Source organism: Electrona antarctica (assembly GCF_951216825.1).
Source record: "Electrona antarctica genome assembly, chromosome: 17".
Taxonomy (NCBI): domain Eukaryota; kingdom Metazoa; phylum Chordata; class Actinopteri; order Myctophiformes; family Myctophidae; genus Electrona; species Electrona antarctica.
The window spans coordinates 21,781,744-21,925,922 of NC_136798.1; the positions used below are offsets into that span (position 1 = coordinate 21,781,744).

At 40.9% G+C, this 144,179-nt stretch overlaps 8 protein-coding genes across 9 annotated transcripts in view; 3 read left to right on the forward strand and 5 right to left on the reverse strand.

The window, feature by feature from the left end:
- msraa (methionine sulfoxide reductase Aa) overlaps positions 1-1,588 on the forward strand; it is an 83,841-nt gene extending 82,253 nt beyond the window's left edge. The window contains exon 6 of the mRNA XM_079525411.1: positions 317-1,588. Coding sequence (XP_079381537.1) covers positions 317-481 — 165 coding nt within the window. The 3' untranslated portion in view covers positions 482-1,588. The remainder of the gene's footprint in view (positions 1-316) is intronic.
- Positions 1,589-4,862: 3,274 nt separating this feature from the next.
- Positions 4,863-9,248, forward strand: LOC306941374 (12-(S)-hydroxy-5,8,10,14-eicosatetraenoic acid receptor-like). The gene is made up of 3 exons (XM_079526808.1): positions 4,863-5,149; positions 6,101-6,506; positions 8,587-9,248. Exons 1-3 carry the CDS (start codon positions 4,995-4,997, stop codon positions 9,067-9,069), a joined length of 1,044 nt encoding a protein of 347 aa, XP_079382934.1. The 5' UTR covers positions 4,863-4,994; the 3' UTR covers positions 9,070-9,248.
- A 4,871-nt stretch (positions 9,249-14,119) lies between these two features.
- LOC306940366 (uncharacterized protein) lies at positions 14,120-64,356 on the forward strand. 2 transcript variants are annotated; one of them, XM_079525408.1, is made up of 20 exons: positions 14,120-14,368; positions 15,305-15,576; positions 16,045-16,276; positions 19,273-19,375; positions 35,890-35,966; positions 37,073-37,172; positions 45,974-46,121; positions 46,503-46,602; positions 46,943-48,452; positions 48,914-49,150; positions 49,393-49,486; positions 50,553-50,682; positions 55,728-55,949; positions 56,169-56,264; positions 57,239-57,361; positions 58,055-58,150; positions 61,033-61,173; positions 62,338-62,422; positions 62,988-63,108; positions 64,041-64,356. In XM_079525408.1, the coding sequence occupies exons 2-20, from the start codon at positions 15,365-15,367 to the stop codon at positions 64,216-64,218; spliced, it is 4,005 nt and encodes a 1,334-aa protein (XP_079381534.1). In that variant the 5' UTR covers positions 14,120-14,368; positions 15,305-15,364; the 3' UTR covers positions 64,219-64,356. The 2 variants fall into 2 exon arrangements, with proteins under 2 accessions (XP_079381534.1, XP_079381535.1); XM_079525409.1 differs by lacking the exon at positions 57,239-57,361.
- On the reverse strand, positions 25,253-31,159 carry LOC306940501 (12-(S)-hydroxy-5,8,10,14-eicosatetraenoic acid receptor-like; the record flags this gene model as incomplete). The annotated part of the gene is made up of 3 exons (XM_079525599.1): positions 25,253-26,188; positions 28,798-29,203; positions 30,993-31,159. 3 exons carry the CDS (start codon positions 31,157-31,159, stop codon positions 25,706-25,708), a joined length of 1,056 nt encoding a protein of 351 aa, XP_079381725.1. The 3' UTR covers positions 25,253-25,705.
- Positions 33,663-42,253, reverse strand: LOC306940367 (12-(S)-hydroxy-5,8,10,14-eicosatetraenoic acid receptor-like). Its single transcript, XM_079525410.1, has 3 exons — positions 41,470-42,253; positions 38,844-40,811; positions 33,663-33,681 (listed from the first exon to the last, which is right to left on the reverse strand). The coding sequence occupies exons 1-2, from the start codon at positions 42,016-42,018 to the stop codon at positions 40,341-40,343; spliced, it is 1,020 nt and encodes a 339-aa protein (XP_079381536.1). The 5' UTR covers positions 42,019-42,253; the 3' UTR covers positions 33,663-33,681; positions 38,844-40,340.
- Positions 64,357-64,569: 213 nt separating the features above from the next.
- Positions 64,570-67,620, reverse strand: ttll2 (tubulin tyrosine ligase-like family, member 2; the record flags this gene model as incomplete). The annotated part of the gene is made up of 3 exons (XM_079526328.1): positions 64,570-65,443; positions 65,615-67,056; positions 67,375-67,620. The coding sequence occupies 3 exons, from the start codon at positions 67,618-67,620 to the stop codon at positions 65,110-65,112; spliced, it is 2,022 nt and encodes a 673-aa protein (XP_079382454.1). The 3' UTR covers positions 64,570-65,109.
- Positions 67,621-106,785: 39,165 nt separating this feature from the next.
- nus1 (NUS1 dehydrodolichyl diphosphate synthase subunit) lies at positions 106,786-118,383 on the reverse strand. The gene is made up of 5 exons (XM_079526607.1): positions 117,695-118,383; positions 115,201-115,332; positions 110,389-110,541; positions 109,325-109,424; positions 106,786-108,621 (listed from the first exon to the last, which is right to left on the reverse strand). Exons 1-5 carry the CDS (start codon positions 118,092-118,094, stop codon positions 108,531-108,533), a joined length of 876 nt encoding a protein of 291 aa, XP_079382733.1. The 5' UTR covers positions 118,095-118,383; the 3' UTR covers positions 106,786-108,530.
- An 11,780-nt stretch (positions 118,384-130,163) lies between these two features.
- Positions 130,164-144,179, reverse strand: part of ncoa1 (nuclear receptor coactivator 1) — a 91,983-nt gene continuing 77,967 nt past the window's right edge. The window contains exons 11-22 of the mRNA XM_079525407.1: positions 143,500-144,179; positions 141,877-142,116; positions 141,101-141,488; positions 138,025-138,204; positions 137,628-137,745; positions 135,770-135,938; positions 135,345-135,662; positions 133,750-133,854; positions 133,093-133,411; positions 132,720-132,885; positions 130,687-130,867; positions 130,164-130,448 (exon numbers count right to left, since the gene is read on the reverse strand). The exon at positions 143,500-144,179 is cut by the window's right edge and continues 299 nt beyond it. Coding sequence (XP_079381533.1) covers positions 130,254-130,448; positions 130,687-130,867; positions 132,720-132,885; positions 133,093-133,411; positions 133,750-133,854; positions 135,345-135,662; positions 135,770-135,938; positions 137,628-137,745; positions 138,025-138,204; positions 141,101-141,488; positions 141,877-142,116; positions 143,500-144,179 — 3,059 coding nt within the window. The 3' untranslated portion in view covers positions 130,164-130,253. The remainder of the gene's footprint in view (positions 130,449-130,686; positions 130,868-132,719; positions 132,886-133,092; positions 133,412-133,749; positions 133,855-135,344; positions 135,663-135,769; positions 135,939-137,627; positions 137,746-138,024; positions 138,205-141,100; positions 141,489-141,876; positions 142,117-143,499) is intronic.

Sequence of the window (144,179 nt, forward strand, 5' to 3'; positions counted from 1 at the left end):
CCCCGGATACTAGCCATACATACGGTAGTTTGTTGATTAATAGTTTATCTCCTGCTTCTCAACTGTGCCGTATTAAGAAGCTCTGTTGTTTCAGAGTTCGCTTCTCGCTCATCCCCTTCTTTTACACTTATTTTTCTGTACCATTGAGCCCAGAACTCATTACACAAATCAAGTAAAATGTATGGTTATGTCTCCACCAGCAGACAGCCGTGGGTGGAGAAATGTTTTTGTGAATGTGATATCTCAAGAACTCCTTGAGGGATTTTCAACTATTCATCATCGTTAATTTGTGTTGTTTCTTTCTTTCGTCTTCCAGGTGTTAAGCGAGGAAGGTTTTGGTCAAATTACTACAGAGATTGCAGAGGGCCAGCCATTTTACTACGCAGAGGACTACCACCAGCAGTACCTCAACAAAAACCCCAATGGATACTGCGGCCTAGGAGGCACCGGAGTCTCCTGTCCAATAGGACTCAAGAAGTAACCTGTGGGAGGGGCCATGGGAGCCAGTAACACCTCTGTTCAGTAATCAGTGGTGTAATGGTGATTACTTTTTCAGTGGGCGCATTTTAATGATGTCATGCACACGCGTGTGTGCCTACATGTGCGCATGCGCACAGCATAGAAAATATCTTCTTAATGAACTTAATGTGTGTTTAATAATAATTTTACTTGGGTTATTTTGTAAATCTTCTCAAGGAATGTCTTGAATTGTAGGAGCTGAAAACGGTGTAGGCTATAATAAATAGAAAGGATGTCAACAACACGGGATGCACACGCAGATTAGACACACCAATGGTCGGACATGCGGTCGGACATGCGCTGAAAATATAATATGTTTTAGACACACAAACACAAAAGTAGACTTAAACTTTACTGTGCTGCAGTAGCTAAATTAAAACGTTTGCTTTGGACGAATCTGTTCTTCGTTAGAGGAGGAGGCATTGTTGCCACAGAAGCAGTACTGGACCCATACTGCTGTGTTGCTTTTATACCGTGTATGAGAACGTTCAGGTAAACAGTTAAACCTGTTGTTATGCAAAGTAGCCATTTGAGAAGATGGGTTAAGATTATTAAAAGCTATTGTCAAACCAGCAACACCGAAATCACTCCCCAATTACTGATTAAGCTTTTCAAGTGTACACACACACACTTTACAATCTCTCTCTCTCTCTCTCTCTCTCTCTCTCTCTCTCTCTCTCTCACACACACACACACACACACACACACACACACACACACACACACACACACACACACACACACACACACACACACACACACACTGCACTGAAGTGAAGTGAAGGCTCATTAACGAAGCACAGTGAAGTTTCTCTCTCTCTCACACACACACACACACACACACACATGCGCGCACTGCACTGAAGTGAAGGCTCATTAACGAAGCACAGTGAAGTTTGTACAGAAAGCTTGTTCAGAAATAGTCAGTTACCACCCCTTTTTATCTTTTTAATGTGATTTAAACTAATGCTGCATTCATGGAAGTGATGTTGGCATCATCATAGATTCATAGTCCGCATATATAAAGAGGACAAGCTGCACTGCACTGGATTAAATTATTAAAAATGGATTCTCGTGTTGGTTCGTGTGTGTGTGTGCGTGTGTGTGCATGTTTGTGTACACCGCCTTTATGGCTTTTTTGGGTAGCATTTGGATGACCTCCTTTCTCAGATCTTTGCCTAAAGCCTTGTTCTGCTCCCTGACGCATCTGTGTGTGCGTGCGTACATGCGTGCGTGCGTGTGTGTGCATGCGTGTGCACGATTGTATGTGTGCGTGTGTGCATACGCACTTTCATGGTGCAGCAGGGAAACAAACAGCAGGAGAGTCCTCTGCCAAGCCCTCTGTAGCTTGGCACCCTCATTAGAGAGAGAGAGAGAGAGAGAGGAGGGGTGGTAAGAGTGAGGGAGAAGGATGGAGATAAACCTTCCTACAAAATGGCTGAATGCCACAGTGCATGTGTGCAGCATTGGAGCTGCTGCATGGAGGGCTATATTGCAGCCAGTAGACCTTGGGAGGGTTTGCTCTTCCATCACCTACGGCACATGGGCAACTGGCGGCCTGGGGGCCACATGCGGCCCTCACCTTCACTTAATGCGGCCCACAGGTTCATCGAACACTGATATGTTATTGATTTCAGCTGTTAACATGACCCGCTTTAATTACTATATTAGAACCGTTTGACCGCCAGCATTAATTAATCTATCTATCGCACATTGCCAAGGTTTTATCGCGCAACAATGACAAAATGCTGTGTGTGGTGTTTTGACCGGTTGTTGTTCTCTCGGCGGTGGTGGAAAAACCCGACCGCGAGTATCACAGCTCCTGCTGTCGGCCGTTGAAAAACATTGTTTTCACCAGAAACGACATTCATTGCCCAGATTTGGAGATACAGGCCTTTGAAAGCAGCACATACAGTGCAAGTGGATGCGCGCGCATCTTCAAAATGGCCGCGGCCACTGTCCCACTTTGACTGTTATGCTAACGAGCGGCAGCTAACGATTCGATCGGATCAAAACATGGATTAAAGAATATAAACCCTGGAAAACGTAGGCTACGGGTCTGGCAGGCTAGACGATTAATTTAATCCTACAGTTACTACGGTTCTGGTGGGCTGCGTGTTAGCAGCTTAATGACTTTTTTATGATCAACCACCATATCAACAAAACCTTGGAAGCCATATTGCTTTTGGCTTACTTCAGCCTTCTCGTGCTTGGAGTTTACATCAAACTCTACTTGCTTCTCGTCCGTCTCGTCACTGTGCTTGACAGACCATACCATCAAAGATCAGACAGGCAACCTATACTTACACCAGAGCCATTGTAGGAGAGTTATGACATCTCCGTTCACCTCATGGCCCTTTTACATATACTTCTATTGGTGAAGAGTGGCAAAGGACAGAATCGGACGTTTTCGGAATGCATTGGAGTCCATGGGCGCGCGCGAGTGACACACGAGTACGTGAACCACGTGACCGGGCTGTTTTCTGCTCCCTCATTGGATGAACCACGTGACCGGGCTGTTTTCTGCCCCCTCATTGGATGAACCACGTGACCGGGCTCTTTTCTGCCCCCTCATTGGCATAACTCTCCTTCAATGGCTCTGACTTACACTATCAAACACAGACCAATCAACACTGCATTACTAGTCCCATTTCCCCATCAGCCTATTACTATCCCTAAGTACAAGTTCCTCTCCATTAGTTCCTCTCCATTAGCAGATGCCAGCTTACTTCCCAAATAGATCGATCCACTCTCATCCCCCCCCTAGTGGCGAAAAATACAACTTCTGGGAACTCCCAGAGATTACCTTCACCGTAACCATCTATATTTTGTTGACCGGAGTCCCTCAGGGGGCTATACTTGGTCCCCTCCTTTACCCCCTCTACACCAGTCGTCGTCATGAAAGGGGGTGGGACTGCAACCCTCTATTAGGACAATGCGGTCAGAGCGCAGTGGAATGGATAAACCATCCATTTATGACATAAGATATGACATTTTCTCCCTGTTTGTCTCTCAATCCACTGTCAGTTACAAGCAAATGGCAATGTATTGTAGATTCTCAAAAATACAGTGTAGGTCCTTCTCTTCTCCCCAGCTCCTCTCGGTTCATCTTCATTTCTTCCTATACTCACTGGTATTTCTCCCTGTCTCTCTCTTTATCTATCTCTGTACAGTACAGTTCTTGTGTACATTCCTTATGTACTATTGTTTCAAAAATGAATGAAATATGAATAAATATGAATCATGATTGTACTTTCATGGTACCACTTTGAAAATAAAGTTTAAATTATTTTTCTGCATATAGCATTTATGTCTGAGGATGCATGCATGGATGAATTGGCGGTGCGGGTGACCTACATTGTGGACTGGGGGAGTGGGGGGTTCTCAACAAACAAAATGATCATGGCAGAGATATTCCTGTTCGTTGTTGTACATCCTCATATAACAAACTGCCACGTCGTCCTTAACTTCATAGAGACACGATTAGACTATCTCCTTTATCGACCGCCCACAAAACCTAATTTCTTGATTGAAGACTGATCCTAAATCTGTCATAGGGTTGTTGCATCCCTAGTCCTACTAAGATTATAAAACTGGTGAGTATATTCTGCCATCTTGTGGTTGGCATCAAAGAAAGCTACATGATGTAAGCCAAACATGCCATAGGTTGAAATTGTAGTTGCAGTAATACTAGGTAGGTAGCACCAACTAATTTGCTGTCATCTTCAACAATTTAAAAGGTTTGCTCGTCAACTGGTACAACGTTGTACGTTGTTGTTTTGTTTTTCGCTTTGTGGTGTAAAAAAACACACAAAATGGGTGACAATGACCTTTGCCATGCTATATATTTGTGCCCAATAAAAATAGATAGAAAAAAATCAGATTAGATTACTGTCTTAAATGTTGCTGATCATGAGAGTTATCGGCCCTCCCCGAGACTTGCCACACGATGACAGGGTTTGAGGTGGAAAGCTGAGACATACGTTGGTCATTGCAGCATCACAGACAGAGATAAGGCACCGATCTTTAAACCACACCTCTAAAGTTATTTTAAACGCCTCATGTGTGAGAGACCAGTGCCAGATTCACTGTGCAGGGGAGCAGGCACACTGGCAGAAAAAAGCTGTGGTTGTATTTTCAACCATTTGCAATCATATATTTTCATGACCATATGTATACTGTATATAGTATAGCCTACATATTATGTCCAATGCATGCTTTCTCAATATGTTTTGCAAGTGTTTTTTGTCAGTGCAAGCTGGGACGTCTTGACAATGCATGGTTCAGAAGCAGCATCGAGAGAGGAGATAAATCACTGCTTGAAGAGCAAGTACTACCTGGGTGAGAGGTAGCTCAACGGTCTTCGGTCTTCAACGGTCTTCCAGCTGTTCCTACCACTGAGAACTGCAGCTACAACTACAGAGCCTGTGGAACTAGTATACACTTGACAAAGACTTGCGCATTCAAACCAAACTATGGTGAATGTGTCTGGGAATTCAACGCTGACAAATCCTGACCACTGCAACACCACTAATCCTGTCACATATAAGATCCTCTCATGGCTGATGATTGGAGAGTTTGCGCTGGGCCTGCCTCTCAACCTCATGGCCCTCTACATCTTCCTCTTCAGGTTTGGGGAAAACACCACCGCCACTTACATCCACTCATGCATACATTTCACTCTCATTGCTACATTACATTGTTACATCTAAGGCATTTAACAGACATTTGACAAGGAACCTTCTTTTATGGATAAAATCCTTAATGCGTTCCCAAATTATTACTATGTCCTGATTCTCCCGAGATTAATCACATACTGTAAGTATGATATAGTGGAGAATATGGGGCGCTCACATACAGTACAAGTATACACATCAACTATCATAATTTAGCAGTATTCAGTGTACACAGAGGAAGCCCTGTGGAAAATCGCCTCCATGGCATGAGATTGTCTTCATTTGTGTGGGAGGGCTGTAAAAGTTGAATAAAATCTGTTTCAATTTGTGCAGTGGTACACACACCGACACCGTAAAAAATGAATCTGTAACTGAGTGTAAAAATGGAAGGGTTCATTCGTTTACAAATTTGAATTTGTTGTCCATTTGTCAGTTTGCAATATTGTAATATCTATATTATTATATATCTATATATTGTAATATAAATATCGTAACACGGACATACACGGTATTGGCGTTAAAGTGCTGGGTTTTATAAACCGTGGGCCTACATGAATGTGTATGGCTCGAAATGTGTTCAGTACTTTTACTTCTACTCCACTACATTTCAGAGACAAATATTGTAATTTTACTCCACTACAATTACTTGACAAGTTTAGTTACTTTGTAGATTTTGATTATTATTACAACTTACAATAACCACTTCAGCCCTATACACATTTCGACCATTTGAAAATAGCCGACCTACAAGTACAGTAGATTGTAGATCAGCTATTTTCAAAAGATTATCATACATTTGATAACTTGAAATGAGAAATTCTACATAATGTACTTTTACTTTTACTTTTGGTACTCCAGAATACATAAGGGTAGCATTTTACTTGTACTTTTTATTTCCTGCTCAGGTTCAAGTTCTGGAAGACCAACAGTATCTTCCTCTTCAACATCGTGGTGGCTGATTTCCTGCTGGTCGTGTGTCTTCCAGCCAAGGCCTACCACTTCCAGCATGGCGTGAGGCGCAGCAGCAATAGATTTGTGTGCCAGACCATGCTCTTCATGCTGTTCCTCAACCGAGGAGCCAGCATCGCCTTCCTGACCGCCATGTCGCTCGACCGCTACTTCAACGTGGTCCACCTCGGGCGGGGGAACTTCATCAGGGTCATGAAGAAGTCCCCTCAGATCTCCATCCTCATCTGGCTCCTCCTGCTACCTCTCACCATCCCCACCATGCTGAAGACCTTCGAGTGTTGCAACAGCCACGGACGCATGTTCGAAACGGACACCCAAGATATCACTGACACCTTCAGAGAGGTACAGATTAGTTGGGTCATTTCTGATACTTGCGTGACTGTGGAGAGCAAAGGTCCATTTCTCAGTGGATTTATCATCTATGACGGTTAAATAACAAATTGATGCCCCCCCCCCTGAGCCCCATTGTAGTAATGATGGAATATTGTTAATAAGCCAGTTAACGATTTTCATGATTTTACCTTTATTTACCCAGGGGAGATTCACTGAGATCTAATTAGCTTTTTCAGGAATGCCCTCCTTCTCACTCACACACACAGTGGGGTTCAGTGCCTTGCTCAATGGCACTTCAGTGATGTTGGGGGAGGGGTAAGTGGTGGGCATTCACTTCCTCACAGATTGTTTCTGTCGGTCCAGGGAATCAAACCGGGAATCTGTATGTTGCGTTCACACGGGCAGACGCAAAGCTGCTATCGTCTATCATTCATAAAGATGCAGCTGCAGTCTACCATTCATTGTCAATTTTGGAGCTACATGCATCATTGTGTCTTTGCATCGTCATGTCGCTGGCTTCCATTGACAATGAATTGTACAGTAGACACCTTTAGGTTTCCGCTGCCCCCAGACTTCTAACCACTTGCAATAGAATCCCAAAACGACCTGTAAGGAGACTATTTAGAGTTTCAGACTGCAGCGATTTCTCTCAAGGTACAAGGATCAAAGTTAAAGGGACACTTCACCCTTTTTGCAAAGAAAATATATGTTAATGACGTTTAGAAGATCTAGAACACTTTCATGGGGGTCTTTATGTGTGTAATAGGTGGTTTTAGATATTTTAGATTTTAGCAGTGAGCCCAGTGTCTATGATGTCATGGACACTGAGCTCATTTCCTTCCTGGACTACAGTTCCCATAATGCTTTGGTGCACTGCTCCTCCTTGTGGATATGGGGATGGCTGTCTTACTGAGACAACATGTAGTCCAGGAAGTAAGTGAGCCCAGTGTCCATGACATCATAGAAACTGGGCTCACTGCTAAAATCTAAAATATCTAAAACCATTATGGTGCGGCGGTGGCTCAGGGGTAGAGTTTCCGGATGGTAACCCCAAGGTTCGAACCCGGGCCCCCCCAGAGTTAGTGTCGAAGTGTCCTTGAGCAAGACTCTGAACCCCAAATTGCTCCTGATGTGCTGCTTGGTGCCTTGCATGGTTTCCGCCGCCATCGGTGTATGAATGTGTGGGTGAATGTAAATCTATCTATGTCACAATCTATGTCACAATCAAATGTAAAGCGCCTTGGATAAAGGCGCTATATAAATGCACCATTTACCACATATTACACAAACAGACCCCCAGGAAAGTGTTGTAAATCTTCTAAATGTCATTAACATTTTTTTGTGTGTCTCTTTAAGGGTTATTCAATTTGACTTTGCCAATAGCGTGTCAAGGATTGAGGAAGCCACTTTAAAGATCAGATAACGCAACATGGTGTTTTGTTACATTATGACTTCTCCAATGTTGGAGGAGTTACAGAATATTCACTTGCTTGTGGCTTACACAAACTGACGCAACTTTACCGCTAAATCATCACAACTACTCAATCTGGACCTTGTCCATTTCTCTTACATATTTCAAAACTTCTTCTTTCGGGTTATCGGGCTTGCCACAGCACATGTGTTTGCATATGCTTTTGTTTTCTGCGTTTTACTCTGGGACTATTTCCACCTGCATGTCCTCTCTCACTGAATGTATTTATTTCATTAGTGAGATACATATTCAATACTACATAATATAACGAAACTATTATGCAATATTATGTAATAACTATTACATATTCATGGCTGAGGGAAGTAGGGGTGCTGGGGGGGCTGGAGCACCCTCGCCGCCCAGGCACAGCCCCCCCTCGGACAGGAGGGGGAAAATAATAATGATTTTAATCAAAACAGATTTTGATTCAGTTATAGTGGATAGTGATTAGTGATTATAGTGATTCAGTAATAGTGAATATGTAACATATTCACTATTACTAATCCATCCATACAAACGCAATTGGCTGTGTTCAGGGGAGGGAAGCCAGGGGAGCGGTATGCCCAAATGTACTTCCTCATCTGAATCTTTTTGCGTGTGTCTTATTACAATTTTCAGGTGGTCTTCTTCACGCAGATCCTCATCCCGTTCTTCATCCTCATCTATTGCACGGTGCGCATCGTCAACCGCTTGAGGAGGAAAACGGTCGGGGACAAGACCAAGTTGAAGCGGGCCGTGTGCCTGGTCATCTCGGTCATCCTGGTCTTCTCTGTGTGCTTCCTGCCGTGCACGCTGGCCAGGATGGCGCTGCTGTTTGTGCGGCTGAAGGAATGGCAGGAGGTGGAGAACGTGGTGGTGCAGGTGTATGATGGATTCATGGTGCTGTCGTACATCGACTGCCTGCTGGATCCACTGGTCTACTGCTTCTGCTACTCTGGCTTTAAAGACGCCTACCTGGACACTTTCTGCCCCGCCGGCATACGCAGGAAGCTCAGTGTCGATTTTGTCACTGGAACCATGACAACGACCGCTACCTCAGGAACTCGACGACGGTCAACAGTAATTTCACCAGCCACCGTGCTGATAATGGACAATAAGTGATTCTCTTTCTTTTTCACCATTTTATTTACCTTTTCTTTCTTTACCAAGTAGCAGCTTGCCATCCTAGCATCTTACATCTTATATACTGTACAATATATGCACAACATCTAAATCTCTGACAGCATATTAGACAGGAATTTATTTCTGTAATGAGAGGTAAAGGAGCCCTCTTTCCCTGTCACCACAAAAGTAAAATTTTCACACCAAAATAAAAGTTCACAACAATCCTTTTCATTAATGGGAGAAAGAAAAAGAAAACGATATGGTTGTGTTTTGTTCTAACTCAGGGAGGGGTAGGCCTACAGAACTATATGGTTGTGTTTTGTTCTAACTCAGGGAGGGGTAGGCCTACAGAACTATATGGTTGTGTTTTGTTCTAACTCAGGGAGGGGTAGGCCTACAGAACTATATGGTTGTGTTTTGTTCTAACTCAGGGAGGGGTAGGCCTACAGAACTATATGGTTGTGTTTTGTTCTAACTCAGGGAGGGGTAGGCCTACAGAACTATATGGTTGTGTTTTGTTCTAACTCAGGGAGGGGTAGGCCTACAGAACTATATGGTTGTGTTTTGTTCTAACTCAGGGAGGGGTAGGCCTACAGAACTATATGGTTGTGTTTTGTTCTAACTCAGGGAGGGGTAGGCCTACAGAACTATATGGTTGTGTTTTGTTATAACTCAGGGTGGGGTAGGCCTACAGAACTATATGGTTGTGTTTTGTTCTAACTCAGGGAGGGGTAGGCCTACAGAACTATATGGTTGTGTTTTGTTCTAACTCAGGGAGGGGTAGGCCTACTGGTGTCTTTGTTCTAACTCAGGGAGGGGTAGGCCTACAGAACTATATGGTTGTGTTTTGTTCTAACTCAGGGAGGGGTAGGCCTACAGAACTATATGGTTGTGTTTTGTTGTACAGAGGGGTAGGAGGGGTAGGCCTACTGGTGTCTCAACATCTGAGGGCCTCTGCTGCTAGACTAGGTATGTCTAAATAAATCTGATTTGCAATAAAGCTGTACTAGATAACTCCATACAATCACTGTATTGTGGTCCTCACCACAAAAGTACAATTTCCGCCTAAATTAATGTGTGTTTGAAGGACAATATTTCAGTATTTCTTTAGGTAAATTACATTCTGACTCTATGGTGATGTAGGGACGTAGGGTCATACCTCAGTACATTTTATGAAGATAAGAGTGAGCAGTCTCAAGTTATAGGCTTTTTTGTTCCCTTTACCCTAGCCTGGGCAGCATTCCTTTTCGGGTTTATGATCCGGTCGGGAGCGGATGATATCGCTACATCATGTTGTAGTATTGTTTTGTAGTCAGTCAACAATCATCCGGAACTTCCTTTTCCCTCAAACCAATTTTTCTCAATAAAAGCTGCAGGCTACGAGAGCTTTTATTGTTAGTCTTCCGGTTTGAGGGAAAAGGCCAGACCAGTTCACACAGCACTTTTGTAACACAGACCAGGCTTTCCTCCGAGGTGGAAAGCCTGGTGACGCGAGGTTACCTTTACCCTATTCGGATTTGCCTTTTTCAGAGATTGGGGTAGGTCTAAAGAATAGCCAAAAAAACATTTTTGACAATTTCACAACAATCCATTTCATATATGGGAGACCCTAAAGATAAGAAAAAACATGGTTGTGTTTGGTTCTAACTCGGGGAAGGCTATCTCAAAAACTAGGGCCTGGATGTGGTGGAATTCCTCTGGTGTGAATTAAAGACCAGACCATTGTGTTGGTGTCCAACTTGTAGATGGCATTACTGAATCCAGTCTGGTTCCATCCTCCATGGATAATCATGACCTTCCGACAGACACAGGCTGAGAGCTCCCCTCTGGAACAGTGCCAGAAACTCTGGTCTTGAACCATGTGTGGGTGTCGACATCAAATGCATAAAGCACGTTGTTGCAAAGCTCAAACTTCATATTCTGTCCTCCCCACATGTAGGTGGTGTTCCATCAGAATAGCAGTGTGATCCTGGCGCACGCCAGGAACTTCAAGGGGAGGTTCGCTCCTGTGTTGAAGATGTACACATTGATGGGATCCGTTAGAGGTTGACCATGATAACCTCCAAATGAGAACACGTTGTTCCCCACGGTCACTGCAGCATCAATAGGACCATCATCTGTTGCTCCTCTCAGATCTATCCAGTGCATCATCATTGGACCGACCTGCAACTCACTGAATATGAACTGATCTGTAAGGGAAAGGGTCTGAAGTGACGTTTCAGTTCTGTTTTGCAAACAAGCTCTTAACTAATGTGTGGCTCTATTGCTGCTTGAAGCTCTCTGGTCCCAAGTTGTCCAGTTCCGTGACTGCACTTGACCTTGACATAACGGTGTCAGTATGACGTCACACTCAACCATGTCAGTCAGGTTCCATACATGGAAGTCGATCACTGCCCATGTGGAGTTTGCTCATTCTGACCTGAGCAAATCGTTCCGGCTTTTGTATTTTATGCTGTGCAGTTACTGTGTTATCTTTCTGCTCTCTGACCCATGCCTCTGGCAAGAGTTTCCATGAAGGTGTCTACAAATCAGTGACTTTATTCCGTCCATATTTGTTGCATGATTCTTGCTCAAATTTGAATCTCAATTTTCTTCCACAAGAATTGAGATCACAATTCCCACGCAATTCTAAAATGTTCCATGAAAATATTTATTAAAAAAACAAACAAAAACATAAGAGTAACTAAAATGAATTGGACAGCCAACTATACTGCACCATTCTTCACAAAATTGCATAGGTGTCTTAAACTCTTAATCTAGATCTCAACCTTTTTTCGATTAACTGCGCAGCCCAAATGGAATGTTGTTTATTTTAAGAAGAAAAAGGTGTTCAATTACTTTTCCGTTCCATTTCGCTAAACTTGGTCTATCGATAAATATGTGTATTCTCTGTGTTCAATTGGTCAAATATTGTCTTTATGTGTTCAAATATAATGTCTAGGTCTATGTATTTTCTAGAGAATCACTGTTTACTAATTTATATATTCATACATTTTCCCTTATAAAACCTGCACTATCCACACAGCTTTAATTTCTTTGCTAAATAGTTACTGTATCGATTTTAAATCATTGAATCGTATCGTATCATATCGCCATAATTAACCAATATCGTCCATCAGGGATGGATTAAACCCCACAAGGGCCCCTGGGCCGGTATTTGTTTTGGGGCCCCCCATAGCGCGCATGCGCACCAAATTTAGTTTTTTTATCATCTTTTTGAAATTTAACACAATCAACAGCCAATTAAGGGTCCAATAGCCCTTGCTAGGGGCTCAAACCCAGTACTGCGCGGTCCAGTTTCCCTGAAGGGCCCCTAGCTGAGACCCAAAGGGCCCCTGGGCCATGGCCTCACCGGCCCAATGGCTAATTTGGCCCCGTCGTCCATGTATCGTATTGTCAACCATGTATCGCACATATCGTAACGCTGTTAAAATGTATCGTTACACCCATACAAAGTACCAACGAACTGGCAGGTGTATGGAGAACCGGGATGACTGGAAGCGCCGATGAGGACGACCTAGAGATATCAATGATGTGAAGATCTCTGTAGAATGACATCAACCCTGATGATTAAGTAGGCTACAGTGGACGTGAAAATCCCTGTAGAATGCAGAGAGAAACTAGAAAAAGTGCCCCTCGGGGCACAGGTCTCCACCAGGGCAGGTCAGGTTGTGGCCTCCTGGTGGCGCTATAATAGGCCAAGGTGAAAAGGGTGCCATTTCTTATACGCCTTTGATGGCAATTGGATGATTTGAGGCATTTTGTTCCAAAAATGTGTTTTGCAAAAATCAACCTGTTGGTGGCGCTATAACAGGCCAATGTGAAAAGGGTGGGATATATTCCTCAGCCTAGTAAGAAAATGTGTGAAAGATTTCATGTAAATTGCATGCTGCGTTCATGATTTGAGGCTTTTGTTCAAAACGGGGCAAACTGTGAAAGCCAATTATAGCCAATTAGGATGGAATATGAAATATCGGACAGATCCAACTTGAGCACATGACCATAGAGATACTGTGTAACGATTTGTGAGATTTTTGGACAGAATCTGGAGGAGTAATATCAAAAAATGTGTTTTACAAAAAGTCGGCCTCCTGGTGGCGCTATAAAAGGCAGATGCGGAAAATGCAGGTCAAATGTTTGTCCTTGGCCTCTAGGGAGTGTGCATGCAACGTTTCACGCAGATCGGTGCAGTTTTAGGTAAAACATTTGAAAAGCTGCCTCATGGTGGCGCTATAACAGGCCGTTCTGGAAAATGTGGGGCAGAGGTTCATCGTTGGCATCCAGGGAGTGTGTGTACAAAGTTTGGCATTGACCGGGTTAACGGTGCCGGAGATTAGCTGGTAACAGACGGACGGAAGGACGGACACACACACGGACGGAGTGCAAAACATACTCTCTCCCCATGCCTCGGCCTGGTGGAGACAATTATATCTGGGTTGTAAGGCTGATGATCCTGACTGGTACGGAAGGTGCTGGTGAGAGTTGCTCAAAGAACTTGAAGGTTGAAGTGTTGAGAATTGAAAGCCTGGGGATGCAAGGTTGAGAACCAAGTGCTGTCTTGGAGATAGACGAAGAGTGGAGTAAATGCTGCTCCTTGCCTCTAAGCTCAGAGAGTGTCGGCCAATCCTTTATTTCAGTGGTTTTCAACCCTTTTCATATGAGGTCCATTATGTATTGGTCATTTGAGCCACCATCGCTATTTTCAAATGGTCGAAATGTATATAGGGTTGAAGTGTTTGTATGTTTTCTAATCAAAATTAAAATCCACAAAGTAACTACTAACTAATGTTTTTAAATATTTGTAGTACTTACCTCCACATTCTATACTTAAGTGTCTACAATACAAGTAGGCTAAATATATTTTAGTTACTTTCCACCAATGTATATTATTGATATCTCTCCAGTCTCCAGAGCCCAAGCCACTGACAACTGAACCAATCACAGCACGACCGTCTCTCAGGCTATGGGATGTAGATGTTGCCGCGTCGCTTGGCGCTAAATGAATCCACCTGTTACCTTATCCCATTATTTTCCCATCCCATTAATTCCTTCTTCCTCGCACTCTTTTTTTTCTTCCCTAGTAAAGGCAAAATGTCATGTAGGCTACCATCATATTTGTGTTGCTTGTAAACGTTTGCATGGTTTATTTAAAAGTTGGTAAAGTTATTATAGTTTAGTTTGGTTTCGTTTCGTTTATTTAGTGTCCTCTCTCCCTGGGTGATGTTAGTTTACACTGGTAACTGTAGCGACGACGGATAAAACAGACTTTTAGCTCCACGTGTGGCTGTTTTTGGAGGTAAGTAGCTTATAACTATTTAAAGATAAAATGCTTATAAGTTTCACTATAGCGACTGTTGACTTAGAGTATGCCTAAAGTAATTTCACTTATTTATTTATAAAAGCCCATAGGCCTATAGCTATAAGTGCTAATGGTAATCCAAAGAGAAGGTTGGTTCATATATTTGGGGCCAATTTGCACTACTAGCTACCAGCACATTTAATTTCAAACACCCAATTAATTAGGTTCTCAAGAAAAATAGTGATTTTAAAATAGGATATCTGTATACTTATTCAGTGTCTCTCTAAGCTTTATAACATCTGAATTAGAATGAGGCATCAGCCTGGAAGAAATAATATAGCCTATCAAGAAACATATCAGAACAATCTATTTATTACTATATCTCCTTTCATCAAGATTGTATTGTTTGTTACCAAGCATGGCAAGCAAGGAATATCATCTGAAATATACATGCAGGCTATATTACAATAATTAAATACAGCTGCAGTGATAAATAGGCAACAATAAAACTTTAGCAGGCAGTGATTCATATCAAGGTCCATTATTTATTCAGCATTTGAGCCACGGACCACCATTTGATGACATTTAGCCTCTCAGACCCAAGACTAAAGAATATTTAGTTTTTTGTTATCAAATGTTTATTTTAGACAAAATAGCACAACCAAACATGTTGGCCCTCCCGGGTCCATTTGGTTTCATTTCATGCTCTCAGTTAAATATCTATAAGCGTCCATTTGGTTACCAACTCTCCATCATTTAGCTGGGGACCACCTGGAATCACCTCAAGGCCCACGGGTGGTCCCCAGACGACTGGTTGAAAACCGCTGTGTTATAGGCTAGGATAAGATAAATAAACATTAAATTAACATAAATCAATCATCACACAGTAAAAGTGCTTATTGAATTGATTATTGAGTTATGTTGTTATCAAAGGCATGCCAGAGACATCACCACACAGTGCACGAGCCATCGCCGTGCAGGCGTCATCCAACTATGTCCGCTCAGATAGGCCTACCCATGGACAGGTTGTCCGCTCAGATAGGCCTACCCATGGACAGGTTGTCCGCTCAGATAGGCCTACCCATGGACAGGAGTAACCTGCAGACGACATGCGTCCCGGACCAAGAGAGGAGGACCTCCTCGGGTCAAAAGCAAGCAGCCCAGTTTCCCACAACCAACCTACCAGGCAGTAGCAGTGGTGGAAGGTAACTTAAGTATACATTTACTGAAGTACTACTTAAGTACAATTTTGAGGTATTTGTACTTCACTTGAGCAGGTCAAATGTTCAGTAATTTTACTTCTACTCCACTGCATTTCAGAGGCCAATACAATTATTTGACAACTTTAGTTACATTGTAAATTTAGAATATTATTACAAAACATACATGAACCACTTCAGCCCTACATATATTTCGGTCATTTGAAAATAGCCGATCTACAAGCTCACAATGCGTCACGATTCGAGGCATTGTGAGCTGCCCATTTTCCATAATGAATACTTTCTACTTTTGGGACTTTAAGTACATTTTGATAACAATACATTAGTACTTTTACTCAAGCAAATTTTTAATTCCGGACTTTTACTTGTAACGGAGTACTTCTATATTGCGGTATTGATACTTTTACTTAAGTAAAGCATTTGAGTACTTTCTCCACCACTGGGTGCCACTAGTAGAACTACCGGTGCAGCAGAGTGCCACCAGGCGGTTGACACAGACGCTCTCCCCCATCGCGATGCACCTGCTGAGGTGGACAGGACTTACCAGGCCGCTACCTCCTCGACCCCATGTCCTCCTACTACTGGGCCCACTGGACGACCACAGGGGAATGCGCCGGTGAGCATCGATGTCACTGCCCCGCTCCACAATGCAAGTCACACTATGCCACTGACGACTCTACCACAGGTTAGTAGTTGGTATGTGTTCCATTTTGTAAATGTTGACTTTTAGAAATGATCGATTGAACAATCATGGGAGGCTTCATCCAAATTGTAATCATTGTAAATGGTAAATGGTCCATTTATATAGCGCCTTTATCCAAGGCGCTTTACATAGATTGTGCATTGTTCTTGCAACCGTCAATAAATGCAGTATATCACTGGTCAGTGATAATTAAACAGGTGGTCAGGTGATACTGACATGACAGTAAGAATAATATTGGATCCAGCAGGCAATTTCCATGCAGAATTTTCAGAAGTGTCTTATTGTCTCCACCAGGCCGAAGGCATGGGGAGAGAGTATGTTTTGCACTCCGTCCGTGTGTCCGTCCGTGTGTCCGTCCGTGTGTGTGTCCTTCCGTCCGTCCGTTACCAGCTAATCTCCGGCACCGTTAACCCGGTCGATGCCAAACTTTGCACACACACTCCCTGGATGCCAACGATGAACCTCTGCCCTGCATTTTCCAGAACGGCCTGTTATAGCGCCACCATGAGGCAGCTTTTCACATTGTTTACCTAAAACTGCACCGATCTGCGTGAAACGTTGCATGCACACTCCCTAGAGGCCAAGGACAAACCTTTCACCTGCATTTTCCGCATATGCCTTTTATAGCGCCACCAGGAGGCCGACTTTTGTAAAACACATTTTTTGATATTACTCCTCCAGATTCTGTCCAAAAATCTCACAAATCGTTACACAGTATCTCTATGGTCATGTGCTCAAGTCGGATCTGTCCGATATTTCATATTCCATCCTAATTGGCTATAATTGGCTTTCACAGTTTGCAAGATTGCCCCGTTTTGAACAAAAGCCTCAAATCATGAACGCAGCATGCAATTTACGTGAAATCTTTCACACATTTTCTTACTAGGCTGAGGAATATATCCCACCCTTTTCACATTGGCCTGTTATAGCGCCACCAACAGGTTGATTTTTGCAAAACACATTTTTGGAACAAAATGCCTCAAGTCATCCAATTGCCATCAAAGGCAAACATGTTTATATTACTCCTAAACATTTTGCCAAACATCTCACACAGTCCTATCCTCCTGGTGGAGACCTGTGCCCAGAAGGGCACTTTTTCTAGTTATGTCTACTTTGGGGCAATTCTGAAATATGGACTTTTTGGTTTTAGTTTTGTCTGTGACACTTGGCATAATTATTTCTACGCCTATGGCTCTATTCAGTAATCATTCTCTTAAAAAGATAGGAAAAAACAGTTTAGGTGTCTTTCAAACTGTGTTTAGGAAGTTACTTTCAAAATGTAGTAGTCCGACAGGCTTCTTTTGTTTAAAGTGGGAAATTTGGTATAATCTTTTTTATTGGCCTAAAATATTGTCTATATACAATTATACATACATTCATGAATCCACTTGCTGACCGGCTGTCTGTATTGAGCAATTCTTTTTAGGGGTTTATATGTGACCCTACCATTAACATCCTATATAAGGCAAAAATGTCAACATTTCCTTAAGTAGCATGTGACATGTCAAACTAGGGGGTTTTCATGATTCTGAATCCATTCCAAGCATTCGTTTTGCACAAAAAACACTCCTTGGGCTAAAAATGGCCAAGGAGTGTTTTTGAAAGAAAGTTTGTCATTTTTGACATTGCCTGCCATAGGATGTTAATGGTATAGGGTCTCAAGAAACACCTATATAAATTGCTCAATACTGACAGCCGGTCAGCAATATTTTAGGCCAATAAAAAAGACTATATACCAGATTCTTGGTTATTATGTCTCCTGGTGGTGATTTGCACACAACTGAGTGCTCTTTACTAATGTTACTTATTATATAGTACTTTAACATTACTTTCACTAAAAGTCCATTTTGATCATGCTGACAAGTGGTATCGGCTTGTAAATCATAAAATCTAAAAATAAATACAGACACAGCATTTGTAATGTATTATTTAATTGATTTAAGAGACAAAGTAATACTCTTTTTTACTTGAAGGCACACCAAGTCCACACAGTGATTTAGAAACAACATCTAATATGATGAACAAAATTAAGTGCCACAGTCAGGATCGACTTTTAGGCCAAACAATCTTGTTATAGTCAGAAGCAAATCAGGAAAACAGCACACCCAACACTCTTTGATGTCATATAGGCAAATTGTGAGAAGTAACATTACTTAAAATAGTAACTGTAATATTATTCCATTTCCAACAGTAACTTGTTACAAGCAATTCTTTAAAATTCAGTGCTTGGTCCCCTTCTCTGGACCCAGTAGATGGCAGCAGAACACCACATTGCAAATGCTTGGGCATCTGTGCTACAGAGATGTTTTTTTTTGCAGCAGAGAAGATACAGGTATAATACCTGGGCACTTCAGGAGACTAGCCAAATAAACTGGAGCACCACTCGACCGTTCTGCACGTTTTTGTTTATTGATTTGCAGGGGTGACTGACGTTTCCACTTTCGTCTAGCTCAGTGTCAAACAGGGTTTTTTTGCAGGCCAGTCTGGAAGTTAACTATACACTGTTTGTTCACACAATGATTTACAAATACATTTATATTTGGCTTTGGATAAATTAAGAAAATAAGCTCTGTAGCAAACAAAGGCTAATTATATTCACAGGTTTTGTTCAATAAGAGCATCCCCACAAATACATTTTTGAACGACACACAATTAATACAAGTTTAATTAACCCATTTAGGCCTGACGTCGAAATAAGAAAAACGTTCGCTCTGAAAGATATATTCAAAGATTTGTGGCGCATTTTCAAAAAACTTTCAAAAATAGCAGATCTACAAGCTCGTAGCGCGCCACTCTGTACATAATGCTTAGTTAAAACACCAAAAGGGGTTCCCGCAGGAAAAAATACAGTTTATATATTCACAGGTGTAAACCGTGTCATTTATGTCGTGTTATTTATGCATGAAGACCTATGGGACAATACTATTGCGAGCAAACTGACTTCCAGGTTGAAACACTTTTTTATTATCCCCTGGCAGGTTCCAGGGCACCTATATCAGGACCCCTGGGTTCGGCAGCAGATGCAGCAGTTTGAGAGGGTTCTACAGGAGCAGAGTAGATTACTGGCTGTATTGGGAACAGGTGAGTACTGCAGAAAGTTTACAAAACCACACACATCCAAATAAATTAAATTCAAGAATAGTCTACTCTGCACTTTGGACAATATTTATTTACAAGAAGAGAATCAATCTCTCTTATTCATTGAGCAAAGCAATGCTAAACTATTGTAATAATGATTTTATTTTAGTCTGTATTGTACTGTAATACAGTATAGCACTGTCCACAATGACAACACTGTATACTGTATCATCAATCAATGTGGATTATTCCACATTCCGTGAAACTTCATATTTTACATCTGTAAATTAATATCTGATATATATGGTCAAAGGTCAAGAAAAAAGAGCGAAAAAAAGAAAGGAAGGAGCGCATCTGTTACAACTGGGTGACAGAATTTATGCCAAAATGATGAGACCAATTAAGGCACAATAAAAACCCTAATGTAAAGTGGCTAATGCATTGCAATATTAAAATGCACCTATGCATTGCGGCACAACTTGAGCTTGGGCAGAGGACTTTTGTGGCGGTTGTGACAGACTTTTGTGGTGGTTCTGGACAACCGTGGGTCTGACCGACTCGACACCGCACTTATATTGTCAGGACCTCTTTATAAACAACATTGCTGAGAAACTGGCACTTCTTGTTTGTCTCTTCATCTCGAGCAAGAATATGCACCCTGCTTGATTTGCCAACCCTATTCTTTATTTTGTTTTACTGAGAATAAGGTTAGAAATAAGTTTAAGGTTAGGCATAGTTTTACTGGGGTGAATTTAGGTATAGGGTTAGGTTTAGGCATAGTTTGAGGTTGAGGTAGAAATAAGGTTACTGTAGGTTTAACCGTTTAAGCATATTTTACTTAGGTTACTTTAGGAATACCAGGCCGCGCAGTTCCGCCGGCTGTACGCCCGGGGTGAATTGGTAAAGGGGCGACTTGTTTGGTATTCCTTTTTCTGCTGTAATGTATAGGATACTGTGCTATTGTTGATGATTTATTTTGCTTGATTATCCTCTCTTCTGTGGTCATGTGCTGAACCTACTACAGTATGATGTAATTTCCTACTCAGTGACATGTCTTTTCTTGTTTTTCTTACAAACCGTTTTTTGTGTGTTATTAAGTGGTACAGTACATTATATGCAGATGTTGACAGTGAGGGTTTCCCACCTGCCCTTGGCAGGTAAATAAAACTTTCAGGCAGGTGAAGTTTGCTTTCAGGTTGCCCAACCGGGCAGGTGCTCGTTTGAGAGTGGACGCAACCGTCTTGTCTCACCACAATACGAGATATCTGTCTCAGTGATGTAAATAGGGTGCGTTTTGCGTCCCAAAACGCACTTTATAGTTTTGGGCCGCACTTCAAAAAAACCTCTGCGTCCACGGGATGCACTACTGTACTCAGCGTACAGTAATAATAATCCACGTGGGGAAAAAAATCGCGGAAAAAGAAATGCGGTAAAACAAATAATCTACGGACACGATCATTTTGCATGGCCGCATGCGACCTCATCCTACGTTATAAACGATAAAATCCACGTAGGACTCGTTGTAGAACCACTAGTTAACAACAACACAATCTGACGGGCGCCGCCATCTTGCTCAGAAACGAGCGCTGAGTGGAGCGCAGCCTGGAGACCAGAGCCGTTTAGAGAGAGAGAGTGACCACGACAACATACCGTTCAGTGACTCATGAAGCTCCGTGAATAAACAGTGAACGGGGTTGTCGCAACTCTCTCATCTACACGGCGCTGCCTCCGACAGAAAGACAGGCGAACATTTTTGAGCATGACAAACAGAGTAGACCCGATTGAATGGGAAACACACATTGTGTACTGTAACAAACGCAGACACTGTTGTATGTTGTGCGTTGTGGACTGGTGCCACCACACATTAACATGCCCGCCCCCCACCCCCCCAAAAAAAGAAGTGCCAAAGCCAACTGCAGGGCAACAAAAAATATTAGCAACCCTATTTTCTAAATCTAACATCATCATCTGCTAATGATGATGACGTGTGCTGCTGTGCACAGCCTACCTCCTCCATGACTGCTTCTACTTAATCTCCAGGTTAGTTTTGTAGCATTCATTTTTATTTTGTATGTATTGTGTAATGTGTCATAAAAACATAAAGATTTATTAACAGTTAAAACTGGCAGAATTATTATAGATTTCATATAGCCAAAATCATATGAAATATGTATGTAGTATGTAGTATTGTTTTTAATTCTAATTTATTTTGCTAGCTTTAGTTATAATAATAATTTCTTCTTCGTTTTCTACGTGAATATAACCACATTATAACCATATAAGATGAAATGGGAGTTAAATGCTGCAATTTGTAAAAATGGCAAAATATGACTCTTAAACGTCGCTGAAGTGGGACTCATCAAATGTCCCTGGGACTCATCTAAAAGACCACCCCTGCATCCCGGGACTCATTACATTGAAAACCTATTTACATCACTGCTGTCTAAACACCTGAACGTGGCCAGAGCGCTCTGTCTTCTGTTTTATCTGTAACCTTGTTAGTCACCCTGATGAAGGCAGTTGTGCTGCAATGCGTAGGTGCATTTTAATCTGGCAATGCATTAGCTGCTTTAAATTAAAGGCTTTTTCTTTGGTCTCATCTTATTATTTGTTTACAAATTATTAAACATACACAACTTCTGAACTATTCATCATAGAAGGATGAGGCTTATAGCTTTTACAATGTAGGCATACCCAGCAACTTAAATGGCATGAACCCTAGTCAACAAACAAGAGCAAAGAAAACAAGTAAGTGCTACAAATTAACTAGGATACCAGGTAAACATTAAACCTAGCATCTGTCTAAACATGACATCTAAATAACATTGTTAGCATTTGTGGTTAAGCAAAAAGTATACATCTTTCTAAATATTGTAATGTGAACAACTAACTAATATACTGCATAGAATAATTAGCATCATCAAAACAATCAATCAATCAATCATTTTGACAGTTCACTTTTTCTTTTGACTTCAGTTGAATGTGGCTTGTGATTGGTAAGCAGTTCCTGTGTGCCCTTTCAGATCTACAGTGATATTGTTTATAATACAAAGTATGTTCATTGTTCACAAACAGTAATATAACACATACTGTTCATACTGTACATATATAATCAGTAGTGCAGTTCTTTATTGCTTTTAGCTGTTGGCTTGAGATGGTTTTGCGAGTGTGTACCCTCCCACACTCTCCAGTGTGGGGGGGAGGGGGGCAAACAGCACGCACACCGAGGCCCGCCTCCACTCGATACATGATTGGAGGAAGGCACCTCTCTATCCTGATTGGATGAAGGATGGACCCTCTAGCCGAAAACAAAACCTAAGCCTAAACCTGAGGAACTCCTTATATGGTCAGCACACTATAGTAGGGAGGATTATCACAAGAAAAAGAAAAAGAAAAAGAAAGCAATACCCCTTGTACCCGTTACTTGTTCTATCGGTTGTTGGAGTACCCAGTGCGGGAACGATGCAGGTCGTGAATAGCGCAAGTTGGGAACGAATGTCCCACATGTTTATGCAATTCCCATTCTACTCGATTGAGGTTCCATTGTACACACGTCTACATATATTGGCCGAGTGGCACAAATGTGACGCAAAGCTTGGCCAATCTGTGGCCAATCAGGCAATTCCTACACCCCCAAACACTCAAGAGATTCGGTGCATCCTCTGCAGACAGATACAGTTTAGCAGTTCTTGGAAATTGTTGATCAGATCAAATTCCCACTCGGCACCTGAGGTTAGACGGTGTCCGAGTTGTGCCAGTGAAAGACAGACAGACAGGTTTCGTGAATTTACAGATAATATAGATTCTTATTATCGGTTGTATTCTGTGTCTAAAACAGTCCCTAATCCCTGGTGTTGCTGAGATACTAGTGGGTCATGATGGGATATTTTTTTATAGGACCCTCTCCCCCATAACCACCCCACCATATATTATTTTCCGTATTAACCACTATAACCAGTGTATATTTTTAACTGATATCCTCTTGGTAGTTTTAAAGGGTCTTTTCCGCCAAAATGTATCCAGCTTTCAGTGTCCTCATGCTCCATGGTCAGTTTCACGAGAGGTCAGTTTCACGAGAGTCTGTCTGTTATTCATTACATCTGTTTGGTTGTTTTGTTCTCATCTGAATTCCTAAAAAGCCCATGTCAATGTACTAGCGGTGTCATGTGTCATTTTAAATGACAGGAATATCTATCTATCTATCTATCTATCTATCTATCTATCTATCTATCTATCTATCTATCTATCTATCTATCTATCTATCTATCTATCTATCTATCTATCTATCTATCTATCTATCTATCTATCTATCTATCTATCTATCTTGCTTGAAATAAGCGTTCCCTTGATGACTATAAAGTAATTGAGGATAGTTTATAGACCACTGACCAACGGACAACTTTACTTCCTGAGTGATATGAAAACATTATTAAAGCAACATCACCAAAACATTTGACTCAAATTCACTGCATAAACTGTACCTCCCAGTTTATTTTGACAAAGTTCAAAGGCACTTCCCCTTGTTTTATTAGTTAATTTAAAACCAAACAGTATGGAGTATATCTGATTCCTCTCTCAGTAGATTTTCCCATGGTCTAGACATCTCCCATGGTCTAGACATGTTTTCCATCTCTAAAAAGGCCTCATTCACACTGGACTTTGAAATTCCATTTTTTTCCATCAAAGCTTTACTTTGTAGTAAGAAGTCAACTTTTATTGCTGTGCTGACAAAACTTCAACAACTGTAACCCTGAATCAAACTTAAACAGTGCTGTCAACTACAGTAGTTGCACTAAAATGTAAAATAATAATAATAATAATACACTTTCAATTGGTTAAAATTTGATTAACCCATAGAGAAGTGGGTGGATCAACTGCTTTGTGTAAGACCAGTTGTCCTCATTGTTTCAGCTGAATGACAACAGCTTAACCTTTTGCACTGCAAAAAGTTGTAAAGCCCATAAAGTATCACTTATAAAACCTCCAGTGATATATATATAGTGGTATATAGAAAAATCAGCAGCTTTTGAAAAGCACTACTACTCCACATAGTTGAGCAATTGCAAGTTATGAAACAACATGGACTGATGTTGAGTAATAGGGGAATACTGCGGATGAAATGTTATGTTACAAGACAGTAGACAGGTCCTGCTGTTTTTGTGTGGTACTAGCCACTCCTATAGACAGCTATGTGTGTCCCTGGCTGGCTGTGTTCCTGTGTCTGTCTGTTGCGCAGCCTAACACACACACAAACACACACACACACACACACACACACACACACACACACACACACACACACACACACACACACACACACACACACACACACACACACACACACAGAGGCCAGGGAGGAGAGCTTGTACGTACAGTACAGCAATACTCAGTTCAGACGGGTCTGATGTTTTGCAATTGAACTCACTCACAAATGATCTTAAATCATATTGACTACGTACATTCATTCCTACCACATTGACATTCAGCAGCATGGACCAGGTCACTGAGGATGTGTGTTTGCCCTAACCACTTTCACACTGGCCTCCCAAAATCTTCCATATGCTTTCACGATCTTTCAAATAATGTTGAAAATAGCATATCTAGAAGCTTACAACGCATCACTGTGCATTAGAGCGCTTGTAAATCAGCTATTTTCGATCAGCTTAAGTATAAAATAGGCCTTAAGTGGTTACCTTGCTGTATTCATATCTAATCCACATTATTTATATGTATTGGTATTGGATTGGTTTGGATATTCATATTAAATTAATGCAGATTTAATTGATGTTCATGTATCAACAGAAATGCCAGACAGTCAGAAAACTCCCTAGGCCTGAGCTTTGAGATAATCCATGCTTGATCTGACTTGAAGCATTGTACTTTAAATTTAGTCAGCCTCCTAAAATTCAAGTAAATCATTGTGTACTTTAACAAGAAAATGAAATGTATTTTTGAAGGATGTGATGATAAGTTTTCGAGTTCATGAATTAGAAATGCACAAATATTGACACAGATATTTTGGTGACTTATAAGCAAAATAAGAAAAGGAAAAAAATAAAATAAACTAAATCATTGATCTTTTGCAGCAGCTTTCATAAAAGTTGAGCTTTCATAAATCCTCCTAAACTGATTTGCAGATCACACAAGGGCCAATTCTAAAAGTCATATTATCTGAATAATGTGGCCCGTGCTCAATGGCTCTGCACCCTTTGGGAGCATGTTGTCCTTGTAAGTCCCAATTTCTCTTGACCCCTTCTGAAAATAGAACACATGCTGGGATGGCAAGCCGACCCCCGATGAAAGAACAACAAAGACAGTGAAAACGAAAGACAGTCAGTTCTTGTCTATCATCGGCAGGGTGACTGGTGTAATAACTGGCGACGTTATTCGAGTTCCTGAGGTAGCGGTCGTTGTCAGGGTTCCAGTGAAAAAGTCGATACTGAGCTTTCTGCGTATGACGGCGGGGCAGAAAGTGTCCAGGTAGGCGTCTTTAAAGCCAGAGTAGCAGAAGCAGTAGACCAGCGGATCCAGCAGGCAGTCGATGTACGACAGCACCATGAATCCATCATACACCTGCACCACCACGTTCTCCACCTCCTGCCATTCCTTCAGCCGCACAAACAGCAGCGCCATCCTGGCCAGCGTGCACGGCAGGAAGCACACAGAGAAGACCAGGATGACCGAGATGACCAGGCACACGGCCCGCTTCAACTTGGTCTTGTCCCCGACTGTCTTCTTCTTCAGGCGGTTGACGATGCGCACCGTGCAATAGATGAGGATGAAGAACGGGATGAGGATCTGCGTGAAGAAGACCACCTGAAAATAACAATAAAACACACCCAAAAAGATTAAAATGAGGGAATATTAACAACATTTTTGTCTCATACATTGCTGTTACCACTGCTGCTGTACCCTGCCAGTGATGGCTGACGTGTCTCCGCCCTCACATTCAACACCCCCAGCTAATGAGTGACACTGCCCAGCCTGTCAGTGGGCCCTAGTGGGCTTTTGGATGGAAAATAACTTACAGAAATGGTATGTGGTTCTTACCATTGACTGGCGCATTGACTCTTACTCACCTGAGGAAGTGTTGCTCTTCTGTTTTTCCTCACATAATATTGCAATAATGCACAAGCATCAGGGTCATAGAATGTGTTTCACCACAATCTCTGTTTACTGATGTCTTTCCCATAGATCAAAAAGCAGATGTATACTGTACATTGTACTGGACTTTGTACAGTATTTGAACTGACTGTACTGTACCTTCCTGTTATTTGTCCTGTTCTGTGTTAAGGTGTTACTTTCCCCTCTATTCTCTTTTGCCCATTATTCCTGGAACTGCCATGTTGAAAAAATCCTTTCAACTAACACTTTTTCTTAATTCTGATTCTGAGATGTCATCTTAGTTTTGAAACACAGATGGCAATTGGGTCATCATATCGCTATTGGTGAAGGCTGCAGAAGCTTTCAAAAGGGTCAACGAGTTGGAACAATTTTAAATTCAAATATTACTTTCAAGCTGTTTATGTTGGGATATGTGCCAACATTTCAATAACGGTGCATCCCTAGTTTTGGAATAAATTCAGTGTTTATATGCCTTTTTCAGAATGGGCAATTATTAGATCATATCGACAACGGTTTATATCAGTTATTGGCCAGCCCATAACGGCAATTAATTATATCGGATATCGATATTGTCCAGCAATTTCATATCGCCCATCCCTACTTTTCTTCTTGTGAAGCATTTTATTTAGGCAATGCAAGGCAGTGGGCAGTTTGTTAAGTAATGTTAAGCTAAGCTTGTCTGTAAGTGGACTTACAATCAATATAATCACATACTGTTTTACATATTTTTACTTTTTAAAAGAAAAATGTTGTACTGGAATCGATGGCAGTTGAATTAAAACCTTGCCCAAAAAGTGGAGATGACGAATGATAACTATACTGGCGTCAAAGATGATAACTGATGTCATCGATTCGCTGTTTTTAGAGAACCTCTTAATTACGTCAACATTGTTCTTATGAAGCAGTTTTGTATGTGGTATGGAAATCTGACACTTTCATTCCCACTAAAGCTGTGGGTGAATAGTTACATACATTATACAAGGTTGAGAGTGGGGAGATTAATGGAATAAAATAAAAGGTTAATGGACACCGGCTGCTGTTCATACGGTACATTACACCAGTATAGAACATTGCCAGTGGAATAACGGCTTTCAGTGCAATGGGAAGGAAGGGGGCTTAAGTACGACCATGTATCATCAGCAGACAAGTGTGTATATTATATGTGAGCTCAGATGCAGGAGAAATTGGAGAATCTCTTCTGAAGTTATCTTTCTAGGAATCAAACACACAAACAGATTACAGTACCCTGCTACGTGCAGCTATGGGTAGGATAAACATCTCTTACTTGTTTCGGTTTGTGACTCACCCTGACGAACACATTGGTACAGCATGTTTTTAAATGTAAGTCTTCTTGTCGATATTACATAAAGGTATCATAAGGGAAAAGGCTCGAGCACATGGATGTTTCGACAGCAAGTGTCTTCTTCAGTATGGGAAATGGGAAGCCAATTATACTCCTCCCTTCATTACATCAAATCATATAATAATGGATTGCATTTTTATAGCACTTTTCCAAGTGCTCAAATCGCTTTAAAATGATCCATTCATTCGTACATTATCAATCAAGCAATGAAGGGATGGGTATAAATAGCTTCCCATTTCCTCTTCTGAAGCAGTCTGAAGAAGAAACTTGCAAACACAACTTTAGACCTGTGCCCGTCAGCCACCGGCCTACTTGGGAACGATGCAAATGTGGTGTTGCCATGCTGGGAATTGTACAGGTGAGCTGACTTAGGCTCATTAGTCCACTGGCAGAGTCTGGCCAGAGCCTTTTGTGGTGGTTCTGGACAACCGTGTATCTGACACCGGGTACTGCACTCCCTGTGGTGGTGGGTGGTGGTGTGGATCTGCGTGTGTCAAATTGGAAGTGGACGGGGTGAATGGTTCTCGAGGTACGTGGATTACAGACGTTCACACGTACACATACTGTACACACAGAGACGTGGTGCATTCATTGTAAGATGTTTAAGATTCTCCGTTTGTGTACTCCAACCTTATTCCATAATGATGCTGCTGTGGTCGCTGTTTGAGAGGCACCGGTTCTCATCCTGATGGTCGGTTTTAAGCCCAAACCACACCAATGGGTCGGGTCAGGACAAAACGTTCTATGGTCAACCACACCAATGCAGCTCCTTGCAACTCAATGTGTGCTTTACCTTAAAACTGTTGTCCCGACCCAACCCTTTGGTGTGGTTTGGGCTTTAGTGTGTGATCTTTCTCATTTAAAAACATATATACAAGATTATCTTTTCTTAAGCAAAAACAAGTCAATTCATTTAGAAACCAAAGCCGATCTGTACCTCTCTGAAGGTGTCAGTGATATCTTGGGGGTCGGTCTCGAACATGCGTCCGTGGCTGTTGCAACACTCGAAGGTCTTCAGCATGGTGGGGATGGTGAGAGGTAGCAGGAGGAGCCAGATGAGGATGGAGATCTGAGGGGACTTCTTCATGACCCTGATAAAGTTCCCCCGCCCGAGGTGGACCACGTTGAAGTAGCGGTCGAGCGACATGGCGGTCAGGAAGGCGATGCTGGCTCCTCGGTTGAGGAACAGCATGAAGAGCATGGTCTGGCACACAAATCTATTGCTGCTGCGCCTCACGCCATGCTGGAAGTGGTAGGCCTTGGCTGGAAGACACACGACCAGCAGGAAATCAGCCACCACGATGTTGAAGAGGAAGATACTGTTGGTCTTCCAGAACTTGAACCTGAGCAGGAAACGAAACAAAAGTGGCATTTAACCCATTTAGACCTGAGAACTGATTCTACAAATGTCTTGACACTTGAATCATGACAGTTTTCTGAAAAACCTATGTTTCTATGTCAGTGGTGCTCAACCTTTTTCTGTATTTGGCCGTGGACCCCCGTCTGAAAATATGTTGTCCCCCCCCCCCCCCCCCCCACCGAAGCAAAGACTTGAGTTAAAAATGTTCGCTCTGAAAGAATATATATTCAAAGACTTGCACCACATTTTCATGATTTTTCAAAAATAGCAAAAATCTGTATTTGGTGAATGAATTAAGACCCTTGTGTGTTTTTTATTGGATTTAGATGAGCACAAAACAATGATTTATATAAGCCTTTTAGACCCAACCTTGGTGTGTTCATTCTTCTGTAGGTACAAATCACAGTGCTCTTGTTACATATTACCTTATGTATCCGGCAATGATAAGCTCAGGACTCAGTATATGTAATGTTTTAAGAAAGATGTTTGTGTGGCTGTTGTCCAACCTCATCCAGCGAGCATTTTGATTTGATTTAGATTTGATTTGATTTGATTTAATTTGATTTGATTACAGAACCACATTAGCTGGTGCCCTAGCAACCAGTCTCCCTGGGGTAAAAAATAAACAAACAACCAAAAAACATAGTAAACATTAGTAAACATAAATTGTGAATCCCAAAAGTTAAAAAGTCAGGACTTGACACGCAATACATAATACAGTAATTAAAAGGTTAATTATGAGTAAAACTAGCAAAAAACAATTTACTGTGGATGCAGTAGAGGTTTCACAGCAGGTTAAAGGGAGATAATGACCTATAAATAAAATCTTGTTAAAACATTAGTTCTCTGACCAAGCAGTATAAGACTCATGAGTCATGATTGACCTGAACAGTACCTGTTTATTGAAAGACAGGAGAGGCAAGCAAGCATGCAGCTCATGTTGGATCATAGTGAACAACCCAGGACAATCTGGACTGCCCTATTTTGGACAACCTAGATTTTCTCGAGATCACCACTTGCAGCAGATGACCAGACCATAGAGCGGTAGTCATAAAGTGACATAAAACTAAACTTTGAGTGCAATACAGCATCACTCCAAACATGCTCATGAGATAAATGGCTCAGCAGTCAGCATCTTCCATCATTATGATAGAGATCTTTGCAAACTTGTAACAATTGATCAAATGCACAGTAAAGTCCTCAGTGTTCATTTAATTCAGAGTTTGTACAAATGTAACCGGCCCATTTAGTTACATTTGTGCACCCAGTTACAAATGTATACATTTACACTGAGGATTTTACTTTGTGCATTGGTTAACCACTGCACAATTTGGAACAAATTGTATTGCCCTCCCACAAATTAAGACAATCTGGCCATGTCAAGCAGGAAACTTTCCATGTGGCTTCCTCTGGGCACATTCATTTGCCCTAAGAGATGCTGAATACTGCTGAATTATGAAAGGCGAAAAGTTGTGTATACTGTGTGTGTGTGTGTGTGTGTGTGTGTGTGTGTGTGTGTGTGTGTGTGTGTGTGTGTGTGTGTGTGTGTGTGTGTGTGTGTGTGTGTGTGTGTGTGTGTGTGTGTGTGTGTGTGTGTGTGTGTGTGTGTGCGCGCAGCCCTTTGCTATAATACATGTGATTTATATCATCTATTGTCAAGGCATCTTTTGTCAAGGATTTTATCCATAAAATATAGGTTCCCATGTCAAATTACAATGAAATGCCCTAGTTATAAACATATGTTTGCATATGAGGTGATGTTTTCCCCAAACCTGAAGAGGAAGATGTAGAGGACCGTGAGGTTGAGCGGCAGGCCCAGCGCAAACTCTCCAATCATCAGCCATGAGAGGATCTTATATGTGACAGGATTAGTGGTGTTGCAGTGGTCAGGAGCCGGCGTCACATTTGTCATCAGTGTTGAATTCCCAGACACATCCATAGTTTTTTTTTTAACGAGCTCGTCTTTGCCAGGTGTCCAGCAGTAATACTATTTCCACAGGCTTTGTAATCGTAGTATCAGCAGTTTTCTTCTCAGTGGTAGGTAGTAACAGCTGGAAGACCTTTGAGCTACCCTCTCACCCAGTGAGTACTTGTTCTTCAGGCAGTGATTTCTCTCCTCACCGAGACGCGTCAAATTCTACAACACCCTTCTGAGAGCCCGAAGCTGCTTCTGACCCTCTGTCAGTGCACCCCAGCTTGCACTGTCAAAACATTGAGAAAGCATACGTACATCGGACGTAATATATACAGTATATGTACTGTAAATATATGTATGGTCACTAAAAGATGATTCCAAATAGTTGAAGAAATAGCCCTTTTCTGTCAGTGTGCCTGCTCTCCTGCACACTGGATCTGGCACTGGTCTCTCAGACTGAGGAGGCGTTCAAAAATCATTTTAGAGGTGTGGTTTAAAGAGAGGGGGCTTATCTCTGTCTGCGAAGCTTCAGTGATCAACTCCTGTATGTCTCATCTTTCCACCTCAAACCCTGTCATCATGGCAAGTCTCGGGGAGTGTCGATAACCATCTCATCTGCAACATTTGAGACAGTGATCTAATGACGTGATTTCCGTATTACCCTTGTCTTTCTGGGAATTTCATTGCTTTATTTCCTTGTTGTTGTAGTTATTTTCAGGGGAAAATACCGGGTGGAAAAACGTATGTGGAATGTCATCATGACCTACATCATGCCTGAACTTGTCCTTTAGTCAACAAGTTTGGAGGGACATGGATGGTGGCTCAGTGCCCAATGCATAAAACGACACACAAAATATGTCTTAAATAACTTAAATATTTGGTATGTGGTTACTGCATTTTGAGTATGACGACTACATCTTGACCCTCCACTGTGGATAAGGATGGGGCCTAAGACAACATGCAACACAGTTGAAATATGCAGTTTGCTTGTTGGATTGAAATGTGTACATGTGATATGATGAGAGCCAGCTCTTATGTCAAAGCCAATGGAAATAGGAACACATCTCAAGTAAGCGCTCCCACTTGCAGGGGGGCTTGGAGGGGGTTTAATATATATTTGGTCTTTTAAAGCATATTCTTTATGGTATTTACTGCGTTACTAGGCAGTGTATATATAGTAACAACTGTATTACCCAGCAGTGTATATCTAGCGACAGAGACAGCTAAGATGAGAGAGAACCGGAGGCATACGACTGAGGTCATGACCCGGATCGGAAGCCATTACATTATGACTGGCGTTACTAGCCAACATCATTCACAGCACCATGGAATGTATGTTGGAAGTTGTAAAGAGAGTTTACTGCATTCTAATATAAACATTGGAGCAAAGCTTTGCTTGCCTTTAGTGTTGTGTTGTAATAAGAGGCAACACTTATTTGTGGATATGTCTACTGTGACTGCTTAGGTATGTGCTCTAGCTTAGTATTTCTCAACCTGGAGACTGGTACATTTTGACCACAGCAGAATCAGCCTCTCAAGCTGGCCATCACGGTGCAGACAGTTTCTCTGGCTTGTTGGCACTTAAACTTTACTTTATTTTAGTGATGGGAGATTAATCGGCAAACACATCGGTATCGGCTGATTCTAGTTGTTTTTAGATTAATCGGCATCAGTTCGATTAATCGAGACCGATTAATGAATCGGTCCGATTAATCGGTCTGTTTTTACAGATAAACAAGCCCAAAGTAACAGCTTGAACAGATCTACAAGCTCACAATATTAAATGTAAAGGTATTTAAGTTAAATCTGACATGCCTAAGCCTGCAGTGCAGACACCCTGTTACATGTATTTTTCAAAATGGACAAAATAATTAAAAATATAAAAACATCACAATAACATGACAAAAACATAAAATACACCATACACCACACCATATGCAACTGCCTACTACTGTAAGTCTAATACAGAATAAAATATCTAAAGCCTATTTTGACATATCTAAGATTTGAAATGTATCGATGATCACATGTTTGAGACATTTACCCTTGTTTTAGTTGGGTTTTGAAAGTGGTCTGTACGAGGGACCTCACAGTCTCCTCTGGTAGAGTCTGACCTAGTTCATTTTCCTGTGGATAAAATCACACACTGAATGAGGAGGAGTTCATATAGACACAAAGCAGAGACTTTTAAACGCCTTAAAATTATCAAAGCTTAAATATATGTATATGAATACTTTTCCAAAATGCTACAATGATGGTATATGAGTTTGGTTTCTTGTGTAAGCCTTGCTGGCTCTCTTGAAAAGTTGTTCAATTGGTTGCAGGACAACCAATTTGTGAAACAATGTGTGATAAAATCTTGCAGTGGAGATATGTTTTAGCAGCAGCGGTTGTCAAGAAAGGCCTAATCTGTTTCAAAATTTGCAGATTGAATTTAACTGTAGGCCTACAAACACAGCCAGTCACCTGTTCATCAATACAAAGTTATTCTGACTGGGATTCATCCTATGATTTAATGTTTCTATCCTTAGTTTTCTCATGCCATGCTAGTAAATCCATCCATCCATCCATCTTCAGCCGCTTATCCGTAGTCGGGTCACGGGGGCAACAGCTCCACCAGAGAGCTCCAGACTTCCCTCTCCAGAGCAACATTAGTGACTTCCTCCTGGGGGATCCCGAGACATTCCAAGGCCAGTGAGTCGATGTAATCCCTCCATCTGCGCCTTGGTCTGCCCCGGGGTCTCCTCCCAGTGGGACGTGCATCGAGGACCTCCAGGGAGATGCCCGAGAGGCTCTACTCCGAGCCTCTCCCGTGTGACTGAACTTCTCACCCTATCTCTAAGGGAGATGCCAGCCACCCGTCGGAGAAAACTAATTTTGGCCGCTTGTATTCGCGACCTTATTCTTTCACTTCATGACCATAGGTGAGAGCTTTGCCTTCTGGCCAACTCTCTTTTCGTCACAACAGTGCGGTATAGCGACTGCAATACCGCCCCTGCCGCTCCGATTCTCCGGCTGATCTCCTTCTCTGTCATGCTAGTAAATGAATGGTTTAATGCAATTTATCTGAGTCATATGCTATTACCTTCACAGTCACAATATCTCAATCCAATTGAACATCTATGGGAGATTTTTGACACACAGTGCTCAAAGATGTGTTAGACAGTGCAACATCATTAACAAAACAAATTAGGGGATATCTTTTGTCAGAAGGATGTTCCATCCTGAGTCCAGTAGAGTTCTAGAGAGCCCAATAATTAAGACACTTTATGTCGGATTGTCAGAGTGTCCGTAAATACATGGGGGAAGATAACCTGAATACAGTTTGCACGTTTGATATCTGCAGCAGGCAGCCGCTACCTGTGTCTTGTCAGTGTGTTCTTGGGGATACTGAACATGCACACTCCTTGCTGGTCACTAAGAGCTTTAGGCGCTGTTGAATGACTAAAGTGTTATATGGAATACTAGTACAATAATGATAGACACATTCTCAACACATCTTTGTTTATTGCTATTGGGAGCCAACCCAAGGAACAGCCAGGAAAGGAAAGAGGCACACTGCCTTTGTAAACACACTGCGGCGTGACAGCAGAGCCAATCCCATCTGAACAAAAGGCTTGAGAGATTACAGCAGAGCTACTGTAACAACACTGCAGACCCTGATGCTGGATTGGAGGGTGTGGAGAGCAGCGATTCAGGAGGCCCAAGTCGGTGTTGGCTAGTCCGCACTCACACATCCCAATGCTATTTGCTCAATTGCTCAGGAACTATTGCTAGGCACCACAGGGAGGGTGATGATAATATTATGTCTGCATGTTTAAGGTTTTGACACCTACATTATCGTAGGCTGCGCTGAGCACTGCAATCTGTAAATTGAATTCTGTCCAAGCTCTTGTTTCCTGGGCAGCGGCTGTTTTTTCATCTTTCATATTTTGTCTTTCCACCCACACACCCACACGCTTTTGAAATAGTATCTCTGATTTCACAATGTACTCGCACTCTCCTCCTGCTGTTGGTCTACTTGTTTTCTATCCTTCCCTGTCTAATTAATACTCAACAAAACTCACGCTCAGTCTTTTGCTGCCACATGATGTCATGGGGTGTGATGCTACACGATGTGTGGGTGCTCTGTTTATCCTGAGGTCCGGGGGCATAATACACACACAGAGATTACCCACTACCCAAAGCTTTGATCTTCTAAATCATTCCACCGTACAATGAAAGGCCCTAGACTGGCTTATATTTATTGGTTATACGGGGGCATTCCCCTAAGATGAATAAGAACAGCATTTGAATATGAGTAACATATATACGACCTGTTATTTCGCGAATCATATTCGCTTCCGTATCAGCTCGTCAGTCGGGGCCCCTGGAAGCAGGACAGAAGGCTTGTTCTGTCATGGAGAATTCTGACGTGTCTCTACTTTCTCAGACACTATATAGAAATCTTTCTGTCGCTCTGTGACCTTGCTTGAGCACATGCAGCTAGGGTGCACACTCTCATAATTAATGGTTACTGCTTAAAGGTCTACTTTATCCCAACAGGTGCATGCTTAAAGCAAACATAAAAAGTCCATAGACTTGGCTGCCACTTGATGTCATGGGGGGCACACACAAAGCCAGACAGACGTTGCAGGGAATGGCGCCCCTCAAAAATAAATGACTTTAAATGCAACAGGATCATACCGCAAATGATTATGTTTAACTCTGTCTCTCTCGCTCTCCCTCTTCTCTCATTTCTTTCTTTCTTACAGGGCTGCTGTTGTCACCCTCTCTACCAGGCCAGTTTATTGGCACCCCACCTATGTTGACACTGACTAGCGCTGAGAAGGTAATGATTGTTGTAAAGTACTGAGATCAGACTATTTTGATAAAGGCTTTTCAAACCTTTTCTTCTCTTTCCTTGTAACCCGAACCTTTCACTAATCTCATCATTTACACTCCATTGTAATTGATAAAGGCTTTTCAAACCTTTTTTTCTCTTTCCTTGTCACCCGGACCTTTCACTAATCTTATCATTTACACTCCATTGTAATTAGGATTAGAGTTAAATTAGGCATTATCTCTGAACATACTTTACATGCCAGAATGGAATGCATTTTATTCAAAAGGCAGAAAGTGAAACCTGACAATGACATGAAATTCAGGTTTTGTGTCCCTGTGAAAAAACAGCTGATAGAGAGAGAGTTCAGTACATGCCTTGTGGACCCCTGTGTGATAGACAAATCCAGACTAATACTATAGGTGGATACGTTTAAAAACAATGGGTACATTATTAAAACAATCTCAAGCTTTTCACTAAACTGACTTATTGTCACTCCTGATGCAGTTAACCACAAATATCTGGTAGCCCCACCCTACTCCCCGGAGTCCCCGCCTGTCTCTGTTCTAACAGTTAGTGCTCTTTCTGGATTGGATAGAAAAGCTAAGCTGATTAAAAAAAAAGAATAGCCTCCCCTCTTGTCTATACTATTCCTCTCTCTTTCTACCCCCTCTTTTCTACAATCATATCCACTCACACCCTAATCACATTCTCCTATCATTCACTGTCCACTACTCCAGTTGTTCTCAATCTTTTCAGGCCGTGATCCCCCAAAATAATCACATTGGTACCCTCCAAAACAATCATATTTGAACTGGGGACTGACCCCCCACCCTGACAATCACTTGGAATTGTAGGAGCTACATTTTGTTTGACTCGGTTCCACAGATAAATATTGTGAAAATAGCAGATCTACGTTGTATATCTGCAGATTTTTATATTGTTTAGTTTGTTGATTACTTTTGATGCAGTAATGGTCTTTTTCCTTCTTTTCTTTTTTTAGGTATTAAAAAGGTATTAAGAAATGTGAGGACCCCCCCCTGGGGGTCCCGACCCACTGGTTAAAAACCACTGCACTACTCTGTCTCCCTCATTCTGTCTCTCCTTCACCTCAGAGGTCGAGCTCCGCAGAGTTACCAGCAGCCGTGGTGTCATCTGCCCAGTCAGCTGTTAGCAGCCCCAGGGCACATTCTGTCCCAACATGCCCTAACCAGAGTAAGAATGCTTCCCAAATGCATCTAAACATCACAGCACATCACAACATACTATACAGCTTTGTTTGTTTTTTCTTTACTGCAATGGGATATCAAATGCCAGCCCTGACATTTTTTTTATATCTAATATAATTTCTTAATCTTGAGGTCATCTTTTTTTAATGATTCAACTTTTCAACATTATTATTCTTAAATGACAGTGGAGAGAGAGTTGGAGAGGAGGGGAGGGTATTGGGCAAAGATAACAACACAGGTCTGAAGTCAGGAATTTAACTAGTGAAGTTGCAATTATGCAGTCAAAGCATTAACTGGCTGACTTACCAGGGTGCCTCACATAAATGCTTCATGATTGCTATTCATTTGTATTATCTAGCCATGATGATAATGGTTGCTTGCCAAATATTGTTTTTAACTGATCTCTAAGCCAGGGGTTCTCAACCCGTGGCCGTGGGTCTCGCCAAATTATTTTGAGGGGGTCAAAAAAAAGAGTTTACATAGTACATGCATAAACTTTCCTTAATGATTATATCTGGTTTCAGTATTCATTTATGATATATTTTCTCTAATATTAAGGTTATTTTTGCAGTCAGTTTGTATTGGGGGTGGGGAGGGGGGAGGGGCGGGGTCGCGAGACATGGCCAAAGCAGTTCCGGGGTCCCCAGCCAAAAACGTTGAGAACCCCTGCTCTAAGCTAATTAAATCCCTTTCATTTTTGGTTCTGCTCTCTGACTGACATTGTGGACAGGTTCATGCCTTCCAGCTTTAATGGAGTCAGGTGACTCATAGAATTACACATTCTTGGGGTTAGATTTAGGGTTAGGTGCTCATGATCAATTTTGTCTTTTGCATTTGGAGTAATGTTGACAGTCATGAGGTTGCATTTAGTGTAGAAATGTCTCTGGCCATAATTGTACATGTGCCCTTATAAGATCACACCAAGTACAACTGTGCTTACATTTATGACAGTTTGAAAACAAAAGTTAAATCGTCAGAATGCAAGTCTGGACTTGGCTACATAGTTTACTCTACTTTTCTGACTTATTTTAGATTTTCAGATACCATCAAAGTGCACACTTTCTCAACCCCTTTAAAAGCAGTTAATGTAAGCTTTGATACATAAGGCTTAAGCTGTACTGTAAGTTTTCTTTCTTTTTGTTGTTGTTGACATATTTACACTGGTAGTGATGCTGCAAAGTTACACTACAACTCAAGTTATGCTGTAATCCATCCCCAAACCATTTTTTTAAACTTTTATTAAATTGTTAGTTATTAAATATCATCTTGAACATTCAGGCCAAATTAAATAACAATATACTGTGTACTCAAACATATTAAAGCACATTTTATTTACACATTTTTCACATTGCAACACTAAAATAAAGTGAGGGAAAAAAAGCTGAGGTATTTACTGATCTTGAATTATAAGGCCTGATTTTCAATTGCAAATTTTAAGTTATTACACAATTATTATTATTACAAATGATAACATCTGTGTGATGTGTCAATTTATTTTGGGGGACATATTTAGTCAAACCAGCCAATGCTACATTGTCCTATTACTTAAATATGTAAACTTTTTTCTTTCCTTTTTTTTTTCTTTCTTTTTTTTTACTGAAAATACTATAGTTTCAACTCTCCATGCAACTAAATGCAATTCATTTAGTTTTCTCACGCCATCTATGCAACATCCATTGGAATCACATCAAATGTAGAAATGTAGAATACAGAAATAACATTTCCAGTGCACTGCACTTCCTCTAACTGTTAATCACTGTTGCCCGTAAAACATGACACATACATTTGGAAGATATGACCTCGGTCAGACGAAATTGAACCTGTACGAATCATGATTTAGCTATGTGTAAATACCGCCTTGATAAAGCTGATTCCGATTCGGATGTGTTCTATTAATAGCCAAACAGTTAGCAATAGACGTGTCATCACAAATAGTCAAGCATAATATATCATAAAGGTAGTTTGTTCAGCTGGCAATCGGGAGCAAATCGCATACAGAGGTCTGGCCTGTGTGTGCGTCAGTTATTATACATTAACTACAGTCTGGTAAACAATAGTGTGACACACGTAGGATGTGCTCAGTGGGAATACCACAGATTTCAAATGGCATAGTGACCAGCATGAGAACTAAATTGAGTAAATAAATAATTTTACTGGAGATCTAAAAAATGACATGTTCTGATCTGGCCTGGGACAGTTTCATCAATGTTTTTGACTACTCACCACTGCTTCCATTCGCCAGAGTATCTTAAACTCCTGGTCTGGGATCTGAAGCTAACATGTACTTTTGTAGAAAAGGATTTGGAAAGATTTCCTTCCTGATAATGATGTCAGATGATGATACATTCTGTATTTGGCTTAAGACAAGGCTTAAAGGGATAGTTCACCCCACCAAAATAATTTTTTTTCTTTTTTTCTTTTTCTACTCAACCCATGAAGACTTGAATTCATTTTTTGTTTTTGTCAAGTCAATAATTTGATGACCAGCAGTGGTTCCCTATTGGAGACACAAAAGAGTCTCCTTTGTAATGCCAGTTTCACAAACATGATGGTAGCCTGATAGGCATTCTCCTTCAAACATAATATGTAGATTGAAAAATGTCTATTACAAAGTTAACCAGGCTCCTTTTGCTGATTCAAATCATCTGCATGTAAGAACAGGCATTGTAGTATTTTCATTGACACACGCTGCACACTTGCTGTATAGTTTTGTGAAGATTACACAGCCATCAAGTCCTCTTCTCATAAAAGCAAAACTAAAACTGTAAGTTTCACCTCCAAACTTACACTATGGTTGTTGCAGTCATGTCTATTATAAGACAAATCTGAAAGGTAATTTGAAATGAGGTTGTCTTTTCATCTGAAGACCAAGTCCTGTATGCTGGGGATTTTTTCTTATCATTCATCAGGACAAGTTTTTCTCTCTATCTCCTGGTAGTTGGCTTATGGGTGGCACTGTGACATTAACCCTTTACTTGACAATGACTCGGGTCCCCCAGGGATCTGTACACGGTCCCTTCGCTTTCCAGCTCAAATCACCTCGCTGAAAATACAGCTCTATAAGATCATAACATGTCGCATTGTGAGCTTGTAGGTCTGTCATTTTCACCCATTATGACATGCCCAGAATTGGGAAGCTATAGGGTTCACGTGGTCAAAGGACGTTGTTATCGTCCTTGGGTTTGGAGACTTGCCCATGGGAACCGCTCGTTTCCGGCAGTGCAATGTCCTCTTTCAGGAAGAAGGGGAAGTAGGTGTTGAGGTAGAGGGCTTTGAACTTGGTGCTGCAGAAGCAGTAAATGAGCGGATCCAGCAAGCAGTCCATGTAGGACAGTACCATGAGGCCGTCGAACACCTGGGCCGCTCTGTCCTCGGTGATCTCCTTCCACTCCTGGACCCGGGCAATGAGCAGCATCATCCTGGCCAGCGTGCACGGCAGGAAGCACAGGGAGAACACCACCATGACGGAGGTGACCAGGAACACGGCCCGCCGCAGCTTGGTCTTGTCCCCGACTGTCTTCCGCCTCAGGCGGTTGACGATGTGCACCGTGCAGTAGACCAGGATTATGAAGGGGATGAGGATCTGCGTGAAGAAGACCACCTCTCGCACGATGTCCACCACTTCCTGAAACGAAAGCACCGTCCACTTAATGACTCGTGAGCAAAATCACTGTTTTGTGTGGTGCACTGTGAAGCTACGCCGGTCCAATTTAGAACGGGAAGAATGGCTTTTGAAACTTGTAAGATTAGGTTGTATTTTATAATATAATACAATAATAATTGAATGGATTTCTGTCATACTGTACATAACATTAACATCATAAATAAACATTGTGAGGAGAGGTTCTTCAGAGGACGAATAGGCCCAGCTCATGCACAACTACTGCTCCTGCAAACCTTGAAGCTAGTTTTCTTAACAGAATCTGGTTACAGTCATTATGTAATAATGTAACATATATCTCGCTTCATTATTTGCAGAGCAAAAAAGGTATTGTTAGAACACGGGTGTGGTAAGGGCTGTACAAATAGACTTGACTTGTTGTATGTTCACTTTCCACCATGCACTCAAAATGATGTGTTTTGAGTCAAGTCAAGTTTCAGAGATATTAACACTAACATATTATTTATTTTCATTTGTTTTATATATTATCTAGCCTACTGAGCCAGCGTATTACGCCGACACAAACATTTAATAAAGATTGTTTGACTGTTTCTGTCTGAGCAAATTTGCATCAGATGATGCGTGCATGTGTATGTTACATGATTGGTGTTCTACACTGTACCTTGATCAATGCATCTTCTGAGGTGCCGTTGTTGATCTGTCCGTTGAGGCTGTTGCAGCACTCGAAGGTCTTCAGCATGGTGGGGATGGTGAGTGGCAGCAGGCATAGCCAGATGAGGATGGAGATCTGAGGGGACTTCTTCATGGCTTTGAGGAGGTTCTTCTTGCCCGGGTGGACCACGTTGAAGTAGCGGTCGATGGAGGTCACCGTGAGGAAGGCGATGCTGGCCCCCCGGTTGAGGAACAGCATGAAGAGCATGGCTTTGCACACAAAGTCATTAGCACTGCGCCGCTCCCCCTGGATGAAGTTGTGCGCCTTCACAGGCAGGCAGAAGAGCAGCAGGATGTCAGCCAGGACCAGGTTGAAGAGGAAGATGTTGTTGGAGTTGGACTTCCAGAACTTCAGCTTGGTGACGAACAGGTGGAGGACAGAGGCGTTCAGAGGCAGAGCCAAGATGAAAATAATAATCATCACAGCTGCATAGAATTTATATAGCGCCTTGTTAAAAGCCTCGCAGTCCTCAATGGCGTGGTATTGTGCTTGTGCCATTTGAAAATGCACCAAATAGATCTTATGCACTATACTGCTCAGAACAAAAGAGAAATACTCATTCCTCCGTGAAAAGGTTTGTTTGTGTAACTCTGTGTCCTCTGTTCCCAAGATGAGATCTGTTCACTCACAGCAATTCTTGCTCAGCAAGCTGCAGTGTTCCAGGATGAAGCAGAAAAATGGATCCCCAAAAAAGTTTTTTAAACGCAGAGGTGGGGAATTCCGTCACACCTTTTGTTTTGCAGTTTTGCAGCCTTTTGTTTTTGAAAGCGGATAATGAAAGTAGAAGTCTGCAAGTAATTCTGTCTTGGCGGTGCTGAGAGCTGAGCTCTTAGTAGGCAACACGCAGGCAGCCTCTTTGGGATTGTATGGCTGTTCAGACTTGTTATCTTAGCTCCTCCCTATTGCCCAAGGCACACAGTGAGTCACCAGTTGCTGTTCCTCAGCAGGGCAAACTGGGGCTTAGCAAGGCTATGTAGTATGTATGGACAACATCTAGGTTTGACCACACTTGGTGAAAGCAATGTTTTAGTTTTTAGTTTTCTTATGAAACTAAAATAGAAAAAGAAAGAAAGAGAGAAACTTTGTATGTAGTGTAAAGTGTGATATCAGGCCGTGCTCGTCTGTCAAGTCCCATAGTGTACTATCTAGGCAATCAACCTATCAGCCAGCCACTGAGCAAGTTGACATTCTACGTCAGAAAAATGACTAACCCCGTGGGAAAAACCTTTCACTGTCACCTCACTTTTTGGGAAGTATTCCACAATAACTTGTAAGGAACTGTTATTTGGATGCGTTCCACTGAGTCATCAGTTGGGACAACAATATGGATGAGAAAGGACAGAAAAGAAATAAAGATATAAGGACAAAAAGATGGAAAAAGAGAGCAAGCGCTTGCATTGCGTGACAGCACTGCTGCCTTTCTGGGAAGAGCGTTGAAGTGGAGTCTCTCATGAATGACAAGTTGTGATTGATGAAATGCATATAGAACTCCATCTGGAACGCTGGCCTAGAGTCAACGTGGAAATTCTATCTTCTCTCTATGATAAAAATGTAACTGAGGGAGTCTGTGAGAGAGTCTCCTTAGAGAGGATATATAAAGTACATCCCTGGGAATCGAATGACAAATTTTCATGCAATGTGCATGGGAATCGATGAGAGATTTACACGTAGGAATGAAGGGGGGACAGATACCGCTTCTGTCGCTTTTTCTACTATGTATGGCAAAGTAAACAAGGCATTTGGAATGCTGTGTCCTAAGGGATGACGTTTTTTTTTCATTTAACCCCACATGCCTCAAACTCATTTTGCAGTTTAGTAGCCAGTCCAGACAAGTCTTGGTCTGCCATGCAGGGCAGACTTTCTCCAGGGGAACAACTCCGAAATAAGTAATGGCACAAGTCACGACCTCGTTCCAGAGTGGATTTATTATTTGAAAGTTATTGGTGGACTCTTCAAAAGGCTGGTAGTAGGAAACAAAAAGATCATTTAAAGTCCTCTCACCAAGAAGGTCATAAGGTCTTGCATAATACAGCAGAGCCATAATATCCAAGTCAGAGAAAGAAAATAATATGCACTAAATGGTTAAGCAAATACCTGACTCGAACACAACTCCACACTGGCTATCAGGGGAGGTTTTTGGGATAGTGATCAAAGGCAACAACGAACAGTAGGAAAATATGCTTTCTACAGTTTGTGCCAGGAAAGCATTTCTCCTTATGTTACTCAGCAAATGCTGCCTCTGCAGAGTGCATGAACCCACTCTTGAGTCTTGAGCTGCTGTAGCGCTGGGGAGAATTTATTATGTGGGTTTAACATCTGGTGTCCAGGTGTCTGTTATTGATAAGCCTGAAGTGAAACATTTGTTTCAAAGGAAGGGACTTTCTATTGTATTGATCAGGAATATTAGTCGCTATATGTCTTTCCTTTCACTGTATGTGACTTGTCCCTGTCAGACACATGCCTGACTTTCCTTAGGACAGATCATTCTTTTATATATTTATTTTTGTATCCTGTTTTCTTTTTTTTTTTACTGTTTTTTTTTGTGGCTTTCGCCTTTATTTTATATTTTTTATGGAGGGACAGACAGTAGGCTGACAGGAAATGGGGAGAGAGATGGGGGGAAGACATGCAATAAAGGCCGTCGGGATCGGGAGTCGAACTCGCGGCACACTGCCAGACTGGATTACCAGCCAAGGTGCCTGGACCACTGAGCCATGGCCCAGGCCGTATCCTGTTTTCTTTTACTCATCACTGACCCCACCCCATCCAGTTCTTGCACACCATTATTGCAACAGGTGTTTTTAACTGAATATTGACGCACAATTGCAAACCGAGGACAATGACATATTATCTCTCAAGGTTCAAGGTTCAAGCTTTATGCTTTATTTTGTCTCCCGAGGAAGAAATTTGTCTTGGACAAAGGACCCGCATGCAAGCGTAGCCCTTGTGCCCATGTCACCGCAGAGCAGCGCCACATACATCTTTCTTGCAACATCAAAGAAAAAAAGAAAGGGAGGGGGGGTGTAATTGTTATAACAATTAGAACCCCTTAGGCTGGATACTCCATTACAACTTTTCTCTGTTGACAAAACAGGTTTGACTTAGCCTGGGCAGCATTCCTTTTCGGGTTTATGATCCGGTCAGGAGCGGATGATATCGCTATGTCATGTTGTAGTATTGTTTTGTAGTCACAATCATCCGGAACGACCTTTTCCCTCAGACCGATTTTTGGCTACGAGAGCTTTTATTGTTATTTTTACGGTTTGAGGGAAAAGGAAGTTCCAGATGATTTTTCCTGCCTGATGACTACAAAACAATACTACAACATGACGTAACAATATCATCCTCTCCAGACCGGTTCACACAGCACTTTTGTAACACAGACCAGGCTTTCCTCCTAGGTGGAAAGCCTGGTGATGTGAGGTTATGTTAGACTAGGATTAGCATGAACTGTATGAGTGTTGTAGTTAATGAACCATTTAAAAGTGTGTGGAGACTTGAGAGGTTGTCTCACACTTCTCACGCCTGTATTCTGGGGTGAAATTCTATAAAAATAGCAGATGGGCATGTAGATTGGTTATTCGATGAAAAGATTTGGACTAAAAGGGAGATTTGGATTAGAACCCTATACTGGGCAGTGGGTACCTCCCGTATTTTTGCGACTGCACGAGTCTATGCAAAAACCTGATGCTCCCTCTTGGGAAAGGAAAGACATACCAGGTAGTTGACTAAAAGGTCAGTTCCTCAGGTTGAGGGGTTTAGTACACTGCACACAGTTTTCTGATTACTCACACAGTAATCTGTTTTTTCTGGGCATGTAAACATAGCCTATTGTAATCAGTGATTAAAAGCCAGGCTTTTAACCTTTACACTAAGTGGAGCAACTACTTTCATATGCACACAATAGAGGGTATGTGCGTGCCATCATCATCAAACCCGGACGTTATGCAGGAACAACTACTGAGTGGCAAAAAACTACTTTCTGGCCTTGAGCCCATACATCCAAACAGAAAAGTCCTATTTGATTGCATTAAACAACGTTAAACAATGTTAAACTCACTTTAAGCATGCGCATACCCTCTATAGCTGGAATTCAATCACATTAAACATTCCTCAAATTAAATGCCAGATTATAACAGTTGTCTTTATATTAAACGCCTAGATTTTTGAGGGCCCCTCCTATGCACAGCTTTGCGCGTAGGTGTGTTTGAGCACGAAATGTGTTTGTTGCACGGAATGTGATGATTTGATTGGCTGATGTATGAAGATGTATGATGAATATTCCTGACCATAAATAAGCCTGACCATAAATAAATCCAAGTAGCCCTGGGTGGGGGATTTGTGTTTTCTTAATGGTCAATGTTTGAATCTCACCACTTGTTTTTCATCGTATACAGTATTTAATGCTTTTCATAATTACACTACTCCAGCTGCCCTGTTGTTTCTCATTTAGGCAGCTGTGCTGTTCAGAAAGAACAATCAAAGCAGAGACTGCTGTCTCCCATCCAAGAAGAGACTACAAATGAATATGGAGCACAGGTCAAAGATCAACTCAGTCCTTTTGGTGTCAGAAGAGTCCCACCCGCTAATCCCGAAGACAGGTACTATATCATACTCATACTGTATGTCTAAGGGAATGGTATGCAGGACATTGCACGTATATTTTATGATATGTTATTTTTTGTTTTTGCTTTATTTGGATAGCATAGTCCCAGACCCCCTGTTGAAGACCCCTGCTTTATTCAGTAAACTCTAAACTGAAAGATTGTTTTGTACGTTTATTTGAACACCACATGTTCTAGTGTTGTAGGGTGGTTTTTCCTTGATTAAAACAGTTGCCACTTCTGGTTATTTCCAAAATCCTCCAGTTTGATTATGTTTGTATTTAGATGGTATTATATGTGAATGACTTTACAGTTGTGGTTGTAGTTGCCATGTGCAGACAGGGTAAAGGCCTTAATGTTTTCTCACTGGTCTGCAAGGCCTATCAGACCTGCTCTGAGAGAGAGAGAGAAGACCTTCGAAGAGTTTGTAGAGGAGCAACTGAAAGTGGATGAAGTCACCAAACCCAAACACAAGCAGGTAAAGTATACTGCATGAAGGAACACATTCGTCTTACTTTGTAGAGTCAATGTTTTAGTGCATTATTCAACAAACATGCACCCTCTGGGTAGAATTATAGAATAGATGTGCAATAGCACCTAACAAATAATGGTTTTCACACACAAGGAAGGTTCTGTTAAACTACTAATACTAGTAATAACAAATGGCTTTAAAAGTGGTTCATCATTAGGTGTATTCTATTAATGAAGACTAAGTTCTAAACATTTTTTATGTATTTTTCCACTGGTTTTTCATTTGTTTCATTCTCTTTTCTTAGTTGTGTAAACAGAAATTAACTTAATCTGTGTCTTTCTCTCAGGACACTGGCGAGGTGAGAAGGTCGACAGAAAAACGTTACTTTTTGCGCAAGGGAGAGGGTATGTCTAGGACAGAGAGGGTTAAAGACAAGGACACTGTCCAGTGGAAGCCCCAGAGGAGGTCCTCCCTTGACCACGAGCAGCCCAGCAGGAAGTTAACCAGGGGCAGGCAGCAAAGGCGCTCCTCAGCCCCCTCTCTGGACATTAAAGATCAACTTGCGACATTTCAGAATGAGGGTATCAGGGATCCAAAAAACAAAACCTCACTTAAATCACAGAGACACAGCCATACTCTGTGTCATCCCCATAACCAGGAAAAGTGCCAGATTGAATCCCAGGCCCGGTCTGATTCCTCTACCCAGCTCCAAACATTGGAACAACCCCCGCAGCTTTCCCTAAACCAGGCCAGCTCCCCTCTCCGGGCCCATCCTCCCTCCCTGGGTCAAATACAAGAATGGACCAGCATGCCAGCTGTAGGAGACAGAAAGCAACGTCTCTACCAATTACGAGAGAGAAAACATAACAGTAAATCAGGAGAGCGAAGACACAGTGATGCTATAGAGGTCCACCAGTCACGTCAGCAAGAAGCCAGAGTAAACCAGCCAGCTGGGAATGATAATAATCAGTCTTTCATACAGCAGGGGGCAAAGAGACAGAAGGAGGGAAAACTGGGCAAAACCACTGGAAAAGGAGGAGGAGAAATGAGGGAAAGTGAATTTGAGGTCACAGCAACACTGAGGACATGTGAACTTCTGAGATCATCTCATGTGGCCTCGGAAGAGCGAAGTTGCCGCTCCGCGAAAGGGAATTGCACAGAAGTGTCGACACTCAAACAGCCTGCTGTTTCAATTGCACCGCATCAGACAAAACATTTGAAAACTCATCCATCGCCTCGCAAGAATAACACAGTTTGCCCTCAGGTCGGGACAACTCAGGAAGTTATTGTTGGTTTTAAGACAGTGAATGACCACATAGTGAGAGTCACAGGCCCAGAGATGGGAACTCTTTCCTCAGGCTCCGCCGAAACAAAAACATATTATTGGGCCCGACGACGCAACAATTCAAAACCAGGAAGTAGAAGGGCCCCAGGCTCCTTTTGGGTCAAAGGGCATAGACAACCTACAACGAAACCGGCATCATCATGTTCCACCTCACTGAACAACATTAGTCTAACTTCGCCTCCTAATGCCATAAGAACTTCCTGTCATGCCAGCACTAGCAGAAGTAGCAACAGTAATTGTAGTAGTGATGATGATGATGATGATGATGATCACCCACACTCCAAGTTCTATCACAATCTCAAGCACCCATCCCCAGTTCCTTTCCTCCAGCACCAGGATTCCAATCTAGACCTGTCAGAAGGTGACTATGCAAGTGATGGGCCCAGCGAGGCCGGAGAGGAGCCTGTGATCTCCCACCTCCTCACACAGAAGCCACGCATCAAATCCAGGCCGACGTCACGTCTCTCTCTATGCCGGGAGCCGTCCCCGTGCTGCAGCTCCAGCAGCGATGGTAAGAATGTTATTTATTTCAGCATTTTACTTTAACATTTACATTATTGAATATATCTAAATAGAAACACATTTGTAATTATATTTTCAATCGGATTGCAATTTGCTACGATAAATGAGCCATGGTTGGACTGCCCTGGTGACTTCTAATCCAGGATTAGGACTTTTATGAATATGAAAAATTCTGCCTTGAGATTGATGGAAATATTCCATTTTTCATTGTGTCGCCAGTGGTGTAAAGCAAAAACAATTAACCAAAACTCATCTCCAAAAACTCTGTCTCCCCTATAATTTAGAGAAAATGTAATAATAATGAGAAATGTGGAATAATGACGTTTGGTCCATATAACAATCTTAACAACAATCTTACATATTTTCATGTCTCCATGAACATATTTTAAATCATAGAATGTGTTTTTTGATTTTTTTCCTTTTTTTGAAAACATGTTCTATTTTGCACAGAGCTTAGGGACATAGTCTGGTGCAAAACACAGTCCCGAAGGACTCCGTCCCACACACCACAGCTGTCCTTTAGGAACGCGCCCCTACAGAACAGCACAGAGCCTCCTGGGAGCAACTCTGGCCGAGGAAGAGCGAGGAAGCGAGAACCTCCAAGCTCTTCGAAGCCCAGAGCCGAGATTCTCAACAAAACGATGGCAGCATCTAAAGAGGGCACCAGGAGACCAACCAAAGCAGAGGGTGAGAAACCTGGGGTTTCTATTAAAATGCTCATGAGACACCATAGCATAGGGTTATACTGGACATTGTATGTAAACAGCAAGTATGTCCACAACACGCACACACACACACGCACGGCACACGCACGCACGCACGCAAAGCAGGAGAAATGGGGCGTGCAGGAGAAATGGTCAAATAAAAGTGTTTGTACTGTAGGTATCATGCATCAGTTATTTAACATGTGCCTCTTCTCTCACGTGTAGGTAGTCAGGCCGCCTCACCCAGAATAAAACCAAAAAACCCTGCTTCATCACAGGATAAAGCCAAATTGCAACAACAATCAGGGGAACTTCACAGGTAAAACCTCAGAGGGATATTTTAATCAGAAATGATTGATGTTGAAAATAGCATATGTAGCATTACAAATATAAAATATATTTTGTTTCCTGTTATATATTCTAGAACATGTATTTTGTTTCCTATTCTACACAAGGTGGTACAGTACAGGATGTTGTTTATGTTATCAGTATTAGATTTTAGAGCTCTTGTGTCACACTATGAAATAGCATAGCAAGAATGTTATGAATGTTAGACAGATGCTACTGTAGGTTTGATATTTGCCTCGTATCCTAGTTACATTGTGCTCTACTTACATGACAATTTACCATGTTTTATGTCTAGGGACAGGTTCATGCCATTTACTCTGATCTTGCACTTCTAGGTCACTCTAGATAAGAGCATAAATGCATAAATGTAAATTGTAGTGAAGGGCTTATCTCTGCCTTGATTTCGTCAATTAAAGCCAGGGTTTAGCAAACTTCATAGATGGCAGGGATCGCCTTGGATTATTATTATTTTTCCCTAGGCCATGATAAATGTAAGTAACATTTTCAGAAAAGGTTATTTCCCGCACACTCAACACACAAGATGTCTTGATAAAGTTCCTGACTGGGGAATTCATTTGTGGGAATTAGGTGTTTCTTCAAAGGTTTGAGGACATGCAATAATAATAATCATCATTCTGTGCTTCAACAGGTGATCAAGTTTTTCCATGAACAAATCGTGTCTCACACTTTTGCTTATTATTAGCCTGTGAAAATATTTTGACTGTTGCCAATTATTGTCAAAACTATATATATAAAACTATAAAATATAAAAAGTATAAATTGGCATAGCCATTATGGTATGGCAAGTGCCATAATGTGCCATATCTACGTGAGACCTAGCTATGCCTTCATTTTCATTCAGAGGGGGACATTAATGTATTCAAAGTAAATAAATATATTATTGCAACAAGTGTGATAAATCAGTGTTTTATCAACCAGCTACTGTGCTTTTCTTTCTGTCTTCTGCTCATATCTGAGGCTTTCTTAATCTGTGCCATTTTCTTTCCGTTTCCCCTAATGCATTCGCTTCTTTGCAGAGAGAAAGCGGACCTGATGGAGGAGATAGGCAGTGGAGGAAGTGCTGTTCAGAGCAGCCATGCTGTTAACTCTTTGCCAGCGACTCACCAAGCAGGTGGCGTGATTAAAATGGAGTCCAATGAGGCCCAGGTGAATCTCATGTGTGGGAAATTACAAATGATTACATTGTGATTACATTACATTTACACCCCGAACGCCCAGGGTTATTTAATCCATTTAATCATAGCGCCCAGTGATTTATAGCATCGGAGCACATTTAGTGACGGACCGGATGCTATCCCGGATGTGGCTGAAGTGGCTTGATGTAGCCAAAACACTCTTGATGCGATCGACAACGGGAGGTATGATTAATTCTAACGCGACTAGCGACGAGACTGCGATGGGCCGTCTAACACATCATCTTTTCTTAGAATTGGACGGAATGATTTAGATTAAGAGTTATTAACGTTTTAAGATTTTCGATCTCGTCGGCTAAAATGGGGGGGGGGACATTTTCGATGACGTCCCACCGGAAAATAACATCGAATGTTGCGCAACAGACGCTCTCAGCCTGTGGAGCGATGCGACCGTCCTTTTGATCAATCTCCGTCCTGAGCGCTGGGCGTTACTAATTGATTGAACGGAGAACTCCGTCCTTGCCGCTCCTGTAAGTAATATATTGTGGTTAAAAAATAATAATTGTTAATATTATTCATTCTGATACTAAGCACTGCTAGTATAGAGTGTTTGTTCAATAACAGAGGTCTCCCCATAAGCTCTTTAGTAAACAGGAAAAAAAGAAAGAAAAAAAACTTTTCAGGCAGGAAGGTTTCAAATTTGATTCAATAAAGAGAGAGAACACCACAAAGGTAAGTTAGCAGTTTCTGTCCCAGTTCCAATTGGATCTGCTCACTTTCAATTTCACTTCTTTATCATCTTGTATTGTTGATAATAACAAACAAATAGTGCAGTGAGACAATTTAGAAAACCCTCATGGAGCACGCTATCTCTGCGCGTCCTTTAATTGGTGAAGTTTAAGAACGGACAAAAAGTATTTAAGGATTAACATTTTATTTAATTAAATTGCATAAAGTTATACAAGTATTACAGATTGAATAATAGAATGAATATGAAATGAATAATTACATGAGATCTCATGGGCGTCAGAATTCTATCCCTTGCTGATTAAGTACAATCACCAAGTGACAGTTCATGAAGTCTGCGCACTGGTCAAATGCTCTCCCTGCCCATTTTATACAGTTAACATAAAGCCAAAACGGTGAATTCCAGATGACGATTTTCTGTATGTTCTCCTCAGTACTTCTGCTTTCCTCGGGGTTATCTTATGGTCATTTTTTAGTCAGTATTCGTCATCATTTAGTCATTTAGATAAAAGGTTAAACATGGATGAATCAATATCCTAATATATTCAAAATGTATAGTACAATTGTATTTAATCACATTATGCCTTAAATAATTGGCTCTTATTTAACATTAATGATTCAGATAATAATATGATTAACTGGGTATAATAATTGGATCTCTTTAACCAATAAACCAACAGTATCCATTCCTGATTGAATGAAATTGGCATCCCGACCTGATTGATTGATTGATTGATTGATTGATTGATTGGAAGTCCAGTGGTTCTCAACCTACAGTATACTGTAGGTCGGGACCCAGAGGGGATCCCCACAGTATCTACAAGTTCACTGTGAACTTGAGCTTGAAAACCAGTGGACTAGAGTCACTAGACTAAAAACAGGAAAATGAGGGCAGAGAGAGTTGGATTCAAACTTGGGTCCTGTGTGGGGCACGGTGGCACAGTCGGTAGTGCTGTTGCCTCACAGCTAGAAGGACCTGGGTTCGATTCCCGCTGGGGACGCTGTGGGCACTGGGGGCGTGCTCTCTCCTCATCAGTGCCGGGGGGCGGGGTTGGCGAAAGGGCCCCCCTGTGTGGACTGTGGAGCCTGCATACTCTCCCCGTGTCCCCCCCACCCCCCACAAAAAACATGCAGTAATCCTGGTCTCTAAACTACCTCCCCCTGGCCAGCCGGGGCGCCTGCTGGAGGGGAAAGGAACTGGTCGGAATAATGGGTTCCTTCCACGTGCCATGTCCGGCCGGGGAAACTCCCCCCTGTCAGGTGAAAAGAAGCAGCTTAGACTCCTCATGCATAGAAGGAAGTATGAGGTCAGTCCGCTGCCCCCCCCCAGGTTGGCAGAGGAAGTGCAGCGCCCAGGATTACATTAGATAATTGACACTGCATGGGTGAAAGAAATGGGTTACAAAATCGTGGGATAAAAGGGGGAAAAAAAGAAACTTGGTTCCTGTGATCAGTGCACTTACTGGTTCATTCAAGACTTAACATGTACTATTTCTCCCGCTTTTTATTTGTTCTTCTATGAAATGAGCCATGGTTACAGGCATAACTGTCACTGAAATCAAAATTTACGAGTAACTCAGAAATGATTAACTAGTTCAATTCCAACACCTCTGTCTACGTAATAACCTGTTAAGCTGGACTTGTACCTTCACTGTGTGTGTGTGTGTGTCACTGTGTGTGTGTGTGTGTGTGTGTGTGTGTGTGTGTGTGTGTGTGTGTGTGTGTGTGTGTGACTCAACTGGTATCACTGGTTTTGCACATAATCTGTTCCTCAGAATGAAAGGCAAGTACCCTTAAGTCATGTATTCATGGTGTGAGTCTCAGGCTCAGGGCCACTCTCAGGAGTGACTGGGATTTGATCCAAGTTGAGACTCACCTGATTTACTGGAATTGACATGGGAGTGGGACCCCGGTTTCCCTGTCAGTGACAACAACTAAAAGCGACGTGAATGATGTTGTAACCTGCCCTCTTCCCCTGAAATGTCATCCATCTGTCACTTCACTTCAACAGAAGGTTCATTGTTAGGAAGGGAGACTGAGCATATGAAGAGTGAAAGAAGGAAATGTTTTGAAGGCACCTAGGAAAAGTCCCAAATGATGCCACTTACTGTATGGCTTGCTACAGAGGAAGTCACTGCATTACAGCCTGAGCCGCCCAATCAAACATATAACACTTTTTGACAGTTATTAAAGTTATTGAATGACCACATTTTGTATATGACTCTCTGGTCTTCCATGCCATCCCTGAACAGTAAACTGGCCTCTTTATCTTTCTTCACTGTTCAGACAGGTAATATAATATAGCCTAGACAGAATAATAGATAAAAAGCCATTTGTCTTTATGGACAATTTTAGGGCCTATAGTATAGGCTAGTTTAATGCAGATACAGTGCCTGATGAAGGTCTGAGCGACCACAACGTTGCATTAAAGTTTAAACTATATATTTTTTTCTCTTCAAGTTCACAACTCTGATAACCTGTCCATCTTAAAGGGGAATACCACTCATTTTACTATGTCATTAATATACCTTAGAGGTGTTAGAGGGGGAAAAAAAGAATGATAAAAAAAATTAACATGGTGAATCACATCTTGATGATGTCATCAAGATGTGATTCACCATGTTAATGATTTTTTTCAGACCTCCAGTTCTAGGAAACACAGAATCTGGGGACTTTTTATTATTTCCACACAACAGCTCTAAGGTATATTAATGACATAGTAAAGAATAGTGGAATGCCCCTTTAAGTAGGTGTGCAAAATGACTTTTTCTCCTATGGGCATTGTTTTGGATATGTGGATGTCAGGATGATAAGGGGGACTCAGGCCTCATATTGACAGGACTATTCTCCACTTAGCCAATTTACCTGTGAATGGGTAGGTGAGAGCATAGGGTTTAGGTTAGGGTGATCAATTTATAAAAGTTGTAGCTATTATATTCAAGGATTTTCTACTTTATTCCATTGCACAATAGACAATGTGTGTCCTAGTAGATTTGTTTTGTGACTTGCATCTGAATGTGACTTGGGACCATGCAGTCAGTTAGTTAATCAGGACGAATGCACACAACAATGGTGATGTTCTTTCTTCCCTATATGAGAAAACAAGGAATCAACATCACAGCTCTTGAGTCTCTTTGAACTCAGGAAATCACATTGCACACCAAAAGGCTGAGGCAGCATTAGCTTTACCTTAAAGTGCAGTGATAATGTAGGAGCAAACCACATTTATTAGGATAGATTATCCAAAATACTCCAAAATGGCTCCATTGCCCTGGGTGGGTCCCCATGTCGTCCTGTACATTTGACCATGTCTACACCCTTTTATTCCTGTTATCCTCCTGTGTGCCGAGTGCAGTACAGAAGCCTCTTCACCTCTCTTGCTTGACTCCACTTCTGTCCGCACCTCTGTTCTTCTCTGTTCTTCTGTCCGCACCTCTGTTCTTCTCCCAAGTCAACTTCATTTTTACTCCCGAAATTCCATATAGAGGGTTGTGTTTTTAGGCACCACCTCACCTCTGTCAACTGGGGTCAACTTTAGCCATGGCCAAAAACCTTTGCACAATAACCTAATCACTCTTCATACCCACCCCCATAAAAAGGATTAAAATTCTAAATGACTTCACCACACATCTGGATAACAACTTGTTAATAGCTGTGAATGACGAATGAATCAGTGGTCTTCAGCTGTCTACCAGTAAATGTTTTCGACGAGGCATAATCAAAAATGACTTTTTCGTTTTTACTGGAAAAACTCCAAACGGCATTTCCTGTTTGTCAATAGAGGTTTGTTAATTGCTCTTGTGAAGATCCACCGCCTCCTGTGTATCCAAACAGTTTACACCCTCACTTCTTTACAAGGTCAACACACCATTCACATCGTACGTTAGTCAGTGGACGCCTGGCAGTGGCAGGCAGTGTGCCGTGCGTGGGTGTGTGTGTGTTTATGCAGGTGTGTTTGTGTCTGTGTCAGCAATCAGCATACACCAGAGGGGGGGGGGGGGGGGTGTGTGTGTGTGTGTGTGTGTGTGTGTGTGTGTGTGTGTGTGTGTGTGTGTGTGTGTGTGTGTGTGTGTGTGTGTGTGTGAGATACTTCAACCTGGATGTGAACCTTTTTTGTGTAATCTGGCATTTACATGTGTATGTTTGTATGTCTGGTCTTTGCATATCTGTGTCAAGTGTTTGTATGCATGTCTGATAACTATTCTTTCAGTGTCTCTGCAGTGACTGTGCTTGTATGTGTGTCTAGCTTTACTATAGCCTTTACATAACACCGATACCGCTGTGTGTGCGTACATGTGTGGGTGCACATAGGAGCTGAGAAACCAGATGATGGCCCTCCAGCAGTGGTTGGAGCAGAGAGAAAGAATCTGGTCTTTGGCTCAGAGTCAACTGCAAAGCCAGCTGGAGGCTCTGACCAGAGAGAACAGTGAGCTGAGAGGGACGCTCACCCCAACACAACAGCACAACCTGGTGGCCAGGCAGTGTACTGCACACACAGACACTGCATCCCAGAGAGGAACCCCAAGTATAGAAGTAAACTGAACTTTCAATTTGGCCAAATAAGATCAGAATAAAGGGTTAAACTGTGCGTGCGTGCGTGTGTGCGTGCGTGTGTGTGTGTGGGGGGGTTATTGGTTTATAAATATAAAGGTACGTTTGTATACATTTTAAGAAATTTAAGATAGGGTTTTAAAAGATTCTATGCATTGTACTTGCCTTAGTGTAAACAGTAAACCCACTCTGTTTATATAGGGTGGAGATGTAAGGATGGTTGAAAGGAGATCATCTATAATTTACAAAAGGTCTTCACCCCGACATAGATCCACATCAGATCAACACCTAGAAAAGGTAACCACGACCTATGGGCATATTTCACTATTTATTATAAAACTATAAAAGGTATATCTTTATATAATATATCAAAATAAAATATATTTTATTATATAACATTTCTGATATTACTGTGTACATGATGGAAATATATACAGTACATTTACAAATGAGTGAGAAAACAACCCAGTTCTCAGAGGAATTGCATGTGTGCATGGGCTCCTGATGCTGAGACTATTGATAGATACAGTGGAGTAGACTTACACGATAAATGGAACAACCAGTGAGATGTTCTGACGTGGTTGCACACACAGTCACAGTTTAAACCTCTTCAACCATAGCGCCCTGATATGGACATGTCATTTTAAGAAAGAAGATCTACATGCAGATCGGTCAGACATGAAAAAATGAGGGAGCCAAACTCCCTGGGGTACTCTGGTCAACAATGTAATATATATAGGGTTTAAGTGGTTAATAACTATTGACTTAATTTGGAGAGACGTTGCCTGCTGACTGATGATCAATGCAAACCACATTTATTATAGCATTGAATCGCTGATGTAAACAATCAATGCCATTAATAATGTTTTTATTGTTTTGTTGTATAACAGTTGTGTCAACCCTTTTTCAGTTGAAAATACAATTGTTTGTCAAGAGAGGCTCATTTGTGGCCCAATGTATACATCCTTAGTTTTCTGACCTCACTATGGAAATATAAGTTTATAGCCTACTAAAAGAAGCTCACTTGAGTTTGCTTTACAGCACATTTACTTATAGATATTCATGCACATAGTGGGGGATTTTATTTAGATGACAGTGATGAAAAACACCCACAGCTCCACTGCATGTCAGCTGCAACATTTCTATGCTGATATATCGCGTTGGCCTTATGGTGGGAATGGTCGGGTCTGTGAACTGTTGACCGCAACAAGAGTTGTATTCATGTTCTCTGTCCTGTTTGTGCGAGTACTGTGTATGTTTTATAACTCCAGGATCCTGTGAGAAACACACTGGGGGCCCATACAGGCAGACCTCTGTCAGGGACCCGTAGCAGGAGTGCCACACCAGCCTTCAGCACACCAACTTATCACAAGAGACCAGCAACGCAATACTCGGTCTGTCTGGTGAAATAAAACAATATGTATTTTATATCACAATATTTTTATTTATTTATCACATGGTCAAAACTGTACTTCACCCAAGCATTTGGTTTTGATAGAATTTGTATACTATTTTCTATGGTTATCTTATCAATACTCATTATACAGACGACCTCTTGCAGTAGTATATCCTGCAGTCCCCTAGTTAGACCAAAGCAGAACAGACACTCCTCTGTCCACCTAACGACCTGCAGTCTAAATCCTGTTCATCCCCATCTAATAAGTATCAAGTTATTCAACTATATAATAGGCTCTGAAGTGGTCTTTAAGCATCCCAGAAATAATTGATAAGGAACGACAATAGTTAGTGTCACACCACAGACTTTGACATCATCACTTATGTATGAAGTGCAAGCGATACACTCCCTGTGCCAATTCTTTCAATCCATACCGTTCCAACCTGATTTTATCTTTGAATTGCTGGCCCTCTTGTATTATGCATGGACACAGTGAACCAGTGATGAATGTTGATAATACAGGTGCAGATGGACTGGAATTGTATCCACATTATTATGAAACATACTGTACAGTACCAATTCCAGACATATGCATATTTCTTTTGACAGGTTTATCCTATTATTGTCTCTACCATGTACTGTAACTTCTATACGTGAGTACGTTCTGATCATAGTGTCTTTCTCTCACTAGTCATCCAGCCCACAGGCGGGCAAGAAGGAGCAGAACCCACTCACACCAGGCGGTGACAGTCGTGTGTGTGAAGAGACATGCTATCCTGATGGGAAGGTACCTAAAACTATCAACATCATGGAACTTAGGTGACATGAGTTTCACTTTCAGTACCTGACTAAATAGCTCATGGGGTTGGGAATGGGTTTAATAATTCATGTATGAACTACCGTACTGTTCCTCAGTATGATGATTGTCTAAATACAAATCATTATTATAGTCTGTTCTCTGGTCTGTTACAAGGACCAATTCTTCCTTACCTACACTATGCCTTATATTAAAATTGATCGATTGATAATACAACGTCACAATATCATCCCCTCCCCTAACCCCTCTCCCTTTATCATACAACAACAGCTGTGGGTGCATGGGTATGGCTTCAGTTGAGGTGGATCCCCACCCATCACCATTCACCAGGCACCAGGCAAACCAGGCATACTTAATGAACTGGTGGGCATGTCCACATAAAAACTACACAAAAAATATTCCTCCTTATATAATAATAATACCTGATGACATATTTTAGGGTGGAAAAAAATCACGGCACTCCATCTTTAAGTCCATGTGTACCCTGCACTATTCATTGGGAGGCTAAAGGGGCCATGGAGTTTTTTAATCATTTCACTGAGCTGTATTTTACATGAAGCCCAGCATCCATATTATAGGGAGGTCATAACGAACAAAAATAGACAAATATCACACGAAAATAAACAAACATTTGGCAAAGACAGGTGAACATTAGGCACAAATTACAAATTGGCACTTTTTGCTATTGACATATAACCAAGTACATAGGGTTTAAATGCACATACAGTAACCTTCCTCTTCTACCCCGGATTTGGACCCGGTTTCTTGTGCAGGGGCTGACATTTTTACCATTGAGCTAATTGAGCCTGCCTGCATTCTCAGCAGCAGGGTCATGCTCAGCAGCAGGGTCATGCTCAGCAGCAGGGTCATGCTCGGCAGCAGGGTCATGCTCAGCAGCAGGGTCATGCTCAGCAGCAGGGTCATGCTCAGCAGCAGGGTCATGCTCAGCAGCAGGGTCATGCTCAGCAGCAGGGTCATGCTCAGCAGCAGGGTCATGCTCAGCAGCAGGGTCATGCTCAGCAGCAGGGTCATGCTCAGCAGCAGGGTCATGCTCAGCAGCAGGGTCATGCTCGGCAGCAGGGTCATGCTCGGCAGCAGGGTCATGCTCAGCAGCAGGGTCATGCCAGGGCTGGAATTTCAAAACGGGCGGGGCGGAATAAATATCTCATTTTAAATCAACACTGGGAATCTAGGATTATACTGAAAAAAATAACTCCACAAACATGAACAATATTCAGAGTAGACAAAGGTTACTGTCACTGATAATCTATATGAGCAATTCCGCATGTATTACTCTACATTACAACACAACCTTGTTGCAATGATGATGAGGCACATTGACGAAAACTGTCTTTGCAAGAAGAATCTCCCAGCCTATGATATGATTTGACTATGGATTTGATTTGACCTCCCAGCCAGCTCAATTAAGTATATCAAGTTTGACTGGAGATGCGGTGTACGGCATGGTTACTACAGAGGGGAATTCTTTCAACATAAAATGCTGCATTCAAGTTCAGGAGAGTAACAACGGGGTAATTATCTTGAATGCTGCCTTCGAGTACGGCATGGAGAGCATTTGTGGGTTTTTTCACCATAGTAAATCCATGGTCTGGAGAGGGCACTTTTCACCAATGGGTAACACGATTTGACATGATCTAAATGTCTCAATAGAAGAGCAGGGAGAAAATTGTAATATAATATACCCTACCATATAGGTTGGACAAAATTACTATTTCTAGTCCTTACCCGTTGTAGATATTGCCCCTCCCATAAATATTGTTAATTACCGTTCATTTTAACTTTTTTTTAATGAATAAGAATAGCACTATAACATGAAAGTATTCGTACAAATGAATGGTAGGGAAATGTTTTCATGCAACATTTACACTTATTAGCCCACAGACCCCCATTTGAAATGTATGAAAGACCCCCAGTTTGACATGCACCACAGAAAGTATGGACAGTCAGTAGGTACTCCCAAATGTATGTACAGTGTGGGTAATGTGATTTAATAGATCATATTATTGATGGATTTTGAGGAAGGATTGCTTTAATATAGTTGTGAATAGACTTGTTCACTGGAAATGGAAAAACAGTACATCATACATCATCATACTATAATCATATCATACTATAATTAACTCAATGTCTGAATGAATGTCTGAATGTATGTGTGTTTGTCTGAATGTGTGTCAGAAACACTGTAGTAGCTCCTCACTGCCTGCACCAATCACTCCCACTTTTCACACAGGCATTGACCATAATAATACAGTGTAGGCAAACACACATTGGGGGGTGGCAGACACACACACACACACACACACACACACACACACACACACACACACACACACACACACACACACACACACACACACACACACACACACACACACACACACACACAAATAAGCTGTGGATCCTGCTAGGGGTCGGAGGTGGAGGTTGCACATTTTAATTCACTAAGTAATTATTAATGTTTAATTTGGGAAATGGGAAAAGGGGCTCCGTTACGACCATAATATTATGCTCAAAGCCTGTGTGAAAAGTGGGAGTGATTGGTGCAGGCAGTGAGGAGCTACGACAGTGTTTCTGACACACAGACAGACATTCATTCATTCAGACAGACATTGAGTTAATTATAGTTTGATTTGATTTTATTCATAAAAAACAAGTTACATAGTGCTGCTTTAAGAAGACTTACATTGTGGATAGTATAAATTCAAACCATTACCTCATTAACTCTCAATACAAGTGAATTGTTCTCTCAAGACGGCTTATACTTTTAGGGACATTTTCTGTAGACTGATTTTGTTGTAATGATGACTGGGCTTGTCTCTCTGGTCCTCCAGACAGAGCAGCTTCTCTCTACTGGCAGCAGACTGATCACTTTTCCTGACGGCACCAGGAAGGAGATCTCAGCGGACCAGAATACCCTCATGGTCACCTTCTTCAACGGAGATGTCAAAACCATGTCGGCAGAGGGGAAAGTGGTGGGTGCCACACTATCACAGTGCCAGATGAAAGGCTGGGCAACATCATGTCACATTCACAGGATACATTTATTTTGTTCAACAATGCAGTATGCAAAATTCAACATCGAGATATTGAGTGGAGGTTTGAAGATTTGCACACCGCAAAAACCTTAAGACAGAGACTAGAAACTAACATAACATTTTGGTTATGGGACCATCGTCAATGCTACTGTATCTGAACTCCAGAAACACATGCTTCTCATATAGGGAATTGGCCAACTCAGGTGCTTGATGATCATGGTCATCTGTCAGGATGGCAAATACAGGGATAGTCGGAAAGAGACATATTAATTAGGGACGTTGTTGAGATATTGAGATATCTGACATATTTTTCCCATGTTTTCATTTTCTTTTAGCAATAAGTTATCTTTTCAATCTGTGTTGCTTCCCCTTTCACCTGTGTTAATTTGCGAGTCTGATTTCAGCAATGACGTAAATCATGAAATGTAGTAAAATATTTGACCACGTGGAGACAGACAGACATCTCATATAAATATTTTTAAAATATGCTATATTCATATTTAATGTTTTACATATTATTGTATTTACATTTTACTGTGTAGAAGATATTAATTGAAGGGCTTGTAAGTTGTGTGTAGTCTAAACTTTACCTTCACAATCAGACTCCACCAACAGTCAACGCCTGTTAATAGAATAGAATAGACCAGGGGTTCTCAACGTTTTTGGCCGGGGACCCCCGAAAATGCTTTGGCAACGTCTCGGGACCCCCGCCCCGCCCCGCCCCGCCCCCTCCCGACCCCCAATATAAATTGACTGCTACAATAACCTTAAACCATTTTGGGCGGGAACCCCTTTTGGTGTTTTAAGCATTGTTATAATTTAGCTATTTAAAAATAGCAGATCTACAAGCTCATAGCGCGCCACCGAGTGGCGCGCTACGAGCTTGTAGGTCTTCTATTTTTGAAAAATCGTGATTTTTTTATTTATTTTTTTATAATTTGGGGACCCCCTAAAATAATTTGGCGACCCCCCGGTGGGTCGCGACCCACGGGTTGAGAACCCCTGGAATAGACAATGAATCACACAGTAACCCTAATATTATTGTTTGAGACATAGTTGCACTACTGATATGTACTTCTTTGGAATGTGACTGTACTGTAGGTGTATTACTACGCTGACACACAGACAACACACACCACCTATCCAAATGGTCTGGAGGTCTTTCACTTCTCCAACAAACAGATTGGTAAGGCCTGTTCTCTCTTTACATTATGTGACTGCATTGATCAACACATGTCTTGTTAAATGAAAGACAAGTTTTTGTCATTTATGTTAAATGGTTGATTGTTGCTGATCTAAGATTTGATGGGGGCTTTGCCATTCGGGGCTGAGCGTGCCTATACTATGCCTACCTGAACTACCGCAATGCTCGATTTTTGTTTGTGTCTCTGTAACAGAAAATTGTAACTTATAATTGTATAAAGAATGTTCACTCTGGCATTCCTATTTTGACCATGTCATAATAGACATGGTTAATAATTCAACATTTGAGCTTGTTGATTAGTGGTTTTCTCTACTTTTGTGCAACACGACAAAGTATAACATATGGGTTAAAGCCCAGTCTGATTTGCAACGCAATTAGTTGCAACTTCCAACGAAAATCAAAATGGCAGTGTTCCAAAAACTGCAGGTCAGTGTAGTTTTTGGATAATGTTGCAAGTGGTTGCATGAGGTTGCAAGTGGCTGCAGTTGCAACGAGTTGCGCTTTGAATCAATGGAATGGTTAATGGCATCGCTGTCTCCTATGATAGAGAAACATCATCCTGATGGGAAGAGAGAAATAGTGTTTCCAGATCTGACCATCAAATACCAGCATCCTGACGGCAGAGAGGAGACTGTCTTCCCTGATGGAACTGTGGTTAGGCTTTCACAGTAAGGCTTAACTACTTACACCCTAGCATGTATGACCAATTCTGGTCATATAATAGGTGAACATTCTGCAAACATACTCTGCGTTCGTGATTTTAGGCATTTTGTTCAAAACAGGCTACTCCTGCAAGTAGCCAATCAGGATTGAATATAAATATACTGATTGATTACATGATTATAAAGTGTACCGATTTGTGAGATGTTTGGACAAAATCTGTAGGAGTAATTTGTTTTGCAAAAATATGCCTCCTGATGTCAAAAGAATGGGGGAGAGTTTGCATGCAAAATTGATTGATAATTTGGGTAGGTTGGATTTGTCAAAAAATGTAGTCCTAATTATTAATAGTGTTAGGAGGGTCTAATGCCAGCTAGACTGTTGAGCACCAGGACCAGCTGACGGAGGGAACTCTACATGATATTATTTAGATTTCAAGGGATGTGTAATGATTTTTGGGATCAAACATTTTACGTACTCCCTTTCTTCCCCTCCATCTCACATGGCTGCACGTAAGTGCACTCTCTCTGTAGAAGCAACATTGTAAAGTGATGTAACTGGGATGTGTCGATTGGTGTAACCAGCACATGGATGATGCACCTTCCTAGTTCAAATTGATTTGAGCTAAGACTATATATTTGAAGTTCATATTTGCTGCAATTAATGCATTTGAGAATGTATGTCAAATCATATTTCATTCATTTTCATTTCAAATGAACAGTGCATCTTAAAACATATTCCTCAATTTAGCCATTTAATGAAGTCTGTATATTGACTTTAAGTCAGACAGTTCTATGAAAAGCAATCACCCTCATTTGAATTAATATGCATTGGTCCTTTGTTGCTCCCTCAGTTTCAATGAGTTGTATTTATTTTGTTCACTATTATTTGTACAACTTATCAGTGTTTAGTCTTAGCATGACACTTGTCTTGTTTGCAGGTCAGGTGAGAAGACTGTGGAGTTCACCAATGGCCAGAGAGAAATCCACACCTCCCAGTACAAAAGGAGAGAGTATCCTGACGGAACAGTAAAGACCGTCTACTCAAATGGACGACAGGAGACCAGGTACACTTCGGGCAGAGTGCGCATCAAGGACAAGAGCGACATTAACAAATGAAGTGTGTGTGTGTGTGTGTGTGTGTGTGTGTGTGTGTGTGTGTGTGTGTGTGTGTGCGTGTGCGTGTGCGCGTGCGTGCGTGCGTTTGTGTGCGCGCGCGCGCGCGTGTGCGTGCGTGCGTGCGGTTATTATGTTACATCTAAACCTGTCTGCTTGTTTAATAAAAGAAAAAAAAATTATAAAACAATATAGCCTACCCTCTCTCTCTCTGATGCCTGATTTATTTATTTTTATAAAATGACATTTATAAAAACAAAAAATTAGTTCACCAGTCACCAATTAGAGAATTCTGAATGTCTACTCTAAGTATTCATTGTGAATGTATAGTGTGCTGTGAATTGAGATGGCAGGGCTGTTCTAAAAATAATTGTGGTGTGGTTATCGACCCCACACATCCGACAGGTGTAACTGTGTAAGCACAGGACTACTCGTTCCAGAGAATGGCGTATTATTCATGAGGCGTCCACAAGGTCAATGTCCCCCCTTAGCCTTTCTCCTTGCCTCACATGCTCATGTGACTGACGTAGGTAAGAAGTGAGGTAAGAAGAGCCTTGTTACAGTACCTCCTAACCTGAAGGCACTGAAATCATATAGCCATTATGCAGGTAAGCACTCATATTTACCTATCCTACTCATAAATTAATCACACCCACTACTACAGATACTTACTGTACCACACACGCATTGTATAGTAAATAATGTGACATCCTGAACAACATTTTTCTATCAAGACGCATAAACACTATACACAGGCTAATTTTGTTTCTTAATATGCTGTGCCACTCCAACATTAAATGCTATGTCACTGTGACTGTCGTAGTAGTACTTTCCCTACAGACTTTATGGCAGACCAAATGTCCAAATGCTTTATCGCAAAAGACAAAGCTTATTTTAACTGGAGAGGTAGCAATCTCTGAGCAGTGGGGGGTCCTTTGGTCCCCAGAACAAGGAGTGAAAATCTTCCTCGCCGACACCTCTCTCCTCTCGCACCTCTTCCTCCAACTGCCTCTGTTTCATCTCTGATCGGGTTCGGCCAGTCACCAGCTGACCAGTCAACCTGTGGACCTCCTGGATGGCTATCTTTACATCCAGTTTGTCTCGCGAGGCCTTCAGAGTGGCTTTGTTGAACGGAAATGTCAGTATGAAGTCTCCAACTCTCAGCGGAGGAGTTCCGTCTCTGGCTTGTGTTCTGGTGCTTCCCCAGGGAGGCCTCAGCGGCTTGTGTCTAGCACAGTGGATCAAAAAGCAAAGTTCAACAGTTTAGCTTTCTTTCTTTTCTTTTTTTTTGTTCAATTCTGAATGTGTATTTTCACATCAAGTTCAAAGTTCAAAAATTTGAACCTGAAGGATAATTATTTCAAATATACTTTGCAAACATATATAGACCAATAACTACCTATGGATTTCCGGGAGCTTACAAGGCCCTGCTTTAAGCAAGGCTCCATCGACAGGTGGATGCCTCTGCCTCAGATAGCTATGTCGTGGTCGAGGGCTATCAGATGTCACTGAGGAAACATTGCTGTCTTCCTGCATGTCCATCTTGGCTCTGTCATCGTCACAGCAGCGTGTAACTTCAGACATGAGGAGTGCCCCGTTGGCCGTTGGCCATGATGCCAGAGCTGGGCGTAAAGGTTCATTTATGGGTGACCTTGAATGTGGGTCACGTATCGGGTTCCCACCTCGGACAGTGCGGTTCTTCTCGATTCTGCCAACATTGGTGTTAATTACCCAACGCCTCTCTGTGTGCATCCTTTTCAAGTCAAAGGAAGGCAGGTGTCTTTGGCGGTCTACCAACAGGTTATATAAACTCAGCTGGCTGTGGCTTCTTTTATGGGACTGGTGCTGGCAAAGCACTTCAGGAAGAGGGAGTTTCTGTGTGTGTGAAGACTGAGTCGGTTCACGGGGGGTTTTAGCCAGAGTTTGTGAGGACTGACTACAACTCTGTCTCTTCCGAGTCTGGGATCTACTACACTTAGGGAGGACAAGCTCTGAGGTCTGGCTCTTGTGCATCTGTCTCTGGTAGCCACTCGCTCGCAGGCAGTCATTTGACCTGTAGTTCATTAGATCGATTAAGTCCCCAATTAACCCCTTTTTTACCGTCACATCTACCTGGCAGTCTAGAGTCAGGGCCGGGCTGTAGTTGACCTCCAGCAGCCACGGCTTGAACTTGGAGTCGACAAGGATGTCAAACCCGAACAGCTCAATACAGTTGGGACTGGAGAGTATGGAGGGGGCAATGGTGAGCAGGGTAAGCGTGACGATGTTGTTGATCTTCTGCCAAAGAGGGAACGCGTTGATGCCCTGGCTGTGGAGAAAGCATCTGAACTTACTCATGTTCCACTTGCACCCTTGGCCCACGCTCTCCTTGTCGCTGGTGTAGAAGGGACCAAACTTGTTGATGCTGGTGTTGGTGAGATGAGCGAAGAGATTGTCCAAAGAAGACAGGTCGTACTTCTCGGTGGCGAAGCGCACCAGCCCCTCCTGGTGTATGTAGATGGTCAGCGGGACAAAGCTCTTCACACACACGTAGATCCTAAGGTCAAATTTGTAGCCTGAGATGAGCAGCGGGCTGCTGATGTACCTCTGCACGATCACAGGCGAGTCGTAGACCAAGTCCTTAATGTCCTCAAAGATGAAAATGCCTCGGCCACGGGAGAGACCAACGGGCTTACAGATCCAGTAGACCGATGAGCCTCCACATTTGATCAGGCGGTGTTTGGTGTATTCGGCCAGGAAGCGTGTGTAGTCATTGGGGAGGATGAACACGGTGGGACTGAAGTCGTAGAGTGCTGAACCATGTGCACCCCTCATCCTCTTCAGGTGCCGTGCCAAATAGTCCTTTAAACAGAATACACATTTTCGTTTTGTGAATTAACCACTAAACCTTTTTTTTGTGTTATGTACTGTGTATATTTTAATGTATTGTAACTTTTATGTCATTTTTTTATTCGTGGGTTTTTGATTATTGTTTGGACCCAAAGTTTCATACAATTGTGTCAATAAAGTAACCAACTGGTTAAGCACTCAAACGCTCTTAGGTCCTATTTAAGATGCATAATGTAACTGTTAATAATAAAATGTCTGATATGCTATGCTTACACAGCTATTACAACAGCTGTGTTGGCGGTAGAAGTGTTTAAATGACATTACTACTACCTTTCGTGTGATGCTACTCGTTTTTGGATGGTGGTTGAGGCGTTGCCATGGAAGCAGGTTTTCGTAGTCGGAGTTGCGGAAGGTGGAAGCTCTCCAGTAAAGGTTCCAGTCCCCTGCCTTCTGCTCCTGTTCATTGTACTCCTCCCAGCCGCGCTCCAGCAGCACCTCCCTCACCACGTCAGGGGCACCATGGTGAAGCCGAAACACCATGGGTGTGGGGTCCTCCCCCCTGTCGCCATCCCACATCAGAAACACACTAACATCGGGAAAGCTGTGTCATTTTAGATTTTTAGACTTTGGCTATTCAAAAATAGCCGATATACAAGCTCATTAGCCTGGCTAATAAGCCAGACTCAAATCTTTTTTTTTTGCCAACGGCTGATTCGGTCTGGCTTATTAGCCAGGCTAAAGATGATGTCCATGTGATCCAGAGGTTGTGAGTTCAAATCCAGCGTTCCTCCTGTGTTCCTCCTACTTTCACTCTGCAGCATGTTTTGGAGAATAACATTCAGAAGAACATTGGAAAGAGATGGAAGGCTGAAGAGTTTCTCAGAGATCATGGTGGCACTCTGATTCAGACTCAGATACTGTCTATGTGAGCCACAGGTTGTTGGTTCAAGTCTAGCTGAGTTCATAAAACTATGAAACATTTCAAAGAATCCTTTTCAGGCAAACATGTCCACCGTAAGATGAACCTTTATAGGTTTGAATGGGGTTTCTAGGTGTAACTTACACCTAGAAACCCCATTCAAACCTATTTAGGTTCATCTTAAGTATGTAGTAGCATGCCAAAGTGTGTGCTATTGCCATTGAGAATGCATTGGGCGTTAAAGTTAAATAACTCAGAAACTACAAAACATTTCAAAGTAAAAAGTTCCAGCATGTGTGCCCACAGTAAGCTGAATTTTAAAAAGTGTGAATGGAGTTTCTAGATGAAAGTGACTTTTTGACGTGCCACTATCTGCCATTGAGCCCCATTATACATTTCTCAAATTTAAAACCACTATATTTCTAAAACTATGAAACATTTCAAAGATTCCTATTCAGGCAAACATGTCCACCGTAAGATGAACCTAAATAGGTTTGAATGGGGTTACTAGGTGTAAGTATGTAGGACTAGTAGCATGCCAAAGTTTGTGCTATTGCCATTGAGAATGCATTGGGCGTTTAAGTTAAATAACTCAGAAACTACAAAACATTTAAAAGTAAAAAGTTCCAGCATGTGTCTCCACAGTAAGCTGAATAATAAAAAGTGTGAATGGAGTTTCTAGGTGAAAGTGATTTTTTGACGTGACACTATCTGCCATTGAGCCCCATTATAAAATTCTCAAATTTGAAAGCACTATATTTCTAAAACTATGAAACATTTCAAAGATTCCTTTTCAGGCAAACATGTCCACCGTAAGATGAACGTAAATACGTTTGAATGGGGTTTCTAGGTGTAAGTATGTAGGACTAGTAGCATGCCAAAGTTTGTGCTATTGCCATTGAGAATGCATTGGGCGTTAAAGTTAAATAACTCAGAAACTACAAAACATTTCAAAGTAAAAAGTTCCAGCATGTGTCTCCACAGTAAGCTGAATTATAAAACGTGTGAATGGAGTTTCTAGGTGAAAGTGATTTTGACGTGCCACTATCTGCCATTATAAATTTCTCACATTTAAAGCACTATATTTCTAAAACTATGAAACATTTCAAAGATTCCTTTTCAGGCAAACATGTCCACCGTAAGATGAACCTAAATAGGTTTGAATGGGGATTCTAGGTGTAAGTATGTAGGACTAGTAGCATGCCAAAGTTAAAAAAAATTTCGGACGGCATACTATAGCATGTCGTTTTTCGTGATTTTGGACTATTTGAAAAAAAGATGAAAATCATGAAAAAACGACATACTATAGTTCATGGCTTCGGACGGCATACTATAGCATGTCGTTTTTCATGATTTTGGAGGATTTGAAAAAAAGATGAAAATCATGAAAAAACGACATACTATAGTCCATGGTTTGGGACGGCATAATATATTATGTCATATTTTCATGATTTTGGGACAGTATGTCTGAGCCAGGACTTGAACCTGCAGCCTCCTGATTACCAGGCAGGCTCTGTACCCAGTGAGCCACTGTGCATGCTGTTCTTAAAAGGCCGAATAGATAATGACAGAAGAGCCAGAGACTTGTTTCCATTGTGGTTCATAAAAATTCGAGCGTCTAGAGATAAACAACAGCAAAAGAAACAATAGACAAATCTCCTGTTATTTTATTTTTTGTATTTTATTTTTGTATCAATGTTGTACTCAAAGGGAACAGCAGACTGCATTGTGGCAGGTAGCAAGTAGATCAGTGACTTAGCACACTGGCTGCATGATCTGGAGATAGTGGGTTCAAACCCCACTCAAATCTTTACTTGCCAAAATCTGCCATTGACCCCCATTCTGAATTTCTCAAATTTAAAAGCACTATATTTCTAAAACTATGAAACATTTCAAAGATTCCTTTTCAGGCAAACATGCCCACCGTAAGATGAACCTAAGTAGGCTTGAATGGGGTTTCTAGGTGTAAGTATGTAGGACTAGTAGCATGCCAAGGTTTGTGCTATTGCCATTGAGAATGCATTGGGCGTTAAAGTTAAATAACTCAGAAACTACAAAACATTTCAAAGTAAAAAGTTCCAGCATGTGTCTCCACAGTAAGCTGAATTATAAAAAGTGTGAATGGAGTTTCTAGGTGAAAGTGCTTTTTTGACGTGCCAATATCTGCCATTGAGCCCCATTGTAAAATTCTCAAATTTGAAAGCACTATATTTCTAAAACTATGAAACATTTCAAAGATTCCTTTTCAGGCAAACATGTCCACCGTAAGATGAACCTAAGTAGGCTTGAATGGGGTTTCTAGGTGTAAGTATGTAGGACTAGTAGCATGCCAAAGTTTGTGCTATTGCCATTGAGAATGCATTGGGCGTTAAAGTTAAATAACTCAGAAACTACAAAACATTTCAAAGTAAAAAGTTCCAGCATGTGTCTCCACAGTAAGCTGAATAATAAAACGTGTGAATGGAGTTTCTAGGTGAAAGTGATTTTGACGTGCCACTATCTGCCATTATAAAGTTCTCACATTTAAAGCACTATATTTCTAAAACTATGAAACATTTCAAAGATTCCTTTTCAGGCAAACATGTCCACCGTAAGATGAACCTAAATAGGTTTGAATGGGGATTCTAGGTGTAAGTATGTAGGACTAGTAGCATGCCAAAGTTATAATTTTTTTCGGACGGCATACTATAGCATGTCGTTTTTCGTGATTTTGGACTATTTGAAAAAAAAGATGAAAATCATGAAAAAACGACATACTATAGTTCATGGCTTCGGACGGCATACTATAGCATGTCGTTTTTCATGATTTTGGAGGATTTGAAAAAAAGATGAAAATCATGAAAAAACGACATACTATAGTCCATGGTTTGGGACGGCATAATATATTATGTCATATTTTCATGATTTTGGGACAGTATGTCTGAGCCAGGACTTGAACCTGCAGCCTCCTGATTACCAGGCAGGCTCTGTACCCAGTGAGCCACTGTGCATGCTGTTCTTAAAAGGCCGAATAGATAATGACAGAAGAGCCAGAGACTTGTTTCCATTGTGGTTCATAAAAATTCGAGCGTCTAGAGATAAACAACAGCAAAAGAAACAATAGACAAATCTCCTGTTATTTTATTTTTTGTATTTTATTTTTGTATCAATGTTGTACTCAAAGGGAACAGCAGACTGCATTCTGGCAGGTAGCAAGTAGATCAGTGACTTAGCACACTGGCTGCATGATCTGGAGATAGTGGGTTCAAACCCCACTCAAATCTTTACTTGCCAAAATCTGCCATTGACCCCCATTCTGAATTTCTCAAATTTAAAAGCACTATATTTCTAAAACTATGAAACATTTCAAAGATTCCTTTTCAGGCAAACATGCCCACCGTAAGATGAACCTAAGTAGGCTTGAATGGGGTTTCTAGGTGTAAGTATGTAGGACTAGTAGCATGCCAAAGTTTGTGCTATTGCCATTGAGAATGCATTGGGCGTTAAAGTTAAATAACTCAGAAACTACAAAACATTTCAAAGTAAAAAGTTCCAGCATGTGTCTCCACAGTAAGCTGAATTATAAAAAGTGTGAATGGAGTTTCTAGGTGAAAGTGCTTTTTTGACGTGCCAATATCTGCCATTGAGCCCCATTGTAAAATTCTCAAATTTGAAAGCACTATATTTCTAAAACTATGAAACATTTCAAAGATTCCTTTTCAGGCAAACATGTCCACCGTAAGATGAACCTAAGTAGGCTTGAATGGGGTTTCTAGGTGTAAGTATGTAGGACTAGTAGCATGCCAAAGTTTGTGCTATTGCCATTGAGAATGCATTGGGCGTTAAAGTTAAATAACTCAGAAACTACAAAACATTTCAAAGTAAAAAGTTCCAGCATGTGTCTCCACAGTAAGCTGAATAATAAAACGTGTGAATGGAGTTTCTAGGTGAAAGTGATTTTGACGTGCCCCTATCTGCCATTATAAAGTTCTCACATTTAAAGCACTATATTTCTAAAACTATGAAACATTTCAAAGATTCCTTTTCAGGCAAACATGTCCACCGTAAGATGAACCTAAATAGGTTTGAATGGGGATTCTAGGTGTAAGTATGTAGGACTAGTAGCATGCCAAAGTTATAAATTTTTTCGGACGGCATACTATAGCATGTCGTTTTTCGTGATTTTGGACTATTTGAAAAAAAGATGAAAATCATGAAAAAACGACATACTATATTTCATGGCTTCGGACGGCATACTATAGCATGTCGTTTTTCATGATTTTGGAGGATTTGAAAAAAAGATGAAAATCATGAAAAAACGACATACTATAGTCCATGGTTTGGGACGGCATAATATATTATGTCATATTTTCATGATTTTGGGACAGTATGTCAGAGCCAGGACTTGAACCTGCAGCCTCCTGATTACCAGGCAGGCTCTGTACCCAGTGAGCCACTGTGCATGCTGTTCTTAAAAGGCCGAATAGATAATGACAGAAGAGCCAGAGACTTGTTTCCATTGTGGTTCATAAACATTCGAGCGTCTAGAGATAAACAACAGCAAAAGAAACAATAGACAAATCTCCTGTTATTTTATTTTTTGTATTTTATTTTTGTATCAATGTTGTACTCAAAGGGAACAGCAGACTGCATTGTGGCAGGTAGCAAGTAGATCAGTGACTTAGCACACTGGCTCCATGATCTGGAGATAGTGGGTTCAAACCCCACTCAAATCTTTACTTGCCAAAATCTGCCATTGACCCCCATTCTGAATTTATCAAATTTAAAAGCACTATATTTCTAAAACTATGAAACATTTCAAAGATTCCTTTTCAGGCAAACATGACCACCGTAAGATGAACCTAAGTAGGCTTGAATGGGGTTTCTAGGTGTAAGTATGTAGGACTAGTAGCATGCCAAAGTTTGTGCTATTGCCATTGAGAATGCATTGGGCGTTAAAGTTAAATAACTCAGAAACTACAAAACATTTCAAAGTAAAAAGTTCCAGCATGTGTCTCCACAGTAAGCTGAATTATAAAAAGTGTGATTGGAGTTTCTAGGTGAAAGTGCTTTTTTGACGTGCCAATATCTGCCATTGAGCCCCATTGTAAAATTCTCAAATTTGAAAGCACTATATTTCTAAAACTATGAAACATTTCAAAGAGTCCTTTTCAGGCAAACATGTCCACCGTAAGATGAACCTAAGTAGGCTTGAATGGGGTTTCTAGGTGTAAGTATGTAGGACTAGTAGCATGCCAAAGTTTGTGCTATTGCCATTGAGAATGCATTGGGCGTTAAAGTTAAATAACTCAGAAACTACAAAACATTTAAAAGTAAAAAGTTCCAGCATGTGTCTCCACAGTAAGCTGAATTATAAAAAGTGTGAATGGAGTTTCTAGGTGAAAGTGCTTTTTTGACGTGCCAATATCTGCCATTGAGCCCATTGTAAAATTCTCAAATTTGAAAGCACTATATTTCTAAAACTATGAAACATTTCAAAGATTCCTTTTCAGGCAAACATGTCCACCGTAAGATGAACCTAAGTAGGCTTGAATGGGGTTTCTAGGTGTAAGTATGTAGGACTAGTAGCATGCCAAAGTTTGTGCTATTGCCATTGAGAATGCATTGGGCGTTAAAGTTAAATAACTCAGAAACTACAAAGCATTTCAAAGTAAAATGTTCCAGCATGTGTCTCCACAGTAAGCTGAATTATAAAAAGTGTGAATGGAGTTTCTAGGTGAAAGTGCTTTTTTGACGTGCCAATATCTGCCATTGAGCCCCATTGTAAAATTCTCAAATTTGAAAGCACTATATTTCTAAAACTATGAAACATTTCAAAGATTCCTTTACAGGCAAACATGTCCACCATAAGATGAACCTAAGTACGCTTGAATGGGGTTTCTAAGTGTAAGTATGTAGGACTAGTAGCATGCCAAAGTTTGTGCTATTGCCATTGAGAATGCATTGGGCGTTAAAGTTAAATAACTCAGAAACTACAAAACATTTCAAAGTAAAAAGTTCCAGCATGTGTCTCCACAGTAAGCTGAATTATAAAAAGTGTGAATGGAGTTTCTAGGTGAAAGTGCTTTTTTGACGTGCCAATATCTGCCATTGAGCCCCATTGTAAAATTCTCAAATTTGAAAGCACTATATTTCTAAAACTATGAAACATTTCAAAGATTCCTTTTCAGGCAAACATGTCCACCGTAAGATGAACCTAAGTAGGCTTGAATGGGGTTTCTAGGTGTAAGTATGTAGGACTAGTAGCATGCCAAAGTTTGTGCTATTGCCATTGAGAATGCATTGGGCGTTAAAGTTAAATAACTCAGAAACTACAAAACATTTCAAAGTAAAAAGTTCCAGCATGTGTCTCCACAGTAAGCTGAATTATAAAAAGTGTGAATGGAGTTTCTAGGTGAAAGTGCTTTTTTGACGTGCCAATATCTGCCATTGAGCCCCATTGTAAAATTCTCAAATTTGAAAGCACTATATTTCTAAAACTATGAAACATTTCAAAGATTCCTTTTCAGGCAAACATGTCCACCGTAAGATGAACCTAAGTAGGCTTGAATGGGGTTTCTAGGTGTAAGTATGTAGGACTAGTAGCATGCCAAAGTTTGTGCTATTGCCATTGAGAATGCATTGGGCGTTAAAGTTAAATAACTCAGAAACTACAAAACATTTCAAAGTAAAAAGTTCCAGCATGTGTCTCCACAGTAAGCTGAATAATAAAACGTGTGAATGGAGTTTCTAGGTGAAAGTGATTTTGACGTGCCACTATCTGCCATTATAAAGTTCTCACATTTAAAGCACTATATTTCTAAAACTATGAAACATTTCAAAGATTCCTTTTCAGGCAAACATGTCCACCGTAAGATGAACCTAAATAGGTTTGAATGGGGATTCTAGGTGTAAGTATGTAGGACTAGTAGCATGCCAAAGTTTGTGCTATTGCCATTGAGAATGCATTGGGCGTTAAAGTTAAATAACTCAGAAACTACAAAACATTTCAAAGTAAAAAGTTCCAGCATGTGTCTCCACAGTAAGCTGAATAATAAAACGTGTGAATGGAGTTTCTAGGTGAAAGTGATTTTGACGTGCCACTATCTGCCATTATAAAGTTCTCACATTTAAAGCACTATATTTCTAAAACTATGAAACATTTCAAAGATTCCTTTTCAGGCAAACATGTCCACCGTAAGATGAACCTAAATAGGTTTGAATGGGGATTCTAGGTGTAAGTATGTAGGACTAGTAGCATGCCAAAGTTATAATTTTTTTCGGACGGCATACTATAGCATGTCGTTTTTCGTGATTTTGGACTATTTGAAAAAAAGATGAAAATCATGAAAAAACGACATACTATAGTTCATGGCTTCGGACGGCATACTATAGCATGTAGTTTTTCATGATTTTGGAGGATTTGAAAAAAAGATGAAAATCATGAAAAAACGACATACTATAGTCCATGGTTTGGGACGGCATAATATATTATGTCATATTTTCATGATTTTGGGACACTATGTCAGAGCCAGGACTTCAACCTGCAGCCTCCTGATTACCAGGCAGGCTCTGTACCCAGTGAGCCACTGTGCATGCTGTTCTTAAAAGGCCGAATAGATAATGACAGAAGAGCCAGAGACTTGTTTCCATTGTGGTTCATAAACATTCGAGCGTCTAGAGATAAACAACAGCAAAAGAAACAATAGACAAATCTCCTGTTATTTTATTTTTTGTATTTTATTTTTGTATCAATGTTGTACTCAAAGGGAACAGCAGACTGCATTGTGGCAGGTAGCAAGTAGATCAGTGACTTAGCACACTGGCTCCATGATCTGGAGATAGTGGGTTCAAACCCCACTCAAATCTTTACTTGCCAAAATCTGCCATTGACCCCCATTCTGAATTTATCAAATTTAAAAGCACTATATTTCTAAAACTATGAAACATTTCAAAGATTCCTTTTCAGGCAAACATGACCACCGTAAGATGAACCTAAGTAGGCTTGAATGGGGTTTCTAGGTGTAAGTATGTAGGAATAGTAGCATGCCAAAGTTTGTGCTATTGCCATTGAGAATGCATTGGGCGTTAAAGTTAAATAACTCAGAAACTACAAAACATTTCAAAGTAAAAAGTTCCAGCATGTGTCTCCACAGTAAGCTGAATTATAAAAAGTGTGAATGGAGTTTCTAGGTGAAAGTGCTTTTTTGACGTGCCAATATCTGCCATTGAGCCCCATTGTAAAATTCTCAAATTTGAAAGCACTATATTTCTAAAACTATGAAACATTTCAAAGATTCCTTTTCAGGCAAACATGTCCACCGTAAGATGAACCTAAATAGGTTTGAATGGGGATTCTAGGTGTAAGTATGTAGGACTAGTAGCATGCCAAAGTTATAATTTTTTTCGGACGGCATACTATAGCATGTCGTTTTTCGTGATTTTGGACTATTTGAAAAAAAGATGAAAATCATGAAAAAACGACATACTATAGTTCATGGCTTCGGACGGCATACTATAGCATGTAGTTTTTCATGATTTTGGAGGATTTGAAAAAAAGATGAAAATCATGAAAAAACGACATACTATAGTCCATGGTTTGGGACGGCATAATATATTATGTCATATTTTCATGATTTTGGGACACTATGTCAGAGCCAGGACTTCAACCTGCAGCCTCCTGATTACCAGGCAGGCTCTGTACCCAGTGAGCCACTGTGCATGCTGTTCTTAAAAGGCCGAATAGATAATGACAGAAGAGCCAGAGACTTGTTTCCATTGTGGTTCATAAACATTCGAGCGTCTAGAGATAAACAACAGCAAAAGAAACAATAGACAAATCTCCTGTTATTTTATTTTTTGTATTTTATTTTTGTATCAATGTTGTACTCAAAGGGAACAGCAGACTGCATTGTGGCAGGTAGCAAGTAGATCAGTGACTTAGCACACTGGCTCCATGATCTGGAGATAGTGGGTTCAAACCCCACTCAAATCTTTACTTGCCAAAATCTGCCATTGACCCCCATTCTGAATTTATCAAATTTAAAAGCACTATATTTCTAAAACTATGAAACATTTCAAAGATTCCTTTTCAGGCAAACATGACCACCGTAAGATGAACCTAAGTAGGCTTGAATGGGGTTTCTAGGTGTAAGTATGTAGGAATAGTAGCATGCCAAAGTTTGTGCTATTGCCATTGAGAATGCATTGGGCGTTAAAGTTAAATAACTCAGAAACTACAAAACATTTCAAAGTAAAAAGTTCCAGCATGTGTCTCCACAGTAAGCTGAATTATAAAAAGTGTGAATGGAGTTTCTAGGTGAAAGTGCTTTTTTGACGTGCCAATATCTGCCATTGAGCCCCATTGTAAAATTCTCAAATTTGAAAGCACTATATTTCTAAAACTATGAAACATTTCAAAGAGTCCTTTTCAGGCAAACATGTCCACCGTAAGATGAACCTAAGTAGGCTTGAATGGGGTTTCTAGGTGTAAGTATGTAGGACTAGTAGCATGCCAAAGTTTGTGCTATTGCCATTGAGAATGCATTGGGCGTTAAAGTTAAATAACTCAGAAACTACAAAACATTTCAAAGTAAAAAGTTCCAGCATGTGTCTCCACAGTAAGCTGAATTATAAAAAGTGTGAATGGAGTTTCTAGGTGAAAGTGCTTTTTTGACGTGCCAATATCTGCCATTGAGCCCCATTGTAAAATTCTCAAATTTGAAAGCACTATATTTCTAAAACTATGAAACATTTCAAAGATTCCTTTTCAGGCAAACATGTCCACCGTAAGATTAACCTAAGTAGGCTTGAATGGGGTTTCTAGGTGTAAGTATGTAGGACTAGTAGCATGCCAAAGTTTGTGCTATTGCCATTGAGAATGCATTGGGCGTTAAAGTTAAATAACTCAGAAACTACAAAACATTTCAAAGTAAAAAGTTCCAGCATGTGTCTCCACAGTAAGCTGAATTATAAAAAGTGTGAATGGAGTTTCTAGGTGAAAGTGCTTTTTTGACGTGCCAATATCTGCCATTGAGCCCCATTGTAAAATTCTCAAATTTGAAAGCACTATATTTCTAAAACTATGAAACATTTCAAAGAGTCCTTTTCAGGCAAACATGTCCACCGTAAGATGAACCTAAGTAGGCTTGAATGGGGTTTCTAGGTGTAAGTATGTAGGACTAGTAGCATGCCAAAGTTTGTGCTATTGCCATTGAGAATGCATTGGGCGTTAAAGTTAAATAACTCAGAAACTACAAAACATTTCAAAGTAAAAAGTTCCAGCATGTGTCTCCACAGTAAGCTGAATTATAAAAAGTGTGAATGGAGTTTCTAGGTGAAAGTGCTTTTTTGACGTGCCAATATCTGCCATTGAGCCCCATTGTAAAATTCTCAAATTTGAAAGCACTATTTTTCTAAAACTATGAAACATTTCAAAGATTCCTTTTCAGGCAAACATGTCCACCGTAAGATTAACCTAAGTAGGCTTGAATGGGGTTTCTAGGTGTAAGTATGTAGGACTAGTAGCATGCCAAAGTTTGTGCTATTGCCATTGAGAATGCATTGGGCGTTAAAGTTAAATAACTCAGAAACTACAAAACATTTCAAAGTAAAAAGTTCCAGCATGTGTCTCCACAGTAAGCTGAATAATAAAACGTGTGAATGGAGTTTCTAGGTGAAAGTGATTTTGACGTGCCACTATCTGCCATTATAAAGTTCTCACATTTAAAGCACTATATTTCTAAAACTATGAAACATTTCAAAGATTCCTTTTCAGGCAAACATGTCCACCGTAAGATGAACCTAAATAGGTTTGAATGGGGATTCTAGGTGTAAGTATGTAGGACTAGTAGCATGCCAAAGTTTGTGCTATTGCCATTGAGAATGCATTGGGCGTTAAAGTTAAATAACTCAGAAACTACAAAACATTTCAAAGTAAAAAGTTCCAGCATGTGTCTCCACAGTAAGCTGAATAATAAAACGTGTGAATGGAGTTTCTAGGTGAAAGTGATTTTGACGTGCCACTATCTGCCATTATAAAGTTCTCACATTTAAAGCACTATATTTCTAAAACTATGAAACATTTCAAAGATTCCTTTTCAGGCAAACATGTCCACCGTAAGATGAACCTAAATAGGTTTGAATGGGGATTCTAGGTGTAAGTATGTAGGACTAGTAGCATGCCAAAGTTATAATTTTTTTCGGACGGCATACTATAGCATGTCGTTTTTCGTGATTTTGGACTATTTGAAAAAAAGATGAAAATCATGAAAAAACGACATACTATAGTCCATGGTTTGGGACGGCATAATATATTATGTCATATTTTCATGATTTTGGGACACTATGTCAGAGCCAGGACTTCAACCTGCAGCCTCCTGATTACCAGGCAGGCTCTGTACCCAGTGAGCCACTGTGCATGCTGTTCTTAAAAGGCCGAATAGATAATGACAGAAGAGCCAGAGACTTGTTTCCATTGTGGTTCATAAACATTCGAGCGTCTAGAGATAAACAACAGCAAAAGAAACAATAGACAAATCTCCTGTTATTTTATTTTTTGTATTTTATTTTTGTATCAATGTTGTACTCAAAGGGAACAGCAGACTGCATTGTGGCAGGTAGCAAGTAGATCAGTGACTTAGCACACTGGCTCCATGATCTGGAGATAGTGGGTTCAAACCCCACTCAAATCTTTACTTGCCAAAATCTGCCATTGACCCCCATTCTGAATTTATCAAATTTAAAAGCACTATATTTCTAAAACTATGAAACATTTCAAAGATTCCTTTTCAGGCAAACATGACCACCGTAAGATGAACCTAAGTAGGCTTGAATGGGGTTTCTAGGTGTAAGTATGTAGGAATAGTAGCATGCCAAAGTTTGTGCTATTGCCATTGAGAATGCATTGGGCGTTAAAGTTAAATAACTCAGAAACTACAAAACATTTCAAAGTAAAAAGTTCCAGCATGTGTCTCCACAGTAAGCTGAATTATAAAAAGTGTGAATGGAGTTTCTAGGTGAAAGTGCTTTTTTGACGTGCCAATATCTGCCATTGAGCCCCATTGTAAAATTCTCAAATTTGAAAGCACTATATTTCTAAAACTATGAAACATTTCAAAGAGTCCTTTTCAGGCAAACATGTCCACCGTAAGATGAACCTAAGTAGGCTTGAATGGGGTTTCTAGGTGTAAGTATGTAGGACTAGTAGCATGCCAAAGTTTGTGCTATTGCCATTGAGAATGCATTGGGCGTTAAAGTTAAATAACTCAGAAACTACAAAACATTTCAAAGTAAAAAGTTCCAGCATGTGTCTCCACAGTAAGCTGAATTATAAAAAGTGTGAATGGAGTTTCTAGGTGAAAGTGCTTTTTTGACGTGCCAATATCTGCCATTGAGCCCCATTGTAAAATTCTCAAATTTGAAAGCACTATATTTCTAAAACTATGAAACATTTCAAAGATTCCTTTTCAGGCAAACATGTCCACCGTAAGATTAACCTAAGTAGGCTTGAATGGGGTTTCTAGGTGTAAGTATGTAGGACTAGTAGCATGCCAAAGTTTGTGCTATTGCCATTGAGAATGCATTGGGCGTTAAAGTTAAATAACTCAGAAACTACAAAACATTTCAAAGTAAAAAGTTCCAGCATGTGTCTCCACAGTAAGCTGAATTATAAAAAGTGTGAATGGAGTTTCTAGGTGAAAGTGCTTTTTTGACGTGCCAATATCTGCCATTGAGCCCCATTGTAAAATTCTCAAATTTGAAAGCACTATATTTCTAAAACTATGAAACATTTCAAAGAGTCCTTTTCAGGCAAACATGTCCACCGTAAGATGAACCTAAGTAGGCTTGAATGGGGTTTCTAGGTGTAAGTATGTAGGACTAGTAGCATGCCAAAGTTTGTGCTATTGCCATTGAGAATGCATTGGGCGTTAAAGTTAAATAACTCAGAAACTACAAAACATTTCAAAGTAAAAAGTTCCAGCATGTGTCTCCACAGTAAGCTGAATTATAAAAAGTGTGAATGGAGTTTCTAGGTGAAAGTGCTTTTTTGACGTGCCAATATCTGCCATTGAGCCCCATTGTAAAATTCTCAAATTTGAAAGCACTATATTTCTAAAACTATGAAACATTTCAAAGATTCCTTTTCAGGCAAACATGTCCACCGTAAGATTAACCTAAGTAGGCTTGAATGGGGTTTCTAGGTGTAAGTATGTAGGACTAGTAGCATGCCAAAGTTTGTGCTATTGCCATTGAGAATGCATTGGGCGTTAAAGTTAAATAACTCAGAAACTACAAAACATTTAAAAGTAAAAAGTTCCAGCATGTGTCTCCACAGTAAGCTGAATTATAAAAAGTGTGAATGGAGTTTCTAGGTGAAAGTGCTTTTTTGACGTGCCAATATCTGCCACTGAGCCCCATTGTAAAATTCTCAAATTTGAAAGCACTATATTTCTAAAACTATGAAACATTTCAAAGATTCCTTTTCAGGCAAACATGTCCACCGTAAGATGAACCTAAGTAGGCTTGAATGGGGTTTCTAGGTGTAAGTATGTAGGACTAGTAGCATGCCAAAGTTTGTGCTATTGCCATTGAGAATGCATTGGGCGTTAAAGTTAAATAACTCAGAAACTACAAAACATTTCAAAGTAAAAAGTTCCAGCATGTGTCTCCACAGTAAGCTGAATTTTAAAAAGTGTGAATGGAGTTTCTAGGTGAAAGTGCTTTTTTGACGTGCCAATATCTGCCATTGAGCCCCATTGTAAAATTCTCAAATTTGAAAGCACTATATTTCTAAAACTATGAAACATTTCAAAGATTCCTTTTCAGGCAAACATGTCCACCGTAAGATTAACCTAAGTAGGCTTGAATGGGGTTTCTAGGTGTAAGTATGTAGGACTAGTAGCATGCCAAAGTTTGTGCTATTGCCATTGAGAATGCATTGGGCGTTAAAGTTAAATAACTCAGAAACTACAAAACATTTAAAAGTAAAAAGTTCCAGCATGTGTCTCCACAGTAAGCTGAATTATAAAAAGTGTGAATGGAGTTTCTAGGTGAAAGTGCTTTTTTGACGTGCCAATATCTGCCACTGAGCCCCATTGTAAAATTCTCAAATTTGAAAGCACTATATTTCTAAAACTATGAAACATTTCAAAGATTCCTTTTCAGGCAAACATGTCCACCGTAAGATGAACCTAAGTGGGCTTGAATGGGGTTCCTAGGTGTAAGTATGTAGGACTAGTAGCATGCCAAAGTTTGTGCTATTGCCATTGAGAATGCATTGGGCGTTAAAGTTAAATAACTCAGAAACTACAAAACATTTCAAAGTAAAAAGTTCCAGCATGTGTCTCCACAGTAAGCTGAATTATAAAAAGTGTGAATGGAGTTTCTAGGTGAAAGTGCTTTTTTGACGTGCCAATATCTGCCATTGAGCCCCATTGTAAAATTCTCAAATTTGAAAGCACTATATTTCTAAAACTATGAAACATTTCAAAGATTCCTTTTCAGGCAAACATGTCCACCGTAAGATGAACCTAAGTAGGCTTGAATGGGGTTTCTAGGTGTAAGTATGTAGGACTAGTAGCATGCCAAAGTTTGTGCTATTGCCATTGAGAATGCATTGGGCGTTAAAGTTAAATAACTCAGAAACTACAAAACATTTCAAAGTAAAAAGTTCCAGCATGTGTCTCCACAGTAAGCTGAATTATAAAAAGTGTGAATGGAGTTTCTAGGTGAAAGTGCTTTTTTGACGTGCCAATATCTGCCATTGAGCCCCATTGTAAAATTCTCAAATTTGAAAGCACTATATTTCTAAAACTATGAAACATTTCAAAGAGTCCTTTTCAGGCAAACATGTCCACCGTAAGATGAACCTAAGTAGGCTTGAATGGGGTTTCTAGGTGTAAGTATGTAGGACTAGTAGCATGCCAAAGTTTGTGCTATTGCCATTGAGAATGCATTGGGCGTTAAAGTTAAATAACTCAGAAACTACAAAACATTTCAAAGTAAAAAGTTCCAGCATGTGTCTCCACAGTAAGCTGAATTATAAAAAGTGTGAATGGAGTTTCTAGGTGAAAGTGCTTTTTTGACGTGCCAATATCTGCCATTGAGCCCCATTGTAAAATTCTCAAATTTGAAAGCACTATATTTCTAAAACTATGAAACATTTCAAAGATTCCTTTTCAGGCAAACATGTCCACCGTAAGATTAACCTAAGTAGGCTTGAATGGGGTTTCTAGGTGTAAGTATGTAGGACTAGTAGCATGCCAAAGTTTGTGCTATTGCCATTGAGAATGCATTGGGCGTTAAAGTTAAATAACTCAGAAACTACAAAACATTTCAAAGTAAAAAGTTCCAGCATGTGTCTCCACAGTAAGCTGAATTATAAAAAGTGTGAATGGAGTTTCTAGGTGAAAGTGCTTTTTTGACGTGCCAATATCTGCCATTGAGCCCCATTGTAAAATTCTCAAATTTGAAAGCACTATATTTCTAAAACTATGAAACATTTCAAAGAGTCCTTTTCAGGCAAACATGTCCACCGTAAGATGAACCTAAGTAGGCTTGAATGGGGTTTCTAGGTGTAAGTATGTAGGACTAGTAGCATGCCAAAGTTTGTGCTATTGCCATTGAGAATGCATTGGGCGTTAAAGTTAAATAACTCAGAAACTACAAAACATTTCAAAGTAAAAAGTTCCAGCATGTGTCTCCACAGTAAGCTGAATTATAAAAAGTGTGAATGGAGTTTCTAGGTGAAAGTGCTTTTTTGACGTGCCAATATCTGCCATTGAGCCCCATTGTAAAATTCTCAAATTTGAAAGCACTATATTTCTAAAACTATGAAACATTTCAAAGATTCCTTTTCAGGCAAACATGTCCACCGTAAGATGAACCTAAGTAGGCTTGAATGGGGTTTCTAGGTGTAAGTATGTAGGACTAGTAGCATGCCAAAGTTTGTGCTATTGCCATTGAGAATGCATTGGGCGTTAAAGTTAAATAACTCAGAAACTACAAAACATTTCAAAGTAAAAAGTTCCAGCATGTGTCTCCACAGTAAGCTGAATTATAAAAAGTGTGAATGGAGTTTCTAGGTGAAAGTGCTTTTTTGACGTGCCAATATCTGCCATTGAGCCCCATTGTAAAATTCTCAAATTTGAAAGCACTATATTTCTAAAACTATGAAACATTTCAAAGAGTCCTTTTCAGGCAAACATGTCCACCGTAAGATGAACCTAAGTAGGCTTGAATGGGGTTTCTAGGTGTAAGTATGTAGGACTAGTAGCATGCCAAAGTTTGTGCTATTGCCATTGAGAATGCATTGGGCGTTAAAGTTAAATAACTCAGAAACTACAAAACATTTCAAAGTAAAAAGTTCCAGCATGTGTCTCCACAGTAAGCTGAATTATAAAAAGTGTGAATGGAGTTTCTAGGTGAAAGTGCTTTTTTGACGTGCCAATATCTGCCATTGAGCCCCATTGTAAAATTCTCAAATTTGAAAGCACTATATTTCTAAAACTATGAAACATTTCAAAGATTCCTTTTCAGGCAAACATGTCCACCGTAAGATTAACCTAAGTAGGCTTGAATGGGGTTTCTAGGTGTAAGTATGTAGGACTAGTAGCATGCCAAAGTTTGTGCTATTGCCATTGAGAATGCATTGGGCGTTAAAGTTAAATAACTCAGAAACTACAAAACATTTCAAAGTAAAAAGTTCCAGCATGTGTCTCCACAGTAAGCTGAATTATAAAAAGTGTGAATGGAGTTTCTAGGTGAAAGTGCTTTTTTGACGTGCCAATATCTGCCATTGAGCCCCATTGTAAAATTCTCAAATTTGAAAGCACTATATTTCTAAAACTATGAAACATTTCAAAGAGTCCTTTTCAGGCAAACATGTCCACCGTAAGATGAACCTAAGTAGGCTTGAATGGGGTTTCTAGGTGTAAGTATGTAGGACTAGTAGCATGCCAAAGTTTGTGCTATTGCCATTGAGAATGCATTGGGCGTTAAAGTTAAATAACTCAGAAACTACAAAACATTTCAAAGTAAAAAGTTCCAGCATGTGTCTCCACAGTAAGCTGAATTATAAAAAGTGTGAATGGAGTTTCTAGGTGAAAGTGCTTTTTTGACGTGCCAATATCTGCCATTGAGCCCCATTGTAAAATTCTCAAATTTGAAAGCACTATATTTCTAAAACTATGAAACATTTCAAAGAGTCCTTTTCAGGCAAACATGTCCACCGTAAGATGAACCTAAGTAGGCTTGAATGGGGTTTCTAGGTGTAAGTATGTAGGACTAGTAGCATGCCAAAGTTTGTGCTATTGCCATTGAGAATGCATTGGGCGTTAAAGTTAAATAACTCAGAAACTACAAAACATTTCAAAGTAAAAAGTTCCAGCATGTGTCTCCACAGTAAGCTGAATTATAAAAAGTGTGAATGGAGTTTCTAGGTGAAAGTGCTTTTTTGACGTGCCAATATCTGCCATTGAGCCCCATTGTAAAATTCTCAAATTTGAAAGCACTATATTTCTAAAACTATGAAACATTTCAAAGATTCCTTTTCAGGCAAACATGTCCACCGTAAGATTAACCTAAGTAGGCTTGAATGGGGTTTCTAGGTGTAAGTATGTAGGACTAGTAGCATGCCAAAGTTTGTGCTATTGCCATTGAGAATGCATTGGGCGTTAAAGTTAAATAACTCAGAAACTACAAAACATTTCAAAGTAAAAAGTTCCAGCATGTGTCTCCACAGTAAGCTGAATTATAAAAAGTGTGAATGGAGTTTCTAGGTGAAAGTGCTTTTTTGACGTGCCAATATCTGCCATTGAGCCCCATTGTAAAATTCTCAAATTTGAAAGCACTATATTTCTAAAACTATGAAACATTTCAAAGAGTCCTTTTCAGGCAAACATGTCCACCGTAAGATGAACCTAAGTAGGCTTGAATGGGGTTTCTAGGTGTAAGTATGTAGGACTAGTAGCATGCCAAAGTTTGTGCTATTGCCATTGAGAATGCATTGGGCGTTAAAGTTAAATAACTCAGAAACTACAAAACATTTCAAAGTAAAAAGTTCCAGCATGTGTCTCCACAGTAAGCTGAATTATAAAAAGTGTGAATGGAGTTTCTAGGTGAAAGTGCTTTTTTGACGTGCCAATATCTGCCATTGAGCCCCATTGTAAAATTCTCAAATTTGAAAGCACTATATTTCTAAAACTATGAAACATTTCAAAGATTCCTTTTCAGGCAAACATGTCCACCGTAAGATTAACCTAAGTAGGCTTGAATGGGGTTTCTAGGTGTAAGTATGTAGGACTAGTAGCATGCCAAAGTTTGTGCTATTGCCATTGAGAATGCATTGGGCGTTAAAGTTAAATAACTCAGAAACTACAAAACATTTCAAAGTAAAAAGTTCCAGCATGTGTCTCCACAGTAAGCTGAATTATAAAAAGTGTGAATGGAGTTTCTAGGTGAAAGTGCTTTTTTGACGTGCCAATATCTGCCATTGAGCCCCATTGTAAAATTCTCAAATTTGAAAGCACTATATTTCTAAAACTATGAAACATTTCAAAGAGTCCTTTTCAGGCAAACATGTCCACCGTAAGATGAACCTAAGTAGGCTTGAATGGGGTTTCTAGGTGTAAGTATGTAGGACTAGTAGCATGCCAAAGTTTGTGCTATTGCCATTGAGAATGCATTGGGCGTTAAAGTTAAATAACTCAGAAACTACAAAACATTTCAAAGTAAAAAGTTCCAGCATGTGTCTCCACAGTAAGCTGAATTATAAAAAGTGTGAATGGAGTTTCTAGGTGAAAGTGCTTTTTTGACGTGCCAATATCTGCCATTGAGCCCCATTGTAAAATTCTCAAATTTGAAAGCACTATATTTCTAAAACTATGAAACATTTCAAAGAGTCCTTTTCAGGCAAACATGTCCACCGTAAGATGAACCTAAGTAGGCTTGAATGGGGTTTCTAGGTGTAAGTATGTAGGACTAGTAGCATGCCAAAGTTTGTGCTATTGCCATTGAGAATGCATTGGGCGTTAAAGTTAAATAACTCAGAAACTACAAAACATTTCAAAGTAAAAAGTTCCAGCATGTGTCTCCACAGTAAGCTGAATTATAAAAAGTGTGAATGGAGTTTCTAGGTGAAAGTGCTTTTTTGACGTGCCAATATCTGCCATTGAGCCCCATTGTAAAATTCTCAAATTTGAAAGCACTATATTTCTAAAACTATGAAACATTTCAAAGATTCCTTTTCAGGCAAACATGTCCACCGTAAGATGAACCTAAGTGGGCTTGAATGGGGTTCCTAGGTGTAAGTATGTAGGACTAGTAGCATGCCAAAGTTTGTGCTATTGCCATTGAGAATGCATTGGGCGTTAAAGTTAAATAACTCAGAAACTACAAAACATTTCAAAGTAAAAAGTTCCAGCATGTGTCTCCACAGTAAGCTGAATTATAAAAAGTGTGAATGGAGTTTCTAGGTGAAAGTGCTTTTTTGACGTGCCAATATCTGCCATTGAGCCCCATTGTAAAATTCTCAAATTTGAAAGCACTATATTTCTAAAACTATGAAACATTTCAAAGATTCCTTTTCAGGCAAACATGTCCACCGTAAGATGAACCTAAGTAGGCTTGAATGGGGTTTCTAGGTGTAAGTATGTAGGACTAGTAGCATGCCAAAGTTTGTGCTATTGCCATTGAGAATGCATTGGGCGTTAAAGTTAAATAACTCAGAAACTACAAAACATTTCAAAGTAAAAAGTTCCAGCATGTGTCTCCACAGTAAGCTGAATTATAAAAAGTGTGAATGGAGTTTCTAGGTGAAAGTGCTTTTTTGACGTGCCAATATCTGCCATTGAGCCCCATTGTAAAATTCTCAAATTTGAAAGCACTATATTTCTAAAACTATGAAACATTTCAAAGAGTCCTTTTCAGGCAAACATGTCCACCGTAAGATGAACCTAAGTAGGCTTGAATGGGGTTTCTAGGTGTAAGTATGTAGGACTAGTAGCATGCCAAAGTTTGTGCTATTGCCATTGAGAATGCATTGGGCGTTAAAGTTAAATAACTCAGAAACTACAAAACATTTCAAAGTAAAAAGTTCCAGCATGTGTCTCCACAGTAAGCTGAATTATAAAAAGTGTGAATGGAGTTTCTAGGTGAAAGTGCTTTTTTGACGTGCCAATATCTGCCATTGAGCCCCATTGTAAAATTCTCAAATTTGAAAGCACTATATTTCTAAAACTATGAAACATTTCAAAGATTCCTTTTCAGGCAAACATGTCCACCGTAAGATTAACCTAAGTAGGCTTGAATGGGGTTTCTAGGTGTAAGTATGTAGGACTAGTAGCATGCCAAAGTTTGTGCTATTGCCATTGAGAATGCATTGGGCGTTAAAGTTAAATAACTCAGAAACTACAAAACATTTCAAAGTAAAAAGTTCCAGCATGTGTCTCCACAGTAAGCTGAATTATAAAAAGTGTGAATGGAGTTTCTAGGTGAAAGTGCTTTTTTGACGTGCCAATATCTGCCATTGAGCCCCATTGTAAAATTCTCAAATTTGAAAGCACTATATTTCTAAAACTATGAAACATTTCAAAGAGTCCTTTTCAGGCAAACATGTCCACTGTAAGATGAACCTAAGTAGGCTTGAATGGGGTTTCTAGGTGTAAGTATGTAGGACTAGTAGCATGCCAAAGTTTGTGCTATTGCCATTGAGAATGCATTGGGCGTTAAAGTTAAATAACTCAGAAACTACAAAACATTTCAAAGTAAAAAGTTCCAGCATGTGTCTCCACAGTAAGCTGAATTATAAAAAGTGTGAATGGATTTTCTAGGTGAAAGTGCTTTTTTGACGTGCCAATATCTGCCATTGAGCCCCATTGTAAAATTCTCAAATTTGAAAGCACTATATTTCTAAAACTATGAAACATTTCAAAGAGTCCTTTTCAGGCAAACATGTCCACCGTAAGATGAACCTAAGTAGGCTTGAATGGGGTTTCTAGGTGTAAGTATGTAGGACTAGTAGCATGCCAAAGTTTGTGCTATTGCCATTGAGAATGCATTGGGCGTTAAAGTTAAATAACTCAGAAACTACAAAACATTTCAAAGTAAAAAGTTCCAGGATGTGTCTCCACAGTAAGCTGAATTATAAAAAGTGTGAATGGAGTTTCTAGGTGAAAGTGCTTTTTTGACATGCCAATATCTGCCATTGAGCCCCATTGTAAAATTCTCAAATTTGAAAGCACTATATTTCTAAAACTATGAAACATTTCAAAGATTCCTTTTCAGGCAAACATGTCCACCGTAAGATTAACCTAAGTAGGCTTGAATGGGGTTTCTAGGTGTAAGTATGTAGGACTAGTAGCATGCCAAAGTTTGTGCTATTGCCATTGAGAATGCATTGGGCGTTAAAGTTAAATAACTCAGAAACTACAAAACATTTCAAAGTAAAAAGTTCCAGCATGTGTCTCCACAGTAAGCTGAATTATAAAAAGTGTGAATGGAGTTTCTAGGTGAAAGTGCTTTTTTGACGTGCCAATATCTGCCATTGAGCCCCATTGTAAAATTCTCAAATTTGAAAGCACTATATTTCTAAAACTATGAAACATTTCAAAGAGTCCTTTTCAGGCAAACATGTCCACCGTAAGATGAACCTAAGTAGGCTTGAATGGGGTTTCTAGGTGTAAGTATGTAGGACTAGTAGCATGCCAAAGTTTGTGCTATTGCCATTGAGAATGCATTGGGCGTTAAAGTTAAATAACTCAGAAACTACAAAACATTTCAAAGTAAAAAGTTCCAGCATGTGTCTCCACAGTAAGCTGAATTATAAAAAGTGTGAATGGAGTTTCTAGGTGAAAGTGCTTTTTTGACGTGCCAATATCTGCCATTGAGCCCCATTGTAAAATTCTCAAATTTGAAAGCACTATATTTCTAAAACTATGAAACATTTCAAAGATTCCTTTTCAGGCAAACATGTCCACCGTAAGATTAACCTAAGTAGGCTTGAATGGGGTTTCTAGGTGTAAGTATGTAGGACTAGTAGCATGCCAAAGTTTGTGCTATTGCCATTGAGAATGCATTGGGCGTTAAAGTTAAATAACTCAGAAACTACAAAACATTTCAAAGTAAAAAGTTCCAGCATGTGTCTCCACAGTAAGCTGAATTATAAAAAGTGTGAATGGAGTTTCTAGGTGAAAGTGCTTTTTTGACGTGCCAATATCTGCCATTGAGCCCCATTGTAAAATTCTCAAATTTGAAAGCACTATATTTCTAAAACTATGAAACATTTCAAAGAGTCCTTTTCAGGCAAACATGTCCACCGTAAGATGAACCTAAGTAGGCTTGAATGGGGTTTCTAGGTGTAAGTATGTAGGACTAGTAGCATGCCAAAGTTTGTGCTATTGCCATTGAGAATGCATTGGGCGTTAAAGTTAAATAACTCAGAAACTACAAAACATTTCAAAGTAAAAAGTTCCAGCATGTGTCTCCACAGTAAGCTGAATTATAAAAAGTGTGAATGGAGTTTCTAGGTGAAAGTGCTTTTTTGACGTGCCAATATCTGCCATTGAGCCCCATTGTAAAATTCTCAAATTTGAAAGCACTATATTTCTAAAACTATGAAACATTTCAAAGATTCCTTTTCAGGCAAACATGTCCACCGTAAGATTAACCTAAGTAGGCTTGAATGGGGTTTCTAGGTGTAAGTATGTAGGACTAGTAGCATGCCAAAGTTTGTGCTATTGCCATTGAGAATGCATTGGGCGTTAAAGTTAAATAACTCAGAAACTACAAAACATTTCAAAGTAAAAAGTTCCAGCATGTGTCTCCACAGTAAGCTGAATTATAAAAAGTGTGAATGGAGTTTCTAGGTGAAAGTGCTTTTTTGACGTGCCAATATCTGCCATTGAGCCCCATTGTAAAATTCTCAAATTTGAAAGCACTATATTTCTAAAACTATGAAACATTTCAAAGAGTCCTTTTCAGGCAAACATGTCCACCGTAAGATGAACCTAAGTAGGCTTGAATGGGGTTTCTAGGTGTAAGTATGTAGGACTAGTAGCATGCCAAAGTTTGTGCTATTGCCATTGAGAATGCATTGGGCGTTAAAGTTAAATAACTCAGAAACTACAAAACATTTCAAAGTAAAAAGTTCCAGCATGTGTCTCCACAGTAAGCTGAATTATAAAAAGTGTGAATGGAGTTTCTAGGTGAAAGTGCTTTTTTGACGTGCCAATATCTGCCATTGAGCCCCATTGTAAAATTCTCAAATTTGAAAGCACTATATTTCTAAAACTATGAAACATTTCAAAGATTCCTTTTCAGGCAAACATGTCCACCGTAAGATTAACCTAAGTAGGCTTGAATGGGGTTTCTAGGTGTAAGTATGTAGGACTAGTAGCATGCCAAAGTTTGTGCTATTGCCATTGAGAATGCATTGGGCGTTAAAGTTAAATAACTCAGAAACTACAAAACATTTCAAAGTAAAAAGTTCCAGCATGTGTCTCCACAGTAAGCTGAATTATAAAAAGTGTGAATGGAGTTTCTAGGTGAAAGTGCTTTTTTGACGTGCCAATATCTGCCATTGAGCCCCATTGTAAAATTCTCAAATTTGAAAGCACTATATTTCTAAAACTATGAAACATTTCAAAGAGTCCTTTTCAGGCAAACATGTCCACCGTAAGATGAACCTAAGTAGGCTTGAATGGGGTTTCTAGGTGTAAGTATGTAGGACTAGTAGCATGCCAAAGTTTGTGCTATTGCCATTGAGAATGCATTGGGCGTTAAAGTTAAATAACTCAGAAACTACAAAACATTTCAAAGTAAAAAGTTCCAGCATGTGTCTCCACAGTAAGCTGAATTATAAAAAGTGTGAATGGAGTTTCTAGGTGAAAGTGCTTTTTTGACGTGCCAATATCTGCCATTGAGCCCCATTGTAAAATTCTCAAATTTGAAAGCACTATATTTCTAAAACTATGAAACATTTCAAAGATTCCTTTTCAGGCAAACATGTCCACCGTAAGATTAACCTAAGTAGGCTTGAATGGGGTTTCTAGGTGTAAGTATGTAGGACTAGTAGCATGCCAAAGTTTGTGCTATTGCCATTGAGAATGCATTGGGCGTTAAAGTTAAATAACTCAGAAACTACAAAACATTTCAAAGTAAAAAGTTCCAGCATGTGTCTCCACAGTAAGCTGAATTATAAAAAGTGTGAATGGAGTTTCTAGGTGAAAGTGCTTTTTTGACGTGCCAATATCTGCCATTGAGCCCCATTGTAAAATTCTCAAATTTGAAAGCACTATATTTCTAAAACTATGAAACATTTCAAAGAGTCCTTTTCAGGCAAACATGTCCACCGTAAGATGAACCTAAGTAGGCTTGAATGGGGTTTCTAGGTGTAAGTATGTAGGACTAGTAGCATGCCAAAGTTTGTGCTATTGCCATTGAGAATGCATTGGGCGTTAAAGTTAAATAACTCAGAAACTACAAAACATTTCAAAGTAAAAGGTTCCAGCATGTGTCTCCACAGTAAGCTGAATTATAAAAAGTGTGAATGGAGTTTCTAGGTGAAAGTGCTTTTTTGACGTGCCAATATCTGCCATTGAGCCCCATTGTAAAATTCTCAAATTTGAAAGCACTATATTTCTAAAACTATGAAACATTTCAAAGAGTCCTTTTCAGGCAAACATGTCCACCGTAAGATGAACCTAAGTAGGCTTGAATGGGGTTTCTAGGTGTAAGTATGTAGGACTAGTAGCATGCCAAAGTTTGTGCTATTGCCATTGAGAATGCATTGGGCGTTAAAGTTAAATAACTCAGAAACTACAAAACATTTCAAAGTAAAAAGTTCCAGCATGTGTCTCCACAGTAAGCTGAATTATAAAAAGTGTGAATGGAGTTTCTAGGTGAAAGTGCTTTTTTGACGTGCCAATATCTGCCATTGAGCCCCATTGTAAAATTCTCAAATTTGAAAGCACTATATTTCTAAAACTATGAAACATTTCAAAGATTCCTTTTCAGGCAAACATGTCCACCGTAAGATGAACCTAAGTGGGCTTGAATGGGGTTCCTAGGTGTAAGTATGTAGGACTAGTAGCATGCCAAAGTTTGTGCTATTGCCATTGAGAATGCATTGGGCGTTAAAGTTAAATAACTCAGAAACTACAAAACATTTCAAAGTAAAAAGTTCCAGCATGTGTCTCCACAGTAAGCTGAATTATAAAAAGTGTGAATGGAGTTTCTAGGTGAAAGTGCTTTTTTGACGTGCCAATATCTGCCATTGAGCCCCATTGTAAAATTCTCAAATTTGAAAGCACTATATTTCTAAAACTATGAAACATTTCAAAGATTCCTTTTCAGGCAAACATGTCCACCGTAAGATGAACCTAAGTAGGCTTGAATGGGGTTTCTAGGTGTAAGTATGTAGGACTAGTAGCATGCCAAAGTTTGTGCTATTGCCATTGAGAATGCATTGGGCGTTAAAGTTAAATAACTCAGAAACTACAAAACATTTCAAAGTAAAAAGTTCCAGCATGTGTCTCCACAGTAAGCTGAATTATAAAAAGTGTGAATGGAGTTTCTAGGTGAAAGTGCTTTTTTGACGTGCCAATATCTGCCATTGAGCCCCATTGTAAAATTCTCAAATTTGAAAGCACTATATTTCTAAAACTATGAAACATTTCAAAGAGTCCTTTTCAGGCAAACATGTCCACCGTAAGATGAACCTAAGTAGGCTTGAATGGGGTTTCTAGGTGTAAGTATGTAGGACTAGTAGCATGCCAAAGTTTGTGCTATTGCCATTGAGAATGCATTGGGCGTTAAAGTTAAATAACTCAGAAACTACAAAACATTTCAAAGTAAAAAGTTCCAGCATGTGTCTCCACAGTAAGCTGAATTATAAAAAGTGTGAATGGAGTTTCTAGGTGAAAGTGCTTTTTTGACGTGCCAATATCTGCCATTGAGCCCCATTGTAAAATTCTCAAATTTGAAAGCACTATATTTCTAAAACTATGAAACATTTCAAAGATTCCTTTTCAGGCAAACATGTCCACCGTAAGATTAACCTAAGTAGGCTTGAATGGGGTTTCTAGGTGTAAGTATGTAGGACTAGTAGCATGCCAAAGTTTGTGCTATTGCCATTGAGAATGCATTGGGCGTTAAAGTTAAATAACTCAGAAACTACAAAACATTTCAAAGTAAAAAGTTCCAGCATGTGTCTCCACAGTAAGCTGAATTATAAAAAGTGTGAATGGAGTTTCTAGGTGAAAGTGCTTTTTTGACGTGCCAATATCTGCCATTGAGCCCCATTGTAAAATTCTCAAATTTGAAAGCACTATATTTCTAAAACTATGAAACATTTCAAAGAGTCCTTTTCAGGCAAACATGTCCACCGTAAGATGAACCTAAGTAGGCTTGAATGGGGTTTCTAGGTGTAAGTATGTAGGACTAGTAGCATGCCAAAGTTTGTGCTATTGCCATTGAGAATGCATTGGGCGTTAAAGTTAAATAACTCAGAAACTACAAAACATTTCAAAGTAAAAAGTTCCAGCATGTGTCTCCACAGTAAGCTGAATTATAAAAAGTGTGAATGGAGTTTCTAGGTGAAAGTGCTTTTTTGACGTGCCAATATCTGCCATTGAGCCCCATTGTAAAATTCTCAAATTTGAAAGCACTATATTTCTAAAACTATGAAACATTTCAAAGAGTCCTTTTCAGGCAAACATGTCCACCGTAAGATGAACCTAAGTAGGCTTGAATGGGGTTTCTAGGTGTAAGTATGTAGGACTAGTAGCATGCCAAAGTTTGTGCTATTGCCATTGAGAATGCATTGGGCGTTAAAGTTAAATAACTCAGAAACTACAAAACATTTCAAAGTAAAAAGTTCCAGGATGTGTCTCCACAGTAAGCTGAATTATAAAAAGTGTGAATGGAGTTTCTAGGTGAAAGTGCTTTTTTGACATGCCAATATCTGCCATTGAGCCCCATTGTAAAATTCTCAAATTTGAAAGCACTATATTTCTAAAACTATGAAACATTTCAAAGATTCCTTTTCAGGCAAACATGTCCACCGTAAGATTAACCTAAGTAGGCTTGAATGGGGTTTCTAGGTGTAAGTATGTAGGACTAGTAGCATGCCAAAGTTTGTGCTATTGCCATTGAGAATGCATTGGGCGTTAAAGTTAAATAACTCAGAAACTACAAAACATTTCAAAGTAAAAAGTTCCAGCATGTGTCTCCACAGTAAGCTGAATTATAAAAAGTGTGAATGGAGTTTCTAGGTGAAAGTGCTTTTTTGACGTGCCAATATCTGCCATTGAGCCCCATTGTAAAATTCTCAAATTTGAAAGCACTATATTTCTAAAACTATGAAACATTTCAAAGAGTCCTTTTCAGGCAAACATGTCCACCGTAAGATGAACCTAAGTAGGCTTGAATGGGGTTTCTAGGTGTAAGTATGTAGGACTAGTAGCATGCCAAAGTTTGTGCTATTGCCATTGAGAATGCATTGGGCGTTAAAGTTAAATAACTCAGAAACTACAAAACATTTCAAAGTAAAAAGTTCCAGCATGTGTCTCCACAGTAAGCTGAATTATAAAAAGTGTGAATGGAGTTTCTAGGTGAAAGTGCTTTTTTGACGTGCCAATATCTGCCATTGAGCCCCATTGTAAAATTCTCAAATTTGAAAGCACTATATTTCTAAAACTATGAAACATTTCAAAGATTCCTTTTCAGGCAAACATGTCCACCGTAAGATTAACCTAAGTAGGCTTGAATGGGGTTTCTAGGTGTAAGTATGTAGGACTAGTAGCATGCCAAAGTTTGTGCTATTGCCATTGAGAATGCATTGGGCGTTAAAGTTAAATAACTCAGAAACTACAAAACATTTCAAAGTAAAAAGTTCCAGCATGTGTCTCCACAGTAAGCTGAATTATAAAAAGTGTGAATGGAGTTTCTAGGTGAAAGTGCTTTTTTGACGTGCCAATATCTGCCATTGAGCCCCATTGTAAAATTCTCAAATTTGAAAGCACTATATTTCTAAAACTATGAAACATTTCAAAGAGTCCTTTTCAGGCAAACATGTCCACCGTAAGATGAACCTAAGTAGGCTTGAATGGGGTTTCTAGGTGTAAGTATGTAGGACTAGTAGCATGCCAAAGTTTGTGCTATTGCCATTGAGAATGCATTGGGCGTTAAAGTTAAATAACTCAGAAACTACAAAACATTTCAAAGTAAAAAGTTCCAGCATGTGTCTCCACAGTAAGCTGAATTATAAAAAGTGTGAATGGAGTTTCTAGGTGAAAGTGCTTTTTTGACGTGCCAATATCTGCCATTGAGCCCCATTGTAAAATTCTCAAATTTGAAAGCACTATATTTCTAAAACTATGAAACATTTCAAAGATTCCTTTTCAGGCAAACATGTCCACCGTAAGATTAACCTAAGTAGGCTTGAATGGGGTTTCTAGGTGTAAGTATGTAGGACTAGTAGCATGCCAAAGTTTGTGCTATTGCCATTGAGAATGCATTGGGCGTTAAAGTTAAATAACTCAGAAACTACAAAACATTTCAAAGTAAAAAGTTCCAGCATGTGTCTCCACAGTAAGCTGAATTATAAAAAGTGTGAATGGAGTTTCTAGGTGAAAGTGCTTTTTTGACGTGCCAATATCTGCCATTGAGCCCCATTGTAAAATTCTCAAATTTGAAAGCACTATATTTCTAAAACTATGAAACATTTCAAAGAGTCCTTTTCAGGCAAACATGTCCACCGTAAGATGAACCTAAGTAGGCTTGAATGGGGTTTCTAGGTGTAAGTATGTAGGACTAGTAGCATGCCAAAGTTTGTGCTATTGCCATTGAGAATGCATTGGGCGTTAAAGTTAAATAACTCAGAAACTACAAAACATTTCAAAGTAAAAAGTTCCAGCATGTGTCTCCACAGTAAGCTGAATTATAAAAAGTGTGAATGGAGTTTCTAGGTGAAAGTGCTTTTTTGACGTGCCAATATCTGCCATTGAGCCCCATTGTAAAATTCTCAAATTTGAAAGCACTATATTTCTAAAACTATGAAACATTTCAAAGATTCCTTTTCAGGCAAACATGTCCACCGTAAGATTAACCTAAGTAGGCTTGAATGGGGTTTCTAGGTGTAAGTATGTAGGACTAGTAGCATGCCAAAGTTTGTGCTATTGCCATTGAGAATGCATTGGGCGTTAAAGTTAAATAACTCAGAAACTACAAAACATTTCAAAGTAAAAAGTTCCAGCATGTGTCTCCACAGTAAGCTGAATTATAAAAAGTGTGAATGGAGTTTCTAGGTGAAAGTGCTTTTTTGACGTGCCAATATCTGCCATTGAGCCCCATTGTAAAATTCTCAAATTTGAAAGCACTATATTTCTAAAACTATGAAACATTTCAAAGAGTCCTTTTCAGGCAAACATGTCCACCGTAAGATGAACCTAAGTAGGCTTGAATGGGGTTTCTAGGTGTAAGTATGTAGGACTAGTAGCATGCCAAAGTTTGTGCTATTGCCATTGAGAATGCATTGGGCGTTAAAGTTAAATAACTCAGAAACTACAAAACATTTCAAAGTAAAAAGTTCCAGCATGTGTCTCCACAGTAAGCTGAATTATAAAAAGTGTGAATGGAGTTTCTAGGTGAAAGTGCTTTTTTGACGTGCCAATATCTGCCATTGAGCCCCATTGTAAAATTCTCAAATTTGAAAGCACTATATTTCTAAAACTATGAAACATTTCAAAGATTCCTTTTCAGGCAAACATGTCCACCGTAAGATTAACCTAAGTAGGCTTGAATGGGGTTTCTAGGTGTAAGTATGTAGGACTAGTAGCATGCCAAAGTTTGTGCTATTGCCATTGAGAATGCATTGGGCGTTAAAGTTAAATAACTCAGAAACTACAAAACATTTCAAAGTAAAAAGTTCCAGCATGTGTCTCCACAGTAAGCTGAATTATAAAAAGTGTGAATGGAGTTTCTAGGTGAAAGTGCTTTTTTGACGTGCCAATATCTGCCATTGAGCCCCATTGTAAAATTCTCAAATTTGAAAGCACTATATTTCTAAAACTATGAAACATTTCAAAGAGTCCTTTTCAGGCAAACATGTCCACCGTAAGATGAACCTAAGTAGGCTTGAATGGGGTTTCTAGGTGTAAGTATGTAGGACTAGTAGCATGCCAAAGTTTGTGCTATTGCCATTGAGAATGCATTGGGCGTTAAAGTTAAATAACTCAGAAACTACAAAACATTTCAAAGTAAAAAGTTCCAGCATGTGTCTCCACAGTAAGCTGAATTATAAAAAGTGTGAATGGAGTTTCTAGGTGAAAGTGCTTTTTTGACGTGCCAATATCTGCCATTGAGCCCCATTGTAAAATTCTCAAATTTGAAAGCACTATATTTCTAAAACTATGAAACATTTCAAAGATTCCTTTTCAGGCAAACATGTCCACCGTAAGATTAACCTAAGTAGGCTTGAATGGGGTTTCTAGGTGTAAGTATGTAGGACTAGTAGCATGCCAAAGTTTGTGCTATTGCCATTGAGAATGCATTGGGCGTTAAAGTTAAATAACTCAGAAACTACAAAACATTTAAAAGTAAAAAGTTCCAGCATGTGTCTCCACAGTAAGCTGAATTATAAAAAGTGTGAATGGAGTTTCTAGGTGAAAGTGCTTTTTTGACGTGCCAATATCTGCCACTGAGCCCCATTGTAAAATTCTCAAATTTGAAAGCACTATATTTCTAAAACTATGAAACATTTCAAAGATTCCTTTTCAGGCAAACATGTCCACCGTAAGATGAACCTAAGTAGGCTTGAATGGGGTTTCTAGGTGTAAGTATGTAGGACTAGTAGCATGCCAAAGTTTGTGCTATTGCCATTGAGAATGCATTGGGCGTTAAAGTTAAATAACTCAGAAACTACAAAGCATTTCAAAGTAAAATGTTCCAGCATGTGTCTCCACAGTAAGCTGAATTATAAAAAGTGTGAATGGAGTTTCTAGGTGAAAGTGCTTTTTTGACGTGCCAATATCTGCCATTGAGCCCCATTGTAAAATTCTCAAATTTGAAAGCACTATATTTCTAAAACTATGAAACATTTCAAAGATTCCTTTACAGGCAAACATGTCCACCATAAGATGAACCTAAGTACGCTTGAATGGGGTTTCTAAGTGTAAGTATGTAGGACTAGTAGCATGCCAAAGTTTGTGCTATTGCCATTGAGAATGCATTGGGCGTTAAAGTTAAATAACTCAGAAACTACAAAACATTTCAAAGTAAAAAGTTCCAGCATGTGTCTCCACAGTAAGCTGAATTATAAAAAGTGTGAATGGAGTTTCTAGGTGAAAGTGCTTTTTTGACGTGCCAATATCTGCCATTGAGCCCCATTGTAAAATTCTCAAATTTGAAAGCACTATATTTCTAAAACTATGAAACATTTCAAAGATTCCTTTTCAGGCAAACATGTCCACCGTAAGATGAACCTAAGTGGGCTTGAATGGGGTTCCTAGGTGTAAGTATGTAGGACTAGTAGCATGCCAAAGTTTGTGCTATTGCCATTGAGAATGCATTGGGCGTTAAAGTTAAATAACTCAGAAACTACAAAACATTTCAAAGTAAAAGGTTCCAGCATGTGTCTCCACAGTAAGCTGAATTATAAAAAGTGTGAATGGAGTTTCTAGGTGAAAGTGCTTTTTTGACGTGCCAATATCTGCCATTGAGCCCCATTGTAAAATTCTCAAATTTGAAAGCACTATATTTCTAAAACTATGAAACATTTCAAAGATTCCTTTTCAGGCAAACATGTCCACCGTAAGATGAACCTAAGTAGGCTTGAATGGGGTTTCTAGGTGTAAGTATGTAGGACTAGTAGCATGCCAAAGTTTGTGCTATTGCCATTGAGAATGCATTGGGCGTTAAAGTTAAATAACTCAGAAACTACAAAACATTTCAAAGTAAAAAGTTCCAGCATGTGTCTCCACAGTAAGCTGAATAATAAAACGTGTGAATGGAGTTTCTAGGTGAAAGTGATTTTGACGTGCCACTATCTGCCATTATAAAGTTCTCACATTTAAAGCACTATATTTCTAAAACTATGAAACATTTCAAAGATTCCTTTTCAGGCAAACATGTCTACCGTAAGATGAACCTAAATAGGTTTGAATGGGGATTCTAGGTGTAAGTATGTAGGACTAGTAGCATGCCAAAGTTATAATTTTTTTCGGACGGCATACTATAGCATGTCGTTTTTCGTGATTTTGGACTATTTGAAAAAAAGATGAAAATCATGAAAAAACGACATACTATAGTTCATGGCTTCGGACGGCATACTATAGCATGTCGTTTTTCATGATTTTGGAGGATTTGAAAAAAAGATGAAAATCATGAAAAAACTACATACTATAGTCCATGGTTTGGGACGGCATAATATATTATGTCATATTTTCATGATTTTGGGACACTATGTCAGAGCCAGGACTTGAACCTGCAGCCTCCTGATTACCAGGCAGGCTCTGTACCCAGTGAGCCACTGTGCATGCTGTTCTTAAAAGGCCGAATAGATAATGACAGAAGAGCCAGAGACTTGTTTCCATTGTGGTTCATAAAAATTCGAGCGTCTAGAGATAAACAACAGCAAAAGAAACAATAGACAAATCTCCTGTTATTTTATTTTTTGTATTTTATTTTTGTATCAATGTTGTACTCAAAGGGAACAGCAGACTGCATTGTGGCAGGTAGCAAGTAGATCAGTGACTTAGCACACTGGCTGCATGATCTGGAGATAGTGGGTTCAAACCCCACTCAAATCTTTACTTGCCAAAATCTGCCATTGACCCCCATTCTGAATTTCTCAAATTTAAAAGCACTATATTTCTAAAACTATGAAACATTTCAAAGATTCCTTTTCAGGCAAACATGTCCACCGTAAGATGAACCTAAGTAGGCTTGAATGGGGTTTCTAGGTGTAAGTATGTAGGACTAGTAGCATGCCAAAGTTTGTGCTATTGCCATTGAGAATGCATTGGGCGTTAAAGTTAAATAACTCAGAAACTACAAAACATTTCAAAGTAAAAAGTTCCAGCATGTGTCTCCACAGTAAGCTGAATTATAAAAAGTGTGAATGGAGTTTCTAGGTGAAAGTGCTTTTTTGACGTGCCAATATCTGCCATTGAGCCCCATTGTAAAATTCTCAAATTTGAAAGCACTATATTTCTAAAACTATGAAACATTTCAAAGATTCCTTTTCAGGCAAACATGTCCACCGTAAGATGAACCTAAGTAGGCTTGAATGGGGTTTCTAGGTGTAAGTATGTAGGACTAGTAGCATGCCAAAGTTTGTGCTATTGCCATTGAGAATGCATTGGGCGTTAGTGTAACAGCCGGGAATCGAACACAGGTCCCCAGCACGGAAGGCCAACATCCTAACCACTAGACCAAAGCAGTTGCCTATGGCGCAGGGGAGATATGAGAGTTCATCAGGCTGGGGCTGTGAGCCCCTGCTACAATAGGCTTCAGTTAATACAGCTCTACATGTTCAAATCCCTATTCGCCTATAGTTTAATGCTGGAGTTTCAACTTTACTAACTGAAGGCCAACAAACACAATTACCAGGAGACTTTGGCTGAGGGTGTCTGACTGATGGTGCAATGGTCTAATGATCAGTCTCTCTGTACGGACATTCCATGTTCAAGTCCCATTGCTGCTATATAGCACAATGCTCTAGTACTTTGAACTTTTCAAGGCTCGAATACAAAATAAAAACTCAAAAGCACCAGGAGACATCTGCTGAATGCCCCAAGGTGCCTTGGCTCAATGGCATGGTGTGCTTGATATTGGTTGATTCGGTTCACCTCTGCTACAGACAGTTGGCAGGTTCAAGTCCCATGACATCAAGGTGCTGGAACGGACCATCGGGAGACGGCCGAAGAACAACTTACAACCTAAAAATCTCTGAGAGCTCAGTGGCACCCTTGTTAAGATGACGTCCATGTGAGCCAGAGGTTGTGAGTTCAAATCCAGCTGAGTTCCTCCTACTTTCACTCTGCAGCATGTTTTGGAGAATAACATCCAGAAGAGAACTCTAAAGAGATGGAAAGCTGAGGAGTTTCTCAGAGAGCATGGTGGCACTCTGTGATAAGCTGCTGTCTATGTGGGCCACAGGTCATGGGTTCAAGTTCAGCCCATTTGAAAAAAAGACGAAAATCACTCCGAGACCATGGGCTATAGCCCATGGTCTCAAAGTCATTTTCGTATTTTTTTCAAATCTTCAAAAATGATGGAAAACGGCATGCTATAGTATGCCGTTCGGAGTGATTTTCGTCTTTTTTTCAAATCCTCAAAAATGATGAAAAACGGCATGCTATAGTATGCCGTCCGATATGGGCTATAGCCCATGGTCAAAAATGATGAAAACATGTCCACCGTAAGATGAACCTAAATAGGTTTGAATGGGGTTTCTAGGTGTAAGTATGTAGGACTAGTAGCATGCCAAAGTTTGTGCTATTGACATTGAGAATGCATTGGGCGTTTAAGTTAAATAACTCAGAAACTACAAAACATTTCAAAGTAAAAAGTTCCAGCATGCGTCTCCACAGTAAGCTGAATTTTAGTGTGAATGGAGTTTCTAGGTGAAAGTGCTTTTTTGACGTGCCAATATCTGCCATTGAGCCCCATTGTAGATTTCTCAAATTTCAAAGCACTATATTTCTAAAACTATGACACATTTCAAAGATTCCTTTTCAGGCAAACATGTCCACCGTAAGATGAACCTAAGTAGGTTTGAATGGGGTTTCTAGGTGTAAGTATGTAGGACTAGTAGCGTGACGACGAGTATAATAAACTGGAAGAAAAGGAACAAGTGTGTGTTCTGGTCCTGTTGATTGAGCAGAGCAGGACCTATAAACCTTGAGGGTTTATAGTTTTTCTCAGCTCAATCAACAGGACCAGAACACACCTGGGCTGGCAGTCAGGATCACATCCACCAATGGGGAGGCTGTCTGTGTCCTGTCATGGTTTCTCCTCTGTATTATCTGATTAGCATCCACGATAACACTTAAAAGCACTAAAGACACCTTTGATGCACAGCACCATTCAAATGCTCTGTACATGATCCCAAGGCCCCATTTGAAAAGTGACACCAAGAAGAACAACTTACAACCTACAAATCACTGAGAGCTCAGTGGCACCCTTGTTAAGATGATGTCCATGTGAGCCAGAGGTTGTGAGTTCAAATCCGGCTGAGTTCCTCCTACTTTCACTCTGCAGCATGTTTTGGAGAATAACATCCAGAAGAGAACTCTAAAGAGATGGAAAGCTGAGGAGTTTCTCAGAGAGCATGGTGGCACTCTGTGATAAGCTGCTGTCTATGTGAGCCACAGGTTGTGGGTTCAAGTTCAGCCCATGGCCTCTATAGCATGCTGTTTTTCATCATTTTTGAGGATTTTTTTTAAAATCCTCGTTTTTCATCATTTATAGCCCATGGTCTCGGACGGCATATGTATGTAGTATGTAGGACTAGTAGCATGCCAAAGTTTGTGCTATTGCCATTGAGAATGCATTGGGCGTTAAAGTTAAATAACTCAGAAACTACAAAACATTTCAAAGTAAAAAGTTCCAGCATGTGTCTCCACAGTAAGCTGAATTATAAAAAGTGTGAATGAAGTTTCTAGGTGAAAGTTACTTTTTGACGTGCCATAGAGCTGCCATTGAGCCCCATTGTAAATTTCTCAAATTTGGAAGCACTATATTTCTAAAACTATGAAACATTTCAAAGATTCCTTTTCAGGCAATCATGTGCACCGTAAGATGAACCTAAATAGGCTTGAATGGGGTTTCTAGGTGTAAGTATGTAGGACTAGTAGCATGCCAGTTTGTGATATTGCCATTGAGAATGCATTGGGCGTTTAAGTTAAAAAACTCAGAAACTACAAAACTTTTCAAAGTAAAAAGTTTCAGCATGTGTCTCCCTGAATTATAAAAATCACACCCGTGTGAACTGAGTGGTGTAAGGTTTTATATAGCATGATCAGCTGTGGTCTGACGTAATGTCTAAGGTATTATATAAGGTAAGGTATTATTTAGCCTCACACCCGGATGTGATTTCACAACTGGCTGTTTTTGTGCAAAAAAAATGACCATGGTTGCTACGGTCATCCAGTTCACCCGGGTGTGATTTAATTACGTCAGAAATTATTTTGAACATAGCAACCATGCTCATTTTTTTCTGCACACAAAAGCCAGTTGTAGGAGTGGTTTACACCACTCAAAAAGTGTGAATGGAGTTTCTAGGTGAAAGTGATTTTCTTTCTCCTTTTTCTTTACCAACTTCACCATCACTACCTTAGGCTGACTGAGTGAGATTTACGGGCGCTTTTATCTTCTTCTTTCTTTAAAGTAAAGTGGGATTTGAACACATAAGATCAAGATCATATGGACAGCCTCTTAACACATTGAGCTACCAGGCTGACTGTTATCTGTCATGGTTTCTCCTCTGTATTATCTGATGCTCTGTATAATCCCAAGGAACCGTTTGAAAAGTAACACCAAGATGAACAACTTAAAATTTAAAATCTCAGAGAGCTCAGTGGCACCCTTGTTAAGATGACATCCATGTGATCCAGAGGTTGTGAGTTCAAATCCAGCTGAGTTCCCCCTACTTTCTCTCTGCAGCATGTTTTGGAGAATAACATCCAGATGAATACTGGAACGAGATGGTAAACTGAGGAGATTCTCAGAGAGCATGGTGGCACTCTGTGATAAGCTGCTGTCTATGTGAGCCACAGGTTGTGGATTCAAGTCTAGCTGAGTTCCTTCTACTCTTCACTGTGGACCACATTTTGGAGAATAACAATGGAAAGCTGAGGAGATTCTCAGAGAGCATGGTGGCTCTCTGTGATAAGCTGATGTCTATGTGTGGGTTCAAGTTCAGCCAATAGCCCATTGAGCGTTAAAGTTAAATTACTCAGGAACTACGACACATTTCAAAGTAAAGAGTTCCATGTGTGCGTGTTCACAGTAAGCTGAATTATAAAAAGTGTGGTTAGGGTTAGGGTTAGTAGTAGTATACTATAGTATACTATAGTATTCTAGTAGGCTATATACTACTGTAAGATATACTACTAATAGTATGACGTTTTTTACTCAAATCATTGCTTCTGGGGGTTCCTGGAACTAAATATTTTTTTGATGGCGGTCTGTGGCCAAATATATAATTTTTGGGGTCCTTGACATGAAAAAGTTTGAGCACCACTAATATAGCAACATACGATTTTTTTTGCAAAAACTGTTGGGATTTTCTAGAAGAAATGTTTTCCTGTGTTAACGTGCTCCTTGTTGTATTGATGGCATGGGGCAGTGACAGGCACCACCAGATCAATGCTCAGATGGTTTGAGATGCAGCCCCGAATAAATCTTTTTTTTCCTGATTAATGAAATTGTTCCACTCCTGTCATCGGAATTTTAGTTCTGGTAATATTAATCCTCTTTTGCAAATGAAATGCCATGCATTGCTCACTATAAACACATGTACAGTAATATAATTATTTTTCTAGCGACATTATGCAAATGTTTTAGGCATAGAGTGCAAGTTGGAGAATGCAGATTTTTAAACTCCAAAGATCATCAGTTGATTAGTAACATTCATCACACAAAATGAATGAATAGGCTTACCAGTTCTTAGGCAATGCCATATAGACTATTTTATTATGTAATAGACAACTGCTAAAATGCATTAAATTGTTTTTTCTTACCTTGTCAAGTCCACAACGTACGCTCTCTGGTTATTTTCTTCAGAGCCGGCTACTTTTATTTCTCTGTCCAGACTCCAATCCGATCACGTCTTGATCGCCGACACCGAGGGTGTACTGTACACGCGTGGACTGTGTCACGGTCAGATCAACGTGCGCGTCACGGCACGTTTTGCAAGAATCTACTAGTAGCCTACTACTGACTGAGACTGAGGAAAGGCTGCGACTATTTCACTGGCTCTGGTCTCTACTACGCACTAATGTGCAGTGTTTTGGAGCATATGCGACACCTAGTGGTGATTAGAAGAATCAGAATAATCTAAACACCCCACAAAAGGTGAGGGAGGTTCGGAAATTTAAATTTGGTCGAGGTTCATTCGTGGCTCAAAAGCAGAATACATAATGGGCCTTGATATGAACAGGGTTGAAAACCAGAAGATCTAGTTAACAGTTGCAGAAATATAATTGCCTGGTGAGTGCATGGTGATCGTTGATCACCACCTGGACATAGCTCTGTATGCAACGCATTAGAGCTATGGACCAGAGCTAAGCTGGACACACACAACGCCTCTGCTCTGCAGTAATGTGACTCAAGTCTCATTTCTCTTCAAAAGCCCTTGTATTGAATATGATGGAGTAGGATTACTGTGATTATGGTAAACTATCCTTGACAAGGTCTCCTATCCAACTTTAATTAGTAAATTGTTCACCTGCAAAAATCAAAGCACTTTGATTGTCAAAGTGAATAAAGATTTATTCTGAAAAGGACGTGCAATATTAATTTGAAATAAAACCAGGGATGTGGTCGAGACTCTGCTAATGGCTAAACACCTCACACGTTTTAATGTTCTTAATCTAGTTTATTTGGCCAATGTTACCATACAAAGATCTTCTAAATAAATGTGTAAGAACATTGCAGACACCCAAATAAATTGCAAATAAAATTACTAACGGCTAGGAAACACAGGTAATCAACAAAATATTCTAAAATAACCTAAAATGATTTACATTTCTGAGTGAGTGGTGCATTGTGGTCAAGCCATGTCATAACTGTAGGTGGAAGGCGAGTGGATAGGGAAGAAGATGAGGGCAGTTAAGTAGTAGAGGAAGAATAACCTTTAATACATCCGCACATTACACATCATCAACAACATCCAGACATAAGATTTAGATCAGTGTGATCGTCAAACCAGGTTTACACTGGGAACCCAAACTTACATTGTCATCATTAACAATATCTATGAAGTAAACTTCTTTGTCCATGCCCCTCATGATTGACCTTCGGGTCCGACCCAACCCCATGGGTGACGAAACATTACTGTACACTTCATACGTCGTCCTGTGAGGTTTCCAACACCCAAGTCCTTCCATCGGCAGCTCAGGGACTTGTTTTGTCTTGTGGCCCAATTATAGTTTCTTGTTAATGGTTCCATCAATTGGGTGCAAAGATATCCTGGTGGATTATTCACAGAAATACATGTAGACAGACGGAGGCAAAAACACGCAAAACATACAGAAAACAATATAAGAGCGCCATGTGTTCAAAACATGATTGCTGAAGCTGTTGATTTTGGACGGAGTGAATGTTTGGAGTGCAAATTCATGACCTCATCATGCAGAGACCTCCCGCCAACCTTGAGACTTTGAGTCTTCCTAGATGAATGGACAAGAATTGCAGTCAGGCTGTATTATTCTGTTTCAGGTCTCTAAAAATCTTTCAGTGGTTTGCCTCAATCTACAATCCAAACATCAACATTATGAATTAAACACATTGTTGGGGCCATCTAAACGACTCACAAAAAGTTTGAAAACTTAACTTTGGTTGATTATTTGTCCCCTTTAAGAATACCAATTGGTATTTTATTTTATATCGTTTTTATCGTCGATTAGTCAGTAAAATGCCCAAATGTGATGAGGTCATCACATTTGGGCAAGTGGCTATGGCCGAATTTAGCCCAAGGAGTGTTTTTTGTGCAAAACTAATGCTTGGAAAGGATTCAGAATCATGAAAATAACCACAAATGCCTGGCCGAAAGCTGTACCTCGTTGTAAGGGTGACTAAATACAAACACCAATTGGTATTATTAACCCATTTAGACCTGGTGTAACCTATACGTTTTACCTTTTATGCCGGGAGCTACCTCTGCGTCTTTTTCTTAACAGCTACTTGGCAGCCATTATCAGGCTTCCCCACCTACCATTCGTACGTACGGGTGACATAATTACATTTCCGTGACATTCCTGGTGGTTGCATTCGGTGCAGACTTATTCCAAGTACTGTTCCGGTTGCTTTCGGGCGTTTAGCACCTCGACCAGTAGCCCGACGCAGCTGTGGTCAACACTCACCGCTGTGATGTACCATAGCGACTGCAGCAGTATACCGTCTGTGTAGTAAGACTGGAGCGGCCAGCGACGCTGCCACCAGGAGGAGCTGGATGGAGCTGTGCTCACCTTGCTAAACAACATGGGTTTGAGCTGGGCTGTTGTGTTATGTTGCTCTCATATAGGAATGGTTTGTTTTTAGAATCTGCCTCAGGTCTAAAAAGGTTAAAGGGGAGGAATAATTGACCAAAGTTAATTTTCAAACTTTTTGTGAGCAGTTTAGTTGTAAGCAACAGGGAACAGAGATAGGATAGGACAGTAAAAAGCTTTAAGCTTTTATTTACACCACATTGCCCCATAGATTAAGTTATTTTCCTGTTTGGCTGTCGCATGATGGGAAATGGAGTTCCTCCACAGGTCGCAGCTGATGGTACCTAGTGGGTAAGGGAGTTACATTTCCAATGTGGCAAGTCTTGGTGTGGCCAGGCAGTTCAACATGTAGCCTCCTCAATTCCAGAGCCTAATCACTGGCCTAGCCGCTGCTCAGACGATGCATACGTCTGTAGAGCACCCAATAAGTCCTTGTAAGACACATCTATATGTGAAGGCAGGGAACTGTAACAGAGACAGACAAGAGAAGGAAGACTTTTAAGAGAAGGGTGACTTTTATCCACTGCAATATTGAAGTAACCGAGTAGCTTACAACATGGAACGTCTGATCTTTAAAATCATAAATAATATCATATATACAATCTGACAATGATTGTGAGCTTGTAGATTGGCAATTTTTGTATAAAATAGCTAAGATCTAAGACACAGCAACAGCATACCCAAATCTATTATTTACGCATACATTGAAAGCTGATGACTCCATGATGTATTGAGTATTTTATTCCACTGTGACAACCTTTTAAATGAGAACGATGTCACTGTCAAAATTCAAATAAGTATTCAAGTACACTTGTACTTCTGTACTAAATTTATCTTCTAAAAACCGTACTGTACAAGCAGAGTCTCAGTCAAAGTTATACTTTTTAAATTAATGACATAATACAACACACTAGCCTGCATGTGGACATGCACATACACAAAGTATAGGAGGGAGCTCCTGGGTAAATACATATTTAAACTGGTCCAGCTCTCCCTGCACTGACTCACATGAAACTTACTTCTCCTGCGCATTGCCACACTGACCATCCACATGGTGGCCACTTTGGGCATGGATGGGTATGATGTAAGAGCCAAAAGGTCGGTCACACACACACACACACACACACACACACACACACACACACACACACACACACACACTTCTTACATGAACTCGGTGAGTCTGATGTGCCAGGGGAGGAATCCCAGTGTGCTGTCCACTGAGCCAAACTTCACCACCAGCTCTGGGTCTGGAATATTCTTTGACTCTGAAAAGGAAGCAATACGACTTTTGACATAACAGGAAATACTTTAGTATATCTCTGCTGTCGGGCAGAGATATTTTTTCAAAATAAATACTTTAATTTGACTTCTGCACACATCATGTCATGTGTAGAAGTCACTTCTTTGATTGCATCGCTTGCCCCCTAGCGGAGATTCACAACTTTGTTGAAATTCCCACATTAGAACTTACTGTATACTTTATTGACCGGGGTTCCTGAGGGGTTAGTACTTGGCCGACCCCTTTTTTTGCCTCTACACTATATATCTTTACCCAAAATAGACGATCTACAAGCTCACAATATGACGAAGTTTTGTGCTTGTAGATCGGATTTTGAGGGGCGCTGGCCCCTCCTACACACAGCTTTGTGTGTGTGTTTGTACCACGAAATGTGATGATTTGATTGGCTGAGCACGGAATGTGATGTATGATGATAAGAGCGCCCTTTTTTTTGTCAAATGTCTGCCTATAATGACTAGACCAGAATAGCAACGCAATGGTTCACATGGTTAATCCCATCCCGGTGGATGGGATGTCAATTCATTCAGCTCTCATTCATTGTCACATGGTGTTGGAGGGTTGGGTGAAGGTTGCCAGTGTGAGCCATGCTAGGGGAAAAGTGCATGAAGTTCTGCTTTATTTTGATAGCACCAACGGGACAGGCGGACAGAGAACAGGCGAATGACACGCAGGGAAACGCTGAAGAAGGCATTTTGTGCCTGGTCACCCAGAGTTGTGCTATACACAATTATGCAGAATAGATTATTTGCTAGTTCAGGCTAATCATTTTATAATGTATCATTACACAACAAAAGGAAAAAAGCAAAATAATATAATGACTTGACCCTGACCCTGAGATTTGATCAAATGCCCCCCTAACTTTAGAGAAACAGACACTGATTGTAAAGGAAGGTCTATCCCCCAATGTGTGCCACACACACCCCCCATACCTCTCAGTAGTGCATCTAGCATGGAGACATTTATGTCTTTGGAGCGCCTCTCTTTCTGTTCCACGGAACGACACAGCTGCTGGGCTGCTGAAACGATGCTCTGCTTCCCATCGGCTGGTGACAGAACCTTCACTACCGGCTGACAGGATAGCACTGAGGAACACAACACACACACACACACGACATTACTATATACCCAGACTGATTCTTGTCTCTTTTTTATACAACATTTGTTTTACTAAAATGGAGCATGTCACTTGCATCATGCCAACAGCCTGATAGCTGTGGGAGGCATATTTTAGATTAATCACCGACTATCCATTACTGAACCGAATTCACTGTCCAGCATGGAACAATTGACTTCACCATGCCTTACTGAACTAAATTCATGTTCCATTAAGGAATTGAATTAACGATCTGCCACTGAATTGAAAGCACTATCCATCACTGAACTGAAAAATTCACTGTCCGGTATCCATCCATCACTTTATATCTATTTTCTGTAGTGGTCCTGGTGTTTGAAAATGCTATCAGTATTATAATAAGCACAGCTTGAGTGACTTATTGCGGACACACATGTACTGGCTAATTGTATGTAACTGCCTGTAATCCTAACCCCTCCCTAAAATGGTCCTAAACGGGTGAGAGCCAGCGACATGTTGTTGCCCCCCCCTCCCTCCCGCTTCCATTTGTCCCTCAAACAGATAGAAGTACAAGAGCACACATTGCAAAATAACTGTTGTTGAACTTTAGACTTCCATGCACTTGACACACACTGTTGATGACTGTATGTGAGCTTTTATGACCAGACCCCATGAATAACATTTTACCAAGATGGACCAGAATTTTGTAGATGGACGATTTTGACAATTTCTTTTAGTCCAGATGAGTCGAAAATCATTTTTTATTCACATCCCTAATTAAGATTTGTAATTAGAGTTACAATGCCATTTTATTTAGCCGTTTTAATAAAAATCACACCTGTGTGAAGTGAGGGGCGCTAATATATTAAAGTCTAACTCATGTTGATTAGGTGATGTAATGGTGATGTAAAACAAACTGTGCCAACACAAACGCCATGCCATTAACAATAAAGAGACCGACGTAATGAGGGATAATATGACGTAAATTTTCCCTTCATTGTCAATGGCGTTTTTAAAACAAACATTGAACTAAAAACAAACATTAGACCTGTATATCAAACATTTAAAATAATTTTCCATTTCCACTTTAGATAGATGCAGATACAGATTGAGAGACAGTTTGGGGGGAGGGGGGGCATATGTATAGGTTATGATGAGCTACATTCAAAGTCAATTTGTTTTGAGCAGGTACTGTACCTATATGTGGGACTTAATGGCGACTATTTAAGCCACAGAGTAACCCAGTCTAAATCACTTTTCTATAGTTTTACTTTGTGCCACGTTCCCATCTTGACATATATATGGGTATTTTAACCACTATTGGGCTTACCGATGAAGTCCAATAGGGGGAACAAAGGAAAGGGCATTTTGCCCTCAATACTGCCTGTATATCGTCTGACAAATTCAGTAGCTCAGGGACAATAGAGCTATTCCACTATCAGGGTTGAACACATGGGCTGTAAGCAGACACTTCCTAGTCAGTGCATATTGGCTGACAGAATTCCATCTCCATTAGCCCAACCCTTCCCCATATTAGTTATTTCACACGGGCATGATGGGAGTCATACAAGCAGCTACTGTAGAGCTAGTCTTCTCCCTCTGAAACGGCATGATTTCTTTCTACGTCCGCTTTTAGACAGAGACCCGCCCTTGGTGACGCCCCACGCGTCTGATTGGCCAGAGCTCGTTGTTGTCAATGTCAGAAACAGTCAGAGATGGCGGCGCCCTGTGACAGATGATGACAGATACACGCGCAGCGTTACTTTCTAACTTTCAGTGTAAATTTGTAAAATTAACAGAATGGGACAGAATGTCGTAGTATTCGAAAGGCACAGATGACGCTCCAGAATTAAAGGCAAACGAATATTGTTTATGCGGGTTGCTTTGATTGAATGAATTGAAACGAGATGTTCAGGTCTAACCTGACAGCTGAGAAGAGTAGCTGTCTACAAAGGGTATTCTAGCATGGTGCCCGTTGCCATAGAACGCAGCCCACAAAAAGAAAGAAAGGAGAGAAAAGAAATTACCCTTTCACATCTGGAGGGTGTAAGTGGAGACATTGACAATATGGGCTTTTGGGGTAGTTTCTGTCCCATTGTTCCAACATATCATTTTCTGCATTTGGCCAACTGTTCTATCTATGTCAGTTACTCGTCAGACGAGCCACCAGATGAGCAAACTGGTGGGTATTAGGTGGCAACAGTTGGGCAATGACTAAGTGATGATGCAACACATGGCTGAAGAGATGCTGTACCATATTTCCATCCATTTGTTTCCAGAACATGCTGATGAACCAATTATCCATCAGCAACTAGGCTATACATTTATAAGGGTGGACAGCTTGGTCATAATGTTTCCTTGCGGCATTTTGATTGTGTATAAATACTTAATGTACAACATTGTAGCCAAAAGCAAATGAGCCAACAGATTTCTATTCTAGGATTCAATTTGGATAGCCTCCATCTTCTAGAGTAAAAATAGCCTTCTCTTTTTCTTAAACGAACAAACAGGTGGGATCAGAATTCTCACACACAAAGGACTGGAATACACACCTGAATACCTTCACACTCTGAAGGTATTAGGTATACAAATGGACTCATAATGGTTCATGTTTAGTTGTTTACAGTTTCAGAGTTAAACAGGAACTTTGTAAGATCTAGACTAGCACTAGGTCCTTGTGTCTCTCCACTGTCCTCTCATCCTGAAAATGAGAGGACAACAAATAAAGAAGGATAATTCAATCTAATTGTTATCACGAGAAACATTGCCAAAATAAAATGCCAGTCCATCTCTGTTCATGCTTGCATTTCCTCACACCTCCTCATACATAGTCTGGATTTTTGGTGGTTAGGTGACCAGTGAAGAGCAAACCACCGCCACAGCCCCTCTCTCTGTTTTTACTCACTACCGCTCAATGTTATTTAAGCTCCGGTGGTCACCTCACCACCGGAGTGGTGGTCACCTCACCACCGAAAGTCTCAGTCTGGACACCAGTCTTACCCAAAAGTCTCTCCATTGTTTGTAAATGGTACAGAACATTTCAGTTTGGCTTTCAACTGTCTCCAAATAATTTGACCACATTTCTTCAATCCTATCATCCATAGACAGGCTTCCTATCTTTTAGAATGGTTTAAAAAAATTGTACTAATCATCTTCAAGGTCAGGTCTGATCAAGCTCCAACCTACATTTGTGAACCACTTTCGGCCTATGAACAAACGTGTAGCCTGGGCTCTTCAAGCAAAGCACTGCTCATCATTCCAAAGTTCAAGTTAATGCCCAGTACTCATAATTCCCATTTATTTACCATGTTTTCTTCAGTCTCTTCCGATGCCGTTGGTTACTCTGAGTCTATACTACGTACTGTGTATTTAATTTCTTTATTTTGTAATGCTGATTTTGAGAAGTGCTATACATAGAACGTGAATCATTATTATTGTCCATCAAGATAGACATATAGACATGTAGGAGTCGTAGGACTTGATGAAAATCCGAACTGGGCTTCTATGTGATACCCACACTGACTACAACTCGACAGCCAAAAGGTTAAGGGCCGGACCTCACAGCAAAGATATTATCTTGCCATATCCTCTACTATCAGAGGTGCTTATTAACAGATGTTGCGTAATACGATTACTGAATCAGACAATATAAAATGTACTATCTGGGACACCCCTAAGGTTACTCTTGTATCTGTGATTATGCAAAAGACAGTTACTGTCACTGTACATGGGCTACATTAGAGTAGACGTACTCGCCAGTTAAAGTCGCCAGGGTGAAAATTCTTCATTGTTATGCTAACATGCGGTCTTCCTCAGTGTAGTAGGTCAAACTCACAGATGTTATAGTTCATTTCCAAAGTAATCAAATGATGTTGTGCAATTAAATGGTCAGCTAGATGATGATAAAAAGGTGAGTATGTGAATACCAATGATACAAAGGCCTACCATCTCAGGAATTGTTTACTAATTAATTACATTGTTTCGGTACTTTGGTGTTTAAACTTTTAGCATTCCTACTTTCTCTAGTGTTAACTCTAAACAACTATATTCTCTCTCTCTCTCAATTCAATGCAATTTAAATGAAGGTGAAGTAAAACTAGAATGCACTAAATCGCGGCGAGTTGGTAAACTGGCGAGTTCTTCGGATACCTATGTCGGCTTCTCTGATTGAGAAGTGAAACTAGCCTCACCCTGGAGGACACCAAATCCTAGTCCTGTGCCATCTTATGCCTGACTGCATAGAGGGCGGATCCACAGCAAAGATGTAGAACAGAAAAATCAAGTGAAAAACTGAAAATCAAATGGCATTTCAGCCTTTCTGTGTGGAGTTTGCATGTTCTCCCCGTGTCCCCTAGGGTAGGTATCCTCACACAAAAACATGCTGTAATCCTGGTCTCTAAACTACCTACCCCTGGCCAGCCGGGGCACCTGATGGAGGGGAAAGGAACTGGTCGGAATAACGTGTACTTCCACGCTACGTCCGGCCGGGGAAACTCCCCCCTGTCAGGTGAAAAGAAGCAGCTTGGACTCCTCATGCATAGAAGGAAGCATGAGGTTAGTCTTCTGCCCCCTCAGGTTGGCAGAGGAAGTGTAGCGCCCAGGATTACATTAGATAATTGACACTGGGTGAAAAAAGTGGTTAAAATTAAATAGAAAAAAATGGCATTACCTTGGTGCTGGTGCTTGTCATTCCCATTGCTGAGGAACTGCATGTTATATTTAGAAGCCTCTAGGCCCAACAGGTCCTGTTGTTGCCTCTCTATCTCCTCCAGGAGGCGAGAGTTGTTCTTCTGGAAAACTCCTGGCAGAAGAGAGTTATTTTCACAAGAGCTATTTTGACATTTAGTTGACTGAAGCTATGGGGCCAGTCCATACAGATTGTGGAAAATTAAGTAATACACAATGACGTGTTTGGAGATGATCTGGGTTAGGGGCCATTGGCCAATATGTTAATGTTGTTATATGGCATGAATTATGTATTTTTACTAGTTTTAAAGGCACCATTAAAGTGGTGTAATGTTACCTAACAGTTGTAGTTGTTCTATTTTTTTATTATTATTATTTAATTTAGTTATTACGTAGGCATTATTGATTAAAAAAAATCGAATTATGTCAATATTTTTTAAAGCAAAAATAGTCATCCTAACAATAAGGTCAAGAGGTATTTGGTTAAAAATATAGTGTGAAATTAGATTTTGCCCAAAATCGCCCATATCTGCTACCATAACCAGGAAAAAACTAACATTTTGTTTTTAAATTATCATATAGTCTATGTATTGTGAAAAAGTGTGTTATTTATAATGTACATGCATAAAAGTATATTATCAGGTTTCAGTTTTTGAGTGCTATATAAATCCCAGATAGTAGCCTATTATTAGGCTATTATTATAGCATTATCCTAGTATCTTATATTTACCAGCGGGTCTGGTATTGTTACCAGTCGAAATAGTGTGGCTGATGTTTACTTTTCACCTTGTGAGTCATTCTCCCTCTCTCTCAGAATTTGTAATCAAAATTGAAGATAGAATCATAACAGTGCAAGATGCAGTCACAAAACTTTACAGGCTTGTGTAGTGATGGTTTAACCATAAGAGCCCCTGCCTCTCCTTCACTGGAATTGGAATTAAGCATGGGTGGAATACTCTACTTGTACAAACAAGGAAATAAGTCAGGAAAACATGTCAATACCTATTACCTCCTAACATTGGTTAAAGTTGTCATAAATATGGCACATTTAATCTGTTTCACCAAACACACTTCTCTCATATCATGTGTTCCACTTCCATTCCACTGACCATCTGATAGCCAGTTTGGTAGATTTTACTTAGGTAAAGGTTAATATTAGTCATGCCAATAAAGCAGGTTGTGAGTGTCAGAAGACGAGAACAGAAACACATGTATGGATGTTTGTTGTGGCCTATAGGATCAAATCATGCCAGAGCCTCCCTTTCTCTCCCTAACTTGTTTAAGAACACTGTATCTATGTGATTCTAAGGTGTGGTTTAAATGTGCCAAATCAGGTCTATTGTTTCACAAGTCTAAGATATGCATATCATATAGGAAAATGAACACTGGAAGCTTAATAACTAGACACGTACTGTGGAACAAATTAACTTTGTTAGTCATAGTAAAGAGGAACTACTATGATGTTACTGAAATGTCCCAGCCAGAGTCAATGTGTGTGTAGCCTTGAACTGGGGAAATCTCAATGTCAAATACAGCCTGAAAAAACAATAGTCAAGATAAACCACAATGCTACTGTAATGAAGGGCAAATGGGTAGCTTTCAAGAATTAAGAAACAGCAAAATGTTGGTGTGTGACATGATTCACAACTAAGATTGTGCAAGTGCAACAATTGTAAAACAGCAATAAAATAAAGCAATACTTTGAGACAAGTGAAGAAGCTTTACAGTGAAAGCTGCGGGAAATAAAGGGACAGGGTCGTTCTTGGCAGCATCCATATGCAGCTGTAAATTCCAGATATTTGTGAGGAAATCTGTTTTTGCAGTAAATCACTGTCAATTCTCAAATGGGTGAATGGGTCATGCCGATATGGGGCCTCAAAAACCAATGAGCTGCCAAAAGCAGAGATATAACTTTAGCCAAGTGGTGTGTCATTCTGCAATAAATACGAGGAAATGTTAGCTGAGGGAATGTTAGCTAAGGGAATGTTAGACATGAGCGCCATTATGTACACGTATTGAAGAGGATGGCCCTGTGTGCTGTAAGTACACACAAATACCCAGAATTAATGTATACATTTTGTATACATTGTACAAACGGAACAATGTACAGTGTACAAACGGAACAAATGGTCCAATTGGTTCTATTACAATCTCAAGAGTAAATTAATTAACACCAAAGATCTAACTGGGTAAGTAAAGCCATGATTCAGGTTAGAAATTTAGGAATGTAGTAGCTCTGGTCCATAGCCTATAATGCCGTTAGATGCACGGCATTAGGGCTATGGAACAGAGCTAGGAGGAATGTATGATACAAATATAGATCAACTAGACATTAGTGCAAGCCCACTTCTTGTAAATAGAACCGCTGCCGGAAAAACAGAAGCTGGAGCACATGACCGCGGAGTGTAGGGAGACGGGGCGGGGAGGTGTATTTCCAATAAATTAATTTGAAACATGAAGAAAATCATAACGCTCACCTTGGCTATCATATACACTGACATACGATATTCCGACGGCTATGCACCAGACCACGAGGTTGGCGATGTCCGTGAAGCTCAGCTCCTCTTCGGCTATCAACAAGCCGATGTGCAGCGGCAGCTTCTCCAGAGCTTTGCCGTCGGCGGTGCACCGCACACGGCGACCGCCCGCCGAGCGCTTCCCCTGGCCGCCGGCCCCGCCGGCCACCGGGGTGAGCTTCTTGTAGTGGTCCGGGAAGCCGGCGAGCGCTATGGGCATGAGGAGAGCCGCGACCGCCCGCTTCCACCATGGCCGCGCGTTCCAGTTCCGAAGCCGCAGTCGGAACCAAGTGACGAGCGTCCTGTGGAGGTGAAGGAATACATGCAACACCCGCCACACCAGCTCCCAGATGAGCGCCATGACGAGGGAGCTGCAGTCCTTTCCCAGGACCCCACCCACCGCTTTCCTCGCTAAAGAGTGTCAAAGGATAGCGGGTTAGAAGTCGCAACAGAGCCACATGTCAGTTCGGTAGTAAGTTGTGACGCATACATACGCGGCTAATCTACTTTAAGGTTTGAGCCATTTAGCTTCGCTGCCAAGTTCCATCTCAGTCCCTCGGCTGCCATCTTCATTCATCTGTCAGCAACCCTTCACCCCTGAACCCGGTGCGTGGTCATGAGACGGTGGTGACGCATGTGCCGATCTACAAGCCCATGACGCATGGTGAAGCGACGCCCCGTGGGCTTGTAGATCGTCAATTTATTTTGTTGCGCTACTCCGTCGTACAACGAATTATATATCAGGGCAGCTGTAGCAGTGACGTTGTGTTATGTCGCCCTCTAGTGTGTACCATCATGTCCATCTAGTAGGCTAGGTTTTCAACTGATTGTGAACCAGGGACCACCACCCTGACTTTCAACCTGGGGACCACCTGTTGTGTTGGATGGGATATGGGCTAAGATTAGTGCTTTGGTAACACTTGCTAATTGCTATGCAATGCATGCACCCCATGTCTGTTTCTCAACTGATGGTCCACAGACTAGTGGTCCAATAGGCCTATTGGACCACCTGGAGGTGGTCCATGGGAAAATGTTTTAAAATATAAATATAATGCCTTTGTTAAACTTTTTAAAATGTTTAAATAATACAGTATTTCAAAAGTCCATCAAATGTTGTTGCTGCGAGAGTGAGGTCTAGCCAACACCAATTTGGGATTCCTGGATCGCTCCCCACCACAATTTCCTATCCAACATCAGGTTCTTGAGCTCTGCAGTGTTGTCAGCCAAGCTGTCGTGCCGCAGCACGTCTACATAGGTGGTACGCTTCTCCTGGCTTTGCCCTGGGTTAATTTAGGGTCAATTTACTTGCCTCAAGTTCTGGGTGCCTGACGCAGTGCCCTGCCAGCCTCATCCTTCTCCCTCTGACTTTGTCCGTGACCCATGGTAGGTCCCCATAGAGGTCCACATTTCTGATGCGGTCCGTCCATGTGACACCTAGTGCCATTCGTAGCATTCTTGTGTAGACTCACTCCACCTAGGTGTTTTTCCTGTTGTATTGTAAGGGTCCATGTCTCGGCCCCATACAGCAGTACTGACTCCACAGTAACTATGAACAGCCGCCTCTTAAGGTCTTCTCCCATATCTGATTTCCACACTCTCCTCATCCCGTGCAAGGCTTTCCAGGCATGCTCTCCAAACCTTCAGATCCTGTTTAGTTGAGGCAGTCCAGGCCCCGAGGTACTTGAAGTCCTCGACTCGCTCGAGCAGCAACTATTGTCTGCAGTGGCAATGGTTTTGTCATCGGTGTTGACTGTCATTACCTTTGTTTTCTTGGCATTGAGCTTGAGGCCGATCTTCCTGCATGCACTTCCTTTTTATCCCACGATTTTGCAACCCAGTTTTTTCACCCAGTGCCAATTATCTAATGTAATCCTGGGCGCTACACTTCCTCTGCCAACCTGGGGGGGCAGTGGACTGACCAAGCTGCTTCTTTTCACCTGACAGGGGCTATACTCTAAGGACAGGGGGGAATTTCCCTGGCCGGACGTATTGCGTGGAAGGAACACGTTATTCCGACCAGTTCCTTTCCCCTCCATCAGGTGCCCCGGCTGGCCAGGGGGAGGTAGTTTTAGAGACCAGGGTACCTACCCTAGGGGACACGAGGAGAACATGCAAACTCCACACAGAAAGGCCCTTTCGCCAACCCCACCTCGGGTATGGGCACTGATGCCCCCAGCGTCCCCAGCGGGAATCGAACCCAGGACCTTCTAGCTGTGAGGCGACAGCACTACCGACTGTGCCACCGTGCCCCTAGGCCGAGGCATTATTTAACTGAAAATAATGCTCCAGAGCCGAAAAGATTATTATTATTATTAATAATTCATTAATTTTATTTTTTGAGAACCACACTGATCTATTCCTATCCCACGGTTAATCTTATTCCATTCTCTTACTTTGTCCAACCTTGCATTAAACTCAGCAGGTTGACAGTGCAGTACTCAGATAGAGGATGATGACATGATTATATGGGCACATTTGATGACTCAATCAGGCAAGCTGGTACACTTACCCTTCTTGAGATTCTAACTCCCTTTTCTAATTTCTTAACCTCAGACTTCCCAGTAACTGACAACAGTGGAACAGTGCACAAGGTTAGTGCACTGTTCCATGGAAGAAAATAAAAATGTGAGTGGTGCAACTCTGTGTGGGGGTCCCCGGAAATTCCAGACCCACAGGACCACGGCCAGGGTGCCGGCCCAGTTCCGGCGAGCCGCCCCACGTCCGAAACGGTAGAGAAATGAGAGTTACCATGTGGGGGTCCCCAGGGAGTCCCCGGGGGCGTCCCCGGAACATCCCCCAGGAACGCGCCCAGGGGGCCAGGCCGATTCCGGCGAGCCGGCCCACGTCCGAAACGGTTGAGAAATGACAGAATTACTGTGTCCCCCACACAGTAACTCTGTCATTTCTCAACCGTCCCTCTACTGTACCCTCTACTGTACTGTACTGTACTGGCACCCCCAAAATCATCATATATACAGTTAATATGTGCGTGTGCGTTCGTGTGTGTTGCGCACAGGTGGTGCAAAACAACCATGCTGTTTTCGTGCTCAGACCCAGGCATCCAGCCAGCCAGCCACACACATAGCTCCGTAAGGGAGTGGTTGCACCACTCAAAAATCTTCGCTTTGCTACATTACTAAATGCATGGTCAGGGACCACATGCCTAGTGGTCCCTGGAAACCACTGCCCTATATCTATCAATTAACTACATCAAAATATATTCATATAGAAAGCCAATTGTGTATTTTATAAAGTAGTTTATCATATTAATGTGCTTTTTTACTGTCTGACCCCAGTAATGCATTAGAGCAAAATACATTAAATTGTATAGCAATCTCTATGCAGGACATGTAGCCTATTATTTATTTATTCATTATTATCTAACACATTCTGTATGCATTCAAATACATTTTTAGTGATGGAACATAATGGCAACCCCATCTGTAACGTGAAAAACACTGAAATAACTCAATTCGGTGAATATCATGATTTAATTAGATTTCTGGGCATCAGAATATACCAAGAAAATAATTCACAAAGACAATGCATCCCGTTTTAAATGGTGCTTTTATTGCAATGTGTTGCATTCTCACATTCATGGATGTTATAGATTTGTTAGTCAAAGCATCATTTCTTCAAGGTCAGCATCCTCACCTTGGAAAAAAGCAGAGGGACCAAATGCACGAGGTGTCAGTGTTTTTGAGTGTAGTCGGAGAAGTGTGTGTAAACTTTTAAAAACTAATCCCAGTTTGAGCAGCCACGTACATATGAATGAACATACCTCCAAAATATGGACAAATTACTTTTTCAGTAGATGCAAAAAAAGAAAAGAAAAGAAAAAAAAGTTTGTTTCTTTAACCAGCAAACAGAGTTTTGTGTTTGTTTTATCAGCCTACAGGGCTCTCATTCCCTGCAGGGACTGGACCCAGCCTGAGACTGATTGTCTACGACATTCCTAAGATCCACACACCTGAACAGAGGCGAGAGACAGAGACAGACAGAGAAAGAGCGAGAGGGAGAGAGAGAACATAACATGCATAAAAGTCTCCCACATGAACATCATTCATATTGTCCCGTTATAGCTGCTCCAAATTGGTGCCTCTTTAAAAACAAACTTTACAAAGTGTAATATACAAAACTGGACAAAAACGAGTAAAATGTATAATATATATTTATTTATATTAATTTGTACAGGGGAGAAAGTGGAACCTTGGTCTTTTTTTCTCTCAAACTCTCCAGAGGAAGCATAATTGCCCAACCCTAAAACACAAAGGAGGGAGATACTGTAATAAGCCTTCTAAATCATTGCTTTACCACATCCAACCTCAGTTCCAATAAGGCAGCACATAAAAATACTTGACAAATATTGGATCAGCGACCCGATTGCTCCAGTAAGTAACTCACATACAGAAAGGATGGGAAGTGTTAAAATACCTGCTTTAGGAATGAGTGGGGATTAGGCCTAGTACTAAACATGTATAGGCCTAAGCATATACAGTGCACCATTACCACTGTCCACTGCTGAATTAATTATTCAGTAGTTCTCAACTAGCTTTGTACTGGGACCCACATTTGGCAATGGCCGTGCAGTAGGGTACAATAGACCAATTTACACTTTAATACTTGGTTTCCAATTCCATTAAAGCATATGGTGACAACTGTTTGGGTTTCCCAAGACTGCAGTTGAGAAATACACAACATATATTCAACTGCCAATCAAACGACGACATGCCATCTATTTTTGCTGTTGAATTCATCAATGGAAATGATACCAGCTTCAAAGAGCATCGTGCTAGCAGTCACTTAGTTAATTCTCTATGGATTTCACTGATTTCACCTTTTTGCACAGAGCAACACTTCAGCCTGGTATTGGTGCAATGCTGTATAACAATAGGCAGAACATGATTATGACAGTGTGAGATGACAACTAGGTTAGTATGTTGTCATTTCGATCAGTGCACAAAGAGTTAGTTAGCAGAAGCACAGTCTCGACTAGCCAGACAGATGCGTCCACCTTAGTTTAAGGGAAAACACGCTGAGGGGTAGAGATGCATCGCAGAGACCTAGTGGTCATAGATGGAACAGAGTGGAGCATGGGCCATTAAAGCAGAGCTAAGTAGGAATGTTCAATCGCTAAAGCTGCAGGACATTAAAAGTACAACTAAACCCAAATCTATAAGTGACGTCTTGACATCTAAAGCTGAAAAGCAGGGTACTGAATTGGTGATCTGCTACTGGCTGGGACACGAAACCGATGTCTATGGGCAGACATCGCTTTTAGGCTAACATCAAACCCAGTCGGTAGTAGACAGTTTGCACCCATCTTTTCAACTTTAGTATAAGTCGCCACACAGATTTGAGTTTGGAGTTTTGTTGCACTTAAGGTGAAGCTTAGTGTATACTAAACAAGGGGGAAAGGAGACGTGGAGGTCACCTGAAGAAGATAGGCATAGTTTTTATACTGAGAATCAGCTGGCAGACAGAGCGAGACAGAGATAATTTAATTACATAGAAGTTAAAGCATGTTCAATTTCATCATCTTGGATGTATGATATCCCTTACAACCAAGTTCTTTGCGAGAAGATCCTGACACTTCAAGGACTTCTCATTAAAGTAACACAACTGACTACTGACTAGTTTACTTTCTTTGTACATTCAGGGGATATCTTTTCTTTACTCAATCTCCAAATTGTGATCCGATTCAAACAGTAGACTTCTGATGGCCTCTTTCCTCCAGTAAATTCAATATAAAGTGCAAAACTAGATTGTATTTGCAAATTCCTGGAATAATTTTGATTAATATTGTACATATGTAAAAAAAGTCATGTAAAATACAGTAAACTTGTTTTTTTCTATAAAGATAAGAAAGTCCTTGTTAACAAGGTCATTATCATTAAACAGTAAAGGAGCAATCTCCTCTGCAGAAAATATATACAAGAGGCACCTCAAATTTGGTAAAAAGTATTCACCTAATGAAATGAACTGAACTTTTTCACAATCATTTTTATAAGTGAGATTAATAGTTGAGAGAAGTCAAAAGATTATCAATAACCCAAATCAAAAGTCAATGATGGGTAAAATGGATGATCCCATCTCTGGGATATTTTTTATTATATATTTGTTTATGATTATGAAAAGAGGTAATAATTAACTACAACTAATTGACTATGAAATTACTGATTTTTGATTCAAGACCTGGAATTTACTGAGCCAAATCCATGTGAAGAAATGCTTGTTTTTAGTAAGGTGCATAGCTAGCTGTTGCAAGTTCTTTTTTTTCCTGCAAATAGTGATGCCACTTCGGGCTCAAAGGAGCGGTTTTGTGTTTCACTATGGAAGTGACTGGCAATGGGGGGATGGGAAGGGATATCTAAATGAAGCTAACTTTGGGATCGACTATGTAATACAATATGATATTATTGATAGGCCACTTGTCAGGGTGGGTTACAAGACTAAAGTACTTAGGACAAACAAATGCACAGCATCAACGCATAGAATACATTTGCAGAGGGATATACCGTATAAGCTACATCTGGGAAATGTAGGGATTGGGTACCATGAACTCTTTCAAATACAACTGAAAGGGCCGCTACATTATGTCTTGTTGTCCAATGATGATGAGGCTTGCATATGATCTACAAACATACTGAAGCTTTGGTCATTTACTTTTGACAAATAAAAAATAAAATCAATCGGTCGGTGTGAAAAACTAAACTAAAATCAACAAACGGAAAGCCCTCTCACAGAACATCACAACTCAGCCAGGCAATGCTTCTCCAGAAAACCAAGGCTCCACTCTCCCAAGATCTGCTTTTAAACTTTTTTTTTTCCTTTTTTTTGACAACAGAGAAAATTAAATAATATGGCCTTTTTTCTGTCTGTTTGTTTTAAATTAACCCGTACAAAAAGCCAGTCCACACTGCTTCTCTCTCAGTAAAATCACATTCAGCAGTCGTCGCTTACAAAAAACAAAACAAAAACAAAACAAAACCATTCTCTGGCATTTAAAGAGTTAGGACTGAACACCCACAGTTTGGCTGTGCAGGGTCGAGAAAGTAGAAAGAACTAGAGGAGAAATAAAACAAGGACATAGAACGCCAGATATACAGTATTAATCACGTACACACATACACACTCGCTGATAGTCATATACATACATACATACATACATCAGAGAAATAGAACATAAAATAAAATAAAAAAATAGAAAAAATAAAACATGATGGAGGCAAGTAGTTATTTTACCACAAACTTGGAGCACTGTTTTTTTTTTGTTTTTTTTTGTCGATTCTGAACAAATACATATTCACATTTGTCTGTTATATACATTATGGTAACATCTTGAACCAATGTTAAAAAATATTTATTCTTGTACCTGTTAACTGTAGTGAGGAGGAACTGTCTTTGCCAACTACCGGCTCTTGCATAAAAATAACGTCTAAATGGTTACATGTGCATCGTTTTGTATTTGGCATGTATTCATCACACGATCAGTTCTGACGAGAGTTGCTGAACATCTGCGTTTTAACAGGGTTGTACAGGAGACTATATATATATATATATATATATATATATATGAATGCCTATTCCAACGGTGAAGAGAGGGAGGTGAAGGGAGGGCATATTACAATATGCATGAAAAGAAACAACTTATCTTTTCAAACAAACAAAATTAAAAAAAATAACACTTAAGTGAGTGAGTGAGTGAGGCGGAATCATCAGTTAGAGTAGACACACACACAGGCCTACGCTGAAAGTGTCCTTCCAAAATACATTCTGTCCTTTTTCGCGTTGCTTTTGTGTCTTTTGAGGTGTCTAAATATTTACAAACAGACCAAACAGTGGCGCAGGACTGTCTGACCCTGAAGCCTCATTTATACTTTGTCGTACGACGATGTGTTGTGAGCTTGTAGAACAGCTAGTTTCAGCACGCAACATCGCCATAAGATGGAGTATAAATTATACATCACACAGCTCTTTCAGCTAGGGAAAGAAAAGATCAAAAAGAGCTCTTAATTCTGTACGTTATGAGGGTACAATTAATAGCATACTGAGGTAATGAAAAGGTGCTCTAACGTATCAACTATTGATTATATATATATTGACATTTCTCTAATCATAAATATGTACAAAAGGAGTTATAAAAATAAGTGCAACTGCAATGCAACACTCGAATGACCTTAAAACTGACATCAGCAATGATCGGTATAGCGTTACCAATGGATCTGCTTGAGTTGTTAAGGAACTGCATGAAAAAGAGGATTCCTGCTTTTTAAGGGTCAAATTGCAAAGCAAGTTGGGGGGGTGGACTGTTCATGGGCCACTGTTTGGGTACAAAGTGCGCACACAGACAGACACACACACACACACACACACACACGCACACGCACACGCACGCGCTCGCATACACACACACACCCCTGTACACAAAGTGGTTCTCAAATCACAACTGTTGAGGAGTTGGCTGGTATATTTCCTAAGGTAAGGGGGCTTAACAGGCAGGATGTTGATTTTGTGTACAGTCCCCCCTGTATTTGGGTGAAGTTGCACACTTTGTGAAAAACTGAGCAGCCAATTATTCCACCAATAGCTATGTTTCCATCCATTTTCTCCAGTCTATTTTAAGTGGACTTTTCAAACTTCGCTACATTAGAGAAAATCTCTGCCAGAAAAAAAATGAAATTGTCCTTCAAAGGGTTGAGAGTAGTACTGCTGGGCAAATTGACAGAGGAAACACTGTTGCATTGTTATTTATCTGACAGCAATAAATAGTTGCCTTTGTTTGCATCCATTCATCACTTACACTTGCCACGACAAGTGACTGGAATTACTGTTTTGCGATACTAAGGAAGATCAATGAAATGTTCCATTTCCATTCAGCCATTGTAATGCAGTATATTGTAATTTGCATAAAATACTTGGATGGAGATCTAGCTACTAAAGCCTTAAGGTTATAATTTGAGCCCCGTATCAGTAGATACCAAAGAAAGAAAAACAATCAATCCAAAAACAAAACAAAACTAACATTTCATCTTTTCATATGCATCAAAATATTAGTGTACAGTATATTCATTTGGGAGTGGGGGGAACATTGCAAATGCAACAATAGCTTACTTTGCAACCAAGGTCTGGTCAGGGGTTTGAATTATTCTCTTTACTTTACTAAAATGTGTATTACATAATTCACACACCTTATTTTATGTGTTAAGATGTATTGTTGCTGAGGGACACAGTGTCTGACTGGGAAACAGTAGTCATAGAAGCACTCAAAAGGAAATTAGTGTGTGGTCAAGTGGAGTGATAGCACTGGGGTACAACATGTGGAGCGAACAAAACAAAACCAAAAGAAAGTTGTCAATTGTTTTCTGGGGCACAATCTGTGATCTCTTGCTGGAACAGATTTTTGGAGGTGGTGATCTGAAAAGCGGTAATGTAATGTAAGACTTAATCACTTCTCTTTGTTCAGGATAAACTTTTAACTATGGTAAAATATCATCAGTACCTCTTTTTTTAACTTCTATGACTAAAAGCTCTATACAATAAAATCCTCAGTGTTCATTTATTTTGTACACTCAAAGTTAACTCGACTCAATTAACTCAACTATTTTAGTAAAAGTCTCACATCTTTTCTATTTGAGGTAGAAACAGAATTTGCTGTGGCTACAAACATTTAACACAAATATATATTGTTTTCATATATTTATCATAGCTTATTATGTAGAGAAATTAGTAGAGAAAGTAGATGTTCTAAAAAAAAAGAGACTAATATAAGTTAAGCATTCATTTGACAAGCTAAATATGACATTAACACTGGATCAAAGCACATATTATTGAAATTAAACCTTGCGAAATCAAGTGGTATCATGCAACTCCCTTTAGTTTTTAATCATATCATTTTCTTTTACAATCCTTTTGAGTTATGAATATCTAAAATGCCTTACCTATTGTTCTAGATGCATCTTGGTGGATAATCAAGAAACCACAAACCCCGGCCCTAGTGAATTAAAATTAAGAGTGTGTGTGTGTGTGTGTGCACTTTCAACTTTCAAAGTTATGTAAAGGAAATTATAAAATTCCACTCTGGACACTAATGGCTTAAATTAACACTGAGGATTTTACTGTGGACTTGCACATTTTGTTATTATAGTAATGACTTACATGCTTACAAGGTGCTACGTTAATCACCATATTCACATGGCGGCAATTTTGCTATTAAGTTAATGAAATGCCACCCCAATCCGCAAATATGACGTGAGAGCAAAATGGCCGCTGTGTGGATATAGTCAATAACGGTCTGTGAAGCCTAGTTCAGACCTACGATTCGTGGCGGGACATAACGGTTTTAAAACATTCTAGAGGAACATTGCAGTGGTCTGTATTAGTCTGCACTAGGCTTAGAGTAGAGTGAAAATAAAAGGATCGGTCCTTCTGAGTCGAGTCAGGTAAGTAAATATGGTTTAAGTGGTTGAAGAAGATTAAATAAGGGGGGTAACTAAGGTGACCATAAAGGATAGTTGAGCGAACCACACCACTTTAATGGGATATATCAGTTTATCGTTTAGAACACCTGTTTGTCCTCTCAGAATTCCTTTGTTGAAGCTATATGTTGTACGATGAACAACCCCGTTCCCTATTTGTTTTGCAGTTAATTCGATTGGGGGGGGGGGGGGGGGGGGGAGGGGACCTAGCCATTTCAAAATCAATGTTACTCAGATCTTCTTTTTTTTCTCACACATTTTAGAAGATGGAATAATTTCCTCCTTCACAACAATTATTTGCACTATTACATTATGATGCCAAACATCAACGTTTAAACAGAAATTAAAACAAAAGAAAACATAACCGGAGCTAAGATTATTTGGATCAGATCTCAACTCTGAATAGATTTTTTTTAAGGATTGAATCACACTATATATAGTTTGAGTTTTTCTGCTGTGAGACATCATTCGAACATTTCTTTGAAGAGGAAAAGCAGTTAGAAAAATCTTTGTCCTTCGGTGCTGTACAATACTACCCGCCTTGCATGATGCACATGGCAAACAACACTGATAGGCCAGGAGCGAGGAAGTTGGAACGAGAGAAAGGGAGGGAGGGAGGGGGGGGGGGGGGGGGGGGGAAGAGAGCCTGACAGGGCCCTATATTCACAGCTGCTGAGGTGATGGGTAAAAAAATGTGAAGGACAGACAGTTTTAATAATCATAACAGTCTATTTCTTTTTTTTATAACTCTGGAAAAAACAAAAACTCCTCCCAGCAGAGAGAGGTACACAAGTTCCAAACTGAGCAGCATCCGGTCTGTCTCCCATCCATCCATCTGTCCATCCAGCCATCCAGCTATCCATCCATCCTGTCTGTTAAACGAAGCTTGTTCCGATGATGATGGTGGTGTTGATGATGATGATGATGGTGGTGGTGGTGAGAACAGATATTAAAACATTTTAAAATAAAAAACAAAATTAAACTAAATAATTCCCGAAAAAGATTTAAAAAAATAAAAATCCCAAAATAGAATAAGTAGAAGTTGAGCTTGGGAAAACTACAACTTCCATCAGGCACTGCAGCGTGGAGAGAAAAAGAACAAAACAGAGAGAGAAAGAGAGAGAGTCAGTCACAGATCCAGCTGAAACTGAGCTTCTATCCCACAATGCCACACAGGTCTGAATCGTTATATTCCAACATTGCAGAGCGAGAGAAGGAAGTAGGAAAAAACAACAAAAAAGGCAACCATACTCTCTCTACGACGCTCCCACGCACAGAAAAAACTAAACTAAATAAAAACCAAACCAAAAAATAAAATAAAAAAACAACTGGGCTCAGCTGTATGAGCTCCAAGATGCACGGCTGCTTTGAAAGCCCGGTGGAGCGAACGGGTCCGGTCCCAGATCAACAACAAGGACGACAGTGGCGACTTGATGAATCTGGACGACGTTTGCCGGTTGATTCTTTCTCGGGTGGCGTTGGCGGGGCATGGAGTCAAGAAGCAGAGGAAGAAGAAGATAGGTAGGTAACCAGGAATGAGCAGCGAGACAACACTGTCTTCTTTGATAGGCTGAGGCAGACAAAGACAGGTTGTCGGACAGATTCTAGACAGACAGGTGGGTTTGGAAAACAAAAACAGCAAAACAAATAAAATAATAATAATAATTAAAAAGAAAACGTAAAAACAAAAAACGCACTGCTGCCATCGCTTCTGACTCCCGTGTAAGTTGGCCTTTAGTAGTTTAGGCTGCACGACGCCATATGACAGCCAGGCCTTTAGTAGTTTAGGCTGCACGACGCCATATGACAGCCTTTAGTAGTTTAGGCTGCACGACGCCATATGACAGCCAGGCCCGTCGGAGCCCGTCTTCCGCCCTTCCTTCCCAAATCCAAATGTGCGATAGAAAGACCTGTGGGTCTGGAGCGGCAGCCAATCCCATCCTCCTGATGATAACGGAGCCGTAGCAATAGCTAGAAGAAGTACGACGAGGAAGAGGAGGAGGAAGGAGAGCAGGGATGGGGGTCGGGTGGGTAAGGTGGCGTCACTCGGTGAGCAGCTGTTGGAGGAGACTCTTCTGCTGAGCCTGGCTGGTCTGGGCGCCACCTTGGGCGCCACCTACGGGGCCTTTCTGGGAACCGCCGCCCGCTATGGAGCCCTGCTGGCTCAGGTACGCGTCGCCACCGCCGACCAGGTTCACAGTGCACTGGACATCCGCGAACACCTGGACCTGCTGCACCTGATGGAGCCAGGGAGGGAGAGAGAGACAGAGGCAACGTTACTGGTGGAGAGAGAAGCAAGGCTGGGATGCCTGGTAAGAAATGATCAGATCAGTGGTGTAAAGATTAGGCATTTTCTTAAACACTTACTTCGTTGTACTTAGTTTAAATATGGACAGAAAAATACGATCAAACATAATAATAATGTGTCTGGAATAGGCAGAGAATACTAATAAAGACTGGACAGGATTCACTGACCTGCTGGTCGCTGCACATGGGGCTGACATTACTGCTGCTTATGCCCACAGGCTGCCCCATAGGAGGCAGGGGTCCCACGCTGCCTGACCCACCGGCCATAGAGACGGTGATGCTCATGTTGTTGTACACCCCCTGCTGGCCAAAAGCCTGCACTGCACCCTGTCCTGGCTGGCTGAACAAGCTGTGGCACGAAAACAACAAAGCAAAGAACAGGACATTCTGGTGGTGTTCGGTGCTATTCCTTAACCCCCTTATGGCCAGTGACGTATTATGCGTATTGATATCAATAAATCCCTCATGGCCATTTGACGTATTGACGTAATCGTTTAATCCCCTGTAATCGGGAGCTTAATATAACAAAATGTAGCAACTTTTAGCTTGTTTGGCCGATGTAATCTACCTAAAACCGGCCGAAATCCGCGCGTGCACGGTCAATCACGCACGTGTGTGATCGTGCATGCATCGCTGCGTAAAATGCGATATTTTGGGCTTGATTAGAGCTTAATTTGACTTTATTAAAATAAACAATGATCGCTTAGCATTCCGGACATCTGATAGTGCTGCACCAGTCCAAACTAGTCCCGGATGTTGTGATTCCTTAAACCGGAAGTGATAACGCCAGATTCGCTCTATTTGGTCAAAACCGGCACAATGGTGACGCTACCGCCACCATCCTACTATAGGATTGCCGTGTGAGAATGAGATGCAGTGTGTATATCACGGATTTTTCTATTGGCATTAAAATGACAAATTAAACGTATGAATAGTGCAGGCAGAAGGCACAATCCACTGTTTAATTAGGCTGGCCATAAGCCAGTTAAACTGCTTGTCCTCAATAACTGTGTGTAAATGGTGCCTATTTATATAGCGCCTTTATCCAAGGTGCTTTACATAGATTGTGCATTACATTCGCCCAGTCCCACACACATTCCCACACCGATGGCGGAGGAAACCATGCAAGGCCAACCTGCACTTAGGGAGCAATTAGGGGTTCAGAGTAGGGATGGGTATCGTTAGGATTTTTGTGAGTCCAGTACTGATTCTGCTTATCGATTCCAGTTCTTAACGGTTCCCTATTTTGGTTCCAAAATGGTATAAGATGACTACTTAAATAAGAGGTCAAATGATTATTTAACAAAAAAGCTCAATGTCAATTTAAGACCTTTATTCAACAGTTGAGCCATTTGTGCTGGATAATATAGTGAGCTATGTTTTCCTTATTTTAAATATAATATATCTATTCTGTATTTACCCAGGGCAATAGTGTTGTAGGCTACTTCCCTTACTACTAACAATAACAAATAAAAGCATGTCTGAGATCTGAGAGCAGCACGTGCACACACACACTCTTGCACGCACGCACGTCTGTCACCCGACAACGCTTTCTCTCTCCTTCTCTCTAGTCTCATGTTGATTAAATGCAGTGAAGAAACTCAGGCAAGGCGCAAGAGGCAAGACTCCTGTCCTCTCTTAAAAGTTTTGCCCCTTAAACGTCACTTGAAAATTAGTTACGTTTAAGAAACTTTAATAATTATGTCAACAGCTAAAGTGTGTATGTAACGTTGTCCGTCTGTACACTGGCACAGCGTGCCTATCTGTCTCTAGACTGCTCGGCAAGTTTCGACAACTCCATGCAGAGAGATAGCTCCGCCTCCGCCAATCTGCAAGCCACAATGAGTCACTGATGCTGTGTAGGCTTGTAGATCAGCTCTGTTCCCTGTGCAACTATTAAAAGGGAAGAAAATAAATAAATAGCGTGTGACCCAAGTACGTTCGGTTCGGTACATGCTTGGTCCCGAGGTTCGGGACCCACCCTGAAGTTCAGATTCTTGCTCAAGGACACTTCGACACTAACTCTGGGGGAGCCCGGGTTCGAACTGGGAACCTTGTGGTTCCTATCCGGCCACTCTACCCCTGAGTACATGTTTGCTATGCAGGGGGCAACAACACAAGTTTCCTATTTACTGTATATCTGTGCAGGATTTTGTCTCTTTGAAGATATTATCTAGGCCATTATAACTTGCCCAGCTCACCTGTTGGTGCCGATGGCTGTTTGTTGCCAATTCTTTATGTCAGGCGACTGATAGCCAGGGGGTGGAACCTGAAGCAATGGACTTTGGGGGGTGGAGTTTTGAGGTGACAACAGCGGGCTTGTGGGGCCGAGCTCAGAAGGGAAAGGCGGATCTTGCTGGACTATAGCTGTGACAAAAAGAAGCACAAGTTTAAGAAGAGCATAATACACTCAGGATGCTAAGGATCTTGTTTTGTACACAGTAAAATCACAAGTATCCATTTATCCACTCTAAAGACCAATAAGGAGCGTGTACAAATGTTACCGTTATGTGACATTTGTTCACTTTCTGAGTTAAATGGAACACTCGGATCGGATGTTTACTGTGCACTCACCAGACGCTCCGAACTGCTGAAACAGCCCCTGCTGCACCGAAGAGTTCCCAACGGTGCCCCCAAATTGGCCCTGGATGCCCCCAATCAGCGCCTGGCTCCCTAGGGGTCCTCGTCCTGACAACTTAGGGTCCAGCGGTCCGCCCGACATGGCGTTGAAGGCGTTGGGGACAATGGGGAGGCGGGCGGCTCCGGCGGTAGGCCCCCCAATGATGCCCTGCCTCATCAGCAGGACCTTCTGCTGGAGGAGCTGACGCTGGCGGTGCTGGAAGCTGTAGAGCTCCCTCTGACGCTGGGCCAGCATCTGGGCATTCAACGGAGGCTGAGGACAGACGGACGGACAGAAATATGGAGGACAAACAACAGAGAAGACGGATGGACGGATGTGAGAGGGGCAGCGTAATGGGGAAGGAAAAGCAATGGGTGGATAACAAATACGGGAAGAACAGAAACAGCATATACTGAAAATACATATTGTATTATACATTGTATTTATTTATATTTAAAATCCATGTAGTAGATAGGCTTGCGTAAATTAAAACAAAAAATATGTATATACATAAATACAATGGACCAAACTCTAGTAGCAGGTACACAGTAATGACCTCAGTGTTCCATTAACCCATTTGTAAGTGTGAGAGTGTAGGTGGGGTGACTCACCTGAGAGGGCATCTGAGGCTGCTGCACTCCCGGACGCATCCCCATGGAAATGTGCTGCTGCGTTCCCCCCGGAAACTGGTTCATGGCCGTCAGCCTGTTCTGCAGCTGACACACACACGCACACACACACACACACACACACACACACACACACACACACACACACACACACACACAATGCCTGATGTGCCTTTGTGGGACAAATTTCACCCTCTCTCCCCCCACAATTCTTCTACATTAAGCGGAGCACACACACCACCACAGCAGGTGCTCCCCAAGCATTCCTGACATTTGTCACCATTCGATTTATTCTTTCAAGGCAGGACTTGAAATACATTTCCTCATACACAGTTGCCAACTATAAAATCTAGATGGCACAAACACAAAATTAATACTAGTGGATGTGTCTTTCCGGACAATACAGATATGCTTCCTGGCTTAAATAATGTTTCTTAGCAAGTCTGTAAGTAATTAAGTAAATAGTAAATAGGTAGCTTATGGTTGGTATCAGCCGAGTGATGATGTCCCCTATCCCCTTTACAGTGTGCTAGACCTCTGGGAGATGGATTGCTGAGGTGGAGCAGCAGACATACCATCAGCTCCCAATACTTACCACATGTCTTAGCCCATTTTTGCCTGACATCGAAATTTAAAAATATGTCTCTTTAAAATCTTAGTCTTTTTTTCTTAAAAACCCTCATGTTTCTATATCAGTGGTTAAGAACCCCAAAAATTATATGTAATATGCCACCGACCCCCATCTGAAAATATGTTGTTCCCCCCATTTTCACGACTTTTCAAAAATAGCAGACCTACAAGCTCGTAGCGCGCTATGAGCTTGTAGATCTGCTATTTTTCAATAGCTAAAGTATAACATAATGCTTAAAACACCAACAGGGGTTCCCGCCCAAAATGGGTTAATTACCCAAGCTTGAATACTGGACCTTGCATTTCAAATGTCATGTAATCTGTTGACTCCATGTCAACACTTAATTAAATAGATATGATGACGCCATGTCAGCCACTGGCATCCACAGCTGGTGAGTGGGGCTTCTACTAAACAAATGGGAGCTATCTAATGGCGCGTTCATGGCACATCCGTGATAGGTGACATTATGCACACGTGTTTTCAATTCCAACAACTTTAATATACATTTAAAAATATATTTAACATAATATCCAAGACAACAGTTCGAATGTAAGGATTGTGGTTTTGTAGCTTTGTTTTTTAACACGCTTGCTGTTTTTGCAGTGTTTTTGCAGAACAATTCTGAGAAGGGGCATGTTCCAGGACAGCAAGGATTACTAAATGCAGGAAGGGAAGGACAGCAGAGATAAGAGAAGGAGTCAGAAGATGAAACAGATCAGTGGAATTCACCAAGCCCAGGGAGGGGAGGGATGAATTATGGCAGTGGTAGAATATGAACAGATGAAGAAAAGTCTGTCTGTCTGTCTGTCTGTCTGTCTGTCTGTCTGTCTGTCTGTCTGTCTGTCTGTCTATGTGTGTGTGTGTGTGTGTGTGTGTGTGTGTGTGTGTGAAAGCTGGACATAGAGGTGCTAGCGCCCCTCAAAAAAGACCAACATTCTATCCTCACCTGCTGAGGACCTTGCAACCTCTGCTGTAGCTGCAGTCTCAGCTGGTTGGGAGGCAGTCGGAGCTGGGGTGCCATGCCCTGCGGTCGGGCCATGCCTGGCCTCAGCCCCATAGTCATGGCCCCGCCGGGGAAAGCAGCACGCGGGGCCCCAAATCCCAGCCCCTGTGGCCCCACGGTGGGCAGCTCTGTGGAAAATTGGGCTTGAGGGGCCGGGGTGAACGTCGATGGGTAGCTGGGTAGTTTGGGATCCATGGCAATGGGGGTGGTAGTGGGCGGTTGCGAGGGGAAGCGTTGGGGCAGGGGCTCGAAACATCCTCCCTGGACAGAGCAGATCATGCTACTGTTCAACGCAACTTTTTATTACACCCAAGGTGATTAAACGTCATTGAGCTTTTATCAAATTCATACATCCATCTCTCTCTCACCTGTACCAGTTTGTCTATGCCAAGGGCCTTGTCCAGCTCGGCCAATTCACTCTCGTCTGTCCCGCTGAGGAAGGACACCAGCTGCTCCAGCAGAGCCTTCTCGTCGTTGCGACCCTCAGGTGTGGTGGGCGGACACAACATTTCATCCAGCGGACAGGGAACGCATTGCCTGCTCAAATGAAGACACACACGCGCACACGCACACGCACACACACACACACACACACACACACACACACACACACACACACACACACACACACACACACACACACACACACACACACGGTAAATTAACCATTATTGACACTTTTGTTCAAGCACACAGGGGAACATCTGTCTTGGCAGGGCACTGCAACAAGCACACTATTCACAGATGGGGAAACCGTTTGGGGAGTGCTATTTCTGTTCCCTGATTCCTACAGGTTGGTCGAGGCGCCTACTGTATACAGCAGTAGGGATGACAAACCCGGTTCTGAATTTATCGAGACAACGAGATACACTTTTAAGCTTGTCGAGCCTGTTATCGGTATATAGTGGCCCCGCTAATACAGTGAATGGGACGGATGGTTGCGTGATGCGTCATTGTGATACCTTTGCATGTCTGCGACACGCAAGTCGAAACAACACCGGCGTGGCGGCGCCGTCAGCTGCTGCAGCGGGTCTCTACGTTGCCATTATTTAAAATATATAGTTAGAATATATATCTCTCCCTTTGCGAATGAATAGTGTCGCCTAGACGTGATGTATTCCATGTGCGACTTCTTCTCAGTCTACCGTTGCCGAAAAGAGCAGCTCTACAAGCAGACGCTGTGTGAGCTTGCAGCTATTTTTGGTGTGTGACACTGTCGTACTATGACGTATACAATACACTTTTAAAGTAACGGTACACACAAAATATTTAGAAAATGCTCAATAGTGGGCTCGATAAAAGCCTGGCTCGATAAGCCTGCTCAATAAGGCGTTTATTATCAATAAAATAGAACGAGCGTCAACACGGGGTTGTCCACATCCTACAGACTAAACGGTACTAGTAGTGGTCAGCAGTGATAGGGAGAGACTATACATGGGGGGATATTGGCATGAGGACTAGTGTTACGTAGCCAGATGATCAGATATCTCTCTCTACTGATACATCTGGGGAAATCAAAATTAAATGAAGGTCTTGGACGCCCGAGAAGACCAGTCCAGCAGTAACAAACCTATGCTTACTGCTTTGAAAACCATTCCTTTTTCTGACATTTCCGAATTGTTTCCCCACAAATTTAGCCCATTCATATAATTTTTACATGATTTTATAATGGCGTAGCCGTATATAGTGACAGAATTGGGAAGGGGAAAAAAAGATGACAGGTGAAAGGTTTCTGATAAAGCTGGTGAGGCACCTTTACTCTCTTTAAAGAGTAAAGTTCTATTCACATTGAATACTATACTATATTGTTCTCCATTTTATTTTCTTTATGGTTGGTGTGAAATCTGTCATTCACTTGACTTAGAATTTTTTTAACTATATTTTTATAGTTATAATGAATGGCCCTTTACTCTTTAAAGAGGGTAAAAGTGATATTTTTTCTGTCAGTAAAGCACAGAAGCAGAAGGTCAAAATGCAGAGGTTCCAGTCAAGGTGCCTGGGGATTACTTACACACCCAATTTTATTATTCAGAAGCTTGATGTTCTTTATCATCCAGTTTGCTATAAATGCTCTGTTTACAACACACCACTGTACTCTATATTCCTCTGTAAACTGGCAAGTGTAATGTGAGCTAAGATTTTACCATCCGTTTTGACTACAGTGAGGGGGACAGACATAGTATTATTATATATCTGGGGTTAACAAGAAAGTACGGTAATATTTACTCTTGTGGGGATGCTAGCGGAGCTTGCACAGGGGTTCCCATGCTTCCGTCGAAGGACAGCGTATCAGACATGGCCAACGGCTGAAACTGGGAGTCTGCAACGTCCATCTTGGAAAGACCTGGGACAGAAACACAAAACATTGAACAGATGTAGTCAAACACTCTTGTAGGAGGTCTATATACGTACACTATACAGAAATACGGAATCAAATATACAGCAGGTTGGGGGGAAAGAATACAGTATAATTCAGGCACCCGTCAATGTTTAATGTCTTCTCAAAATAACGTCACAAGTCAAAACAAGGAATCAGATTTTAGAAGTGACCTTGTGCTATTTGCAAATGACACAAACGAATGCAGAATGTAGTTGTAGATTGCAGAGCCAAATCCTTCTTTACCGGTGGTAGAGTTGAAGGGGTTGATGACATCTGCCTCTGGGAAGGGGCTGGTGCTGTCTTTGGGGTTCTGGAAGGGGTCTCCGTGTCCCTGGGTCTGGCCGGGAGTTGGGGGTCCACAGAATTCCAAGGGTGACTGACTCTGCAGGCTACAAACCGAGGGGGGGCCTCCGTCACTGAGACCTGATGCAGGGAACACACACGGTGGGTTACCCACATACACCGACTGCATTTAGATGCACACACCTGGATTACTGGCAATAAGCAATAACCAGTCAACCTTCCTAAAACCCTATGTGTTAATTTTAGGGGTGTAACTATATAGTTTAATTAAAAAAATCAAAGTAAATTGATATGTAAACCGCAAAATATCGTATCGTTTGACTTTGTATCGTTTTGCAATGGAAATATTCGGTATCGAATCATTTTGCGATGCAAATAATGGATTGTATCAATACTAAGTCCTTGTGCATTGTATATTTAGCAATTTTAAGAAGAAAAAAGAAAAAGAGGGGTTTAATTAATTTTCCATTCCATATACTCCACTTGGTCTATTGATAAATGTGTGTATTCTCTGAGTTCATGTCAAGGTGATAAATGTGTGTATTCTCTGTGTTCATGTCAAGGTGATTAATGTGTGTATTCTCTGTGTTCATGTCAAGGTGGGGGTTTGTCCATGTGTTCAAATACAAAATCTAAATGTAACGTCCTGGATAAATGTTAAATATCTTTCACCCATTTACATTTAACACACACATCCAACGAAGATGTTTCCATTCTTCAATAAATAACATTAGAAAGACTGAGCAAAAATCAAGCCGTATTAATCCGGTTATTCTTAGTACGATTAAGACCATATCCTGATTCAGATAACTGGATTAGATGTGTGCATGACCATTGTAATAATTGCTGCATTTGCTTAAAATCAGGTTATGAGAGAATTATTACCGTGCATGTAATCGCAGCCACTGATGTGGCAGTGCACCAATGTGTGCGTGGTGAAGAGCAACACCTACAAGTAGTACACGTCCAGTCGTAAGCACGCCTGCCTACGCACATGATGAGCAACATTTCCATTCATCCTTCAATCAGATTGTAGTCTCTTAAACCATATACTTGCCTAGGGTCCCCCAGGGTTTCTCTCTACACCAAGTCTCTTTGAATTAAATATTTGGAACTATACAGTAGTGTTTGGAACTATTGGTCACCTGATGGAAAGCGTTCCGCTTTCTTCTTGTTATTGTAAGTTGGTTAAATAAATAAATAATTGAATATTCTTTGTTTACAATGTCTCTCTCTCTCTCACTCAATAATTCTGGTCTAGTTAACTCTTTTTCCCCCATACGTACATATACGCATAGATATTATAAGAAATAGATGCCTCACTGGCCGTTGCAGTTCATTGGAGCGACGTGTATCCCAATGAAGGCGGAAGTGCAGTGCTGAAGGCTTTTTTTTTTTTTTTAACAAATCTTTATAACAGTCATGACAATATACATTTACAATACAAAACAAGACAAACAAACGAACACAAACAACAAAGTTATTAACAATACAACATCAGAGCCAGGGGGGATTAGATTACTAACAGAAAACATTAAAGAGTGAACACAAAGCAACAGTTCTCCGCAGCTTTCTTATTTAGAAGTGCTGAAGGCGACTGCGTCGCTGCCCAAGTGACGTCACTCATGTGACTCCTCCATGTCTCTCGCTGTCACTCAAGTGACTACTACTTTTTTCTTCTTAAGCTTGACAAGCTTCCGCTTTGCTTCAGGCTTTGCTTCCGCCTTCAATGGTGACACACGCCTCAGAGCCGCAAGGGGCGTCTATGTCTACGTATTGGGGTACGTATATATACGTACCCCAACGTATACTCTGTCTATATAATGGTTGAGTCCTACTGAAGCTTTTAACATTGGCATTCCTATAGCAACGCCCCACCGTTCCAACTATGGGATTGCAAATATAATCTCAGTGCAAACCAGTTGAAAACCTCTAACCTTGACGGATTTTCTGCCATCCACATTTCAGATTTAATTTGTGCCTTTGTACCGCGACGCTGCCGCCATGTAAAAGCTTCTGACGAAAGGTAACCAGTGTGTGCTTGTTCCAATGCTGTGTGTAGCGTGTGTGTGTGTGTGTGTGTGTGTGTGTGTGTGTGTGTGTGTGTGAACGTGTATGCTGGCACTGGGAACTGGGGTTTATGCTAACAGCTAGCAGTAGAGATACCGTCTCGCCACTAAACACCCCGAGCGGCATAAACAGAGTTCTCCGTCCTATCAAATAGTAACGCTCAGCGCTCAGGACGGAGATTAATAAAAGGACGGATATTTATTGATATCAAAACCGATCGCATCGCTCCACAGGCTGTTGCGCAACATTCGATGTAATTTCCGGTTGGGACTTCATCGAAAATGTCCCCCCCCATTTTAGCAGATGAGACCGAAAATCTTAAAACGTGAACTCTTGATCTAAATCAATCCAAATCAATCCAATTCTTTTTTTTATCTTATAATTTTGATCCCACAATTTTGTAACCCATTTTTCACCCCTGTGTCAATTATCTAATGTGATCCTGGGCTCTACACACCCTCCGTCAACCTGGGGAGAGCAACGGACATGAACTCATGCATCCTTCATGCATAAGTTTCCAAATGCACGCCTGGTTGGACGTAGCGCATGGAAGGAACACGTTATTCCAACCAGTTCCTTCCCCCTCCATCAGGCCAGGGGGAGGCAGTTTAGAGACCAGGATTACTGCATGTTTTTTGTGAGGGTACCTACCCTAGGGGACATGGGGAGAACATGCAAACTCCACACAGAAAGGCCTTTTCGCCAACCCCGCCTTGGGTATGGGCACTGATGACGCGGAGGAGAAGACACGCCGCCAGCGCCCACAGCGCTCCGAGCGGGAATCGAACCCAGGACCTTCTAGCTGTGAGGCGACAGCACTACCGACTGTACCACTGTGCCCCATTCCGTCCAATTCTAAGCAAAGAGATTATGTTTTCGTGGTGTTAATGATCGACCATGATGGCCTTTTTTAGCTCCTTGCACCCATCAAACCCCTCTCTGTTACCTCTATTAGGAGTGCCGGGGGGCTCTCTCTTCACGGTCACACCACGGGGGACGTTGGCCTCGGCTGGCTGGGGCTGCGACTGGGTCTGGGTGGGCGACTGGAGCATGAGCTGGGGGGAGGGCGACTGGAGCATGAGCTGGGGGGAGGGCGACTGGAGCATGTGCTGGGGGGAGGGCGACTGGAGTTGGGGCGAGGGGGAATGCAGCTGTGGAAGGGACTGCGGCTGGGACAAAGGCGACTGGAGCTGAGGCAAAGGGGAAGGCAGTTGGGGACCACCTCCTCCTGCTGCTGGGGTCACGGAGTCCTCGCATCCTTGTTTGGCCCCGACGGGGCCCTTGAGGCCGGGCAGCAGCTGGTTCAGAGGATCCAGGTCGCCGGGGCCAGAGAACTGAGGGACGGGTAGGAGGGATATGAAGAGTTGAACGAGTGATTTCAGAAAGGGGAGAAGGCAGATAGCAACAGAGGACAACAAAGCATTCCTAACAGAAAATGAATAGGAGAGACAACATAGACTACATTAACCCTGGCATCCCTGTGTTTTGGGCATGTTATTACTGCAAAATATATATTAACTGTAAGGCAACAGATAAGGGACAATGTCTGATATTTACATACTAGTCAATCCAAACAAATATGTTTATTTTTTTAAATAATTAAATGGAATTTATTTAAAAGTATTGAGTTATTGGACAGGTAGCAAAACGGTATCATAGAGTGATGTCAATTATACACAACTATACATGTTCACTACTTGTTACAGTGACCATAGGATGTACCGTGGAGTCTCGGCTGTCCTTCCGGCTGTCTCGTCGAGCCTCCCCAATAGGACTGGGTTTGGGGCTGAGGCACCTGGCGGCCGCACTAGGGGCCGATCCAGATTTAGAAGCCCCGCCCCCTGGAGTGGTGGCTGCCACGCCACCACTGCACGGCGCTCCATCCACGCTGGTTCTCTTCTCCACCTTCACCCTGACCGTCTGCAGGCTGAGGGCTGACGGTGGAGGCAGGTCGCCCAGGTCCTTTCCAAAAGCACACAGACGCTCCGTCAGAAACACAACATTCAAATGCCTACTTAAAGCTACTGGACTCCAGATGCACGACTGACTAGAATAGCTGACAAGTCATGTGACATGTCCCAATTGCTAGATCCAAAGTACAGTATACATCATGGTAAGGCTGGGCGTTATGATTTCAAATCATTATCACGGTTAGTAATCTTACCTTGTTTAATGAAAGATTACTTTATCTTTTACACTACCCTTGTAGTTCTTTGACAAGGTCTGTACAATAAATAAGTACTACCAGAGAAATGTGAAAAGAGCGAGAAAGGCGAGTGGCGACAACTCCATACAGGCCATACAACTTTATTGTACAATCAATGTCTGTGGAATCAACCAGTCAACCATCACCGGTTGCTTTTTGATCTGTCAATGTCAGCACTGGCAAGTGAGGTTGTTTTATTTTCTGGCTTGCCTTCTTATCGACTATATTCACACAGCAGCCATTTTGCTCTCACATCATTTGCGGTTGGGGGAAAAGTAAGCCCTCATAGCGGCTGGCCAACGTTGAAGCGTGTGCTTCAAAACGCCAATGAGCAACTTCCATTGAAATGAATAGCTGGCGGCGGGGCTGTACTATACGTCACTAGTGCAACATCACAGCTGTTTTAAAAGAGATAGGTCACTCTTAACTCCTTTGCTGCCCCTAGTGTTAGCATGCTGTTACTGCCCCAGCCAGGGGTCGCCCGTCCAGGCCCACTATACGGAGCTTGTTGTCCTTCCGGGTTAAACAGGAAGGTGGGGGCCTCCGGAAGTGGAACGACGCCACACAACACAGCCCACAGCCTTTAGATAGCAGTACAACCAGCTACATTTGTTTCAGCGATGCGATACAAACTCACAAATGATTTACGATCGTCGGGGTGCGCGGCGGCTCACCATGGACAGCTCTCGAACCTTTGGAGATATGTCGCTTTGAAAAGTGGGTTATAATGGAGGCTCAACGGAGCTGGATTTAGAAATCGCATCACTGCTGGTGAAGGAGAAGGTGGATACTACCCGGAGCAATGCTAAAAGGTAAACAAACGGTCGGCGCGTTCATACTGTATATGGATTAAACGGTTGTCTACGCTTATAAGCGTAGCTGGCATAGATAGGTCCCAATAGCCTAGCTACGTTTATAAGCAATAAAATAATTAACCGGATCACATCCATTTGCTTAAATTGTGGTAAACAAAAGAGAGAAAACGGGTTATGTAACAAATAATCCACTTTTGGCATAAAGCGGTTTGTAAACTGAGATCTGCCAACAATGTGACATAACTCTTAAGTTAAGGGGACAGTTCATGAATGTATGCAATCAAATTAGCCGATAAGACATGAGAAAGATTAATTTAAGCTCACCTTTTCGTCTGTGTCCAGGAGGAAGCGAAGGAGCTGGTGGTCCTGCGGTTCTCTGGAGCCAGCTTTAGCGGGTCCCGTGGCTGGGCTGACCGGTGGTTCTTTCTTAATCTCCACGTCCTTACTGCAGAGTCCGTCCTCCGTGGCGCCAGCGGAGGAGGAGTCATTGGGGCTGCTGTCCTGGAGCAGCCGGTGGAGGATCTTGTGTCGTTCCGTCAGGGTGCTGTGGGAAGCGGGGCACTGGGGGTGAGGGGGAGGAGGCGGAGGAGTGGGGTTGGGGTGGGTATGTGGGCGGGGCGACGGCGTCAACGAGGAGCGCTGGTTGCCGCCGCTGTAGTTGTTGTTGGGGTCAGCACCCCCGACGCCCCCAGCCACCCCGTTGCCCAGTTGTGACATCTTGACCGCATCCTCCCCCCCTCCTCCTTCCCCTCCTCCTCCCTCTGGGGGTTTGGCTGGTGGGCGAGCAGGGGAACTGATGGGCGTGCTGGTTTGTCTCTGAGGAAGAGGGGAAGGCAGGGAGAAGGACCCAGCCGTCCCACCGCCACCACTCCCATCCCCGCCGGACTGCTGTCTACTGAGGCTGCCTCCGCCCGCCGGAGAGTGGAGGCCAGGCGTAGGAGTGGAGGGAGAGAAGGGGTTCCCTGGAATGCGTGGGCTGCCCCCCAGCCCGGGGCTGGCCCGAG

Coding starts and splice junctions, on each gene's coding strand:
- LOC306941374 (XM_079526808.1), top strand. CDS start 4,995: ATGGTGAATGTGTCTGGGAATTCAACGCTGACAAATCCTGACCACTGC. Junction 5,150..6,100: donor CTCTACATCTTCCTCTTCAG/GTTTGGGGAAAA, acceptor TTTCCTGCTCAG/GTTCAAGTTCTGGAAGACCA. Junction 6,507..8,586: donor TCACTGACACCTTCAGAGAG/GTACAGATTAGT, acceptor TACAATTTTCAG/GTGGTCTTCTTCACGCAGAT.
- LOC306940366 (XM_079525408.1), top strand. CDS start 15,365: ATGTCCGCTCAGATAGGCCTACCCATGGACAGGTTGTCCGCTCAGATA. Junction 15,577..16,044: donor GGCAGTAGCAGTGGTGGAAG/GTAACTTAAGTA, acceptor GGGTGCCACTAG/TAGAACTACCGGTGCAGCAG. Junction 16,277..19,272: donor CACTGACGACTCTACCACAG/GTTAGTAGTTGG, acceptor ATCCCCTGGCAG/GTTCCAGGGCACCTATATCA.
- LOC306940367 (XM_079525410.1), bottom strand. CDS start 42,018: ATGGCACAAGCACAATACCACGCCATTGAGGACTGCGAGGCTTTTAAC. Junction 40,812..41,469: donor CAGAAGATGCATTGATCAAG/GTACAGTGTAGA, acceptor CTTTCGTTTCAG/GAAGTGGTGGACATCGTGCG.
- nus1 (XM_079526607.1), bottom strand. CDS start 118,094: ATGGCGCTCATCTGGGAGCTGGTGTGGCGGGTGTTGCATGTATTCCTT. Junction 110,542..115,200: donor TGACAAGCACCAGCACCAAG/GTAATGCCATTT, acceptor TGTGTTCCTCAG/TGCTATCCTGTCAGCCGGTA. Junction 108,622..109,324: donor ATCAGACTCACCGAGTTCAT/GTAAGAAGTGTG, acceptor TCTCTGTTACAG/TTCCCTGCCTTCACATATAG.